The 144,179-nt window shown below is 44.1% G+C and overlaps 6 protein-coding genes and 1 pseudogene across 8 annotated transcripts; 4 read left to right on the top strand and 3 right to left on the bottom strand.

Annotated features, from left to right (window-relative positions):
• Positions 1-8,232: 8,232 nt before the first annotated feature.
• On the bottom strand, positions 8,233-26,360 carry LOC124005730 (coiled-coil domain-containing protein 9-like). 2 transcript variants are annotated; one of them, XM_046315230.1, is made up of 15 exons: positions 26,202-26,360; positions 25,755-25,859; positions 22,590-22,751; positions 20,929-21,381; positions 20,548-20,631; positions 20,259-20,426; positions 18,484-18,668; positions 17,539-17,603; positions 17,177-17,221; positions 16,406-16,526; positions 16,145-16,325; positions 15,511-16,054; positions 15,135-15,293; positions 14,405-14,521; positions 8,233-10,103 (listed from the first exon to the last, which is right to left on the bottom strand). In XM_046315230.1, exons 1-15 carry the CDS (start codon positions 26,202-26,204, stop codon positions 10,099-10,101), a joined length of 2,397 nt encoding a protein of 798 aa, XP_046171186.1. In that variant the 5' UTR covers positions 26,205-26,360; the 3' UTR covers positions 8,233-10,098. The 2 variants fall into 2 exon arrangements, with proteins under 2 accessions (XP_046171186.1, XP_046171187.1); XM_046315231.1 differs by lacking the exon at positions 17,177-17,221.
• A 10,082-nt stretch (positions 26,361-36,442) lies between these two features.
• On the top strand, positions 36,443-47,364 carry LOC124006455. The gene is made up of 4 exons (XM_046316478.1): positions 36,443-36,824; positions 38,692-38,964; positions 42,361-42,566; positions 47,121-47,364. The coding sequence occupies exons 1-4, from the start codon at positions 36,752-36,754 to the stop codon at positions 47,214-47,216; spliced, it is 648 nt and encodes a 215-aa protein (XP_046172434.1). The 5' UTR covers positions 36,443-36,751; the 3' UTR covers positions 47,217-47,364.
• Positions 47,365-52,705: 5,341 nt separating this feature from the next.
• On the bottom strand, positions 52,706-71,572 carry LOC124006413 (SUMO-activating enzyme subunit 1-like). The gene is made up of 9 exons (XM_046316418.1): positions 71,356-71,572; positions 71,018-71,129; positions 70,445-70,618; positions 57,912-58,057; positions 57,709-57,811; positions 57,508-57,613; positions 55,737-55,881; positions 53,843-53,912; positions 52,706-53,143 (listed from the first exon to the last, which is right to left on the bottom strand). Exons 1-9 carry the CDS (start codon positions 71,454-71,456, stop codon positions 53,051-53,053), a joined length of 1,050 nt encoding a protein of 349 aa, XP_046172374.1. The 5' UTR covers positions 71,457-71,572; the 3' UTR covers positions 52,706-53,050.
• Positions 71,573-76,587: 5,015 nt separating this feature from the next.
• Positions 76,588-91,857, top strand: LOC124004889 (zinc finger CCCH domain-containing protein 4-like). The gene is given in 15 exon segments (XM_046313712.1): positions 76,588-76,883; positions 81,134-81,425; positions 81,613-81,720; positions 81,834-82,092; positions 82,243-82,400; positions 82,551-82,635; positions 82,848-82,984; positions 83,111-83,212; positions 83,373-83,484; positions 83,676-83,785; positions 83,903-84,333; positions 84,434-84,717; positions 84,896-85,144; positions 89,562-90,214; positions 90,217-91,857. Coding segments are annotated over 15 exon segments (4,074 nt in total). The 5' UTR covers positions 76,588-76,803; the 3' UTR covers positions 91,231-91,857.
• Positions 91,858-102,674: 10,817 nt separating this feature from the next.
• LOC124005649 (cdc42 effector protein 2-like) lies at positions 102,675-111,291 on the top strand. The gene is made up of 2 exons (XM_046315088.1): positions 102,675-102,827; positions 109,238-111,291. The coding sequence occupies exon 2, from the start codon at positions 109,592-109,594 to the stop codon at positions 110,453-110,455; it is 864 nt and encodes a 287-aa protein (XP_046171044.1). The 5' UTR covers positions 102,675-102,827; positions 109,238-109,591; the 3' UTR covers positions 110,456-111,291.
• Positions 111,292-112,647: 1,356 nt separating this feature from the next.
• On the top strand, positions 112,648-120,562 carry LOC124004890 (annotated as a pseudogene).
• A 2,875-nt stretch (positions 120,563-123,437) lies between these two features.
• LOC124006345 (kinesin light chain 1-like) lies at positions 123,438-132,809 on the bottom strand. Of its 2 annotated transcripts, none has more exons than XM_046316316.1 (12): positions 132,690-132,809; positions 128,137-128,367; positions 127,699-127,929; positions 127,324-127,399; positions 126,839-127,067; positions 126,626-126,713; positions 126,281-126,382; positions 125,312-125,485; positions 124,993-125,092; positions 124,636-124,816; positions 124,485-124,551; positions 123,438-124,282 (listed from the first exon to the last, which is right to left on the bottom strand). In XM_046316316.1, exons 2-12 carry the CDS (start codon positions 128,344-128,346, stop codon positions 124,190-124,192), a joined length of 1,551 nt encoding a protein of 516 aa, XP_046172272.1. In that variant the 5' UTR covers positions 128,347-128,367; positions 132,690-132,809; the 3' UTR covers positions 123,438-124,189. The 2 variants fall into 2 exon arrangements, with proteins under 2 accessions (XP_046172272.1, XP_046172271.1); XM_046316315.1 differs by lacking the exon at positions 132,690-132,809 and adding an exon at positions 132,455-132,673.
• Between the last annotated feature and the right edge of the window lie 11,370 nt (positions 132,810-144,179).

Below are 144,179 nucleotides of genomic sequence, written 5' to 3' on the forward strand. Positions count from 1 at the left end.
ACCGTGGGTGACCTGCTCCTGGTTGACCATGTGATTTGCAACCCTTATGCCCTGGACGAGGAGCCTGGGGACAGGTGTGTTAATGGAATGAGCTGTGGCCACTGCTCCACTTGTTCAGCAATGTCCCCACTCCTCCTCCAGTCACTGTCTGACCAGGTCATCCAGAACCCTCTGCTCTGCCAGTCAGGAGCCAGAGAGGAGTATGTCTGCCACTCCCAACCCTACCAATCACCACAGGGCTCAGGAGAAACACCCAGGAGTAGGTTCATCTCTAGCTGGCTGAAAAGAGGACACTCCTATAGTATTGACCAGTCTACCACAGAGGTCAACTCCACCAAACCCTCTAGTAGCTTCTGGAAATGGATGACACCCAGACGAGTGCTGCTGAGCACTGCTGGGCCTGGACCTCACATCCCTCGGACTGACACCTCTCCAGAGTCATACTCAGAAAACAACAATCCCCTACAAGATTAGTCTTCCTCCACCACCTCAGCATTGGAGTCCCACTACACATCTTAAGTCACCATGCTTCCAAACTGGTGCTTTTTGGAGGAAGGATATGTTGGGAGTAGGATGATAGATGGTTCTCTACAAACAGGGTATTGTAGATGTCACAGGGTGAAACGATGCAGCATGCCTAATGAGATGTGGCATGAGCAGAGATAGAGATAGCAGACCCCCTCAGCAGGCCAAGCGTTGTCCCTACTGTCACTGAGGATCTAGGTCTGGGTCTGGGTGTAACGTTTTCCAAGCACTCTGCCGCCACACATCCCTGGAGTTGAACTTCCTAAGGGAAGTTTGTGACACTGATCTGGAGGAACTAGTTCCTGAGGACCACACTGAGACCGAGAGTCTCAGGCTGATGACTGGTTGACAACAATTCAATTGAAGAGAGTTTGAAATGCCAACATGATAATGTGAGTTGTCCACATGAATTGTTGAGTTGTTTTACTATAATATCTAGTTTTGTACTTAACGGAATGTTAGAGCGGAAGCTTTTAATTATGAAAACTCAAGCAAATATTGATTGCTGAGAATCAGTAAATACAACACTGTGTGCTTCCGTTACATTGCAAATACTGATATTGTATTCAACATATTTTGTCGTCAAAATACAATATTAATGTCCAATTGCAACTGGGTGTGCCAGTTTATAATTATTTTTGGAAAGTCACCAAGGACAGCAGATATGACTGTTACATATTGGAATAGAAGACTGGCATGATGTAATCGTCCACATACTCATAATTTATATAACAATGACCCCTAGTGGCGAAACAGATATCTTCTCCCTTATTAGTATTTTGTTGAAGTGGAAATGTTCGATAATGACCACATACTACAGATTTTCTAAACTGTAATGAAATATTCGTATTATTACCTATATATTCATAATTTTTAGTGTTTTCTTAGAGCACAACAATTGCAATTCTGTGTATTGCTATTTGTATGCTATTCCTTTATTAATTGACAATAATAATAGGTAATAAAGACAATTCTACCTTTCTAATGGCTTGAACTTAATGAATTTCCATTGGTCCAATGGTCTTGAACCCGGAGTGGATATTGTTATCAAGAGAATTCCACACAACCAAACGAAGAACATTGAGGAAATGACACGATTTCTTGTGGAAATTAAACTACAGCAGTTAGGATATTTCCCCTAACCGTCTCACTATCTTTATTCTAGTGAATGTAATGAGAGAACATTAGGGCACCATGCTCCCATTGCAGGATCCCATGGCATCGTAGAGCACCAGTGTCATTTTCTAATCAATGTTGTTCAGTGTACTGTTTAATATCAAGTACAGCAATGTAGGTAATACTTCTTTGCCTACACAGAAGGCAGAACTCCAATAGACAGCAGGAACATGAGGGGAATGTCTGGTGGCAGATTTGTAGGGGTCAGATCCAGCTCAGACCGGTCCCTCAGTTCCCTTCTTAACGACACTTACAACTTCTATCAGGAGTGTCCACCCTAATCCACCTTCCCAGTTCCCACCTTGGTTAATCAAAAGTTGGGTGTACATTTTTTTGTTTTTAAGTGTCAACTGACAGGCTTCTTCAGGAGCCATCACATCACAGCTGTTGACAAAAAATGTGACCTTCTTGGAGCCTTTGTTCTGTCATGCTGAGTCATACATGGGTGTCGCCTTGGAGATGGAGGCAAAGGCAGCCAGAGAGAAGGAATGGGTCTTGACAACTTTCAGTGCAATTTAATTATTGATCGAAGGAAGTGTTGCAACTCTCTCCCGCTTTCCCCATATGCCTTCGAGACATAGGGAGAGAGTAGTGGGGTACACCAAGTGACTGTTCAGTGGTAACAATAATTGTCAATCATAGCTACTGTCATGATGTTTGAAAGCAAGTGGGCTAATGGTAGGCTGTGTTTACTTCTCTTAGCAATAGACCAACTGAAGTTTGATAAAACGAAGATAGACAGGTAATGACGAAAATTGACAAAAAAAGAAGTGCCGATCAAGAGGAGTTAACATAAACACCTGGGGGTCAGAGGACAAACTGCACTCTTTCATCACTATTGTGAACCATGAAGCATGTAGGATCATAGGAGACGCTTGACTCATTAAATGACAAAAGGCAGATGTAGTGTGCCCAATTCCTGTGCCTGTTCTCCATGGAAAAGTAATAAAAGAAACATCTGCTTGATTCTAATCGATTGCCTTTTGAGAATATCATATTACACACAGAGAATAATGAAATCCAAAACACACATTGTGAATGTTTATGTACTTAGAAACGAAATGCTGTCTATAATGAAAAAGTAAAAACAACTGTCACATTTTTGTTATACCTATTTAAATTGTACAGGGTGGGGGGGGGGGGTGTACAGTGCAACACAATAGATAACAGATAGTCCATAGGGGTGTGTCACAGACTACAACAGTTCCACTGAAGGTGAATTATTTGTCTATGCTCTGGAGTTACGTACTGAACTGTCTCTACATTTCTATAGTAACAGAGATCATCTGAGTGGATGGGTTAATTGAATAAAATGTCCCTCCCTCTGCATCCGAAAAGCTACAGGCAATCACAAGTCTTTAGGCTGTCAACCTCTAATTTGATTCCTCGGTAGGCTAACCTGTATAGTTCAGCAGACTGCTGCAAAAAAATCCCAATATCCTTCTTCAAATAACGTCTTGCTGTCCCCTCTGTCGCGGTACATCATTGCTGCGTGTGCCTAGGTTGTCTCCAGGTGTCCTAAAGCGCATCTAAAAAGTGTCAAGCATTGCGCGGGATATCACCGCGGAGGATAGTCTGCGGACCTAACGCAGTCATAACCTTGGCTGGCACATTGTGTTATTGGTTACTGCCGGGATGGTGACATTGTCCGATGCCGGGGCATTGACAGGATCCGGACTCCAAAAGAAAACATAGTAGATTGCCAGAATAAAGGCAGATATTGACACGCATATGAAATAAGCAATCGCCATCGCCACTTTCACCCAAATCTTTGTGGTTATGTTGGCATGTTTCACCCGCTGGTCGCCGGTATAGCTCGGCCTCCTGTTCATATCCCCGTTCTGCTTAACCGTGGTAACTTGTGTGTTGGCTTTCATCTTGCAATTGTTATACCCTTGTTCTGGCAATGAATGTAGTCTGTTCATGTGGTAGTGTCCAAATCCTCAAAATGATCTCTTCCCCCTTCAAGTCAGGTGGGCATTGTGGAAACCGCTGTCACTGCTCCCGGTGGGATGATGCTTTAATTAACCCTCTCTATGAACTGGACAGGGCGACTGGAGCGCACCAGAAAAGCTCACAATTTAAAAGGATCAAATGGGGCGGGTCAAAAACTATAAAAGCACATTGATTGGATTATAGTTTCACAGTTAGCAGTTAGCCTACGTCCCAGAAATATGATAGGCAAATGCACCCATGTTTATCGCACAGACCCCTATCAAAATGTTGAATATCAAGTTAGATTTATTTACCAAAGGATGAACATAAAAATCTGCAGGGTATTCATTTATTTTATATTCATATTTCTGGTCTCGTGGATGGTGAATAGATTTAAAAGCATCAAACAATATTCTCCCTGGAGTGTTCACATTATAATCCCTACACTCACAAGAGGCGCAAAATAGGTCAGGCAGCCGTTTGGGGTTGCACTTATTTATTTAACCTTTATTTACTTCACTCGGCAAGTCAGTTAAGAATACATTCTTATTTACAATGACGGCCTACCAAGAATACATTCTTATTTACAATGCCAGCCTACCAAAATGCCTCCTGAGGGGAGGGGGGCTGGAATTAAATCTTTATTTTTAATTTTTAAATTGGACAAAACACACATCACGACAAGAGAGACACCACACCATTACACAAAGAGAGACTTAAGAAACAACATAGCAAGGCAGCAACACACCATGATGGTAGCATCACACTATGGTACAAACAACAGCAAAGGAAGAGACAACAATACATCATGCAAAGCAGCCACAACTGTCAGTAAAAGTGTCCATGATTGAGTCTTTGAATGAAGAGATTGAGATAAAACTGTCCAGTTTGAGTGTTTGTTGCAGCTCGTTCCAGTCACTAGCAGCAGCGAACTGAAAATATGAGCAACCCTGGAATGTGTGTGCTTTGGGGACCTTTAACAGAATGTGACTGGCAGAACGGGTGTTGTATGTAGAGGATGAGGGCTGCAGTAGGTATCTCATATGGGGGAATGAGGCCTATCAAGGTTTTATAAATAAGCATCAACCAATTGGTCTTCTGACAGGTATACAGAGATGAACAGTTTACAGAGGAGCATAGAGTGCAGTTATGTGTCCTATAAGGAGCATTTGTGGCAAATCTGATGGCCGAATGGTAAAGAACATCTAGCTGCTTGAGAGCACCCTTACCTGCCGATCTATAAATTATGTCTCCATAATATAGCATGGTCATCCATCTGAATCAGGGTTAGTTTGGCAGCTGGGGTGAAACAGGAGCGATTACGATGGTTTCCTCTAAGTCTAGATTTAACTTTAGCCTGCGGGTTTGATATGTGCTGAGAGAAGGACAGTGTACCATCTAGCCATACTCCCAAGTACTTGCATGAGGTGACTACCTCTAAACCCTCAGAGGTAGTAATCACACCTGTGAGGAGAGGGGCATTCTTTTTACCAAACAACATTACCTTTGTTTTGGAGGTGTTCAGAACAAGGTTAAGGGTAGAGAAAGATTGTTGGACACTAAGACAGCTTTGTTGTAGAGCATTTAACACAACATCTGGAGAGAGGCCAGCTGAGTACAAGACCATCATTTGCATATAAATGGATGAGAGAGCTTCCTACTGCCTGAGCTATGTTGTTGATGTAAATTGAGAAGAGCGTGGGGCCTAGGATTGAGCCTTGGGGTACTCCCTTGGTGACAGGCAGTGGGTGAGACAGCAGATTTTCAGACTTTCTACACTGCACTCTGAGGTAGTTAGTAAACCAGGCCAAAGACCCCTCATAGACACCAATACTCTTTAGCTGGCCCACAAGAATGGAATGGTCTACCGTATCAAAAGCTTTGGCAAAGTCAAAATTGCAGCACAACATTGCTTAGAATCAAGGGCAATGGTGACATCATTGAGGACCTTTAAGGTTGCAGTGACACATCCATAACCTGAGCAGAAACCAGATTGCATACCAGAGAGAATACTACAGACATCTGGAAAGCAAGTCAGTTGATTATTGACAAGTTCTTTGACACTTTTGATAAACAGGGCAAAATAGAAATAGGATCAGCTTGATCTCCCCTTTAAATAAAGGATGAACAGTGGCTGCCTTCCAAGCAATGGGAACCTCCCCAGAAAGGAGAGACAGGTTAAAAAGGTCAGAGATAGGCTTGGAGATGATATGGGCAGCAACCTTAAAGAAGAAAGGGTCTAAACCATCTGACCCAGATGTTTTTTGGGGTCAAGTTTCAGGAGTTCCTTTAGTACCTCAGACTCCGTGACTGCCTGCAGGGAGAAACTATGTGGCGGGGCAGGGGAAAAAGAGGGAGAAGAGGAGCATCAGGGATAGTCGCATTAGAAGGTGTGGGAGATGAGGAAATGTTGGACGGGCAAGGAGGCATGGCTGAGTCAAATAGGAATCCTGACTTAAGTGGTGATTAAAGAGCTCAGCCATCCTGTCAGTAACAACAACATCATCAACATTAAGGGACATGGGCAGCTGTGAGGAGGAGGGTTTACTCTCCAGGTCTTTAACAGTTTTCCAGAACTTCTTGGGGTTAGACCCACAGAGAGAGAACTGCTCCTTAAAGTAACTAACTTTGGCCTTTCGGACGAGAGCCAGTCAGCCTGAGTATGCGTGTGCCGATCCTTTAGCCAAATGCAATTCCTGAGGTGGAGTAACTCCACAAGATCACTGTAGAATCAGGAGCTGAACCCGTTTTTAAATTCTAATTTTCTTTATGGGGACGTGTCTGTTAACAACACCACTGAAAGTATGAAAAAAAATATGAAAAAAAGAAGGTCCAAGCGTATTGGACAGAGGGGTCAAGCTGATTCTATACCATTTTACAGAGGCCAGTTCATGAAGGAAGGCTTGCTAATTAAAGTTTTCTAGCAAGCATCTATGACAAATCAGGACAGGTCGTTTCACTGAGCAGCCATTACGAAAACAGGCTGCAAAACAGTGATCACTCAGGTCATTACAGAAAACACCAGACTGATACCCATCAGGATTATTTGTGTGGATAGCATAGAGGAGAGTAGCCTTTTCTGGGTGTTTGGAGTCATACCTTGTGGGATTGGTAATAATCTGAGAAAGATTTAGGGAGTCCCATTGTTTTAGGACTTGGTCAAGTGGTTTAATAAGCATGTCCCTGTTTAGGTCAACTAGCAGGACAAATTCAGACTTAGTGTAAGGGACCAGGATAGGGCTTAGGGCAGATAGGGTACAGGCCGGTCCTGGAGGACAAAAGCACCCAGCAACAAAGTACTATTTGAAATTTTAATGCTTAAAACCAGCAAATCAATTTGTTTGGGGACAGACTTGGTGGAGACAACCGAGCACTGAAGGTAATCCTTGGTAAATTACCGCCACTCCCCCACCTTTGGAAGATCTGTCTAGCCAAAAAAAGGTTATAACCAGAAAGGTTTACATCAGTATTCAAAACACTCTTCCTTAAATCAGTCTCAGTAATGACCAACATCTGGATTGGAGCTGTGAACCCACACTTTCAATTTATCCATGTTAGGTAATAAGCTTCTAGTGTTAACGTGCAGAAAATCCAGGCTTTTACGAGAGCAGAAATCAGTGAAGCAGAAGTCAGAATTGGGGCCTGAAACAGTAGATGGGCCAGGGTGTACATGCACATTTCCAGATATCATCAATAGTTATACAATCAAGGCACGGCATAGGACAGGGAGAGCTCTGCGTAACCAATAGAGTCAGAGTCCCGAGTGTGGGAACAAACAAACAGTCTGTCCCACGGTTGGGTACAGAAAGTTTGTAGTCATCAAAGCATGCAGGAGTCATGAGGCAAACAGCAAAATGCACAAAAAAATAAATAAATAACGACTGCACCAGACAGGGGGAGACAGGCCAGGGCAGACAGTGAACAGATCTCCAGGTGGAATCCAAGCAGCAGTGCAGCAGGCAACAGGAATAGGTGTCACACCCACTTGGGAGAAACTTTTATTTCTGGAGGTAGATTTCTTGTAGAAAACGCCAGTGGATGGTCTTTGAACAGCAGGAGGTGTCTTCAAATACTCCTGCCACTCGTTGGGCCCAAGGCTTCAACACCTTTCACTTCACACCTCAGTGCTAATTGAAGTTATATCTGGTCTGTCCTGCAAGCCTGGCAGCCTTAACTCAGCATTCAGTCTCCATAAATTAAAATAGATCATTGTAATGTACTTCATGTTTTCTTCTTTGCTTTCAAAATAGCATCAGACCAAACACTACTCACTCAGTTCCAGGTTGGATGGTGTCCTCAGGTCTCTGCTGGTTGTTTGCTAGAGCACCCTCTGTATAGCTTGGAAACAGGAAACCTTGGAAGCAGTAATTTATCCGGTTAATTTTGGCCAAAATTAGGTTGTATGTTTGGAGTTTTAATCTGGAGCGAAGGCCATGCTGTGGAGGGTAGCATACTGCATATGTCCCTGATGAAAATCTCATTACTCCAAATCTATCTTTTTGAAAAAAAAACATGTTGAAAAATGTGAGAGCTCACATGCAGCTGTGTCTCGCTCTCTGCCTCCCTAAGACTATTGTGAATCACAAGAAACATAGAGACCTGACCACCATACATTTATTTGATATGAAAACTAAGAAGCAAAATAAACAGAACACATTTTATCTTGTACATTTGACAGTTGCGTATGAACCAATGAATTTCCTGCCAAATCACAATTTAATACTTAAAGAAAAAGCTATCAAATGTAATCTTCTGCTTGATTGATTAAAGTGTCAATATCTTGGGATAAAAACTAATTCATTGTAATCAACAGATAAAAAAAGTCTTGAATTTCAGATCATGCTAGTTTAGACAGGCCAGTTACACTCCACTCCAAAAACATACCCAAATAATGTAGTTTTATATTCAAGCGCAGATATTTTAGAAGTGCAGGAAAATGTGATGCTTGTAATACAATCACTAAGTCTTCAGAAACGGAAAAGAATGAGGATATCCAAATGCAAAGAACAAAAATAGATGCCTTTTTTCCCACACAAAACATTGGAATGTTTAGTTGGAATTCAAAATACTAAACTACATATTGCATTTCCTTGAGTTCTTGATCCATTCAATTCATTTAAACTCTTAATTCCTTTTCAAGAAATAAAATTAAAGCATAGTTCAATATCTGTGCTCGTGTTCATTATAGGTGAGCCAGATTGAGTTCATGACCAAGAGTAGGCTAAAAAAAAGCCAACGAGACTTAAAAATCTAAACTAAATCTTGGTCTGTTGAGGTACATGTTCTGATGCCCCTCGATTAAAACTAGAAAGGCCACTAGCAATCGATCGCAAATGAGAAATGAAAGGAAAGATTTGGATGGTTATTAACAAACATTGTCAGGGTCACTTTATGCCTGTGCTTGGTTAAGTACAGTGTATCTCACTTAAAAATAAACTAATATCATTTTAACTATACTCCTCTTGGGGTCCCAAATCTAAACCAACTTTGTTACATGATTATTAGGAAACATAATGTACATTTTTCAATGCCATGGCTTAAATTTGTTCACATGATTTGTTTCATGACAAAATACAACTAAAATGTATTGAGTTAAGGATAAAGGGGACCAAACCCTAACCATACAAACTCCACAAAGAGAGGGTTTGTGTCGCAAATGGCACCCTATTGCCTCTATAGTGCACTACTATTGACCATGGCTCATAGGACTCAAAGGTAGGGCACTATATAGAAATAGAGTGATATTTGGGACACAAACATAATGTCCAATAACATTCAAACATTAATTCAGCTTTTACAGGCAAACAGGTGAGAACAGTTTTGGGTGGGTTGGGGGGGTGGTCTTGGGAATCTTTAAAGTAAGGGCTATTAAAACAAGTGTGGATAAACTGTAATCAATAAGCTGTCTATATTGAGGGAGGAGAATGCTCTTGCAACTGTTAGCATTTCAAATATGTATTTTTTTGCCATGTTGAAGAGGCATTACAGTCTCTTTGACCTTTCAAAAGATGTGGAGTTTAAAAAATAAAAATGCTACGGTTGAACAATTGAGGTGAGAATTTCATATTTGTGAGTCTTCGCTAAATGTAATAATTTGATTTGTTAAATCATACACATATATCAAAAGGTAAAAACAAGTTGGGGCTTTGTTCACAGTAACATCCTAATTGGCTGCTATAAAACCTAAGCCATTTACCATAGTGGCTCAGATGAATGGCAGTATCACTATTCTATGCAACTTGCAGCTCAGAGTCAAACAGTACAGAACATATGTGGTCTGATTATTGAGGAGATATTTGGAGGCCAGGTGCCTGGCCACGTCCCTCCAGGATGTCTGTGATGGCTGCTCCAGTCATGGTGTGCGAGGCCCGGTTTCCTTTCTTCTTGTCATTATTTTCTCCCCTCATCCTACCATCATCTGTGAACCACTAGCACTGAAAAGTCAGTTTCCCAGAGCAGCTCTCAGCCTGTCGATAGAGAACAGAGGGAGTGTGGGGGTCACTGGCTGCAAGCTGGCTTAATCTGCTGTCTGGCTGTCTGCAACATTGCTAACGCAGCACAACATGCATGGGACAGCATGGCATGGTATGGCAGGGCGTGGTCCTGGTCTGGTCTGGTATTAGCTCTCAGCAGACAATTAAGTACCAATAATTGTCCAAAAATGTATGCAAAACTCATTCATGATATTATAGTACATATGCATAGATTAACGTAACCCAAGCTACTCACCATTGATAATGTGTCCAACAACCAAACAGGCATTTTCTGCAATGCTCATTTGATCGGGTAACAGACCCTCTCATGGACCAATATTAGTCTCCCTCAAAAACATCAAAAGAACTCGAAGAGAGGCAGTTTTAATCAATCAGGCTCAAGAGTTCAAAAGGGTCTCCATTACATCCATACCATCATGTCGGTCAGACTGCGGCTAATCTCATAAAAGCCTTTCAATGCTAATTGTGCCTCTTCTTCCTGTACTTCACAGATCTCCACCCTCATTAGACTAATCGGATTTGGCGCAGTGAGCGTCTTCATTCAGCCAAAGCATAGGCACCCAGGTTTAGTCCAAAATGGCACCCTATTCCATTTGACCAGAGCCCTATAAAAGTAGTGCACTATCAATGGAATGGGGTGCTGTTTGGGATGCATGCCCAGCCATTAGCTGTGGTGATTACCACCAGAGAAACACTTAAAAGGCTGTAAGGAGAAACCTAACAATGATGACAATGACCAGACAACAAGGAATCATTTATCTACTCAGAAGAGCCTTTTACAGACTATGGGCGTTTTCACTACATTCGCTTCAATAAGAAAAACAGTCATAACGGAATCATGTTGTGAGACAGAAGTACTGCTGTCAATCACCTCATATGTGAAGTCATGGCGTCAGATGGGTGCAATAACCTACAAAAACCAAAATGAAGGGACAAAAACAGAACTACAACAGAACACTTATAAGGGTTGAGGGACGGATTCTACATTCTAGTACTCACAACTAAACATCTACAAAAATCTATTAATAGAATCCCACCTTCAAAATGGCAATTTTGGGGGGGGCATTTAAGCTGCGTTGTCAAAGTGTAGTGCATTGTAGCTCCGCAGGGAAATGCTACATTTATTTGTTCTGTGCATCACTAAATATACAATCTGGGCTGTTACAGATCAACTCTACTGATGTATTGAAGAGCATAACAACTTGAGTTATTAATAATAAATGATCCACTTCTAAAAAGGCATGTCAGTGCTAATTCTTAGCACTCTGCCCTCAGAGACAAAGGGAGCGCAATGAATGCACATTATCCTACACATCGTTAAAAAATTATTTATAGAGTGCATTTTATACTGTGCTAATGGGCCACGTTTTATAATGTAACTATTAACATTTTATTTTTAAACTAAGCTTATGAGAAAGCAATAAATGGTTTCTGAAAATATTAAAGGTGGAATCCTTCATTGAAACGATAACCAAGTGGTCACACCGCTTCTGTTTTGGTATCACGCTAAGGGATGGGGCCTGGAGAAATGTAACCGCTCTCAAATTCATAGAGCTATGGATGCAGACACTGACCATCCATGATATCGAGATGATCGTTTTAACCATCTTTTGAGGCTATCGTGTTTGTTTACAAACACTGGAGTAAGACAAGCTTATATTTTGTTGACTATTCAAGACTAGTCATTCAACTGAGACTGCTCTTCTCTGTATCACGGAGGCGCTCCGCACCGCTAAAGCTAACTCTCTCTCCTCTGCTCTCATCCTTCTAGACCTATCGGCTGCCTTCGATACTGTGAACCATCAGATCCTCCTCTCCACCCTCTCCGAGTTGGGCATCTCCGGCGCGGCCCACGCTTGGATTGCGTCCTACCTGACAGGTCGCTCCTACCAGGTGGCGTGGCGAGAATCTGTCTCCTCACCACGCGCTCTCACCACTGGTGTCCCCCAGGGCTCTGTTCTAGGCCCTCTCCTATTCTCGCTATACACCAAGTCACTTGGCTCTGTCATAACCTCACATGGTCTCTCCTATCATTGCTATGCAGACGACACACAATTAATCTTCTCCTTTCCCCCTTCTGATGACCAGGTGGCGATTCTCTGCATGTCTGGCAGACATATCAGTGTGGATGACGGATCACCACCTCAAGCTGAACTTCGGCAAGACGGAGCTGCTCTTCCTCCCGGGGAAGGACTGCCCGTTCCATGATCTCGCCATCACGGTTGACAACTCCATTGTGTCCTCCTCCCAGAGCGCTAAGAACCTTGGCGTGATCCTGGACAACAAACTGTCGTTCTCAACTAACATCAAGGTGGTGGCCCGTTCCTGTAGGTTCATGCTCTACAACATCCGCAGAGTACGACCCTGCCTCACACAGGAAGCGGCGCAGGTCCTAATCCAGGCACTTGTCATCTCCCGTCTGGATTACTGCAACTCGCTGTTGGCTGGGCTCCCTGCCTGTGCCATTAAACCCCTACAACTCATCCAGAACGCCGCAGCCCGTCTAGTGTTCAACCTTCCCAAGTTCTCTCACGTCACCCCGCTCCTCCGCTCTCTCCACTGGCTTCCAGTTGAAGCTCGCATCCGCTACAAGACCATGGTGCTTGCCTACGGAGCTGTGAGGGGAACGGCACCTCAGTACCTCCAGGCTCTGATCAGGCCCTACACCCAAATAAGGGCACTGCGTTCATCCACCTCTGGCCTGCTCGCCTCCCTACCACTGAGGAAGTACAGTTCCCGCTCAGCTCAGTCAAAACTGTTCGCTGCTCTGGCTCCCCAATGGTGGAACAAACTCCCTCACGACGCCAGGACAGCGGAGTCAATCACCACCTTCCGGAGACACTTGAAACCCCACCTCTTTAAGGAATACCTAGGATAGGATAAAGTAATCCTTCTCACCCCCCTCCCCCCTTAAAATATTTAGATGCACTATTGTAAAGTGGTTGTTCCACTGGATGTCATAAGGTGAATGCACCAATTTGTAAGTCGCTCTGGATAAGAGCGTCTGCTAAATGACTTAAATGTAATGTAAATGTAAATTTTGGGTTCTCTCATAGAGTATGACAGTTGAACTAAGCTCATGAGGCATTTTTGTTTGTGTGTGTGTACTTTTTACACAATTTGTCTCCCCAATTTCGTGATATCCAAATTGGTATTTACAGCCTTGTCCCATCGCCGCTCCCGTACAGCCTCGGGAGAGGTGAAGGTTCGAGAATGTGTGCCTAATGAGGCATCTCTAAGTTACACTCTTCAAGAATCCAATGGGTATACGTCATTAACTTACACGTCCAACACTGGATGTGGCAACTAAGTATTCTAGCTTTAAGTGAGAAACACAGGAATCGTTGTGTTTGTCATTGAAGAGCTTTAAAGAGACGCGGTATTCAACCTTCCCAGGGATGTCAAAGTGGAGACTCTGGGAAAGGCTAAGTTATGCATTTTGATGACATGAGACAAAATACATAACAAAACAGGGCAACACAAAAAACATTTTCCAAACACACATGTGATTGGTGGTTTCAATTGAGTAATGCACTGTTCAAACATGTTCTGTTACCATCCAATGAGTGTCTGGTTCTGGTTAGCATCATTTGCAACATTCCATTTCAGGCGTAGTGAAGTCTTAGCCAAACAGACGTCAATTTAAGAAGCAGACATGACAAGGAAAAATTAAAGGAAGAGCAAATTTGATTTCTCATCCTTCTCAAGCCACTCCTCATCCATATGACAGTCATGCGATTAACAAACCCATGAAAAACAGAAAATATATATGATTCTGCTCATTCGAGGTTGGGGACAGGGTGGGCAGCATGCGTAGTAAATGCATTAACCCACAAAACAAGGAAATGAGAAGGAGAACCAAAAGGAAAAGTGTTCAAGGGGTAAAACGACAGGGGTTCACACAGTGAGGTGTGGTAGCCATAGTGAAGGTGACGGAGGTTAGTACATTCATTTCCCCAGGAGGAAACAGCAAGGCGGAGGAGTTTCACAGAGGATTTGGAGAAAAGAGAGAGCTTCAATTGGCCAAAGAATGCCAAGTGATGCAGTGAGTGACAGTAGACGTCGGTTGTGGGGTCATGCCAGTCAGCCAACTTCCGACAGACAGATGGAGAGGACAGAGAGCGGTGAGTGGCGAACGAAGACAAATAAATAAGAGGGAAAGATCGAGGGAAAGTGGGAGGTACGTTGGTTTGTGTTTTGTGGTTAGTGCTCGGCGGGAGTCAGAGACTTCTTACAGAAAGCCACCGTCTCAAAGTCAGTGATATGAACCGCACCTGAAGATGACTGTTCCGAGGTGTCTGGGGCCATCTCTGGGGCAGTGGCCAGCTCAGACAGGCTCTGGTCAATCACCAGGACAGGGGCAAGAGTGGCGGCAGGGGTCTCCTCCTCATCTGGTTCAGATGGTACAGGGAAGGAAGAACGAGTCAGACACATCCTTTGATTTTTACCACAGCCTTCAAGTGGTCATAAATATAAAACGTCAGGTGACCATAAGCAACAATGCTGCTTTGCCTGCATTTATATTCTGTGTGTAATTCAGCCCTATGGGATCTTTTAGTCACCATATTAACAATAAAGGCAGAGTGCAGTCGAAAACATGATATTCATGTGTTTTATATATATTTCTGGAGGCTGGAATAATACTGTGAAATAGTTAAAATTATGATAATGCCCTTTTAGTGTAAGAGCTGTTTGAAAAGGCCGCCTGAAATGTCTGCCTGTTTAGGTGGGATGGAGTTCTGTCCTGCCTGGTGACATCAAGCCAATTAGTTAATAGACCAATAAGAAATAAAGTTCTAAACCTTTCTACGAATAACAGCTAATTTTCAGTTTTCCCCTCCCCACTCGCAAAATTCTTGCTTGAGAAATTTTTCTTTGCTAAGAAGCTATTTTTGTTTATTTTTTTACCATTTTAATTGAAAACAATTGGTAAGGTACTTCATTGTTACCCAGAAATGATTTGATATTGAGATAAAAACAGCTGCTTTGCAGTGTGATAATTACCCTCTGTGGGGGTAGCAGGTGTCTCCTGGGCTGGTGAAGTGGTGGTGGTCTCCTCTTTCTCTGGGAGGTCAGTGGGGGTAGAGACAACTTCTAATGATGATGATACAGGAGTTATTTCCTGGATCAGAGTCTCCTCCGGTGGAGCAGCAGTGACCACAACTGTGAGTTATAGAGAACGATAGGGGGAGGGTATGAGTGTGGATGAAAAAAAACCAGAACAGACAACAATGCTGAGCATCAAAACACACATATTCTTCTGATCAACTTTGCAGGTTTATCCTGAATTAAAAGGGTAGCACATTCAACAGCATGCCAAATGTATGTTATGCTCTTGCAATATAATACAACCGTCAAACCAGTATATAAATATCTGTACCTGTCCGTGTGTCCCTCTCCTTCTCTGGCTCTGCTGGCTTGCTGGGACTGGGGGTTGGGCTGGGGCTGGAGTTGTGGTTGTCTTCTTGGACCTTAACCTGGGCAGGGCTTCCCTCAGTGCTAGGCGGTTTCAGGTGGTTCTCCCCCATACTGCTCCGGGGGGACTGCATCTCCATCTCCTCCCCCCAGTCTGTGACCGGCTGGTGGCCGTCCAGGGGAGAGAAGGGGCTGAGGGGCTTGGGGCCAGCGGGGGAGTCCTGAGACTCCTGTTGGGAGGGGATGTAGACCTTGGGCCTCGGGGTGCGCTGCTCTTTAGGACTGGCTGCGGAGGGGGGAGTGGAGGGAGGTGGGGAGGTGGCGGCGGGCTTCCCTGCTGTGGTTTCTGAGCGAGGTGCCTTCGTCGGGCACTGTCCGTCCTTCCCTTCCTCATCCCCCTCATCGTCTCCCTCCGAGTCATCAACCCCGTCCATATCATCGTCCTCTTCGTCGCTGGCATCCTCCCACTCATCCTCATCCTCCTCTGCGTCACCACTCTTCTCCTCAATCTAAGAGGGAAAGAAACAGAAAAGTCACCTCTTAATGTGGATCATGGAAAGAGATCCTGTACAAAAATAAAACAGGCATAGACGACATACCTTTTGTGATGAGGGAGCTTTGGGCTTCGCTTCCTCCTTCCGAGTCTTCTCCTCCTTCTTGGGTTTGTCTTCCTTCTCTTTCTCCCTGTCCTCCTCCTTCTCCCCGTCCTCCTCCTTCTCCCCGTCCTCCTCCTTCTCCCCGTCCTCCTCCTTCTCCGCCTCCCAGCGGTTATCGTGCATGCTGTCAAAGAGATCCAGTCAGTGGAATGGAGAGGAGCCAAAACAACAGATGCAGTCAGAGCCTTAGAAGAGAAGCTATACCTGTAGCTCTGTCTCTGTCCTCGTCCCCTCCCCCGCTCTCCACGGCCCCCCTCCCTGGGTCCTCTACCCTGCCCCAGGAAGTCTCCGAACGTGGGCACCTTGGGAGGCGCCTTCACCTCGTCTGCGGGAAGTAAAGGATGAGGGAGGAAGAGAGTTCAGTTTAGAGGGTTTGGGGTGGAAGACTAGCTTTCAAGACCTTGAAAACAAATTAATGGCAGCCCCAGTACTGACACAGCAGCGCTGCTCTGAAATGGCTCCCCATTCCCTTTATAGTGAACTACTTTTGACCAGGACCCTACTTAAAAGTAGTGCACTAATAAGGGAATAGGGTGCCATTTGGGGGACACACATTTGCTGTTGGGTTTCGAGGAAGGGATGGAGAAATACTGCAACACATAGCAGCTCAGAGACGCCACAGAGCGACAACTGAGACAAACACACACGGACACACAGCCAAAGCAAGTGCATTCAATGAGGGAGGCTAGTTCCATCCTCGGGAGAGCATCTGAGGGGCAATGCATATATTCAGACTACAGACACACTAGTATTCCAGGCTAGGTTGTGCTTGATCAACCCGTGGCGGCATTCCATGGTTGACTAGAAGTCAGACGTGATGTCTAGAATAGGACTCAGTCCCAAATAGCACCTCTATTAACTATTTAGTTCACGACTTGGGAATCGGATGCCGTTCGGGACACAACCAAACACACACGCGGGTGGGGGGGGGGGGAACAGAACACACACCAACTCAGTCCCATGCCATTGGCTAACCTGAGGCCCTGCCGTGAGGCTGCGTGCGGGAGCCACGCCCCCTGGCTGTGGGGAGGACACACAGAGTGACATCACTCACATCACTACACACAGGGCCACCACAACAACACTATCTACCATATACACAGATAATACACTATGTTAACGGGGCCTGGATAAAAGTGCTCTTCAAATGAGAGTGTCGCTCCGACAAAGCAGTGTTGATTGTGTGCGTGCAGTTATCCGTGAATGGGTGAATGTGTTTGTTTGGGATAGAGAGGGAGAAAGGGTTGAGTAAAGTCCGCCGTCCTTGTCCGTCAGTGATTGTGGAACAGTGGGAACTAACAACGCCTTGTCATCGGAGTCTGGGGGGGGTGACTTGCCTCTCCTTCTGCCTCCCTGGTCTGGCAGCATGGCCTCTGCAGCCACAGCTGGGTCCTCCTTAAACCTGTGAAAGCGCCGCAGGGTCAGACCTTCTCACCCTGTCACACTGCATCACCACTGGACCTGTCAATCCCTACCTGCCACCACCCCCACACCTATCGCACCTTCACAAGAGACAGAGACATGCCTGAAGGACAATCAGACTTGTGAACATATTCCCTAGCTGGATATTGCCGCTTTCCATGTTATCTGTCTGTAGCTTGTGAGGTGTGGAAACACTGTTTCCGTTATGCATTTTGTTTTCTGGCTTTTTGTGCTATTGCGCTGTCTGTCTGATACGTGTAGTTTGTCCTATGCTGCTGTGCATGTGCTCGCTGTTCATCGTTTATCTGTATTCTTAATAAACTGCCCAGGGACTTGCGGTTGAAAATTAGCCAGCTGGCTAAAACTAGCACTTTTACTGAAACGTTGATGAATGTGCACTGTCCCTGTAAAAAAAAAAAAAAAAACTCCAACGCAACCCCTTCTCACGGCCAAGCCCCTGACCAGCCTCCCTCCTGTATGGACCTCCTAATCTCACATGACCTCATGCTCTCATGGCTAAAGAAAGACCTAAAGAGAGGATGTATTGAATGTGAGATGTTTATCCACTATTATTTAGATATGTCCTATTCCAGTCATATTGCTCCTGTGGTTCTCCCTTTCTGGGCTGCATCTCAGGATGTACAGTAAATTGAACACAACATCTAAAACATCAAGTGTGGCATCCGATAATAATGAGATATTTAGGAGCGGTGTTGTCATTCTTGGGCTTCAGTAGGCACTGTCTGGTTTGGTTCACTGAATGCCTGCTGTTGTGGTGTTTTTGTAAATAAAGCCCTGGCTGTCTCCGTGATCAGAGCGTGTCAGTGGTGTTCGCGGTTCTCCTCCAGTCAGTCACTCACAAGCCGTCAGTCTTCTGGGCATCCCATTCCCGTCTCCACTGGCCCGTGGCGTTCCTGTGCCTGGCCAGACGCTCCTCGTCAATCTCCTCACGCTCCTTCTTCCAGCGGAGGTACTCGGCACGCTCCCGGCCCGTCATAGACATGGTCATATCCATGGAGCCCTTAGGGCCTCCTGGTCTCCGACTCTGTTGGAGAGAGAGAAAGAGAGAACGAGAGAGAGAAAGATAGAGAGAAAGAGAAAGATAGAGAGAAAGTGAGAGAGAAAGAGAGAGAGAAAGAGAGAGAGAAAGAGAGAGAGAAAGAGAAAGATAGAGAGAAAGTGAGAGAGAAAGAGAAAGAGAAAGATAGAGAGAAAGAGAGAGAGAAAGAGAAAGAGAAAGAGAGAGAGAAAGAGAGAGAGAAAGAGAGAGAGAAAGAGAGAGAGAAAGAGAAAGATAGAGAGAAAGAGAGAGAGAAAGAGAGAGAGAAAGAGAAAGATAGAGAGAAAGATAGAGAGAAAGTGAGAGAGAAAGAGAGAGAAAGAGAGAAAGATAGAGAGAAAGAGAGAGAGAAAGAGAAAAAGATAGAGAGAAAGAGAGAGAGAAAGAGAAAGATAGAGAGAAAGATAGAGAGAAAGAGAGAGAGAAAGAGAAAGATAGAGAGAAAGAGAGAGAGAAAGAGAGAGAGAAAGAGAAAGATAGAGAGAAAGTGAGAGAGAAAGAGAGAGAAAGAGAGAAAGATAGAGAGAAAGAGAGAGAGAAAGAGAAAGAGAAAGATAGAGAGAAAGTGAGAGAGAAAGAGAGAGAAAGAGAGAAAGATAGAGAGAAAGAGAGAGAGAAAGAGAAAAAGATAGAGAGAAAGAGAGAGAGAAAGAGAAAGAGAGAGAGAAAGAGAGAGAGAAAGAGAAAGAGAGAGAGAAAGAGAGAGAGAAAGAGAGAGAGAAAGAGAAAGAGAGAGAGAAAGAGAGAGAGAAAGAGAAAGATAGAGAGAAAGAGAGAGAGAGAGAGAAAGATAGAGAGAAAGTGAGAGAGAAAGAGAGAGAGAAAGAGAAAGAGAGAGAGAAAGAGAGAGAGAAAGAGAAAGATAGAGAGAAAGATAGAGAGAAAGAGAGAGAGAGAGAGAAAGATAGAGAGAAAGTGAGAGAGAAAGAGAGAGAAAGAGAGAAAGATAGAGAGAAAGTGAGAGAGAAAGAGAGAGAAAGAGAGAAAGATAGAGAGAAAGATAGAGAGAAAGAGAGAGAGAAAGAGAGAGAGAAAGAGAGAGAGAAAGAGAAAGAGAGAGAGAAAGAGAAAGAGAGAGAGAAAGAGAAAGAGAGAGAGAAAGAGAGAGAGAAAGAGAGAGAGAGAGAGAAAGAGAGAAAGAGAGAGAGAAAGAGAAAGATAGAGAGAAAGAGAGAGAGAAAGAGAGAGAGAAAGAGAAAGAGAGAGAGAAAGAGAGAGAGAAAGAGAGAGAGAAAGAGAAAGATAGAGAGAAAGATAGAGAGAAAGAAAGAGAAAGAGAGAGAGAAAGAGAGAGAGAAAGAGAAAGATAGAGAGAAAGATAGAGAGAAAGAGAGAGAGAAAGAGAAAGATAGAGAGAAAGATAGAGAGAAAGTGAGAGAGAAAGAGAGAAAGATAGAGAGAAAGAGAGAGAAAGAGAGAAAGTGTAAAGTAGCAGGACGTAATAGAGAAGGGAACGGATAAATCAAACTTTGTTCTAACTTTGAATGAAGGAATCGTTTCAACAAAATGAAGAAGACAAACCACACAGAACATTTGACCGATCATGTCTTCTACAAAACAGAACAGAGCACTCACTGTCCACTCCTTCTCCAGCTCAGATCCCGTCTTCACATTGTCAAAATCTACTCCCCCCCAGTTTCGGACATGTCGGCGGCTGCCCTCCTTGCGGTCCATGTCCGGGACTGGGCCGGAGCGCCGCGGGTCATCCAGGAAGTTACGGATGGGCTTGTCTCCCTCAGCGGGCTGCAGAAGGATTCCAAAGACAGCACCCTTACACTCCATCTATTTCAGGTCTTCAACACTAAACTGTCATCAAATAATCTGATAGTAATCCAATTTTTACAAAATGGCTTCCGGTACAAACCCTTTGTCCTCTTTCATACTCTGCAATCTTCTCCATCTCCTCGTTCATCTTCTCAATGTTCTGCCTCCTTTTCTCCTCCCACTCCTACAGAGAGGCACAATATTTTAGAAAAAATAAAGAGAATAGAGGAGTATGCCATCCCAATTCGCTAAATTTCACACCCATATATTCTAAATCTTGTTCAGTCTTTTTCTTCAATTACTATAGTATGTACTCATCTTCCCATTACTCATGTCATTGCAAAATAACCAACATCATCATCACCAAGATACACAGTCCAACCATCATTATGGAGACTATACCCATGGTAAACCTCAACCTGGCACATCTATAGCAACATTGCCTCGCTAGTTATTAGCTGATATGATTTTGCTCACAGACCTTAGACTTCCTGTCACCACCCTGTGGTCCTCCTCCTTCTTCTCTTTCTCGTCCTCCTCGGCCTCCTCTTCCTTTCCGACCTCCGCGTGGAGCACGTTCACTGCGGCCGGGCCCCTCTCCTGGCCCCTCCATGACTGGACCCCTGTCCTCTCGTGGAGGACCCCTGTCCTCTCGTGGAGGACCCCTGTCCTCTCGTGGAGGACCCCTGTCCTCTCGTGGACCCCTGTCCTCTCGGGGTGGTCTGTCATGGGCCTGGCGTGGGTCTGCTAGGGGTCTGTCAGGGCGTTGCTCTCTCCTCTCCTGCCGTGGTCCTCCCCCTCTCTGTCCACCCCTGCTGAGCCGCCCGGACCTCAGCGGAGGGCTTTCACCTTGGGCTCTGGGGCCATCTCCCTCTTCAGAGTTCCGCCTGCCTCGAGGTGGCCCTTGTTTCCAGTCATTGATCACCCGTTTCTCCTGCAGGGAGAACACATGTTTTGATTAGACCCACTAAAAGACCGGAATAACCCTTGCATACATACAGTGCTATATTGTCACTCCAAATTCCCAGACACACAACACATGTCTCTGAAAACAAAGGTCAACGATATAATATGAGGTGTAAGAAGACTTAGGTGTCCGAACGTTTAACTCTAAAACCTATCCATATCATAACCCATTTAGGGCAATACTACAGCACCCTCAACAAGTCCCTTCTTGTCTGAGTGACCTTTAGTGTGAAGAGTGGGGTGGATCACAGCTGATTAAAATGCACTCCAGCCTGTCTCTCCAGTCCACAGGAGGCTGATTAAAACACATACTGTCTGACAGGAGGTAGTATGTACTAGAATTACATTCAAGAGCAGCAATGGCTTGAGAGCATCCCCTTCAGGTAGAAATACAGGTGCTACCCAAACGGCACCCTATTCCCCCATAGGCTCTAGTCAAAAGTGGTGCATTATGTAGCAAATAGGCTGCCATTTGGGACAACCATAGCAAGGGATTTGCATTCACCTCTTATCTATGTAGAACAGAATTATATAACTTACCCATCTGAATATACAGTAGATGTATAATCATCAAGCTGAAGCAGGGGTATAAAAGTTGGAACCAGACACAATTTCCATGAGTGGTTTCAAAACATCTCTCTGTTCATGGTGTACGTCATCACTTTCCTGTCTGTGTCAGGTGTACCACTCAGCTTGCATCATTTCACCCAGCTGCTTTAAGATACATGTCCCTCTCAAGTCCACCTCATTCCAACATCCTCCATTAGATATCACTAATCTCATCCAGCTGCCACAGCAGGGGAATATGAATAGTTTGACTGACAGGAAATTGGATGCGAGCGGGCAAATTGATGGGCACCTGTTAAAGTCTATGAGACTTGTTCTGGTAGAGGCCATCTTTCAGAGCTCAGGGGGTTCTCTCCAAGCAAAGTGTTTGAGAGTGCACATTGTCATGTTTTTGGTCTTCTTAAATCATGTTTATTCAGTTGGCACAAACTGAATAAATAGTTTTCAAATGGAAAATGTGTGTTCTTATTGGACAGGTTCAGGTAGTAACTAGTCCATATCTCATTTTTGTGCCTAATGAACATGATTTATTTGGGCATTCGTTAGCTTGGTCTGATATAGCCTGGTACTACAGTATGTGCTGAGACAGAGCCCTCATTCTGGCCTCACCCCTGCAGGTTTGGAGAGGTCTACGGTGACAGTGAAGCTCTCTTTCTCTGTCCTCCATCTGTCTCCCTCTGGCGGGCCATCGTGAGGGCGGCTCTTCCTGGGTGGGTGCGTCTTCACGGCAATCCCCTCTTGCTCCGCCTTCTTTTTGTCCTCTTCTATTTCCTGCAGAAAGATAACAAAACAAAGGTTGGCTGATGATAGACTCACAAAGGCGCATCAGTGTCTCTCCCTAACCTGATAAATCAAGCATGAATACAGGGAGATTCAACAGAAAAGTATAATAACCTTAATATGAATATCCTGACAGTCAGAAAGCTATTTTGCGATGTGGCCGTGCAATTTACAGTACTAGTCAAAAGTTTGGACACAGCTACTCATTCAAGGGTCTCTCTTTATTTAGACTATTTTCTACATTGCAGAATAATAGTGAACGCTATGAAATAACACATATGGAATCATAAAGTAACCAAAAGAACTAGAGTCAAAATATATTTGATATTCAAAGTAGCCACCCTTTGCCAGTGGTGGATAAAAGTACTCAATGTCATACTTGAGCAAAGGTATAGATACTTAAATAGAAAGTACAAGTGAAAGTCAGCCAGTAAAATACTACTTGAGTAAAAGTCTAAAAGCATTGGGTTTTAAATATACTTAAGTATCAAAAGTAAGTCATTTAAAATTCCTTATATTAACCAAAGCAAACAGCACCATTTTCTTGTTTTTAAAATGTACGGACGGCCGGACTCCAACACTGAGACAATATTTACAAAAGATGCATTTATGTTTAGTGTGTCGCCAGGCCAGAGGCACGAGGGGATGACCACATTATCTCTTGATAAGTGTGTCAATTTAATTATTTTCCTGTCCTGCTAAGCATTCAAAATGTAATGAGTACTTTGGTTGTCAGGGGAAATGTATAGAGTAAAAAGTATAATATTGTCTTTGGGAATGTAGTGAAGTAAAAGTTGTCAAAAATATAAATAGTAAAGTAAAGTACGGATACCCCAAAAAACTACTTAAGTAGTACTTTAAAGTATTTTTACACCACTGCCCTTTGCCTTGATGACAGCTTTGCACACTCTTTGCATTCTCTCAGTTTCACCTGGAATGCTATTCCAACTGTCTTGAAGGAGTTCCCACATATGCTGAGCACTTGTTGGCTGCTTTTCCTTCACTCTGTGGTCCAACTCATTCTAAACCATCTCAATTGGGTTGAGGTCAGGTGATTGTGGAGGCCAGGTCATCTGATGCAGCAGTCCATCACCTTCCTTCTTGGTCAAATAGCCCTTACATAGCCTGGAGGTGTGTTGGGTCATTGTCCTGTTGAAAAACAAATGATACTCCCACTCAGCGCAAACCAGATGGGATGGCGTATCATTGCAGAATGCTGTGGTAGCCATGCTGATTAAGTGTTCCTTGAATTCTAAATAAATCACAGACCCTGTCACCAGCAAAGCATCCCTACACCATCACACATCCTCCTCCATGTTTCATGGTGGGAACCACACATGCGGAGATCAAGCGTTCACCTACTCTGCGTCTCACAAAGACACAGCGGTTGGAACCAAAAATCTCAAATTAGGACTCATCAGAGCAAAGGACAGATTTCCACCTATCTAATGTCCATTGCTTGTGTTTCTTGGCCAGAGACATATCTCTTCTTATTATTGCTGTCCTTTAGTAGTGGTTTCTTTGCAGCAATTCTATCTCGGAGGCCTGATTCACAGTCTCCTGAACAGTTGATGTTGAGATGTGTCTGTTACTTGAACTCGGTGAAGCATTTATTTGGGCCGCAATTTCTGAGGCTGGTAACTCTAATGAACTTATCCTCTACAGCAGAGGTAACTCTGGGTCTTTCTTTCCTGTGGCGGTCCTCATGAGAGCCAGTTTCATCATAGCGCTTGATGGTTTTTGCGACTGCACTTGAAGAAACTTTGAAAGTTCTTGAAATTTTCCAGATTGACTGACCTTCATGTCTTAAAGTAATGATGGACTGTCATTTCCCTTTGCTTATTTGAGCTGTTCTTGTCAAAATATGGACTTGGTCTTTTACCAAACAGGTCTATCTTCTGTATACCACTCCTACTTTGTCACAACACAACTGATTGGCTCAAACGCATTAAGAAGGAAAGAAATTCCACAAATAAACTTTTAACAAGGCACAACTGTTAATTGAAATACATTCCAGGTGACTATCTGATGAAGCTGGTTGAGAGAATGCCAAGAGTGTGCAAAGTTGTCATCAAGGCAAAGTGTGGCTACTTTGAAGAATTGTTTATGTTTAACACTTTTGGTTACTACATGACTACATCCAGTACTCTGCTGCCTGTGACTGGAACGAACTGCAAAAATCGCTGAAGTTGGAGACTTTTATCTCCCTCACCAACTTCAAACATCAGCTATCCGAGCAGCTAACCGACCGCTGCAGCTGTACATAGTCTATTGGTAAATAGCCCACCCATTTTCACCTACCTCATCCCCATACTGTTTTTATACTGTTTTTAAAAAAAAATACTTTTCTGCTCTTTTGCACACCAATATCTCTACTTGTACATGACCATCTGATCATTTATCACTCCAGTGTTAATCTGCAATATTGTATTATTCGCCTACCTCCTCATGCCTTTTGCACACATTGTATATAGACTGCCCATTTCTTTCTACTGTGTTATTGACTTGTTAATTGTTTACTCCATGTGTAACTCTGTGTTGTCTGTTCACACTGCTATGCTTTATCTTGGCCAGGTCGCAGTTGCAAATGAGAACTTGCTCTCAACTAGCCTACCTGGTTAAATAAAGGTGAAATAAAAAAAATAAAAAAATGATTGTGTGTTGCTTCATAGTTTTAATGACTTCACTATTATTCTACAATGTAGAAAATAGTAAAACATTTAAATAAAAACCTTGAATGAGTAGGTGTCCAAACTTTTGATTGGTACTGTAGCGGTTTGATATAAGCTAATAATATAATACAATAGGGTATATTATTTAGCAGACACTAATCTGAAGCAAGTTATAGTGTGTACATACATTTTCGAATGGGTGGCCACAATGGGAATCGTACCCACAATCCTGACATTGCAAGTGCCATATTCTACCAACTGTACCACACTGATAATGCTGCTGCAACAACAGGGCTATATCTCTGATCCTGTGGGAGCTCACCTGGTACCTCCGGACCAGAGCTTCATTCTTCTTGCGCAGAGCCTCGATCCGTCTGTCAAGCTCTGCATCCTTCTCCTCCTTTGTCTTGAGATCCACCACTGTAGACTGAGAAATTGAAGGTGTATATACATTTAGAATAAGATTCTACAACGTGTTGGTCAAAACAAGCACTGTGATTGGTGCTTATCTACGGTACTCGTCCACAGCCGTGCTAAAACAGTTGTTTCCCACTGTACAATTACTTTAGTATTGCATGTCATAGTTAACCAACTGATACTAGTATCAGCACATTTGATTCCCATTATGGTTTGCATTATCACATATTCTCAGAGAAGCTATTATGTATGATTATGCAATGTTTGAATTAAGACTAAAATAATATATCAGCCTAAACTAGTCAATCTGCAAAATTACAACACAATATATAATTGCATTTCAGAAGCTCACCATGGCCTCTAGCCCGTCCTGATGCGCAGGTGGTGGGCTGAAATCTTGCTACTTCCAGCTGATGTGGGTTTAAAAAAGTTCTGTGAGAAATGCAGCCTGGAGGGTTGTTTACACAATAACCACTGCGGTGCATAGAAAGTGGGTGCAAATGTGAAACAACCGTGTGTACAGCATGAACGGAGTACCAGAATGGAATTGGCCACTTAAAGACTATTGGTAGCCAATAATTACATAAAGCGAAGGTGTTGTAGCCTACGTGAATCCATAAATCCTTCATGAGTCCAAGCTGCGTTCTGTGAGAAAGCCTTCTTAAGCGTATTAGTGAGTGCACATAACCTAGAAAGGAGCTTAAAATGATACGCAAACCACATGTTATAGGAAATACCTTACACATCAGCCTCTCTTTAAAAACTAAACAAGTAAGTAACCTTGGTTTTAATAGTTTTATTTAGACACATGTGAGGTCTGCACACCACACCGGGCCATGTCTACGCTATCAATATGGAGTTGAAGCCCCCTGTTGGAAGTAACTGCATTAAAAATATGCAACATTGTTTATGAGGTTGGCTTAAAGATACAAAGTATCACAATACAGTCGAACTAGATTACCTTTATCAAAGCGAGTTGTGTTTACCGACAGTGTGATCAATACAATGTATCAGATCCAGCTCCACGACAATGTATCCCCATACTAATTTCCTGTAATGTCAATTCAACTTCCTGCCAAATTTGGAACCTTCACAGTTTTTAAAGAGACAGTAAGCATAGCGTGCTATTTCAAACCTGCCTCCACAATGTGGGCTATGTTAACAGATAAATAGCCTATATATCTAGGAAATAAATTAACGGATAGCAGTTTATGTTTTGGTAAGGATTCACCTGAGTGAAAATGCATATAATTTGCCTACATCTGCCAAATCCACAAGGGGGCGACAATGTCTACCAAAACAAAAATACATCAATAATCCTGCGTTGTCTTGTCTGGTAGTCAACATCTATCAGTTATTGTGGTTATTATAAGGGTTCGGTTATTAGAGTCTGTGGTTTTATAATGAAGATACTTAACTGGATCAGGGATAGGGCAATATAACACCCCCTTCACATTTCAATGCATTCAAATAGATCCTATGAACATATGATATCTTCTGGCCATATGTTGGCAAATATTAATTATGGAAACAAAATGTGTAATTGTGGTGAAATGGGAATATAACATTTTAAAATAACAATAATGTGTAGGTCTATAACAACTGAAACAATTTGGACAATTAAAACAATTGGTCCTTCCTTATACAGTTTAAAAATAGGTGTGTGTGTGTGTGTCACTATCTCCTGAATAGGCAGGCAGACAAATGGAAAACGATGATGTTAAAACTGAGTGACACAAGCACTTCATTGAGTTACTGACATCCTCTCAACCGCTTCCATGCCACGCACAGTTCCAACCAATCGCTCATTCCCTGCCACTGCTGCCCCTACGCTGTTTCCGGGCAGAAGAGATTTATCAAAGGAAAACAATCCGTGACAGATTTGGTATCGCTCTCTCACACGCACTCTCTGTTGTAGGGACGCATAATTCGAGATTACCAATCATCACGTGGTGCATTCAGCAGATTCTTTATGAAGTCTTTTCCAGGGGTGTCATGCACCCCTTAAATCTGAGGGGCACAAAGTATGTGAGGATGCCTGGAGGCTGGTCTGGAAAGGTGCTAAGCCCATAAATTGGAGACTGTTGTATTTTTCAAACACCTGAAACTAAATCTGAGGGGGCACAAAGTACAGGAAGATGGCTGGTGGCTGGTCGGGAGGGGTGCTATGCCCAGTCCATAAATTGGAGACTTTTTCAAACACCCGAAACAGCCTTCTCCTGCAAATAAAAAAAGGGTTCCAAAAGGGTTATTCGGCTGTCCCCATAGGAGAACCCTTTTTGGTCCGGCTCCAGCTAGAACCCTTTTGGTTCGGTTCCAGGTAGAACCGTTTTGAGCTCCACATAGAACCCTCTGTAGAAAGGGTTCTACATGGAACCCAAAAGGTTCTTCAAAGGGTTCTTTTTTTAAAGAAACAACATATGCTTCTCTGCATTTCTGCTAAAAATCTGTGTAAAAGATGGAAAGGAATGTGAGTCTTATTCGGTACATTTAGTTATTGCTTGCTTTTCTAAAAATCTATCAAACTTGTCAGCAGGCATGCCAACTAAGATAGACAAACTATCTACTCTAACTTGATTGATAGCCTGAAATGCCTTTTTGGTAGCTAGTTATGAAGGTTGTGACATTGGGAACATATCCGGGCTAGCTAAAGCCAACTTCATAAAATTGCTACGTGGCTAGTAGTATTACAGGACAAATCTGTTTGGGCACGTACCCCTGTGCCCCCCCATGGGAATGACGCCTCTGGTATTTTCAATGGCAGAAATTATAATAAAGGTGCAACAGGTTAGTTAGAGAGTTGTGTCAAAAAAGTGTAGCCTACAAAGAAACCGATGAGGTAAAACCCTAAATAATAATAAATCCATCATCTTACTCACCATGGCTTATGAACACCAGGATGTAGGCCTATATTGCGTTTACATTTTAGTCATTTAGCAGATGCTCTTATCCAGAGCAATTTACAGTAAGTGCATTCATCTTAAAACAGCTAGATGGGACAACCACATATCTCAGTCATAGTAAGTACATTTTTCCTCAATAAAGTAGCTATCAGCAAAGTCAGTGCAAAACAAAAGTGAGTTCATCATTTAATCCACTATGAATTTGAGTTTTGTGAGCCCTGCATGGCACATACACACAATCCCATTGTTAAGCAAAACAAACAATGCATGCAAGATTTGTGTATCAATCATTTCATAAGGCCACCATGCAACTTGATCTTGGTATCACTGCATCAACACTTCAAGAGAGTGAAGAGGAGAGGAATCAGTTACACGTTTGTATTGACCGATCTGTTGACACAGACAATGACGTGTGGTCGAATTCTGTTACAGACCTTACTATTGTTTGTCCACCCATGGTCCAAGATCCTGGACCTGTCACTGAGTGAAAAGGTGTCCTATTACTGCTGTGCAATGGCTACCACCTCTCTGAGATCTGTAAACAGAGCAACCCAACAGAGACCTGGTGATGACCTAATTGTTTTGACAGGCAAACAACGGACCCCTGAGAGCCCATATGGGAACCCATGAGTCTACAGAGGGAGGAAAAAGTGCACTGGTTTGCATTTCTGTGCTGCTGATGAGGAGTATCCAAGATGCCATTTTAATTTAGTTTCTATTGCTAATCCTGGGTTTCAGCCTCGCTAGCGCATGGGAAAGCAGTGTGTGGATCTCATGTGGATTGCTGAAAATGCACATTCCTTCACATTGTGTTCCACAGCCTTATGATAACAAGGCATTGTAGGACTAAAAGGAGTCAGATGAGGGTACGATGGCAACAGCTGACACCCCTCAGCCACGAGCCATTTGTCCAGCCAGCCTTGGGTGATGATGATGAGGTAATGGTTGTTCCTGAAGCATCACACCTCTTTATCACTAAAGCCCTGTTCAAACAGGAGCATCTCTTCACATATTTCATGAATTATCCTACAATGCAACAGGCCCTGTGACCTCAACGTAAAGTCATGTCTGGGTTAGCCTTCACGAACAGTCATAAAAAAGTCACAGTCAATGCTTTTTGTGACATGCATGAGATGGATTCAGAGATACAGTATAGAGGTGTGCAACACTAGAAGAGCACCTGGTAATTTTGCCATGGTATATCACATTTTAAAGAGAGAAAATATGTATATCTATATATGAATATATAAATATATTTGGTTATTTGATAGTCATTAGCTATACTGAATTCACACAGAATTTCAGAATCCATGTAACTGTTTTGTTTCTGATAGGGCCTAACTGAATTTGATGTTTGTTGTCAAGGGGGCCAAGGTTTCTTCAACCTTATCCAACATGATAAGACTTTGCTGAATTTACTGCAGAGACTGACATATGCACCATTAATTTGAGATGAGAGAGAATGTCATTGGTCCTGTCGATCGATGCCTCCTTGTTCGGGCATCGGAGGTGTATGTCACCATCTTCTAGCCATCATTGATCCATTTTTTCCCCCTTTGGTTTTGTCTTGTCTTGTCTTCCTACACACCTGGTTTCAATCCCATTTATTACCTGTTATGTATTTAACCCTCTGTTCTGTTCCCCCTCATGTCTTTGTCAGAGATTGTTTGTTGTTCAGATTTCGTGTTGTTTGTATTGGTGCGCGACGGGTCCTCGTACCCACTTTGTTTTATATTATTCATAGTTATGTTTTGTTTAAAGTTTCTAAACAACTCTATTCCACTCAGTTTGATTCTCCTGCGCCTGACTTCCCTGCCACCTACACACACGACTCTGGCAATGTTTAATTTGTTAAGGTTGTTTATGCATCTGTAAAACCAAACATAGGCTATACATTTGGTACACACAACATGCAAGGGATAATCAACAAGGGTCTATGTGTTCTATGGAAAATAATGAAAGGCATGGAAGGTGTGTTCAGGAGTGGAACTAATCCTCCATGGAGTTACCTATATATATATATATACACTGCTCAAAAAAATAAAGGGAATACTAAAATAACACATCCTAGATCTGAATGAATGAAACATTCTTATTGAATACTTTTTTCATTACATAGTTGAATGTGCTGACAACAAAATTACTCAAAAAAGTATCAATGGAAATCAAATTTATCAACCCATGGAGGTCTGGATTTGGAGTCACACTCAAAATTAAAGTGGAAAACCACACTACAGGCTGATCCAACGTTGTGAAGTCAAAATGACGCTCAGTAGTGTGTGTGGGCTCCACATGCCTGTATGACCTCCCTACAACGCCTGGGCATGCTCCTGATGAGGTGGCGGATGGTCTCCTGAGGGATCTCCTCCCAGACCTAGACTAAAGCATCCGCCAACTCCTGGACAGTCTGTGGTGCAACGTGGCGTTGGTGGATGGAGCGAGACATGATGTCCCAGATGTGCTCAATTGGATTCAGGTCTGGGGAACGGGCGGACCAGTCCATAGCATCAATGCCTTCCTCTTGCAGGACCTGCTGACACACTCCAGCCACATGAGGTATAGCATTGTCTTGCATTAGGAGGAACCCAGGGCCAACCGCACCAGCATATGGTCTCACAAGGGGTTTGAGGACCTCATCTCGGTACCTAATGGCAGTCAGGCTACCTCTGGCGAGCACATGGAGAGCTGTGCAGCCCCCCAAAGAAATGCCACCCCACACCATGACTGACCCACCGCCAAACCGGTCATGCTGGAGGATGTTGCAGGCAGCAGAACGTTCTCCACGGCGTCTCCAGACTCTGTCACGTCTGTCACGTGCTCAGTGTGAACCTGCTTTCATCTGTGAAGAGCACAGGGCTCCAGTGGCGAATTTGCCAATCTTGATGTTCTCTGGCAAATTCCAAACGTCCTGCACGGTGTTGGGCTGTAAGCACAACCCCCACCTGTGGACGTCGGGTCCTCATACCATCCTCATGGAGTCTGTTTCTGACCGTTTAAGCAGACACATGCACATTTGTGGCCTGCTGGAGGTCATTTTGCAGGGCTCTGGCAGTGCTCCTCCTTGCACAAAGGCAGAGGTAGCGGTCCTGCTGCTGGGTTGTTGCCCTCCTACGGCCTCCTCCACGTCTCCTGACGTACTGGCCTGTCTCCTGGTAGCGCCTTCATGCTCTGGACACTACGCTGACAGACACAGCAAACCTTCATGCCACAGCTCGCATTGATGTGCCATCCTGGATGAGCTGCACTACCTGACCCACTTGTGTGGGTTGTAGACTCCGTATCATGCTACCACTAGAGTGAAAGCACCGCCAGCATTCAAAAGTGACCAAAACATCAGCCAGGAAGCGTAGGAACTGAGAAGTGGTCTGTGGTCCCCACCTGCAGAACCACTCCTTTATTGGGGGTGTCTTGCTAATTGCCTATAATTTCCACCTGTTGTCTATTCCATTTGCACAACAGCATGTGAAATTTATTGTCAATCAGTGTTGCTTCCTAAGTGGACAGTTTGATTTCACAGAAGTGTGATTGACTTGGAGTTACATTGTGTTGTTTAAGTGTTCCCTTTATTTTTTTGAGTAGTGTATATACTACCATTCAAAAGTTTGGGGTCACTTAAAAATGTCCTTGCTTTTGAAAGACAAACACATTTTTGTCCATTAAAATAACATTGAATTGATCAGAAATACAGTGTAGACATTAATGTTGTAAATGACTATTGTAGCTGGAAACGGCAGATTTTTTTTTATAGAATATCTATATTGGCGTACAGAGGTCCATTGTCAGCAACCATGTGTTCCAATGGCACATTGTGTTAGCTAATCCAAGTTTATAATTTTAAAAGGCTAATTGATCATTAGAAAGCCCTTTTGCAATTATGTTAGCACAGTTAAACTGTTGTGCTGAATAGACTAGTTGAGTATCTGGAGCATCAGCATTTGTGGGTTCGGTTACAGGCTCAAAATGTCCAGAAACAAACATTTCTTCTGAAACTCGTCAGTCTTTTCTTGTTCTGAGAAATGAAGGCTATTCCATCTAAGAAATTGCCAAGAAACTGAAGATCTCATACAACGCTGTATACTACTCTATTCACAGAACAGCGCAAGCTGGCTCTAACCAGAATAGAAAGAGTGGGAGGCCCCGGTGCACAACTGAGCAAGAGGACAAGTACATTAGTGTCTAGTTTGAGAAACAGACGCCTCACATGTCCTCAACTGGCAGCTTCATTAAATAGTACCCGCAAAACACCAGTCTCAACGTCAACAGTGAAGAGGCGACTCCGGGATGCTGGCCTTCTAGGCAGAGTTGCAAAGAAAAAGCCATATCTCAGACTGGCCAATAAAAACAAAAGATTAAGATGGGCAAAAGAACACAGACACTGGACAGAGCAACTCTGCCTAGAAGGCCAGCATCCCGGAGTTGCCTCTTCACTGTTGACTTTGAGACTGGTGTTGTTGCACGTTGTTTGATTTATGGAACACTAAGATAAATAGTTATCTGTGTCGTATACAGTAATAACTACAGCCATATAATGTTCATATATGTTTGTCATGTATAGTTTCAGACTCTGCTATAGATATACAGTAGTCTTAGTCTCCACTCTATGGAGACCAATGACTGTAGACAGAACTCTCGGGAAAGCCTGTTTATCACGCGCTGTCTCTTACACAGTAGTGTAGACCCCGGTTGCTACAGTACTGCATGGTAGGGGTGCTACCTGGTGATGGTTTGCTCAGGTCTCAGGTCTGTCTCTCAGCACCCTGCCATAACCTTGTTGATGGAGGCAGCTGATTGCCCAGTGCCACCTCAGCTGGCCCAACTACGCCTGTTTGGCAGCTAATTAAGGCAGCAACAATGAAAAGTAATTTGTGAAATTGAGATGGGGGGGGGGGGGTTCTGCAGTCTCCCATCTGAGTTTTAAAAAATAGGAGAGGGTGTGTGGGTGTGGGGGGGGGGGGGATAATGGATGATGTCATTGTGATAACCCAAACATTGGCTCATCCTACAATGTGTTAGGAGACGTGCTGTGGCCTTCTGTTCTGGTTACTACTACTAGACTGATACAAACACACACACACATACGCATAAAGACAGCTTTTAGCTCTGACCCTCCTACAGAGTTTTGACTCGTTGGTATACAGTTTGTGTCAGTTTATGTCAGAATTTACATTTGGTGCAGAATTTGTGCAGCAGGTTAGGATAATTAAAGTTGCAGGTAGGATACTTTGTTTTAAGGTTAGGAAAGGGGTTAGGATTAGGGTTAACTCAAGTGCAAAAAAAAATTACAACTTTTGAAGTAAATTTGACATAAACTGTATCTTGTCTAGACATGACCCTCCTACAGGGGGGACCTGATGATGCACAGAACAGAGGGCATGGGGAAAACAACAGGGAGATAACTCAGTACAAAGCAAATGATCTCATTTGCATGCTTGTCACTATCACAGAGGTGAAAATGGCCTATTAGGGAGTGTGTATTTGCAGGTAAACAGACAGGGCAGATAAATTAGTGCATGTGGTTGTGGCGCTATCATGCCCTCATTTGAGTTGCATGACCTCACTCAAATTATGTGCCCTCGTTTAACGCATGATGCAGCCAAGAATAGAACACCAATCACATGACCAAGGGCGTAACTTCATCATCCACCATTAACAACATCGTCCGTGTGGCACCACACAGCGTACAGCAGCAGCATTATATATTCCAACAATGAAATTGTTGACAGCTTGTTGTCACATTTGATTATGAGGGCTCAGTTCCCGAAAAGCATTCGCTGTGCATCACAATCAAAATGTTCACTTTGTGTTCTGTATCAGAGCAATAGATCCCTAGAGCAGGATTCACTGATGTGTGAATACATGAATGATTATGACTGTCCAAGTGAGACGCAAAATTAATAAATCATTCAGCATGAAATTAAAATACAAGGCCATTTGGCTGTTTCTTATCTAAATAGCACACCAAATACGTTTGATTACTAGAGATGAACTAAAATATGTCTATATTTCATTCCTAGATATGCATGCAGATAATGTCTCAATTAATTTAACTAGCTGTATGGCAAGGTGGGGAGAGTTGGTCGAGATTCATGTATATTGTATTGCCTTCTCTTCTGGTCTCTCGTGAGTCGTGCAAGATGCCAAGCAAATTTGCCCATGATGGGATGTTCGCCCGGACATGTACCTGCGAGGGATTCCCCTTTTTCAGCGAGGACAATCTGTCATTTCCAGCGGATTAGGCACCGCAACAAAAGCCGCACCGCGAGCACTCCGCAGTTGAATGGTTGGGGTCAATGGTCGCACAGTCACGTTTCACATCTGAGGTTAAAGGACAAGACAAGGGGATTTCCAATGCGCAGTTTGTGGTTATTTTGACAGCGTGTATAGGCTACATTATCATAATTAAACGTGTTAAATGAATGCATATATAGGCTATAGAGACATATGCTATGAAATTGAGCCTGCAATGTAACCTTGTCAACAAACCCCTAGATCCCAAATCTGCAAAATGTTTGCAAACAACCACACACAAAAAAGCAAAGGCCTTGTCAATTGAAAAGCACATGAAGACTACAATTTAATATATATAATCCAATATCAGCAAGCAGGTTGAATATCCACAGATTAGGCGATTTGTCATAACTGGATTTCAGTGTTTGACAAAACATGTCCTAATCCCATATCATAATTTGGCCATGTTTTCGTTTATGTGGGAGGTCATTTAAAGATTTGATTTAAAACATCAAAGCGTTAGCTGCATAGGCCTAGTCATCATTTTGCATTTGGTGTCTTTAATGTAAGGGATTACAAATACCATTTTCAATTGCATCATTGCAATTATCCAAATGATAAATAGAAAAATATACATTTTAGAGATACATCTTACCCTAAAAGGTTGTTTTTTTCCCCCCACACAAACACGTTTAAATGATTTTTTAAAATTATATTTTTCCCCTATGTGTGATCATAAAAATATCTGACCTCGAATAACAAGCATGCAATTGATAAAGAAAAGGGGTGCAATAAGGTTGTCGGAACTAGAAGCACAAGCATTTCGCTACACTCGCATTAACATCTGCTAACCATGTGTATGTGACAAATAAGATTTGATTTGATTTAAGGCAATGGGTGACCACCCCTAACAATGTGACAGGTTATGGAGTGTCATTAAAGCAATGTGCAACAGGCCTACTCTACAATTGTTCATGTATGTGTCTGTGTTATTGTATCCTACAGCCCATGGTTATAACGAGGTTATAACCAATGACGTCATATATTACCTGTTATAATATGCAATGCAGAGGCACTTTGAACCCTTGTCATAGGCAGTCAATTTCCTCATGCCCCATCTCAACTTCACAACACACCAGAAGAGACCAACATGTTTTTATGGTCTGACAAATGCATGCATTGATAATGACGCTGCTGCTGTTGATTTTACTATGCTGTTTACCATTCAATGTATACATTGGACAGGTTTAAAAATATTACAGATTTTTGCACCCATAGGCTCGAGGCACCAGCTACTATCCAACCAGGCTTTGTTGACCGTTAACATAAAAGGTGCAACAGACGTGGTAAACTCACAGGAAAGCAAAAGGGGAGGGAATGGGGCAGGGTTGGGCAAAAAGGTGTTTTGTTTCTTCCTTGAAAGTCTTGTCCGGGGTATTTAAACTGAGTAGCAGTATGTATCTTGTCGATGTGCATGTCAGGACTTGTTGTAAATGCATCGAGGAGAGGGCGTGGCGAAACAGCCAACCGCGGGAGTGAAAGCAGAGTAATACCACTATGAAACAGTCTCCCCTGTTATCAACATTTGGACCATAGCTCGGCGATAACGTGTTGGATAAGCATCGTTTTCCACGGAATAAAATAAGACTATAAGGTTTGAATGGGCTGACTGTTTTGAGAATCGCAGCGGGAAACGTGGAATGTCACAAACTGCAAGTGGACTTTCTTCCACATCCAACGCAAGGACAAGCCGCTTGTTGGACACATTCTGATGTCAACAAGCCATCGACAGTGCCTCAACTACAGACAGATTTACAGTAATCGCGAATCATCAGATACATCAAGTAAGTCTTAAAAGTTAGCAAATATCTTGACGATGCTGCTAGACTTGGCTACAGCTGTACTGTACAGCTGAGTTTTGACAGGCTGCTAACGTTAGCTTTCAAGGTCGAGTTGTTAGATATAGCTAGCTACACAAAATGTGCTATCTAAATCCTTAGAGGGTTTTTCGGCTGTGGATTTAGCTAGCTGTCAAAATAACTTGACACGTCAAATTAGGCTATTATAGCTAGCATGCTACATTGTAATCGTATTGTAGTAGTTTCAGAAGATAGTTTTCGAGGCAATCAATGATGTAAGTTAGCTATTTAGAAATATGAAAATAAAGGATTCACGCGGTAGGAGTCAGCGGCATGAATGGGTTTTCCTGTAATGCAGAAAGTGTGTTTGTGTGAAATTCAAGTGGCATCATCTTGTTGGTTGCTGCTTTCGAAAGCGTTTGTTGTCTCTTGTTTTACACACTTGGCTGTCATGAGTTTGATGTGGGGACTTTTATGGTTGTGTGGAGAGGAACAGATTAGATAACATATGACAGCAGCCCAGTGATGCATTTCCACGTTCAACTTCGAGATATGGAATTCACGTTTTTTATACCATGTTGAGCATTTTTCCCCATCTTCAATTACATGACTGTCACAAGGCAGTATTTCAACAAGTTGGGACCGAGGCAGACCCCTATCGCGTGGAACGGTTTATCCTGCGCAATCACAATCAACCTTCAATGTTTATTTTCCATACTTCATCATTTCCGCGTGAAACGTTTTATGTATTTTGAGTCGGATAGGAATGATACGACCTGTGTGTTACAACGTAAATACATGTTTTGCTTGAGCAAAAAATAATATCAAGCTTTGCAACAGTTAATGGGATGACAGGCGTTTGACAAAAAAAAATACAATTTTACTGCGGACAGAGTTTGGCGCGCTCAGTGATGTGAATGAGCGCGTGTCGACCCGCTGCTGGCTTGGCTGTGGATTTGTTTATAAATAAGGATCGCACGCACGAGGGCGTAGTGGCTGCCATCTAGCGGCCACATAACATATGTCTGTCGAAAAGTCACTGTTTGAAAACATACATATGCTAAGACAATCTGTATTTCCAGTGGAACAAGGTATTTTAAGCTTGTACCTTTAAACCAAATTTAACGTACAATTTTGCTTGATATTTGGTTTTGAGGAATTTCTAACTCCACAGCACCGAGACCCCGAGGACATAGTTCTTCCTGACATGGTGTATTACCCAATGATGTATATTTAAACCCTGGATTTCTGATGCTTTGTATTGGCCATTGAGAGGCTTTGAAGCCACCGGTCGGCCATATTGGCTCTCCCAGTAGGAGCAGTCCTCCATCAGTAGCGGTGCATGGGTAAAATCAGTGGTGAAGCCAGAAAAAAAAACATAATTTATTACAACATATGTGTTGTGATAATTGTGTTGTTTGCTCTATAACATGGTAGTTCATATGCCTTGTGACCGTGATATATAGGTCTGAGGCCGAGACAATAAGAAGACACAGTGGCAGAATAATTTCAACTGCACCTTTATTTAATCATAAAACCAGAGAGCAACCTCTGTCCGGTGAAGTCCACAAAGCATATTTCATGTAACAAACAGTTACATGACCTACAGCATGGTCAAGCAAGTTAATGTTTCCTACATTTTCAGACTATTGATTTAAAACCAGAGAGAGTTACCTCAAGTCGGAAAGATGGCTTATCTTATACGGCTTAATTGTTTGCATACCTTTACACACAAACACACACTGCTCATAGTAAAAAGTTCCCCAATATCCACCAGGTGACAACAGTTTGTAAAAGGGGCGATCAGTCATGGTCTATTACAATTTTGTTATGCATTTGTAAACATCAACAGACTGCACCTGGTATGGCCCGCCCCCAGACGGAGAGTGGAGTGGACCACCATGGTCGGGGCAGACAACACACCTGCAGCATGCAAGTCCAGCGGCCAGACGCCTGGCCTGGTGGCAGCAACAACCCTCTCCAGGCTGCATACCACCAGTCCTGCCATCTGCTCCCCAACATGGACACCCAGCCCAGCCAGGGCTCTCTGCCCCCCCAGCCCCAGAGAGAAGCCTCCCCACCCCCAGTGCCCATCCACTGGACACCCCCACAAGAGCAAGCACAGGTAGGTTATTACTACTAGTTGCTGGATACTGTGATGTTTCATATAGTCTATGTTGCTGCAAATACAGTGTTCTTAGGCATAGGCCTAAATGGTAAGCCACTGAGGCAGAAACCATGGTCATAGGATTACAAGTGGTAGCTGTGAATAGCTTAGTGCTATGAGGAAATACTAGCATCAAAGGACACCATGCTCACATGCCAGTGCAGTGGCATTGGATGGGAAAGTTCCCCTCAACTGTGTGATGGAATGTGTGAGTCGATCGAAAAGGAAAGTTGATGAAATAGAGATGCATTGACTATGGAACAATATAATTCAATGTGATTGTTATTATACTTGTTGATATTTGTACATCTAAGATAAGCTCATCTGCTAATTTTCCACCAAGTAGAAATGGGTGGCTAGTAGTCATAAAACCGTTGTCATCACGTGTAGGATGTAAATACAGTGCCCTTTAATCATCCTCCCTTGCCTTTAGTATGAACTTTTAATTATTTATTTATTTATTTTCTCCTTTTTCTCCCCAATTTCGTGGTATCCAATTGTTGTAGTAGCCTACTATCTTGTCTCATCACTACAACTCCCGTACGGGCTCGGGAGAGACGAAGGTTGAAAGTCATGTGTCCTCCAATACACAACCCAACCAAGCCGCACTGCTTCTTAACACAGCGCGCATCCAACCCGGAACCAATGTGTCAGAGGAAACACTGTGCACCTGGCCACCTTGGCAAGCGCGCACTGCGCCCGGCCCGCCACAGGAGTCGCTGGTGCGCGATGAGACAAGGACACCCCTACCGACCAAGCCCTCCCTAACCCGGACGACGCGAGGCCAATTGTGCGTCGCCCCACGGACCTCCCGGTTGCGGCCGGTTACAGACAGAGCCTGGGCGAGAACCCAGGGACTCTGATGGCACAGCTGGCGCTGCAGTACAGCGCCCTTAATCACTGCGCCACCCGCGAGGCCCTTTAGTATGAACTTGCTAACTAAGAAGTCTGCCCCTGGCAATGGCATGGACCCCAGATAGAAAGCTTTCAACCGAATGTTACACATTTGCTACTGTTTTATTCACTCAGTTTGATCTGGTGTGTCCATGCTTGTGGAAAGAGTAAACAAACCGCTAAACAATTGAGATGGGAACCAATAAGGGGAGGGGCCAGGAAGAAGGCAGTCAGAGTATTGCATCTCGAATAGGAGCTTCACAGTCATTGACAGGTGTGAAAAGTTAAGCCTATATTTTGAAGGACACAAGCTACAGCATGTGGGTAATTGTCACTGTCATTTACTACAATGGTAAGTGTGGATCAGGCTATTTCTCTGAATCTTGTCAGAGAAGAGCTCAGGGTTGTACTGATGTGGTGTGGTATTGGTGTGCATGTGAGGATTTTAGGGCTGCCGGCTTTGGTCTTGGGGCTATGGAGTTACTTAGGAGGTGAGGGAAGCATTTTGAGCATGTGGCTATGTAACTGAAAGGAATAGTTTGGAATAGTATCTCTATCTCTGGCTGTAAGTCCAACACTGTGGTTGGGGCATGTCGAGACTTGTCCCCTGCTCATGGCTTCCCATAGAGAGAAGTCTGCTCGACTTCCTTCAGCGGGATGTCAGCTCAACAAGCCAGTCAACCATCCATCCTGTCAATGCCCTCCCTGGTTAGAGGCATAGCCCTCTCTCTCCCCCTGTTACCTTCCGCGGGGACCGCCGCTTGTACTACTTGACCATTTCTGTTTCTAATCCCTCTTTTAACCCCTCCCCTCCCTTGTGTTTCCTACTTTTCCTTCTTGCTCTTACTGCCTCTTCCCCAGTCCCCGGGCAGACTGGTCCTTCCCCGCCCCTCAGCCTGTCCACCCTATCCCAGCCTAGCCCCTGAATCCGTCCGCCAATGGCTTGATTCCAGTTTATAGTTACCCTGGCAACAAGCCAGAGTTCCTCTCCATTCTCTCTCCATTCTCTCTCCATTCTCTCTCTCTCTCTCTCTCTCTCTCTCTCTCTCTCTCTCTCTCTCTCTCTCTCTCTCTCTCTCTCTCTCTCTCTCTCTCTCTCTCTCTCTCTCTCTCTCTCTCTCTCTCTCTTCTCTCTTCTCTCTCTCTCTCTCTCTCTCTCTCTCTCTTCTCTCTCTCTCTTCTCTCTTTCTCTTTCTCTCTCTCTCTCTCTCTCTCTCTCTCTCTCTCTCTCTCTCTCTCTCTCTCTCTCTCTCTCTCTCTCTCTCTCTCTCTCTCTCTCTCTCTCTCCTCTCGCTGTCTAGTCACCTGCATCTTAAGGATCAGAAAATACTCAGGACAGTGACACAAATCCCGCGGTTGCCAGGAGCTTTGCTTCCTGTGGAGCGTTCTGTCAGGGTTGTGAACAAACACAGTGGGGTTCAGGAGGAAATTTGGACGGAAACCATCCATAGAATGCACAGAGCTTTTTCTTCCACTTAATTTGAAGTGTCTACGAATCTTGACACAGCACAGCAGTTTATAAACGGTCACTAAAGCATTTCATAGTACTGTGCACACCCCGTGTAGCCTGTGCATATGACAAATAAAGTTGATGTGATTTGATTTAAAACGTATTTTCTCGACCACTGTCAGTGGCAGTGATGCGAGCTCTTCTGAAGCTGTACAGAGTAGACAGGAGTTCCTTCTTTCAACAAACACTGTAATACACAAACACACGTATTCTAGATTTATTAAGCAGATTAAGAGATTACATTCTAACTTTGAAGGGGAAAATACGGGGTTGATGGCGGCAAGCCCCAAGATTTCAAGAAGTATTCGAGACTAGCTTGAACTGTCTGACGGGGTGGTGGAGGGTTGCTTTGGGGGGGAGGGGGGGGTGCACATGTTTAACCCAGTAAACAATAGGTCTGTGTTGCTAAGCAGCCTAGCCATCATTAAGATTGTAGCCTATATGGTTTCATGCTTGTTTCTAGACACCTAAGACTCTTATGGAGCCAGAGAAGTGTGTGTGTGTGTGTGTGGGGGGGGGTGTTTTAGATCATATTTTTGTTGCTATACGTGACAACAATATACAGGGTCAGCAGGTAGCCTAGTGGTTAGAGCGTTGGGCCAGTAACCGAAAGGTTGCTAGATCGAATCCCTGAACTGAAGAGGTAAACTGTCATTCTGCCCCTGAACAAGGTAGTTAACCCACTGTTCCTAGGCTGTCATTGTAAATAAGAATTCTTGTTCTTAACTTACTTGCCTGGTTAAGTATAGGTTAAATAATAAAATACAGGGACATGTTTTATGTGCCAGCGTGCTATCCACAATCTGCCTCCTACCGAAACTTGACCTGATTCAGCCTGGTCCGTTGATATAGGCTAGTTGATGTTGTGTTTCAGAGATGGTCGTGGTGGGCTATGGAGGTCCAGCTGTCTGCCCGAGGCAGTAATGGCACGTGTTGTTTTTTCTCCCCAGACCCAGACAGAGAGCTCCAGGACACCACAGCCAGGGATCCCCTCCCTGACCTGCTGCCCCAGAGAGATCGCTCTCCCCAGGCTTCTCCCCAGCACAGAGCCCCTGGAGTAGCGGACCCGCGGTTGGACGACGAGGTGGTGGAATTAGTGGCCAACCAGCTCAAGAGAATCGGCGACGATTTGAATGCTACGATCGTCCAGAGAATGGTAAGGACGAATTATCACTTTATGAGATGGTGTATTGTTTGGTCTGTTCTAATAAATGTGTAGAGGTGTTATCAATTTAAATGTGCATGTGTAAGTGTGCATGTGTGTATATGTGAGTGTGTGTGCATGTGTGTGTATATGTGAGTGTGTGCGCGTGTGTGCATGATTGAGCATGTGCCAGTGGTGTAAATGGATCAATCTGATATCCATGAGCTGGGAGTGTTGTGACTTTAGTTGAGTTTCCAGTTGTTGGAACTTGATGCCCTTCCCCCTCCCTTCGTTGTCTCTTTACCTCCCTCCCTACGTTGTCTCTTTACCTACCTCCCTCCCTCCGTTGTCTCTTTACCTCCCTCCCTACCTCCCTCCCTCCCTCCGTTGTGTCTTTCCCCCTCCCTCCCTCTGTTGTCTCTTTACCTACCTCTCTCCCTCCCTCCGTTGTCTCTTACCTACCTCCCTCCGTTGTCTCTTTACCTCCCTCCCTCCCTACCTCCCTCCGTTGTCTCTTTACCAATCTCCCTCCGTTGTCTCTTTACCTCCCTCCCTCCGTTGTCTCTTTACTAACCTCCCTCCATTGTCTCTTTACCTCCCTCCCTCCCTACCTCCCTCCGTTGTCTCTTTACCAACCTCCCTCCGTTGTCTCTTTACCAACCTCCTCCGTTGTCTCTTTACCTCCCTCCCTCCCTCTGTTGTCTCTTTACCTACCTCTCTCCCTCCCTCCGTTGTCTCTTTACCTCCCTCACTCCCTACCTCCCTCCGTTGTCTCTTTACCAATCTCCCACCGTTGTCTCTTTACCAATCTCCCTCCGTTGTCTCTTTACCAATCTCCCTCCGTTGTCTCTTTACCAACCTCCCTCCGTTGTCTCTTTACCAACCTCCCTCCATTGTCTCTTTACCAATCTCCCTCAGTTGTCTCTTTACCTCCCTCCCTCTCTCCGTTGTCTCTTTACCTCCCTCCCTCCGTTGTCTCTTTACCTCCCTCGCTCCCTCCGTTGTCTCTTTTACCTCCCTCCCTCCCTCCGTTGTCTCTTTACCCCCCTCTGTCTCTTTACCTCCCTCCCTCCCTCTGTCTCTTTACCTCCCTCCCTCCATCCATTGTCTCTTTACCTCCCTCCCTCCCTCCGTTGTCTCTTTACCTCCCTCCGTTGTCTCTTTTACCTCCCTCCCTCCGTTGTCTCTTTACCTCCCTCCCTCCCCCCGTTGTCTCTTTACCTCCCTCCCTCCCTCCGTTGTCTCTTTACCTCCCTCCCTCCCTTCGTTGTCTCTTTACTTCCATCCCTCCCTTTGTCTCTTTACCTCCCTCCCTCCCTCCGTTGTCTCTTTACCTCCCTCGCTCCCTCCGTTGTCTCTTTTACCTCCCTCCCTCCCTCCGTTGTCTCTTTAACCCCCTCTGTCTCTTTACCTCCCTCCCTCCCTCTGTCTCTTTACCTCCCTCCCTCCATCCGTTGTCTCTTTACCTCCCTCCCTCCCCCCGTTGTCTCTTTACCTCCCTCCCTCCGTTGTTGTCTCTTTACCTCCCTCCGTTGTCTCTTTACCTCCCTCCGCTGTCTCTTTACCTCCCTCCCTCCGTTGTCTCTTTAACAACCTCCCTCCCTCCGTTGTCTCTTTACCTCCCTCCCTCCGTTGTCTCTTTACCTCCCTCCCTCCCCCCGTTGTCTCTTTACCTCCCTCCCTCCGTTGTCTCTTTACCTCCCTCCGTTGTCTCTTTACCTCCCTCCCTCCGTTGTCTCTTTACCTCCCTCCCTCCGTTGTCTCTTTACCTCCCTCCCTCCCCCGTTGTCTCTTTACCTCCCTCCCTCCGTTGTCTCTTTACCTCCCTCCGTTGTCTCTTTACCTCCCTCCCTCTGTCTCTTTACCTCCCTCCCTCCGCTGTCTCTTTACCTCCCTCCCTCCGTTGTCTCTTTAACAACCTCCCTCCCTCCGTTGTCTCTTTACCTCCCTCCCTCCGTTGTCTTTTTACCTCCCTCCCTCCCCCGTTGTCTCTTTACCTCCCTCCCTCCCCCCCGTTGTCTCTTTACCTCTCTCCCTCCGTTGTCTCTTTCCTCCCTCCTCCGTTGTCTCTTTACCTCCCTCCCTCCCCCCTCCGTTGTCTCTTTACCTCCCTCCGTTGTTGTCTCTTTACCTCCCTCCCTCTGTCTCTTTACCTCCCTCCCTCCGTTGTCTCTTTACCTCCCTCCCTCTGTCTCTTTACCTCCCTCCCTCCCTCCATTGTTTCTTTACCTCCCTCCCTCTGTCTCTTTACCTCCCTCCCTCTGTCTCTTTACCTCCCTCCCTCCCTCCGTTGTCTCTTTACCTCCCTCCCTCTGTCTCTTTACCTCCCTCCCTCCGTTGTCTCTTTACCTCACTCCCTCCCTCCGTTGTCTTTTTACCTCCCTCCGTTGTCTCTTTACCTCCCTCCCTCTGTCTCTTTACCTCCCTCCCTCCCCCGTTGTCTCTTTAACCTCCCTCCCTCTGTCTCTTTACCTCCCTCCCTCCGTTGTCTCTTTACTTCCCTCCCTCCCTCTGTTGTCTCTTTACCTCCCTCCGTTGTCTCTTTAACAACCTCCCTCCCTCCGTTGTCTCTTTACTTCCCTCCCTCCCTCCGTTGTCTCTTTACCTCCCTCCCTCCCTCCGTTGTCTCTTCACCTACCTCCCTCCCCCTGGGGGCCCTGCTGGGCTGTATCGCGTGAGGAGCCAGTCAGTGAGGCAGTCGCAGGGGTAAACACAGGCTAATCCCCCGCCCCCAGGCAACCTGCATCCCCCTCTGCAGACAAACACAGCTGACGTCACTCTACTCCAGCGCTCACTCACTCACACGGATGCCTCTGCCGAGCCGACATTTACTACGCGCACTCGCAGACATAGACACAAATGCCTGCACACCCACACACACATAATAAACTGTCAAGTTTATTACAGTATAATAAAGCCCTTGGTCTGTGGAGTAGGATGGCGATGTATTGTGTGCCCTGGTTAAACTGGCTCTTGCCCTACTGTCTGGTATCAGTGGAAGGACAGGGGATTTTCAGAAATGTGGTTTACAGTGAGGATAGCAAAAAGAACAGGGGTTTCCTGAGCACGAGTAACAACAAAAGGGCGCGCACACACACACACACACACACACACACACACACACACACACACACACACACACACACACACACACACACACACACACACACACACACACACACACACACACACACACACACACACACACACACACACACACACACACACACACCACTCGACTGTTTCTCTTGTTCAGAGTTATTTGTCTCTATCTTGTCTTGTGACCTCCCCAACTGTGCCCCTCTTTCTCTGCATGGCCAGTGGTTTTCTATCTTCTCTTACCCTGTATCCTCTCCTACTCTATTTTTCTCTCTCCCCACCTCTCAATCTTTCCTCTCTTTCTCCCTCCCTCTCTGAGCGGTAACTCTCACTCTCTTTCGTTGTGTATTATTATAAGCATTCTGCTGGCATCTCTCTGTCTGTCAGTGTCTGGTTTTCACTACTTCTCTCTGTCTCTTTCCCACATTCTCTCACTCTCTTTTTCACTTCTCTCTCTCTCACTAAGGAGCAGGGCTATTTTTAGTGAGTGACTCAAAGCAGCTGTTGACGGGCAATGTGCCGCCTCTCCTGGCTCTGTTTTGCAGCCAGTGTCTGTCTGGGACTTCCTAACTCCACCCAGTTGCACGGCATACACACACACAAACACATACAAACGCACACGCACACACAAACACACGCACACACGCACACACACACACACACACACACACACACACACACAAACACACACACAAACACACACATACACACATACACACACACACACACTCACGCACACACCGACTCACATGCGGGGAAAGCTCACCTGTTCCAGTAAGGGGATATTAAAGTCTGTTAAAAAGTATAGAATCTAGAAAGTACGAGACTGTGTAGTAGTGGTTTCACAGAGCCTATATCATAATGATAGGATGTTGTGAATTTCTCTTAAAGCAGGGAACTGGATGCTATCCTATGGCATTTTCTAAATGAATATCTTGGTGTAATTGTGGATGTTTGTAAAGACCCAAGCTATTCTAAATATATCTTAAGAGCTAAGTCAATTGAGTGTTGTCCAGAATTTAGGTCACTTACGTCCGTGTGGTCTTACACTGCAATCATCAACAATGTGACCTCTATCCCTTATTTATTGCTGCAGACTGTCAACAATTGTTCATTTGAACGAGCATCAAGACTGAAAGGGCAACAGTAAAAGACACAATTGTTTTGGGGCTGACCACAAATTTTCCCTCTCTCCTTCTCTCCCTATTTCTTTCCCTCTCCCTATTTCTCTCTCTCCCTATTTCTCTCTCTCCCTATTTCTCTCTCTCCTATTTCTCTCTCTCTCCCTATTTCTCTCTCTCTCTCTCTCTCTCTCTCTCTCTCTCTCTCTCTCTCTCTCTCTCTCTCTCTCTCTCTCTCTCTCTCTCTCTCTCTCTCTCTCTCTCTCTCTCTCTCTCTCTCTCTCTCTCTCTCTCTCTCTCTCTCTCTCTCTCTCTCTCTCTCTCTCTCTCTCTCTCTCTCTCTCAGGGTGGCATCCCCCAACGGCAGGGCTGGAGAGGCCTGTGTCTAGGAGTCCTCCGTTTCCTCTCGGATACCCTCAGCAGTCTGCACCGACTGAGATAAACTGACTCTGGATCGGGATTGGATGCGCCGGAGCTCCCTACTGGACGAATCACAGACTGCTTCAGAATGGACTGAGTCCGCTGGAACGGACGGACCCCTTTTCTTTTGTCTCTTTTGTACATCTTGTGTGTGTGTGTATATATATATGATATATATATATATATATCATATATATATATATCATATATATATATATATATATATATATATATGTTTTTTTCAATCTCTCGTTGGGACAGCTATTGATGTAGCATTCTGACCCAGGTGGGTCTCCCAGACCGTGTGGTCTTGTGTGTGTGTTCCTATCCTTCCTTGTAAACTGTGAAGCACAGTGCTGGGTGTCGTGGTGACGCGAAGGCTTTACTTGGTGAAGAGGCTATGGCTCCTGTATGTGTGTGTACAACTTCTTCCAACTGAGGCTATGCTAGAATGAGCAATTTAACTGGCCTTGACAGTGTGGCTTGATGCGGCTACTGAGGGGCCCGTGTAGAATCCCCTGTAAGTCACACTATGGCCTGAATAATATAGCGATATAGTATATGGGATCTGCTGTAGAGACACACTTGCGCTATACAATCATTACTGTCTAGAACTAGGATTTCCTCACTCCAAGAGATCGGCCTATAGTTTCCGACAAGACCAACTTGACTTGGTAAAAAATGCCAGGGTTCTTCAGTTGTCCCCATAGGAGTACCATTATTGGTTCAAGGTTGAACCCTTTTTGGTTCCAAGTAGAACCCTTTCCACGGAGGGTTCTACCTGGAACCAAGAAGGGTTCTTCAAAAGGTTCTCCTACGGGGACAGCCGAAGTACCCTATCGCACTTTGTTTTTTAAAAGTGTAGTGGTGTATATAAATTGATATGTTTGCTACTCTTCCCTTCGAACCTGAATACATTTCATTGACTTTTCCATCACTCCCTCCAGAATGGCCTACTCTATCACCGGGACAATCAGCGGTTGGTGTGTGGGACCCTGGATAGAGCAGTAGTTGACACACACACATTCCTTACGCACACACACACACACTGGAGCTGAACACTGTATGCGTCAGTTACCAGACCATCACCTCTATTGGAGGCGCTGAGTTGAGCAGTAGCACTGTCGGACAATCCCACTATTATCACCAGTGTTAAATTGTGTGTATATATTTGTTTTGGGAGATGATGGCATGGTTTGGAGGTTGTTAGTAGGAGCCAGTAACAAGCCATCATGGTTGTTTCGCTGTCTGAAGACCTGTTATTATTGGATGAGAGTCAATGAGCTTTAAAAGTACTTCAATTGTAAGTTCTCTGTTTGTGTTTGAAATCTGCCATGTGTGCAGTTGTTTTTGTCTTTGGACCGACAGTTGGAAGCAGTTAGTGTATTTAAATCCAGTGGATTTGAGATGGTATTTCTCGTTAAAACATGATTTGGATCTGTATCTTTTCATGATTACTAAAGGTGATCAAATGATGATCAAATTGCCCTTAATTGTATGATACATGTATTGAAGTTTGGGAGAAGAAACTGAAGACCTTCATTTCTCGTGACGGTAGCCACGTTTTGTAGCATTTTGTTTTGTTTTGAAAAAATGTGTGATGAAATTAAATTATTGTTTACTTTTCAATCATAATAAAAGATGATTTCAAAATCTATTTAAAAGCCAAGAACCAATAAAAGGAGGATTGAAAAAGCTGACAGATAAATATCTGACAATAGACTGAACTAACTGGACCCAAGTCAGTTCATCCTCAGTCACACGAAGGGTGAACCGTCAACTGTGTCAGAGCATTGATATCTGTCTTTGCCAAGGCATTCCATTTAAAAGTGGCGTAGTATGACTTTTTCCATAACCAGTTTGTACATCAAGTTTTATTTCAAAGTGTCCAGGAAAGCAGGCCTTAAGAAACACATACCATTTCTGTAAACCAACTTACTATCATTCCAAAGCATTACAACGAGGAACAAAGTTGGTCTAAATGTCTAGTAAGAGGTCACAACAACAAGCAATGTAGTGATGGAAATCGGTTGAGAACGTTTGCATGTCAGTGGGAGAAACTGAGCCTTCACTGTAGCCAGCAGTTTAACCTTGAACCCAAGAGGTTAACACAGTCCCAACTTGCCATGTAAACCTGAAACAGACGTTCTGATGGATACAACTGTGATCATCCTATTTTCTGTGTGTTGCCATACTGTGTCACTTATGGCCTTATAACATTACTGCAGTCTGCTTTGTTTTCAGTTCAGGGCTTCTTTTTTTAAAGAGCCCCTTTTTGCAGTGTAATTACACTTGTACGCAAAGAACCTGTGAGAATACCCAACCACTTTTTTTCTGTGGGTGACTGGGCGTCCCCATAGCGTTTTGAGCATGTGTAGTTCATTTCCTGACTGGCTCATGACATCCTGTGGTGTGTGCTGTGTCGTGGTCCACTTCCTGTGGCGACTATGTGACTTCTTGTGGTTCCGTTCTCCAATGCATTCCCTCACAGAGGGACAGCGCTACTGAAGGTACTGTAAAGTAGCTCTGCATTTTTTTGTAATCTCTGTTTCATGCAGTGAAAATGTGCTATTTTTGACTCTTTTTTTGTATTATGAACTTTCTACATGAATTTTTTGTACAGATTCTTTCCTTTTTTACAATAAAGATTTGAAATCTATTCACTTGTTCTGACATGTATTTTTGAGTAAGATTATCAGAGGTTATGATTTTTATTAAAGGCCCAGTGCAGTCAAAAATGTGATTTTTCTGTTTTATGTATATTTCCACATTATGAGGTTGGAATAATACTCTGAAATTGTGAAAATGATGATAATGCCCTTCTAGTTTAAGAGCTGTTTTAAAAAGACCGCCCAAATGTCTGCCTGTTTTAGTGTAATGGATATTTTGCCTGCCAGGTGACATCACCAGACGGTTAATTAGTTAATAGATCAATAAGAAAAATAGTTCCAAACCTGCTTGCCAATAACACCTCCCGACTCACAACACTCCCAGACAGTTCTAGCAAAACATTTCCTTGAGAAATTGCTCTTTGCTAAGATGCGATTTGTTTCTTTCTGAACATTTTAATTGAAAATAATTACAGTAAGGTACTTAATTGTTACCCAGAAGTGATTTGATATGGAGATAAAAAGAGCTGCGTTTGACCTTTAAAATAAAGATTCTAATAGAATGATATGATTGTCTGTGATAAAATTGAGTGAACCTTTGCAGCGCAATGTTAATATAATACAATTACTTTTGTTGGTTTACAAGTACTTTATCCTCATGGCCCTGGATTAAAGAACAATCTCAGGTTATGTTCTTTCACTGGTCTCCTGTTTCTGCTACTCTATTATACTGGTAAGATCTTATCACACCAATGACTCTTTGTAGTCAGTCACCTGACTCCTTGTGGATGAATGGGGGGCTGTGCTTCAACTGTGGCTAGCGTGTGATGGTCAGTGTGGTGGTCTAGACTGGAGGTGCGTGACAAACAGAAACACTACATAGAGTATATGGAGAACGTCGGGGATTACCAAATAACATGAGCACAGAGACATCTTGAATAACTACACAGTAAGGCAAGCTTAAAAACATGTATGTGTGTAATGCTCCGATGTTGGCTGCTAATGATATTATGTGGGACTGTATGGAGATTGTTGTACTGTTGGCAATGTCCTCTCTATTCTGGAAGGCTTTGTTGTTGTTCTCATAGTTCTAAACACGGCCTAGATTGCACATTGTTTCCAAAACAAGAAGACGAATGACACCTACTTATAATGAATAAGACCCCCCCCCCCCGTTGAACACGCAGTCAAGACGTGTTGGAATGAGTCAACAGACAACATCTGGACCGGAGGACCTCACCTGCACTTTGTGCCACATATGAACCAATTGAATCCCTCCGTGTCAGTGGCAGAATGAGGTCCCAATTGTGATTGGTGTCTGGGATGACCGCTTGGATCTTTGCTGCTCAGTCGGGGGTCTTGACAAAATGAATGACCACACCACAGTGCTGAAGGGGGGTAGCTTTTTTTGAGTGGGGGATGGGGGGGGGTCGGGGAGATAAGAGATTTGCTTTAATTAAAAGGATGGGTTTAAAGCGATGTCAGTAATTAATCCTGTATTTTCCTAATCCCTGGAAAAGAGCAGTGACTCCTTATGGGGCTTAATCAGCCATGGTTTCATTTCAAGGCTCTGGCTGTTTTCCTTTTCATGAATCCCCACTGCAGGCGAAAAACAATACATTTATTTTCCACCAAGGTGCTTTTCCCCTCCCCGTTCTCTCTTCAATACGTCACAAACAGACACTCAAACAAACATGATAAACTATGTGGATTTTCATGCTGTTTTGTGCCTCTGGCTTGAAAAGACTTCTCTGCATGTAGTTTTATGGTCAAGGACAAAAATACTTTTTGGGGAAGAAGCATCATTTACATTGACGTTTCACCATACAGGTTGTCATTTCTATCAAGGTCGTTAAATTCAAAGAATAGTAGTCTACACGTCAGTCACGTGTCAATGTCAAAAGCTCACCACTAATTTATCTGATGTACAGTACCAGTCAAACAAGTTGACACACCTACTCATCTAAGGGTTTTTCTTTATCACTTTAAGATCGGCATGTCTTAAAGTAATGATGGACTGTTGTTTCTCTGCTTATTTGAGCTGTTCTTGCCATAATATGGACTTGGGTCTTTTACCAAATAGGGCCATCTTCTGAATACAAACCTACCTTGTCACAACACAACTGATTGGCTCAAACACATTAAGAAGGAAAGAAATTCCACAAATTAACATTTAACAAGGCATACCTGTTAACTGAAATGCATTTCACGTGACTACCTCCTGAAGCTGGTTGAGAGAATTCCAAGAGTGTGCAAAGCTGTCATCAAGGCAAAGGGTGACTACTTTGAAGAATCTCAAATATATATATATTTGTAACTTAAAACATTTGGTGATACATTATTTAGTAAATATTTTCTTAACTATTTATTGAACTGCATTGTTGGTTAAGGGCATTTCACAGTAATGTATTCAGCACGTGACAAATACAATTTGATTTTGATTTGATTCCATATCTGTTATTTCATAGTTTTGATGTCTTCACTATTATTCTACAATGTAGAAAATAGTACAAATAAAAACCCTTGAATGAGTAAGTGTGTCCAAACTCTTCACTGGTACTGTACATACACTCAGTCTAGGGTGTTGCCACTCCCTCTATATACATACCTACAGACCAACTCCACATTGTCCAACCACCTAATGCTGATGGAGGGAGAGATCCTGTTTTGGTGACTGAAGAGGAAACTATGATGCTCATGATAGGCCTGCATGGCATGTCTTGGAAGCACCTGGAAAAATCCCTGTATTTTGCTGCTGCGGGGAACTGATACCTGCTCTTTCACCCATATGAGGCCATATATCCACTCATTGGAACATATATGACCCACTGCTAGACACCCATTGAGTCATTCAAAATGTCACTACTTTTCATTTCCAAATAAGCCCTCAAAAGGCTAATAATTCTGTTCACAATAGTTTTATTACAAAATGTAAAAATACCTCTGTGCTAGAAACATAAAACGGACAGTCCGACAATAGCGAACAAGAAAAGAGAACTTAAAGAAGGCGTGCTGAAAAAACCGTCTGTGTGTTGTGTGTGTGCGTATAGAAGAATGAGAACATGTATAACGACAAATCCTTTTCGCCTGTTGAAACACTCGTTGAACGTTCAGCTGGAGGTGAACGCTTACACATTGATTAATGGTCTGACTGGAAAGGATAATGACCAAACGTAGTGCGCATGCGAGTGTAGGCCTTAATCTGCCATGCACACACCTCTCCCTCCTCTGGTGGGAATATGGTCGATCACTTTGGGCCAAAGTAGTCCACCACCCCGCTGCCCTTCATACCGTCAAAGAAGAAGAAGTTCTTGTGCGGTGCGTCTCTCTGGGAAAGAGCCTGTAGAAACAAATAGACGCTAATACCAGCCAACAACACACACTCACAACCTGACCATCTCTCAAACTAAGCCAACCACAGGTAAGGATAGCTTTGCTCTGGGAGATTCACCAGCTTTCCATGCACGTGGTGTCCTCTAGTGTGCGCTCCATTGCGTGAGCGTCGGGTGCACTGTCCGTTGTGTGATCGCTTGACTTCACCCAGTGAGACGTCGGGCCGGTTGCAGGCCGTTTCATCCGGTTTCATCATTACGTCATATCGTGGAGACAGACAAGCCTGGCGCAGTGTCATCATCCTGCTGAGAGGGTTGTCATCTGTACTGACTGACGTTACCTCTTCTCACCTGGTTCCCTCAACTCTCAAACATAGGTTGGACTGTGACACTCAGGTCATATCCAAAACAGCCACACCATCTGCCTCAATCTCCCCAAAAGCCCCACAGGACTGAAACATATCAGTGGATATTTCTGGATTGGACCCAGAATCAAGTGGAGCGGCCTGCTGTCGAGTGTTTAGCTTTCTACCTCCCCAAAATATAACATGGCATCTTTCTCCCCAGTGAAAGCTGCACCACAGTCTGTGATGTGTGGTGGTCGACACTAGTTTAGAGCCAGGATGGACAGTAAAAGTAAGAATGATTTAAAGTCACAGAAACTAATGAAAAGTCAATAATACAAAAAAAACTAACTGACAACCAACCTTGACAACTTCCTGTCCCATCACTCCTCCCACCACAGCACACACAGGGGCCATCTCAGAGAAGCAGTAGCTGATGACAACCCAAAACAACAACGTGAGTGTCACCAACAGAAACAAACTCTCCAGTTCAGTAGGATGAATTAACAATTGTCTTACCTCTGGAAAAACTGAAATAGCTCAGAATGGAGCAGCCAGTTACAGATGATCTTTGATACATCTAATAACTACCATCACTGGCAAACCCCTACAAACCTACAGTGCCGTCGGAAAGTACTCAGACCCCTTGACTTTTTCCACATTTTGGTACGTTACAGCCTTATTCTGAAATGGATTAAATGTTTTTCCCCCTCATCAAACTACACACAATACCCCATAATGAACTAGAGAAAACAATTTATTATTTTTTAAACTTACTTACATAGGTATTCAGACCCTTTGCTATGAGACTCGAAATTGAGCTCAGGTGCATCCTGTTTCCATTGATCATCCTTGATATGTTTCTACAACTTGGAGTCCACCTGTGGTAAATTCAATTGATTGGACATGATTTGGAAAGGCACACACCTGTCTATATAAGGTTACACAGTTGACAGCGTATGTCAGAGCAAAAACCAAGCCATGAGGTCAAAGGAATTGTTCATAGAGCTCTGAGACAGGATTGTGTCGAGGTACAGATCTAGGGAAGGTTACCAAAACATTTCTGCAGCATTGAAGGTCCCCAAGAACAGAGTGGCCTCCATCATGCTTAAATTGAAAAAGTTTGGAACCACCAAGACTGTTCCTATAGAGCTGGCCGCCCGGCCAAACTGAGCAATTGGGGGAGAAGGGCCTTCGTCAGGGAGGTGACCAAGAGCCTGATGGTCACCCGATGGTCAACTCTCGAGCTCTGTCTCCAGAGTTCCTCTGTGGAGATGGGAGAATCTTCCAGAAGTACAACCCTCTCTGCAGCACTCCACCAAATCAGGCCTTTATGGTAGAGTGGCCAGGCGGAAGCCACTCCTCAGTAAAAGGCACATGACAACCTGCTTGGAGTTTGCCAAAAGGCACCTAAAGGACAGACGTTGAGAAACAAGATTATCTGGTCTGATGAAACCAAGATTGAACTCTTTGGCCTGAATGCCAAGCGCCACATCTGGAGGAAACCTTGCACCATCCCTATGGTGAAGCATGGAGGTGGCAGCATCATGCTGTGGGGATGTTTTTCAGCAGCAGGGACTGTGAGACTAGTCAGGATCAAGGGCAAGATGAACAGAGCAAAGTACAAAGAGATCCTTGATGAAAACCTGCTCCAGAGCGCTCAGGTCCTCAGACTGGGGTGAAGGTTCACCTTCTAAGAGGACAACAACCCTAAGCATACAGCCAAGACCACGCAGGAGTGGCTTTGGGATAGGTCACTGAATGTCCTTGAGTGAGAGCCCGGACTTGAACCCGATCGAACATCTCTAGAGACCCAAAAATAACTGCGCAGCAACACTCCCCAGCCAACCTGACAGAGCTTGAGAGGATCTGCAGAGAAGAATGGGGGGAAACTCCCCAAATACAGGTGTGCCAAGCTTGTAGCATCATACCCAAGAAGACTCCAGGCTGAAATTGCTGCCAAAGGTACTTTAACAAAGTACTGAGTAAATGGTCTAAATACTTATGTAAATGTTATATTTAAGGTTTTTATTTTTAATACACTTGCAAAAAAAAGTTTTTGCTTTGTCATTATGGGGTATTGTGTGTAGATTGATTTATTCCATTTTAGAATAAGGCTGTAATGTAACTTAATGTGGAAAAAGTCAAGGGGTCTGAATACTTTCCGAATGCACTGTATTACTAACAGTCCAGCTTAATATGTGGCTGTCAAGTGATGCACCATGTGGTGAAATCTGGGTTGAATTGAGCCGGGCACCTGACGAAGTCGTGAGGTAGCAGTTCGCTACTCAGTCCCATGGCCTCCAGGACATCATCCCGGATCTGTCTCAGGAGCATGGCATCTGCCTCAAAGCTTTCTGGGTGAGGGTCGCGACCTTTGTCTGTACGGAACTTCAGCAGTACTGTGGGAAAGAAGAGAGGAACAAACGGAGAGAAAACAATAGACTGAGTGGTGGAGAAGTGCTGGAAACCATAGAAGACACACAGAGGAAGCTCTGATTTTATGGGTTACATTGCTTCATATACTGAGCTGCGTTTCCATACGACACAGAATATGTTACTAAGGAAATGTTGGTGGAGTTGTGATTCTATCACTTGCTGGAATGACACTGGCTGGCAATTTTTTTTTTAAGTACAAAAAAATGGAAACGCTTCCAATTACATACATATCTTGTGGAAACAGTGTGCAATCAGATCTTTATCTGTGTTGTACCACAGACGATTGACAGTGGCAATCAACGCACCACAAGTGTTGCGCCAACAAACCTCTTCATCTGATAATGGCTTTGAATGAAGAGCAGTTTTTGATCCGTTTGACAAGGTCGTGATCAGACATCGATGACTCATGTCCTTGTCCTGTCAGCACGCGCCACTAGTACTACACCCATCCTGTGTGAGACCATGGGCTGATGTCTCAATATGAGCAGGATGTGGTTTAGAGTCGGAATATTACTAAAAGTGAAATAATTAAAAAGGGGAGAGATGGACGCACCGTTGCAACGGAGACGTTTTAGGTTCTAAACCCCCCCTTTAAGCCTGGCAGCTCTACTCGCCCCCTCAGTGTTAAAACAGGTGTCATAACTTCCTCTCTTTAGCTGTCCATCAAACACATCATGGAGCCCAGTCCGCCCACGGCTATTTCCAGTAGAATGACACCTCGCACGCACGCTTGCAAAATAAATAAATAAAAGAAATGCATAAATCACCATCATCACCCTCAACTAAATATTCTCTCACCCATTGAATTATCTCAACCTGTAAGTGTACAAAGATATCTGTGCAAAGTAAACATTGTCTTAAGAGAGTAGTCTGGAACATTCTTCATTAGATTCAAACGGATGAACCAAAAACAACACATTCAAATTACATTGACTAAATCAAAGTTGAGGGAAAACAGTCCTGTGCCCCCCCACGCCTGTGCTGCCTTCCATTCCTCCAGAGGTGTTATGGTTGCATACAGTAAGCTAACCCCCAACCCGATACACAGAGGAGCTGTAACAGAGGAAGCACCACTTCCTCAAGAGCAGTTTGGTCGAGAGATACCACTACGTCTAGACATAATTATAGAAACCCAAATGCTATAAGACACCTCCTGAAAACGACAAAAACAAACAAATGAACAGCTTCTTTCCTTTCCGGCTGTTATTTTAATATTAGCTAACAACAGGGGCTAGAGTACGCAGCCTTGCAGATGAAGTGTCGTGGGTGGTGGCTGTTTGTTTCTCTGTTCTAAAGTCACACACCACTGGCCATGGAGAGCCTGTGATGGAAACAGAGCCATGTTAAGAAGGTCTATGAAACCAGGTGAAGGCTATTAAGGGACAAAATCAGACTAGAAGGAACAGGGTGAAATGCTACAACAACCAAAACAAGAGGGTGGGGGGGGGGTATGGTGGTGGGCGATATCATTGGAGCTGCAGGCACACACGTGTAGAGGAAAAAAGACGTGACGGCAGCCAGTTAGTGATCTAACTCCCTTTTATCAGATAGACATTTATATCCAATGGCTTTGTGGAAGGAGCAGGTACCGTGTAGCAGGAAGTAGTCCACGGGGGTGTGCTTCAGGCTGCTCTTGGCCTTCTCATTGGTCCAATCCACTTCCAGAGCCACTTTCAAGGAGCAGAAGCAGGCCGTCTGTTCAGTTGGGACAGAGAGATTGCCAAGGAACATGACGTCATTAGATGTGGAGGAGGATAACGCTAATTGAGATATTATTATACAATGCTCACCTTTTTGATCATGGTGGTCTCATTTGGGTCAATCTTTGTTTTTTTGGCCTCGGGTCCATCATTGGACTCCTCTGTTTTGGGCTTGACTACTTTGGGCTTCTCCCTAGACGGGGGCATCAAAACAAGGGACAGATGAGCATAAGTATAACTGTTGAATAATCAAGACAAGTAAATTAGACACAGGACAATCACACAACACTCACTCAACATAGTTGTGCTCCTGGCCAAGGTCGGAGAACATGTATCCGTGGTAACCGAAGACGTCGCCACAGAAGACCTTGATGTTGTGCTGGAAACAGAGTTGGTCCACGCGTACCATCAGATCTCTGGAGCAGCCGGTCAGACACACCTGAGAGGAACAAGGGAGGACAGGACAAAGTCAGAGAGAGCAGCTAAAACTCCAACTCCCATGGTGCTATCTACACTACATGACCAAAAGTATGTGGACACCTGCTCGTCAAACATCTAATTCCAAAATAATGGACATTAATATGGAGTTGGTCCCCCCTTTGCTGTTATAACAGCCTCCACTCTTCTGGGAAGGCTTTCTACTAGATGCTGGAATATTGCTGCGGGGACTCCAGCCACAAGAGCATTATTCAGGTCAGGCACTGATGTTGGGCGATTAGGCCTGTCTCACATTCAGATTCCAATTCATCCCAAAAGGTGTTTTGATGGGGTCAGGGCTCTGTGCAGGCCAGTCAAGTTCTTCCACACCAATCTCAACAAACCCTTTCTGTATGAACCTCGCTTTGTGCAAGGGGGCATTGTCATGCTGAAACAGGAAAGGGCCTTCCCCAAACTGTTGCCCAAAAAATTGGAAACACAGGATCAACTAGAATGTAATTGTCTGCTGTACGGTTAAGAATCCCCTCACTGGAACTAAGGGGCCAAGCCAGAACCATGAAAAACAGCCCTAGATCATTATTCCTCCCCCACCAAACTTTATAGTAGGTACTATGCATTGGGGCAGGTAGCGTTCTCCTGGCATCTGCCAAACCCGGATTTGTCAGCGATTCATCACTCCAGAGAACGCATTTCCACTGCTCCAAAGTCCAATGGCGGCGAGCTTTACACCACTCCAGCCGACGCTTGGCATTGCGCATGGTGATCTTAGGCTTGTATGTGTCTGCTTGGCCATGGAAACCCACTTCATGAAGCTCCCAAGAACAGTTCTTGTGCTGACATTGCTTCCAGAGGCAGTTTGGAACTTGGTAGAGTGTTGCAACTGAGGACAGACGATTTTTACGCACTATGCGCTTCAGCGGTCACATTCTGTGAGCTTGTGTGCCACTTTACGGCTGAGCCATTGTTGCTCCTAGACCTTTCCACTTCACAATAACAGCACTTACCGTTGACCGGGCAGCACTAGCAGGGCAGAAATTTGAGGAACTGACTAATTGGAAAGGTGGCATCCTATGATGGTCCAACGTTGAAAGTCACTGAGCTCTTTAGTAAGGCTATTCTACTGCTAAAGTTGGTCTATAGAGATTGCACAGTTGTGTGTTCAATTTGATATACCGGTCAGCAACAGGTGTGGCTGAAATAGCTGCATCCACTAATTTGAAGGGGTGTCCACAAATTTGTTTTAATTTATTTAACATTTATTTAACCAGGTAGGCTAGTTGAGAACAAGTTCTCATTTACAACTGCGACCTGGCCAAGATAAAGCAAAGCAGTTCGACACATACAACAACACAGTTACACATGGAGTAAAACAAACATACAGTCAATAATACAGTTGTGAAAAAGTATATATACAGTGTGTGCAAATGAGGCAAGATAAGAGAGGTAAGGCAATAAAATAGGCCATAGAGGCAAGGTAATTATGATATAGCAATTAAACACTGGAGTGACAGATGTGCAGAAGATGAATGTGCAAGTAGAGATACTGGGTTGCAACGGAGCAAAATACATATGGGGATGAGGTATGAGGTAGTTGGATGGGCTATTTACAGATGGGCTATGTACAGGTGCAATGATCTGTGAGCTGCTCTGACAGCTGGTGCTTGAAGTTAGTGAAGGAAATAAGATTTTCCAGCTTCAGAGATTTTTGCAGTTTGTTCCATTCATTGGCAGCAGAGAACTGGAAGGAAAAACAGACAAAAGAGAAATTGGCTTTGGGGGTGATCAGTGAAATAAACCTGCTGGAGCACGTGCTGCAGGTGGGTGCTGCTATGGTGACCAGAGAACTGAGATAAGGTGGGGGGGGGGCTTTACCTAGCAAGACTTGTAAATGACCTGGAGCCAGTGGGTTTGGCGACGAGTATGAAGCGCGGGCCAGCCAACGAGAGTGTACAGGTCGCAGTCGTGGGTAGTATATAGGGCTTTGGTGACAAAACGGATGGCACTGTGATAGACTGCATCCAATTTGTTGATAAGAGTGCTGGGAGGCTAATTTGTAAATTACATCACCAAAGTCAAGGATCGGTAGGATAGTCAGTTTTACGAGGGCTTGTTTGGCAGCATGAGTGCAGGATGCTTTGTTGCGAAATAGGAAGCCGATTCTAGATTTAATTTTGGATTGGAGATGCTTAATGTGAGTCTGGAAGGAGAGTTTACAGTCTAACCAGACACCTAGGTATTTGTCGTCGTCCACATATTCTAGGTCAGAACCATCCAGAGTAGTGATGCTGGACGGGCGGGCAGGTGCGGGCAGCGATCGGTTGATGAGCATGCATTTAGTTTAACTTGCATTTAAGAGCAGTTGGAGGGCCTTAATAAACAACTGACCCTTGGGCTGGGTCCATCTTATCCTTTAGACCAAACCCAGCACACTCCACACTTGGCTAGAGATAAGGGGCTGTCTGGCAGCTGACGGGCATCTGTCTGTGGCATCGCTGACATGGGTGAGTGGTACATGCTGTTCCCTCCCAGAACACAAAGTACCACTATGTTGGGAAGTGCCAGCATCGAGTTGACTACACACACCAGTGTTTTTCCAAGGGCAGCTTAATGATGTGTGACTGTATGTTTGAAGTTGTTTTAAATTGCTGCCCTCATCTAACGCAAGATGGCGCTGATAGAGATGGCAACTTCGCTTCAAGTACTTCAGTATTTAAAGTATTATTTATTACATTGCAAGCCCAGAAAACCTTAAGTGTTATTACATACAGCCGGTAGGAACTATTGGATATCAGAGAGACGTCAACTTACCAGCACTATGACCAGGAATACGACTTTCCCAAAGCGGATCCTTTGTCTGCACCTCCCAGGTCATTTGAACTGATTCTAGAGGCCAACCCAAAGCAACACCATCGGAGGAGAGGGTGCCGGAGCGGTCTTCTAGTGAGGCTTCGGATGCGCGCACACCACCCACCGCTTCAGAGTATATTACTCACTAATGTCTAGTCCCTAGTTAACAAAGTCAATGAAATTAGGGCAAGAGTTGCTTTCCAAAGAGATATCCGGGATTGTAACATACTCCGTTTCACGGAGACATGGTGTCACGCCTTGGTCATAGTATTTTGTGTTTTCGTTATATATTTGGTCAGGCCAGGGTGTGACATAGGTTTAAAATGTTGCGTTTCGTATTGGAGTTTTGTAGGCATTGGGATTGTGGCTGAGTAGGGGTGTAGCATAGGTTTAGATGCCTGAGGCGGTTCTCAATCAGAGTCAGGTGATTCTCGTTGTCTCTGATTGGGAACCATATTTAGGTAGCCTGGGTTTCACTGTGTATTTCGTGGGTGATTGTTCCTGTCTCCGTGTTAGTGTTCACCAGACAGGCTGTATTAGGTTTTACGTTCCGTTTGTTGTTTTTGTATATATACAGTTATTTCATGTATCGCGATCCTTCATTAAAGATCATGAGTAACCACCACGCTGCATTTTGGTCCGACTCTCTTTCGACAAACGAAGGCCGTTACAGAATCACCCACCACACACGGACCGAGTGGCGTGGTAACAGGCAGCGACAGCAGGAGCAGCGAAAGGAGGATGAATTGTTCGGAGAAGGACCCTGGGATCAGCCGGGAGAATATTGCCGCCCCAAAGAAGAACTGGAGGCGGAAAGAGCTGAGAGACGCTGGTATGAGGAGAAACAACAGCGGCAGCAGGAGCTACAATATCGGGACTATACGACGTGGGAAGAAAGACAGGTGGGCGGTCGACCCAGAAAGAGTGCCGGAGCCCGCCTGGGATTCACTGGAGCAGTGCGAAGAGGGCTATAGGAGAATGGAGTTGGAGAGACAATCACGACGGCGCAGAAGAAAGCCCGTGAGTCAGCCCCAAAAATGTATTGGGGGCGGGGGCTCAGAGGGAGAGTGGCAGAGTCAGGAGATAGACCTGAGCCAACTCTCCTTGTTAATCGTGAGGAGCCAAGGAGGAGACCAGAACCAGAGCCGGTGTTAGAGGTGAGCGAAGCAGAGACTGTGAAGGAGTTAATGGGGAAAGTGGAGTGGAGAGTAATGAGGGAGTTGCTAGCTTGGTGCTTTAGGTACAAGATTCGTCCGACGGAGCGTGTCGGGGATTTGATGGCACCTGGGTCAGCGCTCCATACTCGTCCTGAGGTGCGTGTTAGTCGGCTGTTGAAAAATGTGCCCGCCTCATGCACTAGGCCTCCTGTGTACCTACCTAGCCTTGCACATCCTGTGCCAGTCCTGCTCACAGGCTCTCCAGTACACCTTCACGGTCCAGTCCATCCGTTGCCACTTTCACATACCAGTCCTCCGGTGGCAGCTCCCCGCACCAGGCTTCCTGTGCGTGTCCTCGATCCAGTACCACCAGTTCCAGCACCACGCACCAGGCCTTCAGTGCGCCTCGCCTGTTCAGCGCAGCCAGCGCTTTCCCCCTCTCCTGTGCTGCCGGAGTCTCCCGCCTGTTCAGCGCAGTCAGCGTTTTCCTCCTCTCCTGCGCTGCCGGAGCAGCCAGAGCTGTCAGCCTGCATGGAGCAGCCTGAGCTGTCAGTCTGCATGGAGCGGCCAGAGATGCCAGTCTGCATGGAGCGGCCAGAGATGCCAGTCTGCATGGAGCGGCCAGAGATGCCAGTCTGCATGGAGCGGCCAGAGCTGCCAGTCTACATGGAGCGGCCAGAGCTGCCAGTCTACATGGAGCGGCCAGAGCTGCCAGTCTACATGGAGCGGCCAGAGCTGCCAGTCTACATGGAGCGGCCAGAGCTGCCAGTCTACATGGAGCGGCCAGAGCTGCCAGTCTACATGGAGCGGCCAGAGCTGCCAGTCTACATGGAGCGGCCAGAGCTATCAGTCTACATGGAGCAGCCAGAGCTGTCAGTCTACATGGAGCAGCCAGAGCTGTCAGTCTACATGGAGCAGCCAGAGCAGCTAGATCCGCCAGTCAGCCATGATCTTCCAGATCCGCCAGCCAGCCAACTACCTGCCAGCCAACTACCTGCCTGAGCTTCCCCTCAGTCCCGGGCTTCCCCTCAGTCCCGGGCTTCCCCTCAGTCCCGGGCTTCCCCTCAGTCCCGGGCTTCCCCTCAGTCCCGAGCTGCCCCTCAGTCCCGAGCTGCCCCTCAGTCCCGAGCTGCCCCTCAGTCCCGAGCTGCCCCTCAGTCCCGAGCTGCCCCTCAGTCACGAGCTGCCCCTCAGTCACGAGCTGCCCCTCAGTCACGAGCTGCCCCTCAGTTCAGTGGGGTTCTGGGTGAGGACTATTAGGCCATGGTCGGCGGCGAGGGTGGATTATCCCAGGACGCGAAGGGGAGGAACTATGACATTAATGGAGTGGGGTCCACGTCCCGAACCGGAGCCGCCACCATGGACAGACGCCCACCCGGACCCTCCCTATGGTTGTGAGGTGCGTCCGGGAGTCCGCATCCTTAGGGGGGGGGGTTCTGTCACGCCTTGGTCATAGTATTTTGTGTTTTCGTTATATATTTGGTCAGGCCAGGGTGTGACATGGGTTTAAAATGTTGTGTTTCGTATTGGGGTTTCGTAGGCATTGGGATTGCGGCCGAGTAGGGGTGTAGCATAGGTTTGACTGCCTGAGGCGGTTCTCAATCAGAGTCAGGTGATTCTCTTTGTCTCTGATTGGGAACCATATTTAGGTAGCCTGGGTTTCACTGTGTATTTCGTGGGTGATTGTTCCTGTCTCCATGTTAGTGTTCACCAGACAGGCTGTATTAGGTTTTACGTTCCGTTTGTTGTTTTTGTATATATACAGTTATTTCATGTATCGCGATCCTTCATTAAAGATCATGAGTAACCACCACGCTGCATTTTGGTCCGACTCGCTTTCGACAAACGAACACCGTTACACATGGCTAGCTGGGGACATGCTGTCGGAGTCCGTACAGCCAACGGGATTTTCAGTGCATCGCGCCGACAGGAACAAACATCTCTCTAGTAAGATGAAGGGTGTGTGTTTCATGATTAACAACTCATGGTGTAATTGTAACAACATACAAGAACTCAAGTCCTTTTGTTCACCTGACCTAGAATTCCTCACAATCAAATGCAGACCGTATTATCTCCCAAGAGAACTCTCCTTGTTTATCGTCACAGCAGTGTATATCCCCCGCATGTGGATACCAAGACGGTCATCAAGGAACTGCACTGGACTTGATGCAAACTGGAAACCATATATCCTGAGCCTGAATTTATTGTAGCTGGGGATTAACAAAGCTAATCTGAGAACAAGGCTGCCTAAATTATATCAGCATATCGATTGTAGTACACAAGCGAGCAACACACTCAACCACTGCTACTCTAACTTCTGCGATGCATACAAGGCCCTCCTTCGCCCTCCTTTTGGTAAATCTGACCATGACTCCATCGTGTTGATCCCCTCCTATAGGCAGAAACTAAAACAGGAAGCACCTGTGCTTAGGTCTATCCGATGCTGGTCTGACCAATAACATTGACGTATATGCTAACTCGGTGAGCGAGTTTAAAGGAAGTGTATAGAAGATGTTGTAACTATTAAAACCTTCCCTAACCAGAAACCGTGGATTGATGGCAGCGTTCGTGCAAAACTGAAAGCACATGCCACCGTATTTAAATCATGGCAAGGTGAGTGGAAACGTAGCCGAATACAAACAGTGTAGTTATTCCCTCCGTAAAGGCAATCAAACAAGCAAAGCATCAGTACAGAAACAAATTGAAGACGCAATTCAACGGCTCAAACACAAGGGTCTACAGACAATCACGGATTACAAAAAGAAAATCAGCCCCGTCGCGGATATCGACATCTTGCTCCCAGACAAATTAAACAACTTCTTTGCGCTTTGAGGACAATACAGTGCCACCGACACGGCCCGCTACCAAAGACTGTGGGCTCTCCTCCTCCTTGGACGACATGAGTAAAACATTTAAACGTGTTCACCCTCGCAAGGCTGCCAGCCCAGACGGCATGCCAAGGCGCATCCTCAGAACATGTGCAGACCATCTGGCTGGTGTGTTTATGGACATATTCAATCAATCCCTATCCCAGTCTGCGGTCTCCACATACTTCAAGATGGCCACCATTGTTACTGTTCCCAAGAAAGCTAAAGTAACGGAAATAAATCACTATCGCACCGTAGCACTCACTTCTGTCGTCATGAAGTGCTTTGAGAGACTAGTCAAGGATCACGTCACCGCCACCCTACCCGTCACCCTAGACCCAGTCCAATTTGCTTACCGCCCCAATAGGTCCACAGATGATGCAATCGCCATCACACTGCCCTATCCACCTGGATAGAGGAATACCTATGTAAGAATGCTGTTCATTGACTACAGCTCAGCATTCAACACCATAGTACCCTCCAAACTCATCATTAAGCTTGAGAGCCTGGGTCTCGACCCCGCCCTGTGCAACTAGGCCCCGGACTTCCTGACGGGCCGCCCCATGTGGTGAAGGTTGGCAACAACACCTCCACTCCGTGATCCTCAACACTGGGGCCCCACAAGGGTGAGTTCTCAGCCCTCTCCTGTACTCCATGTTCACCCATGACTGCGGGGCCATGCACGCCTCAAACTCAATCATCAAGTTTGCAGACGACACTACAGTGGTAGGCTTGATTACCAACAACAACAAGACAGCCTATAGGGAGGAGGTGAGGACCCTCGGACTGTGGTGTCAGGAAAATAACCTCTCACTCAATGACAGCAAAACAAAAAGAGATGATCGTGGACTTCAGGAAACAGCAAAGGGAGTACCCCCCCTATCCACATGGTTGGGACAGCAGTGGAGAAGTTGGAAAGTTTTAAGTTCCTCGGTGTACATATCACCGACAAACTGAAATACTCCACGCACACAGACAGTGTGGTGAAGGCGGCACAGCAGCGCCTCCTCAACCCCAGGAGGCTAAAAAAAATGTGGCTTGTCAACGAAAACCCTCTAACTCAGACATGGGCAAACTACGGCCCGCGGGCCACATACGGCCCGTTAGGCTTTTTAATCCGGCCCGCCGAACTGGTCCAAATTATAGTAAAAACCTCATTTTTTCCCCCTTTCCCTGCAATGCCCACATTTCCCCAATAGATGGCGCACTCAAAACACATTGACCGTTGTTGGAGTGGCGCGTATTTCTCTTTATTTCACTTTAATTTTCACTTCGTTTCACGTCACCATTAAGCCCTTCTGTGAAAATGAGCGGACCAAAGAGAAGGAAAGTGGACAGCGAATGCCGAGTGTTTAATAAGGAGTGGACAACAAAATACTTCTTCACTGAAGTCCGATCAACGGCTGTATGTATGATATGCCAAGAAGCTGTTGCGGTTTTCAAAGAGTACAATATCAGCCGTCACTTTGCCACGAAGCATGCAAACTATGCTAGCAAGCAGTCAACACAAGAACGGGCGGCTACTGCTCAGAGGTTGGCAGCTAATTTACAGAGTCAACAGAACTTTTTTCACCGACAAACTGCAATTCAAGAGTCAAGTACCAAGGCAAGTTATTTGCTGGCATTCAAATTAGCAAAGGCTAGCAAGCCTTTCTCCGAAGGCGAGTTTTTGAAAGAGTGCATGGTAGAGACAGCAGGTCTCTTGTGTCCGGAGAGCAAAGCCAAGTTTGAAAAAATCAGTTTAGCACGCAGGACAGTGACTCGCCGCGTGGAACTGATTGACGAAGATATAGTCAGCGAGTTAAACAAAAAGGCGGAGTCCTTTAAGTTATATTCACTAGCACTGGATGAAAGTAACGACATAAAATACACTGCTCAGCTCCTAATTTTTTTATCCGAGGGATTAACGACAGTTTTGAGATAACGGAGGAGCTTTTGATTTTTTCTGCTGTGTTATGAAAAAATGCATATGGAAAGTTTGGAAGTGCGTCTTTTAATTAAGAGCAATGCGCATTTACGCACAGCAGCGGTACAGTAGCTTAATTAACACGCCGCACATCGCTCTTAATTTAAATTTAAATTTTCAGCTGCAGGTAGGATATTTAATACAGCCTATGTCTGTGTGCTTGGCAACGATACACGTGTACTGTTTGCGCGTGAAGGCGAGGGCGTCCGTGGCGAGTTTGTAGAGCGCGCGGTCAGGACAATCCATCCATGATTTTGCGGAGTTTAACACAAGTAGATATTATTGAGCTTGAGTATTTCGTTGTGTAATAATATGTTTTGAATGTTGAAAGTGATTCCATTTTTCAATAAATGTTGATTTCTTTAACTTTGCACCTTCGATTGAAACTTATTAAAAACAGACGCAATCTTGATAAATCACAGTGCGTATGTTATTTTAATCTATTTACATTTGATAAGGGCTATTTTTCACATTTGAAAGACAGTTAATAAATTGGGTTGTAGTGTTCTTACTGTGCTATGAGGTTTGCACACACTACATTTAATGCTTTAGTATATCCGGCCCAAACACTCCCTCCAAATGCTCCTGGCCTGGCCCCTCTGTCAAATTTTAGAACCCATTGTGGCCCGCGAGTCAAAAAGTTTGCCCACCTCTGCTCTAACTTCTACAGGTGCACAATTGAGAGCATCCTGTCGGGACACCGACAACACCTGATATCACAGGAATGCCAAAAAGATCATCAAGGACAACAACCACCCGAGCCACTACCTGTTCACCCCGCTTCCATCCAGAAGGCAAAGTCAGTACAGGTGCATCAAAGCTGGGACAGACAGATTGAAAAACAGTTTCTATCTCAAGGTCAACAGATAGTTAGACAGCCACCACTAGCACAGAGCCACCACTAGCACTTTAACAATACCACTATAAAAACATTTACATATCTCATATGTATATGCTGTATACTGTTTCCTTCACTATTCTTTACTATCTATTGCATCTTAGCCGCTCTGTCACTGCTCACCCATATATTTTATACTCATATATTCTTATCCCATTTCTTTACTAGATTGTGTGCATTAGGTGTTGTTGTGGAATTTGTTAGATATTAGGTTTTGTTGTGGAATTGGTTAGATATTAGGTTTTGTGGTGGAATTGTTGATATTACCTGTTAGCTACTGCTACATTGTCGGATCTAGAAGAATAAGCATTTCACTACACTCGCAATAACATCTGCTAACCATGTGTATGTGACCAATAACATCTGCTAACCATGTGTATGTGACCAATAAAAATTTGATTTGAAGATTGATAGATAAATCATCAATGCTGGGTGCATGCTTGATGATTGAAAAATGGACCGGAAATCTTCCTTAAACCACACCTCAACTCTATAGGAAGGAGGTCTTATGGGGGAAGGAGAACCCTTACAGACTACTATGGAAGTCCTATTGGCTTTAGTTGCCACCTTCAAAAAGGCAAGCCCTCTGTTGTGGCACTGGCAACAAACACTGAGAGACCCTGGCTGGACATGTTGGGCTACTGCTGCTGGTGTAGTTCATTAGAGTGGATTGGCAATGGGAACTGAGATTGCTGGCACTGGCAGACCGGAGGGGACAGGGCTTTTTAACAGCCTGGCCAGCCGTACTGTCTCTTCCCTTTGAAGGAGGCGTGCAGCTTGGGCGCCTCCTCCCGATGGCCTCCGGCAAGGGCTTTGTGAAGAGGGACACTGAGATGGATTGTTTGAGACATGAGGGAGAGGAAAGAAGGAAGCGAAGAAAGGGGGGGGGTATATAGCTTATCTGTACAATGGAACCTAACAACGAAGAATTGGTCTGGTAGGAGGTGAAGGGAGAAGTGAAGTGATAGACATGCAGAGAATGAGTGGTTATGAGTGACTCAATGAGAGTACATGAGTGAGAATTGGGAGAGTATACCAGTATGGTGAGTGAAGTAAACAAGAATGTGTTTGTTTGTTGTGGGTGTGAATTGTTGCCTCAAATTATCTCTATAAGAGAAAAACACCTGCAAACTCTAACAGGATCGAAGTTATAATCCAGACATGTCAATCCCTCAGTCCAAAACACAGTGACTAAAAATAGCAGCCTCTTGTCATGTATTGCAGCAAATTCCAACCAGTTTCAGTTTCCCAGTGCTACACCACACAGACAAGACAGATCCGTAGCTAGCAGATAAAAGAGTCTACCAGTCTACAGCACAGCCCACTCCGCCTCCCCCTCCTCCTGAACTTCCATTAGCACTCCCCCCGGGACGCTTCTGCCGTTTCTCCACCACAGTCAGACTAGGGAAGTGGCTCGTTTGCGCTTTGAAAATCCCTGAGCATCTGATGAGGAGTCTCTTCAAACCCCCGCCCCACTACATGATTCAGAGCAGAGCACTTCAGACAGCTTCCTTTGCAGTATGTCTGGAACCAACGCCACAGGAAAGCTAAGTTTCTACTTGTTAGCTGTACAGACATAAATGCATTTATCTCCAAACTCAAGGGTCTTTAATGTTTATGCTATTCTTTTCCCCTACTGGCACTTGTCAATTCCCTCACTCTGTCAGTGTATAAATTATATTTATATGCATCATATTATGAAGCCCTTTATCTACTTCCAGTCAGATGAACTTGTTGATACCATTTTTATGTTTGAAGGAAGTTGCTAAATAGCATTAGCGCAATTACTGGTAGTCTATGGTAACTGCTAGCATGCTAGGGAGGAGGTAATGCTATTTAGCATCGAACTTCCTTCATATTGGATGCAGTTACATAAAAGTTGATGACGTCCATGAGTTCATCGGAGTCTGGGGAAGCAGATAAAGGGCTTCAAAAAAAACATATGCGCAAAACAGGTGCTACACTGGCATTGGTCTGCTGCAGAGTGTGGTACGGTCTGCCTAACGCATCACTGGGGGCACACTGCCTGCCCACCAGGACACCTACAGCAACCGATGTCACAAGAAGTACCAAAAAGATCATCAAGGACATCAACCACCACGACCAACGGCATGTGCACCCCACTACCATCCAGAAGGCGAGGTCAGTACAGGTGCATCAAAGCTGGGACCGAGATACTGAAAAACAGCTTCTACCTCAAGGGTACCACCCGGCTACTCAACCCTGCACCTTAGAGGCTGCTGCCCTATATACATAAAAGCCCTTGCCACTTTAATATTGGAACACTAGTCACTTTAATAATGTGTACATACTGCTTTACGCATCTCATATGTATATACTGTATTCTATTCCACTGTATTTAATCAATGCCACTCTGAAATTGCTCATCCTAATATTTATATATTTTTAATTCCATTATTTTACTTTTAGATTTGTGTATTGTTGTGAATTGTTAAGATACTACTGCACTGTTGGAGCTAGGAACACAAGCATTTCGCTACACATCTGCTAAATATGTGTATGTGACAAAAAATGTGGTATGAAGTATGGTGTAAATGCAACACCTAGAGGCCATTTAAGGTCAAATAAAAAATTAAAAAAGATGCACAAAAGTAATCTTGAAAATAGACCGGTCCTGCACTACCGTACTCACTGCCTCAAATTGTAGGAAGAATTCGTCTGGTTTGGTCTCCACCCTGTCTGTGTCTGCCTTCACCTCTACCATGGGGTTGAGGTACTGGGCACGCTCCAGGGAGGCCTGGGCTCGATTCTGGCCCTGATTGTTCACTGGAATCAGGAACTGGGCTCGGCATGACTCCTCCGTCACCTGGGAAGCAAAGGAACAGACATAGTTAGTCATTTGTAGCATTCATTTATACTGTCCTGCAATTTTCTCAGTGTTTATCCAACCATTAGCCTACTTGGGAAGGTTCCCTCTCACCTAGCCTCTGCCGAGTCCCCAAGAACGGAAAGAGCCTGTGACGCTACTTCCGCTATTAGACGTTAACAAGGCAAAACTCCATCTGAACTCCTCCCCCACATTTACTGGATTGGTTGGAGAGTGAAAAAGAATACCTCCACCAAAAGTTTTTTTTCCCTTCTCTTCAAGACCAGTATATAGTGGATCTAGTTTCAGGTGTTTATTTTACACCTGCTACTTTAGGTTACCTCTGTTCTGACCTAACTCTGTTACAACCCCCTCCCCCTTTGTGTTTGTGGTCAATACCAGTTCGTGGTCCAGCATGGTCAGCCCCTTCACTCCAGCCAGGATGAGATTTTTGGCCACCTCAGCCCCCAGGCCCCTGAGCCCCACCAGGAGCACACGAGACCCCCGCAGTCTGGAACAGAAGCAGATGGCAAAAACCTTAATTAGCTATGTAGCGCCATCATACAATAACGAGTAGAAAGCCGTAAAGACAAAATATGCATGCCTCGTGCAGATTGATAAATTATGTAAACATCAACATTTTGAGTGTTTTACAATCCATTCTTGCTGTGGGACCCCATTTGAACCCAGAACGAACAAATCGGATTCAAGCTAGCTAGATGGTTAGCAAAAACTACCTCTTTTGTGCATCCAGGCCCCATAGTCGGATCTGCCGGTCATACTGAGCAGCTTCTTCCTCGCTAATGATAGAATCCTCCTTCTCAATCATGTCTATCATCTCAAACTGTTTGTCTAGTTTAACAGTAATGGGATTAATATGCCCCTTTTCAAATTCAGGTAGGGTACCGCTATCACTGATTTGAACGGACGCTGGAAGATGACGTTATCTTCTTCTTTTTTGGTATTATGGCGGTCCGCAAACAAATGTTCTAGGTGCATGCCGCCATCTACTGTATTGGCTGTGTATCAGCCTACTATGCTGTAGTATCTATTCATTACACTTTATGAAAAAATTATCCTACCAACTATCATCACTATTCCACTACTTTGGTCCTATCTAATCCTGCACCTGGCCAGCAGCCTGGGAGTATGGGACACTGTCGTTCAAAACACCTTGTAACTCTTCTGCAGTACAATCTTGTACACCCAAGTACTTCTCTGCAGCTGCCACCACAACATCTATCCTCTGTGATTTACATTCCATTTCTGCGGTACAGTTGACCACCATGGCCATGTACGCCAAAAAAACAACCTTACCAAAGCACGTTATTCCTATCACTCTCTATTGACCTCGTCCTACTCACAGGGATCCTCTTAGGATCCGTCACCCTTACAAAAAAGATTGCTGTTTTGAAACTGCAGTAAAAGTGTAGTAACTGCAGTCGACTGTAGTATTTTGGACACGGTAATTGCAGAATAACTGCAGTGTCCTACAGTTGAACTGCTGTTATACCACAAAATCACTGCAGTTAAAAAAAATGTATTCTTTTGGACGCAGTATTTGCAGCATACTGCAGTTATAGATGCACAATTGAGATCATCCTGTCGGGCTGTATCACTGCCTGGTACGGCAAATGCACCACCCACAACCGCAGGGCTCTCCAGAGGGTTTTGCGGTCTGCACAACACATCACCAGGGGCAAACTGCCTGCTCTCCAGGACACCTACAGCACCCGATGTCACAGGAAGGCCAAAAAGATCATCAAGGATAACAACCACCCGAGCCACTGCCTGTTCACCTACTACCATCCAGAAGGCGAGGTCAGTACTGCTGAGCTGGGACAGAGAAATTTAAAAATAGCTTCGATCAGACTGCTAAACAGCCATCACTAACACAGAGAGGCTGCTGCCTACATACAGACGTGAAATCATTGCCCACTCTAACAAATGGATCACTAGTCACTTTGTTAATGCCACTTTAATAATGATGTTCACATACCTTGCATTACTGCATTATGTATACACTGTATTTTATACCATCTATTGCATCTTGCCTATGCTGCTTGGCCATTGCTCATCCATATATTTATAAGTACACATTCTTATTCCATCCCTTGACTTAGATTTGTGTGTATTAGGTAGTTGTTGTGGAATTGTTATATTACTTGTTAGATATTGCTGCACTGTCTGAACTAGAAGCACAAGCATTTCGCTACACTCACAATAACATCTGCTAACCAAGCATCTGTGACTAATACAATTTGATTTGATTTGATACTGCCATTATACTGCACTTTGACAGCAATCTTTTTCCGTAAGGGTGGCTCATCTTCTTCTACTACTCTCTTTAGTGCCTCAGCATATGACACCTGCATTACTCTGATCCTGGCAACCTCAACCTGCCTTTCTCTCACCAGACACCTCTGATCTCCAGCACCATGGATACCCCTACTGTTTCCACACACACACAACCTTTTCCACCGATACTACACAATCCTTTGTCTTAGGCCCTCCTGCACACTTCTCACATCTAGGAATATCCATCCTACACACTACTGTCACATGACCATAAGCTTGAAACCTAAACCAGTAATGGGTTCGGGTCAAAAGCTCTCATGGTATAACTGACACATCCTAACTTGCAGAGTTTTTACCAGATAAAGGCATCAAAACTCAGTAGTACAGACAGTGTCATCTCTGTTTCACCACCCTCTCCACCGGGGGTCTCCGTTGCACCAAACAGTGGGCGTCACAGACACCAGGAATCTTAAAATTCAGTTGAGCCTCCTCAACACTTAACGCCAGGTGGTGCGGAGCGCACGTTCCTCTGGACGGCAGAAATACAAAAACATAAACAAGATTCCACTTCCCCACCATTCCTCAAACTCTCCTCCACCCAACCTGACACCACATATGAATCACCCAGAAGGCAAGGATCCATTCTCTCCAAAAATTCTCACTCTCACTGGGCAAAAACATCTTTATCGCCATCTGAATGAGGCTCAAACTCTGCGTTCTTCACCGCACCTGCCACCGCAGTTAATTCACACTCACTGGTCATGTTACATTGTATTCTGTAGCACTCAATATTTACTCTTAATATGTTCCACGTTCTTCCTTTTTCCCTGTCTACCTTCTTCGTCCCACGGACGTTAGTTTCTTCTGTAGCGAACATAGAGTAGTTTAAGAATTCCGTTTGAGTCGTCGGGCAAGCTTTCTGCATACACAGTCTGAATTAAATAACTGCAAAAACTTGAAAGTTTCCTTACAAGTCAGAATGTAGAGTACAATTTCATTTGGACTTACTCTACCGGTTGTCTGTGTGGTTGGTCCTTATTCGGGTCAAAATCTGAGAAAAAAATATCCACACGACAGTATTATTCACCTGACCTTTTAGAGTAACGGCACTGCCGTTGAGACTTTTCTATCACCTGGCACATGCACAAAACCTTGTAAACACCTGCACGACTTTGGTTAGTATGCATACATTGCGTGGATGTACTTCCATCTTGTGCACATCCCTTAGGTGATGAGCAAACAAATCGTGAAAGCCATACACAGAGACCCACCTTTTGAAGTCGATTTAATAATACTTTCCTGTGGATATTTTGTCTCAAATTCTACCAGCAGAACGAAATCAGTGGACAACAGGTAAAGTTCAAATTAAGTTTATTCTACATTTTGACTTGTAAAGGGACTGTTTGGAATTTTTCCATCTATATGTGAAGAGAGTGGACCCATTGAAACTCAGATCCGTAGAGGTTTGTACTTTATCAAAAGAATAGGCCATCTCCTTATGTTTTTTCTTCTCCCCATTTTCTCACTGTAAGACATACAGTGGCAAGAAAAAGTATGTGAACCCTTTGGAAATACCTGGATTTCTGCATAAATTGGTCATAAAATTTGCTCTGATCTTCATTTGGGTCACAACAATAGACAAACACAGTCAGCTTAAACTAATAACACACAAACAATTATCCGTTATGTCTTTATTGAACACACCGTATAAACATTCACAGTCCAGGGTTGAAAAAGTATGTGAACCCTTGGATTTAATATCTGGTTGACCCTCCTTTGGCAGCAATAACCTCAACCAAACATTTTCTGTAGTTGCAGCTCAGACCTGCACAACGGTCAGGAGGAATTTTGGACCATCCCTCTTTACAAAACTGTTTCAGTTCAGCAATATTCTTGGGATGTCTGGTGTGAACTGCTGTCTGGAGGGCAGGCCACAGCATCTCAATCGGGTTGAGGTCAGGACTCTGAATGAGCCACTCCAGAAGGCACATTTTCTTCTGTTGAAACCATTCTGTTGTTGATTTACTTCAGTGTTTTGAGTCACTGTCCTATTGCATCACTAAACGTTTGTTGAGCTTCAATTGGTGGACAGATAGCCTAACATTCTCCTGCAAAATGTCGTGATAAACTTGGAAATTCATTTTTCCGTCGACGATAGCAAGCTATCCAGGCCATGAGGCAGCCCCAAACCATGATGCTCCCTCCACCATACTTTACAGTTAGGATAAGGTTTTGATGTTGGAGTGCTCTGCCTTTCTTTCTCCACACAGTGTTGTGTGTTCCTTCCTTCCAAACAACTCAACTTTAGTTTCATCTATCCACAGAATATTTGGCCATTAGCACTGTGGAACATCCAGGTGCACTTTTGCAAGCAGTGGCTTCTTCCGTGGTGTCCTCCCATGAACACATTCTTGTTCAAGGTTTCACATATCGTAGACTTGTCATCAGAGATGTTAGCATATTCCGTAGATTTCTGTAAGTCTTTAGCTGACGCTCTAGGATTCTTCTTAACCTCATTGAGCATTCTGCGCTGTGCTCTTGCAGTCATCTTTGCAGGACGGCCACTCCTAGAGAGTAGCAACAGTGCTGAACTTTCTACATTTATAGACAATTTGTTTTACAGTGGACTGAGGAACATCAATGCTTTTAGAGATACTTTTGTAACCATTTTCAGCTTTATGCAAGTCAACCATTTTTAATCTTAGGTATTTTGCAATCTCTTTAGTTCTTAAATTTTGTGAGTGTTTTTTATAGGTTAAGGCAGCTCTAACCAACATCTCCAATCTCTGTCTCATTGATTGAACTCCAGGTTAGTTGACACCTGACTCTAATTAGCTTTTGCAGAAGTCATTAGCCTAGGAGGTCACATACTTTTTCCAACCTACACTGTGAATGTTTAAATTATGTATTCAATATAGACAAGAAAAATACAATTTGTGTGTTATTAGTTTAAGCACACGGTTTGTCTATTGTTGTGACTTAGATGAAGATCAGATCCAATTTGATTACCAATTTATGTAGAAATCCAAGTAATTCCAAAGGGTTCACATTGTGTCTTGCCACTGTATGCATACCATCATAGCACAGGCCTACCAACAAATGTAACAGTGGAATAAATGAATTCATGACATTTTTAAATGCAGTGCTCAGACATTCTGTGAGAGGAAATTACATTTAAAACATGATATGAAGCTATAAATCAAAGTTCCCTTATGATAACAAAAACATGAAAATGGAGCCTATACCTGGTCCTAGGTTTGTATTTTGTGATATTCCTTCATTATTAGTTATATTATTTTCTTCTAATCTGCATGGTTGGTTAAAGGGCTTGTAAGTAAGCATTTCACTGTCAGGTGAAACACCCAATTAATTAAATATAAAGCTACCACCAATATAGTCATTCCATGGAGAGGGAACTGAGGGCCAACTAAGAGAAAAGTAAAGTGAACTTGTTCAAATTACTAGACAGGTAGCAGAATACCTCAACGTGCCCTAAAATTCAGTCCCCTAGGCTGCAGATATGCATATACACACGCCAAAGAGTGATCTTTCAAAACCGCTGAACGAAAATTGTTCGGGTATTTCCGTGACAAACGTATGAGAACGTAATGTTTATGTCGTCATATTCGGAATATCCCGCCCCTTCTCTTTGGAGGAGACAGTCAGCCATTTTAAGTGGATGAGTTTCATTTTACAGCGCAACTGTAGGACGGAGAATCTCAGGACACAATTTCAACCTATTTCTCTAACAACTGTTAGTGGGGAATTGACTACTATGAACTGAAACTCTTCCTTAAACCATTAACAAGTACTGTAGATCCAAGTTAAGTGACGCATAAGCCAGTAGAGTTGTAATTTTTTTTTGCACCTAAATGTAGCTAGAGGAAATGGCTGTGGAAAGCATGACTGTCCATCCAAACTCCCCAACAACAACCAACCACGAACACAGTCTTCTCACTGACGAAAGGTCGAGTAATTCTACAATCATATTTCTATCAAACTATTTATTTGTCCTGTGCTTTTTAGGTATAAAAAGCCCGGGTTTCTTTTTCCTTTTTCTTTCAAAGGGATTAAACTCGCCTTTTTCTGGGGAACAAGTACAGAGGTAACGAACGCCATCTTGAAACGTTGCTCAGCGCAAACTGGAAGGTCAAATATGAACCTGGGATCTGTTCAGTTTGAATAAGTATTTCAAGGAGTTATTTTATGAAGGAAAAATACCATCAGTTCAAATAATTGATCCATCAAAGTTGCATCCCCACCAAAGTAGAGTGAAAGAAGAAAAATATGATTTTTGCTTGCTAATTGTCCACCATCAACTTAAATAGCAAAAAATGTATTTCTGAATAGATTTCCAATTAGTTATATGTCCAAAACGTTTTTGAACACAAAAGCTTTGCAAAATTGCATCGCAAAGACGGCTAGCTAACGCTCCAACTCGCCAGCTAGCTGGCTGCCCTCCGTGGGGAAGAAAAGCCAGTTTGCTAACTATCCGCCAAGCCAATAGGGCGAATTTTAACAGTTTCATAATTAATCATTACATTATAGGTTTTTCAGGTCAGACAAAGACTTGATTGCAATGGATTAATAGCCAGTTGTGTGACATTGGAGGTATTTCCTTTATTAGCACTCATGCTAAGTAACGAAGTGGCTAACTACGCAGTTATTTTTTTGCTAGCTAGCTTGCCAGATCAATCTAGCTTGTAAGCAAAGGCCGCCATTGTGCCTGCCCCCTTTTTTTTAGCAACTAGATAGTTGTGTTGAAAGCATTTTGTCATTGGAATTGATGCAGCTGTTCACTTGTCACCCTATATATAGACGGAGCCCTCTTAAATCGGCGAATAAAATGAATTGGTTCGATCAGTTAATGTTAACTACCTATGAAGTTCACTATTGGTCCACGGGCTAATGTTAACTAAGACAACTAGCTAGGGATTAATATAACGTTTAATCACTAACAATTAACAACTTGATACATTTCCAGGGCGTGAAATTGATCATACTAACTAGTCAACAAAAATGTAACAAACGTGATTGCACAATTGTTTTAGCATGCTCATCCACTTTAACCCATTTTTAAAACGTTATTTGAGTTATTACTAGATCTGTACATTAATGGATTTAACATTTTCTTCCTTTGCTAGTTCAGGACAATTGCCTAATTTCGTGCCCCTATAAAGTTTATATTTTCTCAGGACAGACTGCTATATTACTTTAGATTGTTATCCCAAACACCCACCAAATCCCAGCACTGTGTTGAACGTTTGCAAAGCATATCAGATGTCTAAAAAAGTCAAGTAAACCACAAATGTTCCCTGTCTGTCTTCAGCACCCCCAACAACCCAAGTTATACCATTTCCACAAACCCTAATAATAAAGTGGGGAGACCACTATTATGTTCCAAAAACTTTGGGGGGGGGGGGGTGGTCATAACAGTGCTTTTGAGTGCAGAATGTGAAAACCTCTCACAGTAAGTACTTCCCAAAGGCCCATTGTTTGTAGTTTAATTGATTATTAGGGAACATTTTTACCTTTTTAATTAAGCTATAATTGTGTTGTGATGATGCATGAAAATTATTGTAAAATGTATTTTTAAGTGAAAATGTAAGTTTACATGACTGATTGTACCTAGTACTTTCAGCATTAACTCAGTTTTATGCTCTTGGAACTACATAGGGTGTGTCCAGTGGACGCACACAACTTTATAGCAACTGTAAAGGTTGTCTTGTTTGAAGTGTGATTGTGTATTATTTATTTTTATTAGGCTATATATTTGGATCCAAGTGTAACTTTTTTTCTGTTCATAGTTCTTTGGCGTAGAGTAGACTAGAGCCTTATCTAATTGGCAGTAGTGAGTGCTATCATTTCCTGACCACTCTGTTGTTATTGGAGTGATACATCCTTTTTTTTTTTGCGAAGTCTGTGATGTGGGCTATTAAACCCAGAGGAGGCTGTTGACAGGTGCTTTGCATTTGCCATTTAACACAATTGTCAGGACATCTAACCAGCCTGACAATATATTTTTTTATATCAAATTCTTTATTACTGTAATGTTAATAAACCAAAACACCTGTAACCTCAGTTTGAAAATGTTGTAAGAAGAAGTTTTCATTCAGGGCAAGACAAGATAGGTTTGGCTCGACCCTAACGTCTCTTTACACAACTAAATGGTTTGGCATACTCCCAACCAATGGGAGTGGCACGCCTCTGTAGAAGTATAGGTTGGCTTGACTGACATCTGAACTGAGCAAAATCATGATAAAGCGTTTTGCTTGTCTGCAGAATCCTGAATACTTGAACCTGGCACTCCAATAGAGTGCCAATAGAGTCAGAGCTATGTCAGTAGAGCCTTTGTTCTGTGTACGTGCCCATGTCAGTCCAAAGAACCCCCAGCAATGCAAAGTTCTGCGCTCATCAAGAATGGCCTCATTGTGCCTCTTGAAGGACGTGAGTGATCATGATTCAAGGGTTGGCTGTGTTGAGTTAAATTATGTTGACGCCATTGATTTATGCCAAGTGGTAATACCATGCCATTCACAATGAAGGAATAAATGTATCAACTTGCAGTTGTAGAGGAATTTGGTTTATTTAAGAGTGACTAGATCTATATCTGGTCCCTTTCTGGCTGAGAGTAAACTTAGGATAACTAAACGTAAGGAGGAGCAGGAGACCGTAGTAAGTCCCAGCAACCCTCGTGCCCCGGAGGAAAGTCATGTCCTACATAGCATGCCTTATTGTCACGCCAGTGTATTTCAGTAAATCATGTAATGGCACGCCTCTGTGAAACTACACCTTGAAAGATGGCAGGGGAAAAATGTTTCTGTTTCTAATTTCTTGTCTGTTTTCTCTAGCCACATTTAGGCCCAGCTATTCCAGTTTTAATACAGTTTTAACCACTGCAGTTTCCTGTGTAAAGTTTGAGCTGTGTATTGGTTGTTGGTTAAATATTTTCATCTTCTAAGCAAGCATATTGCATGCTGTTGAGGTCTGTTGACAGATGAAATTGACTAATCTTCACTGATAAATAGCAGACTGTTTAAGATCATTTTTGTTATGTAAACACTTTGATCTCCCCGCACAGGAATGACTAGCTCGATTTAGTGATGGGCCTATTGCTTTCAAAATGTCCTTGAAATGAATGTTGATGTTGAATCCACCCTGTATCATGAAGGCCAACGGATTCCGCATGTCCAGCAGTACTGAATCCCCCTCCCCACCAGTTGCATCATCATAGTTGCATCACTCTCAACTTCTCCCAGTCCAAAGAGACAAAACAGTGAAGCTCAAAGTGTACACATTACACACACATGGAAATGTCATACCTATAACGAAATGCTGAGAAACTTGCTTTTACTGATTGCTGTCCCATATATTAACTGCCATATAATTTGTTTACCACAGACCACACCCACCTTATCCCTGTCCTCCTCGCGATAACTCAGCTTGTTTTGACACAAATAACACACATCCTTTACACCCTAGCAGTCCTATCTCCAGCATACAGTTGTTAGGCCTATGTGTTCAGTCTAAGAAAAACATGATCTGGCCCTCTGACTCTCAGCACACACTAGGTTTATGTCACCCACAATAACAGCCAACCATCAACCCAGTCACCCAAACACTCATAACTCATCAGAATGTTCCAGCAGAGCAGCCTACGTTGTCATGGTTTGTGAGTGAACGGTGGTGTGATTAATGTTTGACGAGTTCAGAGAAACGCAGCTCTCAGACATTTTCACAGGATAGGATAACAACAGCTGATTGGCCCCGAGGACAACCGCATTATCTCCACTGTCAAGACAAACATACAGAAATGCACAAGGAAACGGCATAATTAAAAACCCACAAATTAAATTGTTCACGTTAGAACATGAGGGAAGTGACTCCCTCGGGCTATACAAGTCATCAATGTGTAGAACAGGTACAATTGAATTTTGCTATTTTAGCTCAACCATGAAAAAGGAATTATCCAAATTCCCAGCCTAGCACTCGCAGTTGTTAATGCCATTTTTTCCCACTTTACCTTTCCCCAGACAAAAAGCTTTGATCCCTTATAATTATGGTCTGGTGGTGGTGTCTAGGAATGTAATGTTCACCACCCAGGAACCATCCACCTGTCCCATACTGGGAGTCCAAACATGAACTACGCGTTTGAGACCGGAGTGTGGCTTGAACAGCATTTTGATGTCCTGCCTATCTGTTCTCGGTTTGTCACAGACGTGAGGATGGTGAGCTGGAAGAGGGGGAGTTGGAGGATGATGGTGGAGAGGTGGAGGTGGCAGAGGAGCCCGGCACCGGGGGAGGAGGAGAAGATGGAGGTGCAGGTGAAGAAGCAACAGCAACAGAGGCAGCCCCCCCAGAGAAAATTCACCGTAGCAAAGAGCGCCACGCCAGCGGCGACGAGAAGGACGACGAGAAGGCCCGCCGCCACAAGAGGAAGAGGAAAAAAGAGAGGGAGCGAGAGAAGGAGAAGAGGAGAGCCAAGAAGAGACGCAAATCCAAGCACAAAGTAAGATAGCGTTTGTGTGTGTGTTTCACATCCAGCTCAGCTCTGGCTTTCATCGTCCTATACATACCCTTCAGATCAGGGATGTTATTGCTTTCTTACTGTTTAGTCTAAATGTTTCTTCGTACTTTGTCACTCAACCTTTGTCACTCAACCTATCTCTCTTTCTGTGTTGTGTGTGGTGTTACAGCGTCATGCCTCCTCCAGTGATGACCACTCAGACTTTAGCGATGACTCTGACTACAGCCCAGGTGAGAAGAGGAAGTATCGGGACTATAGCCCTACGTACACCCCTTCTGTAAGTTACCCCATGGCGGCGCTCTAAATCACATGATACCTGCTGCGGAGTTGCTAGTCTGTTTGTCACCATGTAATTACAGTGGTCTAACAATGATTTTGTTTCCTTCCCAGTCCCTTGGAGGTTACCCACCAGCCCCGTCCTCTGTCCACGGGGGCCCCATGCCTAAGAAGGGCAGCTACGTGAAGATGGACAAGCAAAGCTACGGGAGCTACGGCGATTATGAAGAGGAGAACTACGAGGGAGAGGAGGATGAGGAGATGGGCGATGAAGACTACGATGACTTCACCAAGGAGCTCAACCAGTACCGCAAGTCCAAGGAGGGAGGCAGCGGCGATGGAGGTGGAAGGGGCAACTGTCGCGGGGGCAGAGGTAGAAAAAATGGGGTCAGAGGTGAATTGAACGACCCTTACTAGTTTGCTTGCAGGTCCCCGCGTGCCTTGGAGATGCTGACACAAGGTGCTGACAGTGCTTCTTTTTCTTTCTCCACAGGAGGTAAAGGTCGTATGAAGAACCAGAGAGGTCGAGGAGGCATGAGAGGAGGGCGTGGAGGTAGAGGAAGAGGAGGGAGCAGGGGTCGGGGACGAGGGGGCAAGATGGGCGGAGACAATGAGGATGGAGAAGGGATGATGTATGGAGGAGGAGGAGGAGGAGGAGGAGGAGGAGGAGACGAGATGGAGGTGAGTCAAAGACAGTCATCCTCTGGCCCCAGATGCACAGATCATTTCACATTGTTTATCAATGATACTGGTGTGCTTGCTAAATTATATTGTTTTGGGAAAGTGTTTTGCTTCTGAATGGTTCCTTATCCTGTTGATGTTGTGTTCTAGTATGGAGACGATGACTATGACCACATGGGTGAAGATGACTATGATGAATACTCTCAGTACAGGAAGTCCAAAGACCGTGGAAGGGGTGAGTTGGCTGTCAGAATGTGAAGGATTACCACTATTATTCACACTACACAATACTTAGTCATGCTACTGTAATAAAGACATGCTAGGTTAGCTGTTCTGATGTACTTCCTAAGTAAACATGCTTTGCACCTGATCCAAAATGGTTGCCTGTCTTGTTCCATTGTAGCCCACTGATGAAGTGTCTCTCTCTGCTCCAACCAGGTGGTAAAGGTGGGCGGGGGCGGGGCCGGGGGAAACAGGGGCGTGGTATGAACCGGGGAGGCCGAGGTAGGAACCGGGGGAGAGGCCGAGGGGGCGGAGACCAGGGTCACGATGAGGACAACAATGGAGACAATGGGGACATGGGGGTGAGAATAAAACCAACTACAACACCTTACAGACCTGCTCGCTCATCTGAATGACTACTCAACCTGTACAAGTTTCTGATAACGCTCTGAAACTGGTAATGTTTGTTTGCTTGTGTTGTGGTGCAGGATGGAGGAGGAGGCCAGCACAACAAGCACCAGGGGGACAAGCACCAAGACAAGAAAGGGAAACCCATCTGCAAGTACTACATGGAGGGCCGCTGTACATGGGTAAGAAGGAAATCATGGAATTTGAGCAGAGATAATGTTCTTGCCATTCTCAATAGAATGCCAAATCATTTTCCTTCTGACATATGTTACCGTCAACTGCTTTTTCAAATCTTGTCCAAACGTGATTTTTTATTGTTTTAACGCTTTGCCAACTTTCCAGGGGGAACACTGCAACTTCAGCCACGACATTGAGCTGCCCAAGAAGAAAGAACTCTGCAAGTTCTACATCACTGGCTTCTGCGCACGGGCTGAAAACTGCCCCTACATGCATGATATCCTTTACCTGCAGTTCACTTTGTATCAGATAGGACATTTCCTTCAGTGTGTGTTTCCAGCTAGCATTGCTAGAACGGCCATACTAGTTGTCAAGTTTAGTATAGCCTATATCAGTGCTACACCCGAGACAGTCTTTGAGTGAGTTCAGTCCATCCAGGCCTTCCATAGTTCCTTAACTCCCCAGCACGTGATTTCCCCTGCAAGCTGTTCCACACCACCGGGAGCTGTGTGAATGGAGACGAGTGCATGTTCTCCCACGAGCCTCTGACCGACGACACCCAAGACCTGCTAAACAAGGTGAGCCGTCCTCAAGTGGATTTAGACACCAATTCTCTCTGTTTCTTTAAATCACTCCCTCTCCTCTGTGTTAGTCTGTTAACCCCTTTTGACCTCCTTTTCACCTCATGTTTGTAGATGCTGGCGGAGGATGCAGAGGCTGGAGCTGAGGATGAGAAGGAGGTGGAGGAGCTAAAGAAGCAGGGGATCAACCCCCTTCCCAAGCCTCCTCCTGGGGTGGGCCTGCTCCCGACACCGCCCAGACCAGGGCCACCCGACAACTCTGGCCCTGGGGACTTTGGATCTCCTGGACCACCACAGGGCCCCATGTCCCCCAACGGCCTCCCCGGCCCAGGGCCTAACCAAGGGCCCGGTCCCTGTCCTGGTTCCCTTCCCGCCTACCCAGACAGTGGCCCCTACCAGGGCCCTCCCAACCCCAATGGTCCCGCACCCCCATCCATGGGCCCCCAACCCCCCTGTCCTGGCAATGGAGGGAAGAAGATCCCCTCGTTGTTTGAGATCAAGGTGCAGCCCACGGGACAGCTAGCTCAGAAACTAGCTAATCACCGGTGAGCTTTTCACATCCATCCAAACCTATTTATGTGGCTTTTATAGTTTGAGTGTGCGCTAGGAACATGGTATAACTCAACAATCTTTCTCTCTGCAGAGGTCAGACCCCAGGAACTGCCACAGGCCAAGCTGGCGCCACTGGCCCCCAAGGGCACCCTGGCCCTGGGGGCCTCCGCCTCGGTTCCCTCCACCTGGCATGATGCCCCCAGACATGTCCATGTGTCCTCCCCCACCCATGGGCCCTGGAGGACCCCCCATGATGCCAGGCTTTGGCCCAGAAGGGGGGCCTATGATGCCCCCCGGACCTCCTCCAGGGGGTAACTTCTTTGATAACTTCTTCAACCAGCAGCAAGACATGAATATGGACGAGGTAGTGGAGGAAGGTGAGCTGAGCTGATATCGTATCACATCATGAACGAAGCATACAATCACTGTTCGCATCAGAGACTAATCAGAGACTTCCCTCCAATATCATTTCAGATTGAATTTAAACCTGTGCTGTTATGTGTCTCTGAGAGTGTTCTGTATTGTAGTTGTCAACCTTCCTCCTGTACCTTTCAGGTGATCACTTCCAGGGCTTTGGAGGGATGGACGTGAAAGAAGCAAGAGGATCGGGAGGAAACCATAGCTCCGTGGGAGGTCCTGACGTTCCCGCAAACGGAGGCTCGGCCAATCAGCAGGCGGGGATGGGAGTGCCTGAATTTCTGCCGCCGGCCCAACGCATGCTGTTCATGAGAATTCAACAGAAACAGCAGGAGGATGAGGAGAGGGCCAGACTTGCCAAGGGGGTAGGAGAGAGGGACGTGGAAGGTACGTTCTATATATATATATATATATACACACACAGACAGACCGACTGTAGACCAGGGGTGGGCAACATGCGTTCAATATTTTTTTAATCCTAAAATTCAAAATCACATATCTAAATGATCCTTGGTATGACCATTTTAAAACAATTTCATATGTTAGCTTAGTAGACCCCTCCCCCCCAGGCGTAGACACTCCAGGCCACTCTTTAAAAAATGTTTTAAAAATAATTGTGATTGGATAGATAGAGAGAGGGGAAAGATAGAGGAGAGAGTTGCTGAAATGGGCCGGATTCGAATCCATGCTGCAGCAGTTACACCACTCTAGGCCACCCTGGTCACTCTTGAATGTCTAAAACTAGATATAAAGTACACTACATGACCAAGAGTATGTGGACACCTGCTCGTCGAACATCTCATTCCAAAATCATGGGCATTAATATGGAGTTTGTACCCTCTTTGGTGCTATAATAGCTTCCACTCTTCTGGGAAGGCTTTCCACTAGATTGGAACATTTCTGCAGGACTTGCTTCCATTCAGACCACAAGAGCATTCGTGAGGTCGGACACTGATATTGGGCGATTAGGCCTGGCTCGCAGTCGGCGTTCCAATTTATCCAAAAGGTGTTTGATGTGGTTGAGGTCAGGGCTCTGTGCAGGCCAGTCAAGTTCTTTCACACAGATCTCGACAAACCATTTCTGTATGGACCTCACTTTGTGCAAGGGGGCATTGTCATGGTTAAACAGGTAAGGGGCTCCCCCAAACTGTTGCCAAAACTGTACATTTGGCACTATGCATTGGGGCAGGCAGCGTTCTCCTGCCTGGCATCTGTCAAACCCAGATTTGTCCATCGGACAAACAGATGGTGACGCGTGATTCATCACTCCAGAGAATGCATTTCCACTCCTCCAGAGTCCAATGGCGGCGAGCTTTAATCACTCCTGCCGACGCTTGGCATTGCACATAGTGATCTTAGGCTTGTGTGCGGCTGCTTGGCCATGGAATCTCCTTTCATGTAGCTCCCAACGAACGGTTCTTGTACTGATGTTGCTTCCAGAGGCAGTTTGGAACTTGGTAGTGAATGTTGCAACTGAGGACAGACGCGCTTCAACAGTCGGCGGTTCCGTTCTGTGAGCTTGTGTGGTCTACCACTTCACGGCTGAACCGTTGTTGCTCCTGAACGTTTCCACTTCACAATAACAGCACTTACAGTTGACCGGTGCAGGTCATAAATTTGACAAACTGACTTGTTGGAAAGGTGGCATCCTGTGACGATGCCCCGTTGAAAGTCACTGAGCTCTTCAGTAAGGCCATTCTACTGCCAATGTTTTTCTATGGAGATTGCATGGCTGTGTGCTCTGTATTTATACACCTGTCAGCTAGGGCTTGGCATTGTGGGCGATATGACGATATACATCGTCTGACGATAGAGCATAATATGAAACGATAGATATTTTCCTATTGTTTATTTCGTTGTGTCGCAAATCACACTCTTTGTGGCAATATTTTTAGTCAATTGGACGTCGCTTTGCGTGTAAAAGGAAATTTGCAATACAAACAAACATGGAGGAGAGTGAATGTGACACAGAGCACGGAGCTCGTACCTTAAAGAGGGTCTATTTCGGTCGCATGGACGTGGTTTGGGTATGAAAAGTCTGACACGGACCAGAAAACCGTCCTCTGCAAAATATGCCACAGGCCGGTCCAGACAACAGGCTCAAACACCACTAACCTCTTACCACCTACACAAGAATCATGTGAAACAGTACAGAGAGAGTCTACGGATGAGACCCCAAAAAGTACAGTCGAGTGATCAAAACAAACCCCCGACTCAGTCCTTGCAATAGGCTTTTGCCTATTGGCAAAGAATCAGGAAGATGGAAGGAGATAACAGCTGCCGTTACAACTTACATCTGCAAAGATATGGCCCCAATTTACACGGTTGAGAGATGGGGGTTTCGTGAGTTGGTGCTCAACACTCGACCCAAGGTACCAAATGCCTTATTTGTTGAGTATAATTCAAAATGTAATAAGAAATAGGCCTTTACGTGTGGTCATTTTATATAAACTATTTATTAATTGAATTGACAGAAAATGTGTATATTGTGACATGTATCGTTATTGGGATATGAAATGACCTATATCGCGATATGAGATTTTGTCCATATCACCAGCCCTACTGTCAGCAACTGGTGTGGCTGAAATAGCCGAATCCACTAATTGGAATCGGTGTATGTCAAATTATAATAGTTTTCAAATAACTATCCTTTTTCTGGCCTGCAAATTGCTTTTGATGAACAAATTGATCCGAAAACATTGCCCACCCCTGCTTTGGACACTGTATTGAAGTCTATTATGCTTTTTATTTATCTGTTATTTTACCAGGTAAGTTGACTGAGAACACGTTCTCATTTGCAGCAATGACCTGAGGAATAGTTACAGGGAAAGGAGGGGGATGAATGAGCCAATTGTAAACTGGGGATTATTAGGTGACCGTGATGGTTGAGGGCCAGATTGGGAATTTAGCCAGGACACCGGGGTTAACACATACTCTTATGATAAGTGCCATGGGATCTTTAATGACCTCAGAGAGTCGGGACACCCGTTTAACGTCCCTTCCGAAAGACGGCACTCTACACAGGGCAGTGTCCCCAATCACTGCCCTGGGGCATTGGGATATTTTTTTTAGACCAGAGGAAAGAGTGCCTCCTACTGGCCCTCCAACACCACTTCCAGCAGCATCTGGTCTCCCATCCAGGAACTTACCAGGACCAACCCTGCTTTGCTTCAGAAGCAAGCCAGCAGTGGTATGCAGGGTGGTATGCTACTGGCATGTTGCTTAGACACTAATATAATAGCAAGCCAACACAGACAAAAACATAAGTACTTCTACTGGGCCTGGTTAACCTGGCATGACTCCATCTCAATTCTCCATAGACAAAACAAACAATTCCCACTGACACCGTATAAACAGTGCATTGGCAGTGCAAACACTGCAGGACAATGCTATATTAATACTGCACCATATAAAAACTTGCTCTAGGTCGCACTCACCCGTATAGGCTAGCTATGTAAGGCACATAAAGTAGGTTCAGTCGAGTGCATATGCTGTGTAAACCCTGGCTGCACCCTGGTCTAAAGTGTGCTCTATACAGGGAATAGGGTGCCATTTGGAACGTATATAAATCTAACGGTAATTAACAAGTCGTGCGGTTTTATCCTCAAAGTGCTTGTGTAAGTCTGGAAAATGTACAGTGTTCCTGTCTCCTTTTGTTTTGTTAGAAATGTATATGTGTCCCGAGGAGGCAGGAAATGTCTGTATGACACCGCTGACCCTCACTTGTAACCCTCAGCAGAGTCAACATCCTCTGGGCTCTGGTTGTGTAATACACTCCCATGGATCAGATTAGTGACTCCAATGGGCCTCTACTCCACTCCGTCGCTAGGTGGAGCTGTTGGTGTGTGAGACTACTAATTATGTTGGGCTCTGACATTGATTTAGGTCAGGCCAAGGTTTTATTGGGCCCCCTAAGTTTTCTGAGATAAAAGATTAAACATTTTAATTATTTTAATTTTGGGTATACAGTGTGAAGTCGTAAATTTACATATTCTTAGATTGGAGTCATTAAAACTTGTTTTTCAACCACTCCACAAATTTCTTGTTAACAAACTATAGTTTTGGCAAGTCGGTTAGGACATCTACTTTGTGCATGACAAAAGTAATTTTTCCATACACTGATATTGACGTGCCTTTAATCAGCTTGGAAAATTCCTGAAAATTATGTAATGGCTTTATGAGCTTCTGATAGGCTAATTGATGTAATTTGAGTCAATTGAAGGTGTACCTGTGGATGTATTTATGACATCATGGGAAAATCAAAAGAAATTAGCCAAGAAAATATTGTAAGCCTCCACAAGTCTGGTTCATCCTTGGGAGCAATGCCTGAAGGTACCACGTTCATCTGTACAAACAATAGATGGACAAAGATCGTACTTTTTGGAGAAATGTCCTCCTTTCTGATTGAAACAAAAATAGAACTGTTTGACCATAATGACCATCGCTATGTTTGGAGGAAATGGGGAGGCTTGCAAGCCGAAGAACACCATCTCAACCGTGAAACACGGGGGGTGGCAGCATCATGTTGTGGGGGTGCTTTGCTGCAGGAGGGACTGTTGCACTTAACAAAATAAATGGCATCATGGGTAAGGAAAATTAGGTGTATATATTGACACAACATCTCAAGACATCAGCCAGGAAGTTAAAGCTTGGTCGCAAATGGGTCTTCCAAATGGACAATGACCCCAAGCAGGATCCCAATTTCGTTTAAAAGTTTTAACGTTTAAATGTTCAGTGGTTGTGGTACTTACAGACCGTCAGTACGGTTGACTATGTCACTGATTCCTGTTGCTTTATCTCCTAGGTGACTCAGCTAACTGGTACTCCAGTGAGGATGAGGATGGAGGTGGCAGTGTCACATCCATCCTGAAGACACTCCGCCAGCAGAGCCAAGGGCCCCCCAAACCGGAGGGTCCCACCAGCGACCCCCGCCTCCAGAAAGGCTCCCCAGCGCACCCCTCCATCCGACCGGCGGACTCCCGTCAGGGGGACCCCCGGCTGGCCCGCGACCCCCGCCTCTCCCGGGCTACAGACTCTGCCCAGGCGTTGGACTCTCCCAACCCCTCCTTGGCCTCCACCGTCACCCCTGCAGACCCCCGCCTGGCACGGCTTGCTACCACCACCCTCACCCCCAAACCAGACGCCCCCCTGGTGTACAAGCCCCCGCCCCTCACGGCTCCCCCTGCAGAGGAGGAGGAGACGGAGAGGGTTCTGAGGGACAAGCCTGTGCCCATCCCCCTGGACCCCCTGATGGGCATGGCCCTGAGGGACCCACGCTCCCAGCTGAGGCAGTTCAGCCACATTAAGAAGGACATTCTCCTGCACATGCCCCCCTACGCTAAGACAGTGACATGGAACCCCGAGGACCTCATCCCTATCCCAATCCCTAAACAGGACCTTCTCCCCCTCCCTCCAGGCATCCCCCCTGTCTCAGCCCTGGATCCCCGCCTCTCACGCAGCCAGCAGCGAATCCATACGGCCCTCCCCCATACCCCACCCATCCCCCTCCCTCCTTAGAACCCCCAGCCCCCTCCTCCTCCCTCCCAGACTTTGAATTGCTCTCTCGCATCCTCAAGACTGTTAACGCCTCATCCGGCCCCTCCCAGTCATCCCCTTCTCTCCCCCTTGTCCCTCCACCGGCCTTGTTGCCGGCGCCTCCTGCTTTGTTGCCCATCCCTGTCGACAAGCCCGTCGATCCTCGAATGGCCCGCAAAGCCCCCGCTGACCCCCGGCTCCAGCCGCAGAAATCTGTCCTGAAGCAGTCTTCAGAGTCCCCTGTCCCCCCTCTGACGATCACCCCAGCAGCCCCTCCACCCACCTCCGGCTCCTCCTCCCCCACCATCGCCCCCTACGACCCTCGGCTACTGTCTGCAGGTGGAGTGGGTCGTGGAGGGGGAGTGGGTGCAGTTGGTGGCAGCAGTGTGCTGAGTGGTATCAGTCTTTATGATCCCCGGACTCCTAGTGCAGGTAAACTTGAGGGCCCTGGTGCCACCACAAACACAACCCCCAGCAGTGGCCCCACAGAGCCCAAACCCAGTGAGGCAGCACCAGCCAAGCCCAAGGCCAAGGAGCCCCTGTTTGTCCGTAAGTCTGCCCTGGACCAGCCGGAGCCAGAGAAGAGCAGCGAGCAGTCCACTGACCGCTACAACAGCTATAACCGGCCCAGGCCCAAGCCTGCACCCTCGCCGTCCACCGGGCCCCCCGGAGGTCCTGCTGCCTCTGTCTCCTCCATGGCCGGACAGGGCCCCCCTGGTGGTGCCGAGCAGGCCCCGGCGGGCATCCACAACCTGCCTGTGTCTTCGCTCTTCAGCATGGTGAAACAGGCCAGCAAGCCCAGCGGCTCCGGCAGCCCCTTTGGTGGGAACAGCCCTGCCCAGCCTGGCGACACCACCACCACCACGGAGCAGGACAATGCTTCTCTGAAGGAGGTTTTCAAAGGCTTTGACCCCACGGCATCACCCTTCTGCCAGTGATATATGAGCCTATCCTGGTCGAACATTGTTTTAGAGACTAACACTGAACGCATCAGCAAGGAGCGCACTGAGGCAGAAGTTGGACTGGCCACAGACTGTGAACGTTTGAACATGTTGCTCTGGCGTCACACCTGCAGTGTTTGATTTCTATAACAGACTTTGGGGCTAGGGAGGGAGGGTTTAGGGTGGATATGTCAGAGTCTGGGAAAGAGCGAACTCTATTTTAAAACAAACAGATGTATAAATAAATGTATTCCCTTTACGAGAGTCCCTCCCTACTTTAAGAGAGAACAATTATAGGACAACAAAAATGAGTCCACAGATTTAAATGGGCTGTACTTTGTCATTTATGCTTCTCCTAGTCCTGTTAATTTTCCTTTGCATTTGTTTGTAACTCCAGTCTCCAAGCTCTCCCTTTTATCATCCGTTCTGTCCATATCCCACCAACCCTTTCACGTCACTAGCTTCCACTGTGTCGCCGTCAGAATACTTGTCAATCATTGTAGCTTTTCTAGTACAATCACAGGCAAAGATAACACATAGAGAACATTCACTGCCATTCCCTCTGCCTGTAGCGTTATAACAGTACAGTATATTATATACGAATACAATTCTTTTGTTGCTTGATTTGAAGTAATTTCTTTGCACTGTCCGTCTGTTATCTGCCAGTCTTTCCCCTCTGTTGGCTCTCTTCTTATTTAATATTTGAGCCATATGCTCTGTCGGCACAGTTATCTCTTGTCTGTCTGTCTGTCTGTCTGTCTGTCTGTCTGTCTGTCTGTCTGTCTGTCTGTCTGTCTGTCTGTCTGTCTGTCTGTCTGTCTGTCTGTCTGTCTGTCTGTCTGTCCTATGACTATGTTGGCCATGTTGGTCCCACTACCCCACACACCCCTGCTTGAGGTTCCACTCACACCTCTCTGCCAGAGTCAGAACTGTGAATTGAAAACCACATAGTCCATCTGTCACGTGAGATATGATCATTTTAATTTATTTTTTATACTTATGAGATATCTGCCTCTCCTGTCTCCTCTGTCACATGACAGTTCATTTGAATCATTTGATATTGTGTGTGTGTATATGTGTATATATATATATAGATATATAGATATATATAGATATCACCCGTGTGTATATTATTTTTATATATATATATATATATATATATATATATATATATATATATATATATATATATATATATATATAATTACAAAGAAATACATTTCATTCCCCTGCATTTAAGTGGGATGCAGACTGTAACCGTGAGAGGAGAAACAGACACTGACATTCTTGTTTTGTTGAAGGTTCAAACATGTAAAATAAACTCAACTCAAATCCATAGAGGTATGAAAGCCTGGCTACACAAGCATCTAGTTTTTTCTAGTTTTGTTTTGCCCTTTACAAAAAGTCAATGCTTTGTAAATTGAACAGTGTCCTGTTTGACAAAAGGTAACATTTTATAACTGTTCACTGAAGGGGAGGTTGTGAAGTATTTAATAAAGGCGATACGTGATCAACCAGTAACTAACTGACCAGTGTTTCTCGTAGTTTGGTGGGCAGCCTAGGCGGTGGGGCGGACAGACGTCTCTGTGGTAGTATGTCATCAACCTGTTATCCTAGTGTTTCCTGCTAACCATGATCCCTGTGTGACTCATTTCCTTACACCTCTTGGCTCCAGGAAGTCACGTCATCATTAATCCCAGATCTCTTTAGCTAATGGTGGATGTCCACTGAGGATTTACCCCGGTGTTATACCCAAAAGACGCAGACTATTTTGTTTCCAACTACGCGGGCCGGAACCTGTTTCTCACTGGGCCATGGCTCCAGTGGACCTGCTCTGACTTGGAGCCAAGGCAAGTCCCTGGGTACTTTTTAGCTTGCGTTTTACATACACAGTAACAATGGCTAACTGAACTTTAACACCTTCTCACAAAGCAACATTCTTGAATTTAGTGTGAGTCATCAGGCTAGGTGACACCCTGGTGTGGAGGTAAGTCTAGATAGTGAGTCATCAGGCTAGGTGACACCCTGGTGTGGAGGTAAGTCTAGATAGTGAGTCATCAGGCTAGGTGACACCCTGGTGTGGAGGTAAGTCTAGATAGTGAGTCATCAGGCTAGGTGACACCCTGGTGTGGAGGTAAGTCTAGATAGTGAGTCATCAGGCTAGGTGACACCCTGGTGTGGAGGTAAGTCTAGATAGGAAACCACCATAATGGTTCCTACCTTACACAGGATCTCAAACAGATGGGTTAAAAACCTGACAGAACTTCTAAGAGTGACTTATTCTTAACATGTATGTGAATGTTGAGGTAGTGAGTATTCAGGCCACTGATTCCATACAGTATTGGGAAGTTATTTTATGACAGGAATGCCTTTAGGTTTTGGCATTCAGGACGGGGAGTGTTAACCAGGCTTGATCCCAAAACAGCTCATGACCTTCCTCACGATCCTCCTGACAACTAACAAATTTGCAACAGTACCCAGGGAATGAACGTACCAGAAAAAGATCATTACGAAATCCTACTACAGTAGTGTTTGTGTTTGTTTTTATATTTAGTCCTCAGCTAAAGATGATCCTACTTTGAGTGTTTCCCCTCCCAAATAATCTGTAATTGTTGCTTTTGGAACCTTGAAAATGTGTTGATTTTCTTTGGGCAGAATCTGAATAGTAGCAAATAGGCCTACCGCTTATAGGCCACAAAGGCAAAAAAAGAACACTTTAACATTTTTTACCACATCCCCTTAAATCTATATGAAGTGAAGGTACCTGCTCCTGGTGTGTGTATGTATATACAGTGGGGCAAAAAAGTATTTAGTCAGCCACCAATTGTGCAAGTTCTCCCACTTAAAAAGATGAGAGGCCTGTAATTTTCCGTCATAGGTACACTTCAACTATGACAGACAAAATGAGGGGAAAAAATCCAGAAAATCACATTGTAGGATTTTAAATTTATTTATTTGCAAATTATGGTGGAAAATAAGTATTTGGTCACCTACAAACAAGCAAGATTTGTCTCTCACAGACCTGTAACTTCTTCTTTAAGAGGCTCCTCTGTCCTCTACTCTTTACCTGTATTAATGGCACCTGTTTGAACTTGTTATCAGTATAAAAGACACCTGTCCACAACCTCAAACAGTCACACTCCAAACTCCACTATGGCCAAGACCAAAGAGCTGTCAAATGACACCAGAAACAAAATTGTAGACCTGCGCCAGGCTGGGAAGACTGAATCTGCAATAGGTAAGCAGCTTGGTTTGAAGAAATCAACTGTGGGAGCAATTATTAGGAAATGAAAGACATACAAGACCACTGATAATCTCCCTCGATCTGGGGCTCCACGCAAGATCTCACCCCGCGGGGTCAAAATGATCATATGAATGGTGAGCAAAAATCGCAGAACCACACGGGGGGACCTAGTGAATGACCTGCAGAGAGCTGGGACCAAAGTAACAAAGCCTACCATCAGTAACAAATTACGCCACCAGGGACTCAAATCCTGCAGTGCCAGACGTGTCCCCCTGCTTAAGCCAGCACATGTCCAGACCTGTCTGAAGTTGGCTAGAGAGCATTTGGATGATCCAGAAGAAGATTGGGAGAATGTCATATGGTCAGATGAAACCAAAATATAACTTTTTGGTATAAACTCAACTCGTCGTGTTTGGAGGACAAAGAATGCTGAGTTGCATCCAAAGAACACCATACCTACTGTGAAGCATGGGGGTGGAAACATCATGCTTCGGGGCTGTTTTCTGCAAAGGGACCAGGACGACTGATCCGTGTATAGGAAAGAATGAATACGGAAATGTATCGTGAGATTTTGAGTGAAAACCTTCCATCAGCAAGGGCATTGAAGATGAAACGTGGCTGGGTCTTTCAGCATGACAATGATCCCAAACACACCGCCCGGGCAACGAAGGAGTGGCTTCGTAAGAAGCATTTCAAGGTCCTGGAGTGGCCTAGCCAGTTTCCAGATCTCAACCCCATAGAAAATCTTTGGAGGGAGTTGAAAGTCCATGTTGCCCAGCAACAGCCCCAAAACATCACTGCTCCAGAGGAGATCTGCATGGAGGAATAGGCCAAAATACCAGCAACAGTGTGTGAAAACCTTGTGAAGACTTACAGAAAACGTTTGACCTCTGTCATTGCCAACAAAGGGTATATAACAAAGTATTGAGATAAACTTTTGTTATTGGCCAAATGCTTATTTTCCACCATAATTTGCAAATTCATTAAAAATCTTACAATGTGATTTTCTGATGAAAATTACAGGCCTCTCTCATATTTTTAAGTGGGAGAACTTGCACAATTGGTGGCTGACTAAATACTTTTTTGCCCCACAGTATATATACACTGCTCAAAAAAATAAAGGGAACACTAAAATAACACATCCTAGATCTGAATGAATGAAATATTCTTATTAAATACTTTTTTCTTTACATAGTTGAATGTGCTGACAACAAAATAACACAAAAAATATCAATGGAAATCAAATTCATCAACCCATGGAGGTCTGGATTTGGAGTCACACTCAAAATTAAAGTGGGAAACCACACTACAGGCTGATCCAACTTTGATGTAATGTCCTTAAAACAAGTCAAAATGAGGCTCAGTAGTGTGTGTGACCTCCACGTGCCTGTGTGACCTCCACGTGCCTGTATGACCTCCCTACAACGCCTGGGCATGCTCCTGATGAGGTGGCGAATGGTCTCCTGAGGGATCTCCTCCCAGACCTGGACAAAAGCATCCGCCAACTCCTGGACAGTCTGTGGTACAACGTGGCATTGGTGGATGGAGCGAGACATGATGTCCCAGATGTGCTCAATTGGATTCAGGTCTGGGGAACGGGGCGGGCCAGTCCATAGTATCGATGCCTTCCTCTTACTGACACTCCAGCCACATGAGGTCTAGCATTGTCTTGCATTAGGAGGAACTCATGGCCAACCGCACCAGCATATGGTCTCACAAGGGGTCTGAAGAGCTCATCTCGGTACCTAATGGCAGTCAGGCTACCTCTGGCGAGCACATGGAGGGCTGTGCGGCCCCCCCAAAGAAATGCCACCCCACACCATGATTGACCCACCACCAAACCGGTCATGCTGGAGGATGTTGCAGGCAGCAGAACGTTCTCCACGGCATCTCCAGACTCTGTCATGTCTGTCACATGTGCTCAGTGTGAACCTGCTTTCATCTGTGAATTCGCCAATCTTGGTGTTCTCTGGCAAATGCCAAACATTCTGCACGGTGTTGGGCTGTAAGCACAACCCCCACCTGTGGACGTCGGGCCCTCATACCATCCTCATGGAGTCTGTTTCTGACCGTTTGAGCAGACACATGCAGATTTGTGGCCTGCTGGAGGTCATTTTGCAGGGCTCTGGCAGTGCTCCTCCTTGCACAAAGGCGGAGGTAGCGGTCCTGCTGCTGGGTTGTTGCCCTCCTACGGCCTCCTCCATGTCTCCTGATGTACTGGCCTGTCTCCTGGTAGCGCCTCCATGCTCTGGACACTATGCATCCATCCTGGATGAGTTGCACTACCTGAGCCACTTGTGTGAGTTGTAGACTCCGTCTCATGCTACCACTAGAGTGAAAGCACCGCCAGCATTCAAAAGTGACCAAAACATCAGCCAGGAAGCATAGGAACTGAGAAGTGGTCTGTGGTCACCACCTGCAGAACCACTCCTTTATTGGGGGTGTCTTGCTAATTGCCTATAATTTCCACCTGTTGTCTATTCCATTTGCACAACAGCATGTGAGATTTATTGTCAATCAGTTTTGTTTCCTAAGTGGACAGTTTAATTTCACAGAAGTGTTATTTACTTGGAGTTACATTGTGTTGTTTAAGTGTTCCCTTTATTGTTTTGAGCAGTCTATATATAGCTAGCATGCCTGATCTCCTTAAAGGCCCAGTGCAGTCAAAAATGTGAATATCCTGTATTTGACATATATTTCCACACTATGAGGTTGGAATAATAAAATGAAAATGACAATGCCCTTTTAGTGTATGAGCTGTTTGAAAAGACAGTCTGAAATTTCATCCTGTTTTGGTGGGATGAAGTTTTGGCCTGCTTGGTGATATCGCCAGGTGGTAAATTAGTTAGTAGACCAATTTTCCATTTTCCCCTCCCTACTCAGATCACTCCCAGACAATCCTAGCAAAATTCTTGCTTGAGAAATTGTTATTTGCTTATTTTCAACTATTTTAATTGAAAACAATCACAGTAAGGTAATTCATTATTACCCAGAAATGATTTGATATTGAGATAAAAAATGGCTGCATTGGACATTTAATTCTGGGTTAAAATAGGTCAGGATTGGAGGTGTGGGATTTGTAGTACTGCCTTCAGCTGGGGGCTCCTTCTGTGTATTCAGTATTCAACTAACACTCCTGCTTGATCACTGATCAACATCAGCTGAATCCTTCCAAACCCCGGTCTCAGCTGCTTTTCTGGAGGAGTTAGCCACAGAAAACATTAACCATCAATAAAAAAAGGTTTGTTTCCCAGACACAGATTAAGCCTAATCCTGGACTAAAGAGCATTCCCAATTGAGAATCCTAATTCAAAACCCTAATAAATCTAGGAGTAGGTTTAATCTGTGTTTGGGAAATCGGCCCTTTAAGTTGCACAACATTGTCTTGCCATCTTCTTTTCATCTTCTTATGCATCAGATATGCAAACATTTTCAGGGCCAAACATGGGAGAAAATAGGATTTTTTTGTATTTGCTCCCACGAACAATGTACTTTAGCATTTTCTCAGCATCAGTGACATTATTGTATATTTGGATATGAACAGACTGACCTCAACCCCTTGACATGTGTCTGGTGGAGATATGACACAGATTTCTGGTGTATACGTTGTTGTGTTTGGTGGAGTAGGCCCATGTTGCATGCCAGTGAATGTCTCCCTGTGGGCAATGAATGCACACATCTCAAAATGCTGATAATATCCAAAACAATAAAACAGCCACAGTCTGGAGTCAAATTATAGAAAAATGTACTGCTCTTGATGTATACATGGGAAGCTTACCCGCATGAGGTCAATTGTGTTATTTTGGGGTCGGGTGGGGGGGTTGAGGAGGATTTTTCTATTCCTCCTCTGTGTGAACACCATGTACCCCTCCAAAGTGTTGTGCCAAACGTCTGGGACCGTCAAATTTGCAATTCCCGTGGGACTTCAATCCCAGCTTGTACCCCTCCTCCCCATTTCCTCTGCCCTTTGGAAGAATTCCACACAACACTTGCTTTTCACGAGAATACTGTCTGCCTGCGTATGGTAGAGACAACTTTGCTCCTCCACGCCACAGTGGCTGTTCAAGAAACTTCAAAACAAAGCTCTGACTTCCTTTGGAAATAACACAGTGAAACGTCCAGTCCTCTTTAGCAGGCCCCTTCCCCTTGACTCACTACTTTATAGGTTGATGCTTTGAAGTACTAAAATAGGTTATTATGCCGTGATCTATTATGGGTGTTCAGGAACAAATGTTTAACTTTTTTTTACTGCCATGAAGCATATTTGCAGATATGGTTTGTTTTTGCGCCTGCATTTCTTTTAAGGCTCTTATGAACTGATAGTCTGAGAAAGTAATATCTATAACAGGGAAAGAGGATGTAGGTGTCTCTCTACTCTGACTCAACTGGCATTATCATCTACAATACAACCAAGACAAGCGGCACTGATTTAGGGTGATTATGAAAACAAATGAATTAATAAGGCCTTCGTCCAATTAATAAGGCCTTCGTCCTCCCTATGCCACCAACATTCAACATCTCCCAATCCTGTTGTGGTCAAAAGCACACAAACTCAGAATACATCTGTGGAACAGGAGAAAGATTTATTCCAACTGTCTAAAAGTCGCCTGTAGTGCCCTTGAGTCGGCACCCAAACTCCAACATGCCCCTCTGCTCCAAAAGTTTTTCAGGGTAGACTTTGGCATGAGAAATTGTGAAAAGGCCCTCTGGGTTCTCACTGTGTGAACTTGCTGCCCCACTCACTGTGAAGTATTGTGCCCTCCATCCCCTTGAGATTTGGTCCCATTCAATGAGCCGTGAGCTCTGTTTATTTATCTTACTGCTCAGCTGTAGTGTTTCCCAGGTTCACTTTTAGTAGTGTATGTTTGTTTGTGTATGTATGTGACTTCTATCGAATCAGGTTTAGTACATAATCTTTCCTCCATTAGGTTCAAAATGTTCCAGCCCAATTGACCATCTACCAATCATTGATAAGTAGCTATCCGCCCAAGTTTGGCAGTGTAGTGTTTAGTCCCTTCCTCTCTTTCTTTGTTGTTGACTATTTTGGTTTGTTTGCTCTAGCGTGCCCTTATCCATGACCCACGAATCCACCCTGGCCCTGTCGTGGGGGGACAGAGAGAATGATGGGAAAGGGAGGAGACAGGGATGGCTGGCCTTCCTTAAAGGGAAGTGTGTGTGTGTGTGTGTGTGTGTGTGTGTGTGTGTGTGTGTGTGTGTGTGTGTGTGTGTGTGTGTGTGTGTGTGTGTGTGTGTGTGTGTGTGTGTGTGTGTGTGTGTGTGTGTGTGTGTGTGTGTGTGTGTAGGAGTGAGAGTGGGTGGGAAAGAAAAAAGAGAGAGGGAGAAGTGACAGAGGGTGACTGGCTGTCTAACCGCCTGTGTGTACAGTAGCGTGGAGGACGACTACTTTTTCAGCATCCTTCCTTCACCCTCTGCTATTTTCATCTGCCTCGCCCCCTCCTGTTTTATCATTCATTGTTATGTGTTTCACAGGCCTATACACCAAATGAAAAAAGTATGTGGAAAAAGTGACCACGAATGAATTTTACAAGTTCATTCAATAAAGCATTCTATAATAAATGTTTGTTGTCTCCTTGTTTTATTTTACAGAAATCTTTTAGTTGCCCGTCAACAAGACTGTCTGTCTTTTTACGACACTTTTTAAATTAGACTGGAAAGAACTGAAATACATCAGTACCAACACATAAGCATTTGGTGGCCATTCTCCTTCCTTGCCCATTTCTATTGATGCAAAAGTGTCCAGCAGTTTTTCACTATGAGTTTATAACCGTTACTGACTTGCACATCCTACTCTAAACTGGGTAGACAGTTGCAGTTGATTTGTGAGGGATTGAGTCAGGGTTACTGCTGCTTCACACTTTGACACTGAGTAGAACTTGACTGCCTGACTATTTAATCTCCTTCTCGCTTTTGAGTCATCCTTTCCAAATGGAGCTTCTCAGCCCAATTTCCCCCCCTGAGTTTAGCTGAAGCACTCGAAGTCATCTATAATGGAAACCACATGACATGAACACACACACATCCCAGGATTCCTGCTTGTGAGGTCACTCTATTGCTCAGCTGTCCATTGTCCATGACTTTCACTGCCCAAATTTGCTCAATTTAATACTGTATGATTGTCAGTGTTCTCTGATCAACAATGAAGCCCTTGATGGATTTAGGTAGCCATCTGAGACTTTCTACGGGGTCGTGAGGGGAACCAAGATTGGGAGGGGTCATTGTAGCTGTGACCAGGCCCACATAGCCCTATTCAGCTCTGTGCTGTGAGAGCTGGCCAGCTGTTGAACCCACACAGCAAGAAAGGACTGCAGCATATGATAAACCCAGCAGCACAGGCAGAGAAGGTCCACAGCAGACCAGACAGATTAGAGGCAGGGTCGGGGGTGGAGGTAGAGGGTGGAGTGACCGGACCCACACAACCTTTGAGGGGGTCCTCTTGACTTTACCCCACCCTGTCTGTGTCCCCAATTACTCAACCGTTTTCATAACTATCACCCGTTTTGTAGAGTGCTTGTACTCTCTTTGATCTATCCACATTTACTATCAGTCTATTGCCCTGGCCTGTGTCATTTCTTATCTTGTGTAAAGATTCTCTCAGCACTTCAAAGGCTGGAATTGTAGTATTGTGTGTGTGTGTGTGTGTGTGTGTGTGTGTGTGTGTGTGTGTGTGTGTGTGTGTGTGTGTGTGTGTGTGTGTGTGTGTGTGTGTGTGTGTGTGTGTGTGTGTGTGTGTGTGTGTGTGTGTGTGTGTGTGTGTGTGTGTGTGTGTGCGTGCGTGCGTGCGTGCGTGCGTGTGTGTGTTGGAACCTGTAAACAATTCCACTCTCAAGTTCTTGGGTTTAACTTTAATGAGCATTTAAACTACAAGACCATAAAAGTTAAATGAGGATTTATTTTGTAAAATGTTTTGCGGTTGTTCTGCCTGCAAGTAATTTGACAGTGTGAAGTCAATTCAGTGAACAAAATGTCTGTCTTGCAGACCCGCCCAAAGGGCAATACTGAACGTGAAACAAATATTTTGAATCTACCTTGCACCGCAAATCAGTTATTGCTCTGTTGTCCGTATGACTCCTGAAGACCTAACGTTTCAGACTGGTCTCAGAGCAAAACATATGATATTTTATTAAAATGAAAGGAGAGAAGTTGGTCGGGGTGGATGGGCATATAATGCAAATGTCTAGCATTCCACAGGTTGCGTGTTGGAATCTCCTCACTGACAACTTTAGCATTTTAGGTCATTAGCAACTTTTCAAATACTTACTACTTTTTTTAGCTTCTTTGCAACTACTTAGCATGTTAGCTAACCCTTCCCCTAAACCTAACCTTAACCCTTTAACCTAACCTCTAATCTTAACCCTAACTTTAACCCCTGACCTAATGTAGCATTTCATACTAAAGCAGTAGAACTTAATATATCATACTACACTAAACAGAAATATAATTGCAGGTCTTTGGACCGTGTCCAAATTGTTGTGCATGGGGCCATCAAGTAAAGTCTGGGGAACAGTGCTTTCACATCACTTTCAGAGTTAACCATCGAGCCATTGGATGATTAATTATCTGGCGGGACAGTAGGCCTGCCTAGGTACATCTTGGCCATAATGACAGTTCCCCAGAGATGGGAAAAGCAATGACAGATCCATTTTAAACGCTGACTTTCACAATATCACATACTCAAAACCAGGGTCGCAACATTCACTATCCCGACAGATTCTGAAATTGCGTCCCCCCCTCCCCAGTTTTGTCATTGGAATGTGATACAAAACAAGGCAACGTTGTGCTTTAGGACCACGAGGACACTTCCTAACAGTTAGGTAGGCTGTTTAGAGTGTTTATCTGACTGGATAAAAAATGCAATAAAAAATAATGTCCCCCCCACTCCTAAAACCAAAGTTGCGCCCCTGCTCAAAACTATTAGGCCTACGCTTAATTGGTTGACCCATATGCAGAATGTGCACATCAACTGTGTTTGTGCTTCACCGAACTTTAAAAACGGCTGTTTTATGCTTAGCCAAAGATTTAATAAGTCTGTGTGATGAATTTACTTTCAATTTGTTATTGAATAATCTGTTGCTGCTTGCTATTTAGCCTACAATACATTACCATGAGTTAATTGCGTCCAAGAGCGCGCCTCACAGGATCCCCTTTCACTTTCTTCATTCACAACCATCACGTCCCCTCCCTTCTCTTGTGAGGCTCCTCGACTCCAGAAACAGTTCGCAGTAAGAGGTTTACCTGTTCTTATACTAACGAGAGAAGCTGACGCCTTAACGGTGGACTATAGACAGCTCCGTGATTATTCCTTGTGGAAATATAGCTATTCATGTACAAGGTAGGCAAGTATTATTTACTTCTGTTAGACTATTATTACGAAATGAAAACAGTTACTTTCCAAGTCTTTTTGTCACTTGTCCGTCCTGTGTCCGAATATCTCTCACCTAAATTATAATAATACATCGGTTCTATTTCACCAGCCTGCATGCTTTGCAAATTAGAAAACAGTTTATACCGCTGTTTTTATTATTACTAATACCAAAATCAAAATGTGTTGAAATGACTTATTCACATGAGATGAGCAGCTTAAATGTGCGTAAATTGGCAACATGGATACAATTCGAAAAATTCGGAACCACGTTCTGCATCTGATTATGAGGGATCTAATATTTTAAGAAGATTAAAAGCTTATGTATAACAGGGTTTTCCACTAACAAAAGTGTCCAGTGTGAGCCACGCGACCCTCACAAAATGAGTCGGTGAGAAGGCCACTTTAAAGTCAGCTGTTTGCTATAAACGTGTTCGTACTTTTGTTTGGGTATATTCCTTATAATCATTTAATCATGTAGCCTACATCATCCCATTATTTACAGCCTTGTATAGTATCCATCTGGTATACCCTAATCAATGGCCTCTTGAATAAACTTGAACGGATACTCCTTCAAGCGTGTGTCCTATATGCCTACGAACGTAAACCGTTTGTGGGCTTATGCATTGCACTCTTGGAAAAGAATCGCGTTTAAAATAGCCGAGTTGTGTGTGGGGATTAGCAGGTATACAGTGGTAGCCTACCAAATAGTTAACTGGGGGATGTCCGGGAATTGGATGATCTCAGAGCCTAAATATTACATAAGGCTTGTGTCCGTACAACCCACCCACTGGACACAGACGTCAATTCAACGTCTATTCCACGTTGGTTCAACATAATTTCAATGACGTGGAAACAACGTTAATTCAACCAGTGGGCAGGAACAAATGGGTCTGAGTGACACTGTTACTCAAGGTCACAAGAACCTGGGACCTTAATCACGACAATAAATCAGAGCCTGTCTCGCCTTAAGCACATTAACATATGCTAACCATGTGTACGTGACCAATAGGATTTGATTTGCAATCTAATTTCAAACCCAGAAATCTGTTTTCCACAAACCAGATGACAAATTACATTGGCCATACATTTAGATGCTTAGGCATTACCTCATCAACATTGAACGGATTGAATTCGCTGCTGCCATGAGTAAATTATACGGTTTAGGTAGGCTACAGAATATACACAGCAATATTCACAACATAGATGAATGATGTTAAAATTGTCAGGGAATACATTTGCGCAATAGCCTGAGTATTCCCTTTTCCCAAAACGTCTGGATAATGTCTTACGCCCACTGCAAAATACACTATTACCATTATTTAATAGATTGGGCATTGGGTTATTTTGTTGGTCTGGTTATATTGCAAAAACACATTGGTCACCAGAAGAGAGAAAAACTAAGCAAAAGGTCAACCACATTATGTATGACTCAAAAGGCATTCTGTTTAGGGGAACTACGTGCCATTAGGATGGCCGAATTTCAGGACAAGGAATGATTCACAATTTCTTAATAGCTATTTTCCTTGTTCGACTAGAGATGTAACAAGGAGTGCGGAACTGGCGGTATAATGGTATAACCTTCTGATACACAACGCAAATTGAGACCATATGTGGCGGAAAGAAACTACAAACAGATGTTTGACTTGAATAACTATGTTACATATATAGTATAATATAAAAGTATATATATTTTAAAGGCCCATTGCAATCAGAAACGTGATTTTCCTGTGTTTTATATATATTTCCACACTATGAGTTTGGAAATACACTTAGAAATTGTGAAAAGGATGATAATGCCATTTTAGTGTAATAGCTGTTTGAAAAGATAACGTGACATTTCACGTTTGGCTTGTGTCTGTACAACCCACCCACTGGACACAGACAATAAATCACGACCACTCACTCCCCCCTTTGCTGCACCAGGTGTAAATTAGTTAATTGACCAATAAGAAATTGAGTTCCAAACCTCTTTGCCAATTACAGCTAGTTTTCAGTTTCCCCCTCTCCACTCAGCCCACTCCCCAAATTCTTGCTTGGGAAATAGCTCGTTGCTAAGAAGCTATTTCTGTTTATTTTTTTACCATTTTAATTGAACACAATCACTGTAATATACTTCATTGTTACCCAGAAATTATTTGATATTGATTTTTTTTTAAATGGCTGCATTCAACCTTTAAATATCACCATTAATATTTGAATTAACAAGCTATATTTAGGAATATCTGTCACTTCACAGTTGTGATGAGTAAATCAACATTTTTGTCAGTATTCATCCAACTGTCTTATCAGGAGTGTGTGTGTGTGTGTGTGTGTGTGTGTGTGTGTGTGTGTGTGTGTGTGTGTGTGTGTGTGTGTGTGTGTGTGTGTGTGTGTGTGTGTGTGTGTGTGTGTGTGTGTGTGTGTGTGTGTGTGTGTGTGTGTGTGTGTGTGTGTGTGTGACTGTATGTGTTTGTGAGTGTGTGTTTGATAAAATCTCCTCTGTGATGGAATTAGGGTAAGTCTGTCACCATAAATAAGTGAGGAACAGGGCCTGAATAAAAACCCTAGGGCTCCTGAGTGGTGCAGCGGTCTGAGGCACTGCATCTCAGTGCAAGAGGAGTCACTTCAGTCCCTGGTTCAAATTCAGGCTGAATCACATCCGGTTGTGATTGCGAGTCCCGTAGAGCGGTGCACAATTTGGCCGGGGTAGGCTGGCATTGTAAATAAGCATTTGTCCTTAACTGACTTACCTAGTTAAATAAAGAGTGGAGCAGGACATCATTGTCATGCAGCGCAAGGACTGTCAGAATGCATGGGCCAGCCCAGCACTTTATCCCTATTGTGTTTGACAACCGGCATGTTTATAGATTCACTTCCCTGAATACAATCTGACAGACACATAATATAGAGATATAAGGGTGAAATATTGTTTACTTCCAACTCAAGAAGGAGAATTCAATCTCTCTGTCTCAGAGAATAGTGGGCTGTTTGTATCTTATCTGATGGTGTGTTGCAGAAATGGTATAGTACTTTCACGATCAGCCCCCATCTGATTTCTCTACACAATGACACAATACCTTGTCACTATGTGGCCAATGACTCTGCAGTCAATTAACACTGTGAAAATCATCACCAACAAGTCGCAACACCACTCCTCTTACAAAGATCTCAAGCAGCTTTATATGTGAAGCTAGCGTGTTAAAATTCACATGATGGTTAGAGATGCCAGGAGTCGATTGGCTGCAGTAGAAAATGTGTAACATTTCAACACATATCATGTGAGACAATAGTACTATAACTCATACAGGATATGATTCATACACAAATCCCCTCAATTCTTATTAGACATTCACATTGTTTTAACTTTTAAACACGTGACTCCTGATGAAGAAGGTTTTCAGAAGGCGTAAAGTCCTAGGATTGGTGGGGATTCCATTAACTGAGATAATTAACGATAATGTCATCAGCTGAATGCAGTAAGCAGTATCATCAGTGAGTCAGCTTAGAGCACAGCCACAAACTTCACTAAATGACCAAAAGTATGTAGACACCTGCTCGTCGAACATCTCATTCCAAAATCATGGGTATTAATATGGAGTTGATCCCCCCCTTTGCTGCTATAACAGACCCACTCTTCTGGGAAGGATTTCCATTAGATGTAGGAACATTGCTGTGGGACTTGCTTCCATTCAGCCACAAGAGCATTAGTGTAGTCGGACACTGACATTGGGAGGTTAGGCCCTGGCTCGCAGTCGGCGTTCCAATTCATCCCAAAGGTATTCGATGGGGTTGAGGTCAGGGCTCTGTGCAGGCCAGTTAAGTTATTCCACACCGATCTCAACAAACCCTTTCTGTATGGACCTCGCGTTGTGCACAAGGGCATTGTCATGCTGAAACAGGAAAGGACTTTCCCCAAACTGTTGCCATAGTTGGAAGCACAGAATCATCTAAAAGGTCATTGTATACTGTAGCATTAGGATTTCCCTTCACTGTAACTAAGGGCCCTAGCCTGAAATATGATAAACAGTCCCCGACCATTATTCCTTCTCCACCAAACTTTACAGTAGTATTTCCTGGCATCGGCCAAACCCAGATTCGTCCGTCGGACTGCCAGATGGTGAAGCTTGATTCATCACTCCAGAGAACGTGTTTGCACTGCTTCAGAGTCCAATTACGGCGAGCTTTACACCAGGGCATTACACATTGTGATCTTAGGCTTGTGTGCGGCTGCTCTGACATGGAAACCCATTTCATGAAGCTCCCGACGAACAGTTCAGCACTCGGCAGCCCAGTTCTGTGAGCTTGTGTGGCCTACCACATCGCGGCTGAGCCGTTGTTGCTCATAGACGTTTCCACTTCACAATAACAGCAATTACAGTTGACATGGACAGCTCGAGCAGAGCAGAAATTTGACTGACTTGTTGGAAACGTGGCATCCTATGACGGTTCCACGTTGAAAGTCACTGAGCTCTTTGGTAACGAATGTTTGTCTATGGAGATTGCATGCCTGTGTGCTCTATTTTATACACCTGTAAGCAAATGGTGTGGCTATAATAGGCGCAACCATTATAGCCACACCATTTACTTTTGTATCTACAGAGCATTCGGAAAATATTCAGACCCCTTGACTTTTTCCACATTTTGTTACAGCCTTATTCTGAAATTGATTAAATAAAACAATTTCCTCAGAAGTCTATGCACAATACCCCATAATGACAAAGTGAAAACAGGTTTTAGGAAATTTGAACAAATGTATTATAAACAAAAAAACAGAAATACCTTATTTATGTAAGTATTCAGACCCTTTGCTATGAGACTCGAAATTGAGCCCAGGTGCATCCTGTTAACTTGATCATCCTTGAGATGTTTCTAAAACTTGATTGGTGTCCACCTGTGGTCAATTCTATTGATTGGACATGATTTGGTAAAGCACACACCTGTCTATAAAGGTCCCACAGTTGACAGTGCATGTCAGGGCAAAAACCAAAGGCATGAGGTTTAAGGAATTGTCCATAGAGCGCTGAGACAGGATATTAAAAATGTATTTATCCTTTATTTAACTAGGCAAGTCAGTTAATAACAAATTCTTATTTACAATGCCGGCCTACCCCGGATAACACTGGGCACCGCCCTATGGGACTCCAAATTACAGCCGGATGTGATGCAGCCTGGATTCAAACCAGGTACTGCAGTGATGCCTCTTGCATTGAGATGCAGTGTCTTAGACAACTGCGCCACTCAGGAGCCCCCAATTTCCTCAATTTTGTTGAGGCACAGATCTGGAGAAGGTAGCATTGAAGGTCCCCAAGAACACAGTGACCTCCATCATTCTTAAATGGAAGAAGTTTGGAACCACCAAGACTCGTCCTAGAGCTGGCCGCACAGCAAAACTGAGCAATCAGGGGAGAAGGGCCTTGGTCAGGGAGGAAACCAAGAATCCGATGTTCACTCTGACAGGGCTCTAGGGATCCTGTGTGGAGATGGGAGAACCTTCCAGAAGAGACCTGAAAATAGCTGTGCAGCAATGCTCCCAATCCAACCTGACAGAGCTTGAGAGGATCTGCAGAGAATAATGGGAGAAACTCCCCAAATACAGGTGTGCCAAGCTTGTAGCGTCATACTCAAGGCTGTAATCGCTGCCAAAGGTGCTTCAACAAAGTAGAGTAAAGGGTTTGAATACTTTAGGTAAATGTGATATCTGTTCATTTAATTTTTATAAATTAGCAAAAATGTCTAGAATTTTTTTTCACTTTGTCATTATGGGGTATTGTGTGTAGATTGATGAGGAAAAAAACAATTTAATACATTTTAGAATATGGCTGTAACGTAACAAAATGTGGAAATAAGGATGCTATGCAAAAGCCAACAGATCATTATGATCGTGATTTTTTTATGTTTGTTATCCAAATGGACTTTGAAGAAAAAGTCTACAGTTAACGTGCATTTAAATGTGTATGTAAATGTAAAGTGTTAGTTTTGTATGATAATATCTCTTGCTCCCTCAGTATGTACACAGCTGTATAATACGCAATGTTTTTCTCAGCAACGGAACCACAAAGAGGCCCTGATAACAGGTTACCACACAGGGAGACGCACACAAAATCTTTTGAACAAACAACTTCCTTGGCAAATTGTGTTTCCACAAAAGTCTAGCAAGTCTTTGGAATGTGCAATGATTTCCTGAGGGTGTATGATTTAATGTGTGATTCACTGCAAAACCCCACACAAACCTCAAATCAGCACACATCATCTGCCATGTTAAACTAAAGGCATTTTGTGTGTTTTCAGCCAGTCCCCCTCAGCAAACACAGATTCTTGAAGTGTTTCCCCTTATATTTTCTGTCCTCTGGCTCCAAGGGTGTAAATCTTTCTCTGTCTTTCTCTCTGTGTCTCCACAGACCTCCAAGCCTAGCGTTTTGATGCCACATTCCCAAAGCAACTGAGCCTCGTCAGAGAATCGGCAGACATAAAGGCAGACAAAGGATTCTTCATCTTCAGAGAGGCCAAATGATAAGGAAGAAGGGAGGCTTTGAAGCTGGAACACCCACCACCCTTACTGAATAATGGTGACTTTTTGAGAGTGTGTTGATCTCCGGTCAAGGCCTACATGCCACTGTGATCACCAGGAAGTGGACAAAGTAAGGACAAGGATAAACAATAAAAATCACTTTTGTCTGGCATATCATTAAAAGGAGGTGCAAATCTTATCACTGAGAGACGATCCCCTCACACACTGAATTCTGGGAAACAGAATGCCAGCCAAGACGCCCATGTACTTAAAGACTACCACACCAAAGTGGGGGAAGAAGCTCAAGCTGCGAGACGTCTTGTCCAGCGACATGATTAGCCCCCCGCTAGGGGACATGCGCCATAGTGCCCATGTCGGGCCGGAGGGGGAGGGCGACATGTTCGGAGACGTGGGCTTTTTGCAGGGCAAGATGGACATGTTGCCCTCCCTGAACGGCTTACCACGGTCCCACAGTATGGAGAGGCATTTGGAAGAGGCCTACCCCATGAACGACAAAGGATCCAACCACTCTTGTAACAACCACCGCAACCCCTACCACCACTCCACCAGCATGCTGAAGAGCACCATCTCCATGCCTGTGTTCATCGCCCATGAGCAGGCCCCGCCCAAGCCACCTCGACTTCACCTGGAGGACTCAACCCCCCCGTCCCAGCAGCAACAGTACCAACCTCAGCCAAACAACCATAACCAAAACCAGCAGAACCATTACTCTATTTCTGTGTGTGACCAGGGTGTCGGCTGCTACATGGACCCCTGCCACAACCTTAGCTACTCTGCCTCCTTCAGGCACATGATTCCCTCCTCCGGCTCCTTCTCAGAGGTTTCCTCAGAGGACTCCATGTCAGAGAGCTGTGGCCCCCTGGACCCTCGGAGGGGGCTGAGCCTGGATTCAGACGCTGGTCTGAGCAATGAGGACCTGGGGAGCGAGCGGAGTGAGTCGCCCACCGTGTTCCCTAGGTTCTCTCCCGGCGTCTCCCGCTCAGAGTCCCTGATGGGCTTGGATCTGGACCTGGGGCCGTCCATCCTGGAGGACGTGCTGAGGATCATGGACAGCTACAAGAGCATTGATGACCGCTGTGAGTTGTGAGCAGAGGGAGGAAAGCGGCTTAGACACCGCTGTGCAGAGAGGTGTCTGGGACACTTTTATTGCCATCCTCCATATAGCCTAATGATGATTGGTCTGGTCCAACAAACAGACAGAGACAGAGGATAGTGCCTGGACTGACGGACACAAACGCTGGGACTGTGGGACTATATAATATCCAGACTGGATACACAGCAGCTTCAGAACCAACCATTTGTCTTTTGATATTCAGATTCACAATGGTGGAGAGACAATCATTTCTCCCACCCAAATGCTGTCTACATTTTCGCAGACTATCATTTTACATGTTTTTCAGCATTTCAATATTTTTAGGGTACATAAATCATACTTCACTAACTCCCTAAGTAAGCTCTGTGGTTTTCTGATTGGATGAAACGTAGTTGCCTCAAAATACAATTCATGTGCTTTTGATATTCTTACAGGCACACATTTTTTAAAATTCTGTGTGTACCTCTGTGAGGAATTTGACTGTTTTATGTCAGTACAACACTGTCAAGAATGGAGTATTCTATGTATTAGGTTGCCATCTAGTGGCAGATGTAATGACATCCAAAATGCAACCGTTCTAGCAGGGCAAAAACTGAGGTCAAAATGTTTTTTTGTGTGCATTAGAATCAAAGTATGAGAAATGTGCAGCTTCTTCAAAATCCTTTAAATATAGTGGGATAACCAGAGAAAGTTCATATTTTGTAACAGCGGTGCAATTTCTGGAATTGCATCAAATCCCTCAGTATTTTATTATATTGTGTTGATATATTAGTGTATTTCAAATTGTTATGTACTGTATATTACTGTAATGTATTAAATCAATATGTACATTAGATGCTGTACCATCCCTTTTTTTATATATAGTACCAGTCAAAATGTACTAATTCAAGTGTTTTTCTTTATCTTTACTATTTTCTACATAGTAAAATAATCGGGAAGACATCAAACTATGAAATAACACATATGGAATCATGTAGTAACCAAAATCAAATCAAAATATATTTTATATTCTTCAAAGTAACCACCCTTGGCCTTGATGACAGCTTTGCACACTCTTGGCATTCTCTCAACCAGATTCATGAGGTAGTCACCTGGAATGCATTTAAATTATTTGATTTGGCAAGTCAGTTAAGAACAAATTCCTATTTACAATGATGGCCTACTCCAGCCAACACTGGGCCAATTATGCACCATCCTATAGGACTCCCTGTCACGGCCACTTGTAATACCTTCTGGAATTGAACCAGGGTCTGTAGTGACACCTCTAGTACAATTTTTGGACAAGGTACAGTATGTTTTCAAACTGTAAAGTTTACGTGAATGTTGATTATCTCCAGGGATACAAAGGCCTGAAATATATGTAGATATCTTTGTTAGAAATAATACCATATTTCCCTTGATGGAGTGATACTTAATGTATTTTTGTTTTTATCCCACTCTATATTACAACTTGTCAAATGAAAAACATAGTACAGTACCTTTACTACTATTATGACAATACCATCTGCTCATGTTGAATATAAATATAATATTCTGTTCAGGTAAATCTTTGTACTTCAGTACTTCAGTTTTCTTTTTGCTTGGTTTTATGAAGTTCTCTGAACCTCCCTGGCTGGCTGCATCGCATTAGTGGATACCCACACTGCTCTCAGGCAGGTCTGACGGTTTTGACAAGCAGAAGTATCGTAGCAGGTTAGGAAAATTACATTGGCAGGTTTAGGACAATTAAAACAAAGTTAGGAAAAGGGTTAGGGTTAGCTAAAATTATAAAATGATCCCCGACCCGAGGGGAAAATATCCAGCCACAACCACAATGCACAACCAATGCAATTCAGGTCAAAATTGAACTCGATATTTGACTAGTGAGGTCTGATTAAAGAAACGGTATGTATTTCCATTGAGGAACGCATAAAAACCCAATCAGAGAAGACCAAATGACAAGCTCACAATTCTGCAACCAATCAGAGAAGCAAAGGGCCTTTGTGTAGAAGTGTAGAAGTGTAGATGGAGAATGTGTGAATAAATCTAACGTGTGGGACATAGCTAGCTAATTGAAGGGTTTTGTTTAGCCAGTAAGTTAACTAGGCGTTTATTTAAAAAATATTACTAGGCGTTTATTGAAAAAAATTAAAAAGTGCCTGACCCAAAGAAGCTGCTTGCTCATCGCTGCAAAAAATCCTACCGAAATGAAGTGAGTGCTCGTGGCAGAGATATTATCAGACAGGACAAAGTTAGCTAGCTAGCGCACGTAACGTTAGCTAGTAAACGTTACTAAGTCCGCTCTTTGCTAACATAGCTTGCAGTTGGCTATCATACGCTAGCTAGCTGGTTAAACTGTAAACATTGCACCATGCAATGTCTGTTGGAACCAATTTAGCCACAGATGGATATGGGCGTCAGCTAGGTAGTTATAGGTTTCTTTGATTTAGCTAATGGTACGTGCTGTCATAGCTGTGTTTTGCTAGTGAACGTTACCTGGCTAAAAGGCCCTTACTATTTCACTTAATAAATTGTAATACCTTTTATTCTAGGCTCAACATCGAAGGGTTGTTAGTCTAGTTTCTTTATGACTACATTTACCCAGAGCAATATTCCAACATGTTGGAACTCAAGACGACCCTGGATGCCAAGGTAACTGGAGAGACCCAGCAACATGCCAGTTGTTGTAACTCTATCCTAATATTATGGCCATATGCATGATGGTAACACATTGCTTATCCAAAGGGACATGGTGTTCTGGAGATGCCATCGGGAACTGAGAAGAGAGATGGTTTTCCGTCATTGATTGTTGCATATCAGCGGGTGAGTCAAGATATGTCAGTTTCTCCGTCAGGACTCAATTGGACCATTTTGACAGTACACTTAAACAGTGGTCTCTCTTTGACAGGAGTATCCGCTTGAAGTCACAAAGCTGATCTACTGTTCCTGAGATAGAGAAGGTGATTTCTCCTACACCTTCGTGTGTGCTCCCCAGTCCTTGAAGAACATATGTTTCTCAGCCCCTTCTCTGATGCCATGTTGCTCCCTTCTCCATCAGGTGGTTGAGGAAGCTTCCAGAGTTCTATTCTAAGGAGACGGGAGAGAAGAACAACTCCTCTCGAAAAAACCTGTGTTCACCCCGAGGTAGGAGTGCCAATAGCACATTTATAGACCTCAATCAATGGAGGTCTGTGGGCTTAACAATCCCAATCCTTGAAACATACAGTATACTGACTGGTGTCTGCCTGTTTGTCATTGCTTTTTCCACGTTGGAGGGTATATCCGTGGACTGTTCTGTTGGGGAAGGAGTCGTTTGCATCACCGAGCGGTGCCCATGAAATAATTAAATCCAATATTAGATGCTACTACTATCACCCCTCCAAATCAAACATGGATTCCATTAGGGATGTGAACGTTTAAACAAAGTTGGAATCCTTAACATTAAGAAGAACAAACCAAAATTTCCCCCCACATAATTAAAATCACAGTGCAGTTATCACAAAACATTATTTATTTTGTGGTATAGCCTAACAAGATTTATATGGCTATAAAGACCTGGGCAAGGTTGTGTAATTTAAATAAAACCAGAGAGGAAGAGACTAACTTTAGGCTACTTTGGTGAATTTGCGAGGCATGCAAGACAAGACATTGCAAGATGCAGATTACCAAGACATATGCTCACGGCCCCTCCTGTCTTTCTCTCGTGCTGGCCTGCCTGCTCTTTCTCTTTGCTAATGACCCGTGTGTGTGTGTGTGTGTGTGTGTGTGTGTGTGTGTGTGTGTGTGTGTGTTCAGTCTGTTGCGTGTAGAATATCGTAGTTTAAGCTATTTATGGGACCAATGTCGCTGGGATACAGGGGGTATCTTGAGGCCAGTCTTGCCAGCACGGGGTAGGCTACTCTTCGTTTATGAGTGGGTGGGTGTGTTTTTGTCTCATAATATGAAATGACAGTAGGCTTCCAGTATAGCCTGTATCGATGGCCCTTTTCAGATATAATGGTTAGTGGCCCTTTTCAGATATAATGGTTAGTGGCCCATTAGAAGCACCTCTGCTACGACATGTTTGTTTGTCTGTTAGGGTAGGCTACACTACAGCTTTTTAAAAGCTGACACAAAACCTTCTTTGGAGACATGAATGACATTTTATTTGTCTGTAAAGTAATGCCGCTTTTGAAGCGGGACTGACTTCCATCAGTATGTGACCAGAACAGTCAATCCTAGCCTGCCTGCTGCCCACCCGTAGATCATTCTTTCCTAAAGAAATTGTACTTTAAAGTTAATTAAATATTGCAACTTACCTAGACATTTAGTTGAAAGAAAGCACATCTATTCACCCTACCATAAATGGCAATGTTTATTTGAAAAGGTACAGACGCTTTTGAAAAGTGATCAGTTATCGACATGTTACTGTACTGCGTTCTGTCTGTAAAGGGTCACGGTAGACAACTTTATTGCCCGGCCCTAGCAGTCAGTACACTGCCGACATTATAACTTCACGATGACACCCACTAACCATGGTCCTGTAACACTCTTCAAACACATTTGTGTGTGGTCAAAATAGCAAATATTTTTGTTGTCCATGTCATGGTCCAAATTGCATGATTCTTTGTGTTCAGGTGAGCTCGTTACGCTTTGGGAAGGAGATGGATGGGAAATGTCACAGCCTGACAGCGTCATACATCTGCGCCCAACGGTGATCTGGAGACTTCCATGCCACTATCTGTCTGACTGACTATCTGCTTTAGGAGTTTGAAGCTATGGGAAAGCAGGTGCCCCTCCCAGCTGGAGTCTAAAACCTGGACGATATGAAGGACTTTGGGCAGAGGAAAGGTTGGTGCCCCTACTACCTAGCACGATATTCGGTAAGAATAGCCCTTTGTCATGGCTTCTGATGTTTTTCTTTTACAATTGTTTTTGTAGCATGTTATATTTGACAGCATTACTAATGACGGTACAGTATGAAGATGGGCAGAAACTGATTCTCCAATAGAAATCTCCGATCACCCTTTTAGGCAATATACTTTCGATATAAAGTTGTTTTTGACAAAAATGAAAATGTGTCAGTTTACTTTCACAAAGTTGGAGTAATAACATTTAACTACTTAAGACACTTGCTCGGATCTAGGTTGTGCCTTTTACATTTTGAGAAAATTAACAAGTAACAACTTTTCACTTCTCTCATTGACTTCTCAAACCCTGGCCTGGTCTGCTTGGTCTGTTTCGCAACCGTTCCCGGAATTCTTGCTATGTTGCGCCTCTGGGTTTAGAAACTCTCTGGCATTACTGTATGAAGGAGATGGACAAGTGAGAATGTTTTTCCTTCCTTAACACATACAGATCCTCCATGCCAACATCATAGTTTACAGTTACCACTACCTCCTGGACCCAAAGATTGCAGACCTCGTCTCAAAGGAGCTCCAATAAATCAGTGGTTGTTTTTGACGAAGCACTTAACATCGGTAAGGACATACACCTGTTTCTTTCCCATTTCTGTAAGTAACCCACTGTTTCAAGCCTCCACAAGCTGATATTCCATCCTCTTCCTCAGACAACGTGTCATCGACTCCATGAGTGTCAACATCACCAGGAGGACTCTGGACCGCAGTCAGGCCAACGTGGAGACCCTACAGAATACCATTCTCAAGTAAGGTCATCCGCTCAGGGGTCTAGTGGAGAGCAGCACTAGATGCACTAACATTTTCTGTGTACAAAGGAGAATGTACAAGGAGTCTAATAAGACCGACTCAACCAGTTTGTTGTTCTTGCCCCAGGAGTGAAGAGTCTTGTGACGTCATCTTAACCGCTTGTCCTCTGCTGTAGGATAAAGGAGACAGATGCAGCCAAACTGAAAGAGGAATATAGACAATTGGTGGGGGGGGCTGAAAGAGGCCAACGTTGCCAGGGAGACTGACATCTACATGTCCAATCCCGTGTTGCCAGATGAGATCCTTCAAGGTTAGCCCCCTGGAGTCCAGTCAAACAACCCAGTTATTGAATATTTGTTCATATTTGTATCGATTTATGCTCAAACAGGGTTTCATGCATCCATCTTTTCCTTTCTATAACCTGTCCTCCCACCCCCGCACTGTCTTTTTTTACGTCTTTCCCCCCCTCCGCCTCCAGAGGCTGTGCCTGGCAGCATCCGCACGGCAGAGCACTTTGTGGGCTTCATGAAGCGTTTCCTGGAGTACCTGAAGTCCAGGCTGAGGATTCACCATGTAATGCAGGAGAGCGCTCCCCAGTTCCTCAAAGACATCTTCGAGAAGGTTTGCATTGACCGCAAGCCTCTCACGTGACTTCTACAGTACTTTTGTGTTAGCTTTGTATAGCCTGGTGCCCTTGGTTTGTGGAGATTTCCACTTTAGGACCATGGAGATTTCTATTTTAGGACCAATGGAATGGCCAAACTCCATCCACCAGGGAATGCAGAAGGAATGCTCCTAGACTTAAGACTTCATCGTGGATTATGTCTCTTGGGAACATCGAAATAAATCACTCCTTATATTACATATCTATTTGTTTCTCTAGATTCTGTGCCGAGAGGTTGCGTTCGTTGCTGAGGACTTTCGAGAGCTGACATCGCAGACTTCTCAGCCATCACCCTCATCTCCAACTTTGCCACTCTGGTCAGCACTTACAGCAAAGGTACTGAATCTCCCTAGGCTGACTGTGTCTATGTTACCTCTACACGGCTACAGCTCTGTGGTTATTTACTTTCTTTGTCCGTTCCTTGCCATCTTCCACCCTCAGGATTCACCATCATCATTTGAACCCTTTGAAGACCGAACCCCCACCATTGCTCACCCCGTTCTGCACTTCAGGTGCGGTTCATATTTTGTTTTGCCGGCAGAACGGTGTGTTATTGATGGATGAGATGTTGTACCACTGCAAGAGCCAAGGGTGAAATAATCCATTAGGATGCAAGTGAATGACTCATGTATACACTCTGCTTAGATACTCATTTTGTCATTGGATAGTTTAAATGCAATCATAAGAATTGATTTGGCATTCATCTTATTTGGGATCTATTTGAAAGAAACGGGAACATATTATATGTTGCAAAAATCCATGTCCAGGCATTCATGTAGTTTCAGATATTAAACAGACTTATTTTATGGGCTAGTGCATTAAAAAAACACCGACGTGTGTCTGTTTACGCTTTTTTATCTGGGATCTACTTCTAACCCTGGCTCTGCTCTCCCTTCAGCTGTATGGATCCTTCCATTGCCATCAAGCCTGTGTTTGAGCGCTTCCAGTCTGTCATCATTACGTCTTGGGTAATCTCTCTCTCCTGTTCCTAGATTACCTGTGACCTAGCCACTAATCAGTGATTATAAGCCACCTGCTGATGGTCTCATCTGCCCAAGATGTGGCCACTCACATTCCAATGCAGTCAGGCTCGGGTGCTATTTGTAAACTTAGTGCTGTATCTTGTCTATGTAGATGTGTTAATGAGGGACACATGCATTTTCTTTGTTTCTCAGTACTTTATCAATTTTTTACCACCATTACGAATGACAGAGTTCATACGATGCAAACAAATGTAAAGAAGTACAATAGTTATATTATTTTGCCTGTAGGTGTCTTCAGCAGTCAGTTCAGGAGTATAATCATCACCTCACGCCATTGATCCGCACACTAGATCCCTTGGCTGTGTGTTGGCTCTGCTATCCTACCCTGTGGATGTCTACTTCTGATCATGTTTCTACCCACAGACCCTTTCACCGTTGGACATTTACCCCCGAATCCTGGACTTCCGGCCTGTTACCACGGCATCCTTCACCATGACGCTGGCACGCACCTGCCTTTGCCCTCTTGTGAGTAACCGCAGAAACAGTCTACGTGATATGATCGGAGTGGTTAATTCAAGCTATGCTGAGCTTCAGAAAGCATGTAAGGGGGTGACACTGAGCTCTTCCTCTTTCAGGTGGTGGGGAGGGGGAACGAGCAGGTGGCCATGACCTCCAAGTTTGAGACACATTAAGATTTTGGTTAGTGATTGTTATCCAGCAACTACGCACAGCCATAGAGGAGTGGGACAACATTCCACAGGCCACAATCAACAGCCTGATGAACTCTATGCGAAGGAGATTTGCCTCATGCAGCACGACACATGGTCACACCAGATACTGACAGGTTTTCTGACCCACGCCACTACCTTTTTTTGGTGGGGGGGGGGGGGTGTGTCTGTGACCAACCAATTATCTGTATTCCTAGTCATGTGAAATCCATAGATTAGGGCCCAATGAATTTATTTAATTGTTGCATGTTGCGTTTTATACTTTTGTTCAGTATACAGAATGTTAGCATTTTATTGGCAGCAGCTAGAATTGTGCCCAATGTGTATATTGGTGATAGATTCTGGAGTTGGAGAAATGTAATTTTTTTTGAAGGGTAGTAATCTGAAAATTGAGTAAACGTTGTCCGATTGTCCTATCCCGGTGTGTCTCTGTCTGTAGGGCATCTTGGAGAACGTCCAGAGGAACAAGCTGATCTTCATTGAGACCCCAGACGCAGCAGAGACCAGCATGGCTTTGGAGAAATTACCAGGAGGTCAGGAGACCCTTTCTTTGATTGTCTTAGACTCAACGACAGAAGACAACCTGTGACCTCTTATCTGTTGTGCCTGAGGGAATCGACTTTGGTGAGTGTTTTTAGCTCCTGTAGCAGTTGTATAGTCTCCTTCAGGCTAATTTGCAAAACAAAATGCCCGCCAAAGTTACAACACAGGTCATGTGCAGTTCATTGTAGTTATTTGACGAGATGAGTGATGTGAAACTGTCTCCCTCAGTCCACCATTTTGGCCGTGTGGTGATCATGTTCGGAGTGCCTTACGTTTACACACAGAGCCGGATCCTGAAGGTCAGTCCAACTCCTCTGTTCAGCATCCTTCCCTTGTTCTCCTCTTCTGCTTTAATCACTGTTTTGGTCTGTTCCTCTTATGTTCCGCGTATGTCCTCTTCATCCCTCTGTCTTGTCTTACACTTTACTTCCTTTAATCCTAATGGGCTGTTTGTCCAAAATAATGATCCTTCTCCTCCCTCTGTCTATCCCTACCAGGCTCGTCTGGAGTACCTGCGGGACCAGTTCCAGATTAGAGAGAATGACTTCCTAACGTTTGACGCCATGCGGCACGCAGCGCAGTGTGTGGGCCGCGCCATCAGGGGCAAGACAGACTACGGCTTGATCTTCGCAGACAAGGTGAGGACCTTTGGAACTTGGTGTGTCGAAGTTTGAGAGGAATTGTTGGACCATTTCTTACCACTGATCATTGATACAGACTCGACCCTGATCATTTTCTTTTGTCTACTTAAATAAATGTTTAATATATTTATAGTTCTGTGTTGGACCCCAGGAAGATTAGCTGACGTTATGGCGTCAGCTAATGGGGATCCTAATAAAAATTCTAAATTCCTTTTGTAAATAAAAAATATCCAAGTGGATTTCTGCGCTCACAGCAGGTTGTTCCATAATGCTGTTAGTGATCTAGTTCCTTCACATCAGTATTGAAGAGAATTGGAACAAAGCCTAAGATCCTTTTTTCTCTCGTGTTGCAGCGCTATGCCCGGGCTTGACAAGCGAGAGAAGCTGCCCCGGTGGATTCAGGAGCACCTCAACCTGACCATCGACGAGACGGTACAGCTGTCCAAACACTTCCTACGCCAGATGGCCCAGCCCTTCAGACAGGTACTGCTCAGTACAGGGACATGTTTAGCAGGTTTCCGAGGTTGTGGAAACAAATGTTATGGAGATGCCCGTCTGACATGTAGAATAAGAAATCACGTCAGATCTATTCATGACATCTCTACCTGCAACGTTCTTCAATGTTCACCAAGTGAACGTATCCCAGGTCTCCCCTTAACCCCTCTTTTCTCTGAATCCCCCCCCCCCCCCTCTCCCCCCCAGGAGGACCAGTTGGGCCTGTCTCTGCTTACACTGGAGCAGCTAGTCAGAGGACATGCTGCAGAAGATCGCCCACCAAGCCTAAGAGGAAATGTTATCACCCAGTCAAACCCACAAGGTCACTGTTTCAATCCTACTGTACATAGAAGTTTCTGTTCTTACAAAGTCTATATTTGCATGAGCCTGGAGGCTGAAAAATACATGTTTACAGTTTCTACCATGCGGTGGGCATGTTTTCTTTTTTCTAAATATTTGCAGATGTACATCATGAAACAGACAAGGCTAGCATGAACACAGTGGATTGAAGAGACTCAATATACTTTATTTGACATTTGTTTGCTATGGTTTCCAGATATTAAATACATTTGTCATTTTCAATAACATTGACAATCTGCAAAGAAAGCTCTCCGTAACAGCAAGAGTTCAACATGAGTAGGATTCTATTTCATCTGTACTGCTGAAGTTTAGCGTTACAGCGTGATTAAAATGTAAAGGCAATGTTCCCGTGTTGGCGAAAACTGCATTCATGGTAAACACTGCATATGTCGGCTCAATCTGAAACGCTTGATACATATTGAATAGAGCCCTTATTGTGCTTTTGTCAGTTTATCCCCCTTTCTAACATGCATTCTGTGTCCTTATCGGATTGTGCACTTTATTTGTATTTTTTTAGACCAGTGTAGACTATTAAAAGGGCATGGGAAAGATTAGAACCTGTGGCCTTCTGGTCCCTATCCCAGTTTCTAGTCCACTGCAGCAGCATGAGGGAGGGTGCCACATGTTTCATTACCACATTTATAAAGCTGTTCAGTCATTTAGAACGTCAAATGAGAAATGTGGTTAAGGTTGGAAAATAAGACTCATTGGGATTCGAACTGGCGACCTTGTCGCAATCTGCATTTAACGCCTTCAATCCATCTTAATGGGGGTTAACAATCTAGGTTTTCTACATGAGTCACTCCTCTACAGCTCTTTCAATGAACACGTGCCAATACCGCCACAGTGAATTAACAATCACTTTTTGTCCCTCCAAATTGCATATTTACTCTTGACTTGCTAACATCTTGAATAAGATGCATAGACCACATCAACAAAATCAAATCATTTTAAAACATGTTCCAGAAGGAATTTAAATTGGAGCCAGCTATACCCCAAAAATGTAAATGTATCCCAAACTGAGACAAATTTAAAAATAAGAGATTACATACAGGCACATACTGTAGTGCTTTTACTTTTGGGACATCAACATTGTTTTATTTAACTAGGCAAGTCAGTTAAGAACAAATTCTTATTTACAAACCCTAACAACGCCCTATCCAGGGACTGTAGTGACACCTCTAGCACTGAGATGCAGTGCCGTAGACTGTGCCACTTGGGAGCCCCTTATAAAAAGCATATCTGCTCATAATGAAATCGGCTAAACATAGTTCAAACATATTTCAGAATGCCAAGCCTTAGACGATTACTTAGCATTCTACAGCTGGACTGGGAAGTAGAGATTTTGCTGTAATATTGTGGACTAAGGAGAGTCCTTTACCATAACCTAATATGGAAGCCAACACACAGATTGTGCATCACATTCACTAGATACAGTGGGGAGAACAAGTATTTGATACACTGCCGATTTTGCAGGTTTTCCTACTTACAAAGCATGTAGAGGTCTGTAATTTTTATCATAGGTACACTTCAACTGTGAGACGGAATCTAAAACAAAAATCCAGAAAATCACTATGATTTTTTAATTAATTAGCATTTTATTGCATGACATAAGAATTTGATCACCTACCAACCAGTAAGAATTCCGGCTCTCACAGACCTGCTAGTTTTTCTTTAAGAAGCCCCCCTGTTCTCCACTCATTACCTGTATTAACTGCACCTGTTTGAACTTGTTACCTGTATAAAAGACACATGTCCACACACTCAATCACACAGACTCCAACCTCTCCACAATGGCCAAGACCAGAGAGCTGTGTAAGGACATCAGGGATATAATTGTAGACCTGCACAAGGCTGGGATGGGCTACAGGACAATAGGCAAGCAGCTTGGTGAGAAGGCAATAACTGTTGGCGCAATTATTAGAAAATGGAAGAAGTTCAAGATGACGGTCAATCACCCTTGGTCCGGGGCTCCATGCAAGTTCTCACCTCGTGGGGCATCAATGATCATGAGGAAGGTGAGGGATCAGCACAGAACTACACGGCAGGACCTGGTCAATGACCTGAAGAGAGCTGGGACCACAGTCTCAAAGAAAACCATTAGTAACACACTACGCCGTCATGGATTAAAATCCTGCACCGCACGCAAGGACCCCCTGCTCAAGCCAGCGCATGTCCAGGCCTGTCTGAAGTTTGCCAATGACCATCTGGATGATCCAGAGGAGGAATGGGAGAAGGTCTGATGAGACAAAAATAGAGCTTTTTGGTCTAAACTCTACTCGCCGTGTTTGGAGGAAGAAAAAGGATGAGTAACAACCCCAAGAACACCATCCCAACCGTGAAGCATGGAGGTGGAAACTTCATTCTTTGGGGATGCTTTTCTGCAAAGGGGACAGGAACTACTGCACCGTATTGAGGGGAGGATGGATGGGGCCATGTATCGCTTGATCTTGGCCAACAACCTCCTTCCCTCAGTAAGAGCATTGAAGATGGGTCGTGGCTGGGTCTTCCAGCATGACAACGACCCGAAACACACAGCCAGGGCAACTAAGGAGTGGCTCCGTAAGAAGCATCTCAAGGTCCTGGAGTGGCCTAGCCAATCTCCAGACCTGGACCCAATAGAAAATCTTTGGAGGGAGCTGAAAGTCCCGATTGCCCAGCGACAGCCCTGAAACCTGAAGGATCTGGAGAAGGTCTGTATGGAGGAGTGGGCCAAAATCCCTGCTGCAGTGTGTGCAAACCTGGTCAAGAACTACAGGAAACGTATGGTCTCTGTAATTGCAAACAAAGGTTTCTGTACCAAATATTAAGTTATGCTTTTCTGATGTATCAAATACTTATGTCATGCAATAAAATGCAAATTAATTACTTAAAAATCATACAATGTGATTTTCTGGATTTTTGTTTTAGATTCCGTCTCTCACAGTTGAAGTGTACCTATGATAAAAATTACAGACTTCTACATGCGTTGTAAGTAGGAAAACCTGCAAAATCGGCAGTGTATTAAATACTTGTTCTTCCCACTGTATATTAGTAAATCTTTGTTTTAATTGTGCTTGTGCAGATCAGTGTTTTGGAATTAAAATCATCTAGTGCCAAAAACATGAGAACCACTGGTAAACATGAACAGAAGAAGATAAAATCAGAATGGAACACATTTTTTAAAAACACATTGTATAAATAAGGTATTTTTTCATGCATAGCTATAGTCATTTAGATAATATCCAATAGCTTCAGACACTACCTTAATAAAAATAAACATGTTCATAATTGTGAACAATCATTGAAGAATTCAAGCATTTCCCTCCTTGTACAGTAAGTCACAACAGAGCATTACTAAATCATTATAAAAAAGCTAAATGTAATTTCATTTCCAGATTAAACTGGTCTGAAATGGATACCATCTGCGTCACTCAAAACCAGCCCTCATTGCTGTGTGTATCCTAATCTATACCCCAGACCTGGGGCACCAGGGGATGAAACTAGCAGACAGCAGGCAAGGAGTACCAGTGGCCTCCCCCAGCTACAACATAGTGCAGTAAACAAACCTCAACTGATAATGGATCAGTGTTTGATTTAAACAGGGAAGGGGTGGAGTGACCCATGTAGGCGCAAGAGGCCAATCCACAGACAGAGAGTGGAGTCGGGGCCAGAGCTGTATGAGTACTTCCTGATTGTTAGGAGGGGGGGCTAGTGTTCAGACGTGTAGCTGAGGGACCCTCGCCGTGCTAGGCTCTGGGTGCTGGAGCTCAGGGTTCGGTTCTCTGTTAGGTCGCTGGTGCCCTGGAAGAACATACAAAACACTTGACTAGTCTGACCGTATGTGTATAACAATGACATACACAGTACATTGATTTTGATGACACACAGCCAGAGAAATGCCTTAGGATATGAAGCACATGAAATGAAAGGTGATTAATAAACACTAACAATCATATTGTACAGAAATGTGAGAAAAAGACAGAAACCAGAAACGGATGCTCACCCTTGCTGCTTCTTGCCGCTCCCTCGCACCCACGTTCAGCACATTCAGAGAATTAGCCCTTTTCATCCTGAGAGAGAACAAGAGAGTGAGAGTAACAAATGGAACATCATTTTGAGAGCTAACACATGCAGAATGAGGACTTGGTCTTTACCCAGGAGTCGGAGGGGTGGTATCCTGAGTTCCGACTCCTTTCAGCTTCCTGACCAGCTTCTCGCTGCTCCTGCGTATCGACTCGCGGAGTTTGGTGAACGAGCCGCTGCGCTTCAGACTGCCCAGCCCATCCTGCATGGAGCCCTCCTCTGCCGTGTGGGCGCAGATATCCCGCACCTCTCCTGAGACACCAACATCACAGAGGTTACACATCAGTGGCGTCATTCTGTTAAGATGAGCTATTTACAGTACATATCTGAGATACATTATTATTCCTATACATACACCCTTTTAGGGTCAAAATGCTAGTGAACCTTGAGAGCAGGTTTCAAAGAGCATATTATGACTTTGCTCTCACCATCCACAGATCCAAATTCTTTTTCATGGGCCAGGGTCAGGATCTCTTTATACAGAGCCTCAGCTTGTCTGTACTTCCCTTGTTTCAGGTAACATGAAGCCTGTAGCCAGAAATACAGCAATACTAGAGTCACAAATAGCGCAATCACACCTCAGATAGATTGACCCAAGCTGCATGCGTGTGTCTATGCCCCCCACTTCTACCCAAGTATAGCATATTATACACACAAATAATATGGTATCATCTAGCCCAGTGACCATGCCAACCATGTCCACTCCCCCTTTTTACACCTCCCTCCATCTCCCTCTCCATCCCTCACCAGGTTATTCTTGGTCTTGGCCACGTTGGTGTCGTCGGGGCCCAGCCTGCTCTGGTAGATGTGCAGGGCACGCTCGTAGTACTGCTCCACTTCCTGGTACTTGCCCTGGTTCTGACACAGCAGCGCCAGGTTGTTCAGCTGCTTTGCCACGTCAGGGTGGTCCATGCCTAAAACCTGCCCACGACAACAAGAGAGGAGGGGGGTGAAGGGAGATCAACAGGCAGGTTTTGGTAATAAGCATTGTGCAGGGTAGCGCATTACAAAGTAATGCGTTACAGTAATTAAGTTACTTTTTGTGGTAACGAGTAATATAACAGAGTTACTGTTCCAATTTAAATAATACAGTTACTGATACATTTTTGGGTTGTTACTTGTGTTATCATTCATTTCCTATTACAGTTACTGATCCAAATAAGTATTTGTGACAGAGCAAAATATATTTTTAAAATTCCCCCGCCCCAGATTCTAATGGTTTTCATCTGACGCCCTCTCACAAAGTTCCTGTTCACGCACGCACACACACTACTAACGGCTTTAGTGAGGGAGCTGGAAAATAGGAGAAGCATCTTAAACATTGAGTTTCTCAGCGCGGAAGTACTCCCATTGCTTTGATTTGGTAGGACACAATTACAAGAATATAACAGTAAAATGTCAACTGTGTCCAGGCGAGAAACACCTATCCACTGCTAGAAACACAACATTGTTTTCATTGAGTGAGAATGTGAAACGTTTTGGGGTGTAACGCAAAAGTAATATAACAAATTACTTTCCCCAGGGAGTAGTAAGTAATTATTTATTGTTTAAAGAAGTAATGAGTCATCGGTAATATTATTTTTTTGAGTAACGACCCCAATGTTTTATGTAGTATGGTTGCAGTGCTATGTAGTACAGAATTCTTGCAGAGTTGCCATTGGTCCATCAGACGGCAGGGTTTCTAGTCACGGTGCTGCTAGGTTACCGCCCCATTACCTTCTCTCTGATCTCCAGGGCTCTCTTACACAGTGGCTCAGCCTCCTTGTACTTCCCTCTCTTTCCATACAGTACAGCAAGGTTGTTGAGTGTGGCTGCCACCTATAAACAAATACAGTACTGTTAGTTACATACAGTGATGTAGTGGTGAAAAAAGAAACACTCCCTATATTTTCATTTCATTTTTCCACAAAAGGTGGGTTACACACCACTGGTTACATATTGTAGCTGCTTATCCACTGAGCTGGGGAAAGCCATTAGATATGCATGTTTTAGACATCTTATTTAGCTGTTTGTCCATTTTGGTGACCCTTGACCTTCACTATAGACTATAGAGGAACATACCGCAGGGTGATCTATGCCCAGGGTTTTCTCCCGGATGGCCAATGCGTCATTCAGGAGGTTCGCCGCCTCTTTGTACTTGTTCTGGTCTCTACAGAGAAGAGCGAAACAGCCTTTAGCTTTAGCACACGGCTAACTTAACTAGTCACACTACAGAAATCTCCCACAGCAAGACCTAGCATCGAGGCTATGCAAGGCTAACGTGGCGCCAATCACCTGTAGACCAGGGCCAGTATGTTGAGCATGGTGGCCACATCAGGGTGGCTGTGGCCTGAGGACTTCTCCAGGTCCTCCAGGGCCTGTTTGCAGAGGGGCACGGCCACCTCATAGCGGCCCTGGGAGGCGTACTGGATCACCAGGTTATGAAGGGTTCTCAGGCGGGCCGGGATCTCATAGCCTCCCTGCTGGGCCGCTGCTGCCACACTGCTACCGTGGGGCTGAGATACTGGGGGACAGGAGAGGGAGGTAGAGTCATTCATACATACACACAAATATACATGAACACAGACATACATGGACACATATGCTCACTGGCAAATATATTGTGCATATACACATATACAAACACACAGTGAGTGACAGACTATGCAACACGCAACACAGAGGGACACATCGAGACACCGGCACACATACATGCATAGCTCGTCTGCACAGCAGATTGATAGACAAGAATATCCGTCTCATTTGACGAGTGCACGTACTCTGTGACTGTTCCTCCTCGTCCGTGGGAAAAAGGTCATCTAGGGACTCCTTGGTGGAGCCCGTCTCTTTGTCTTCCTGTCGACATAGTAAACATAACTAGATTTATAGTGCAGAGCTGAGGGGAGTATCTATATGAACTTTACAGAGAAACACATATCAACCTGTTCTGATAAGCCACCAACAGCTTAGCTTCAGTCATAACATAAAAGATGAGGCAAACACATGCACCATGTCGTGGGTCATATTCATTAAGACACACCGTAGCGAAACATTTCTCATTAGACAAGTTTTGGTAGTTCCTCACTGTATCAGTCAGTTTTTTCCTGTTTGGTGCCTAATGAATATGACCCTGATTGTGGTGGTCTGTGACATACCGGTGGGGGCTCCTCCTGGTCGTACTTGCGGATGCTGCTCATGAACTGCAGGTGTCTGTTCTGCTCCTCCAGCGTGACCACCACCTGCTCCCTGTCCTGCAGCCTCTGCTGGGCCCCGGCCAGCTCGTCCCTCAGCCACTGGTTCTCCTGGCACAGCCTCCGTACCTGGGTCCGCAGCTTCTGCTTCTCTGCCTCCAGGGAGCCCAGGTGAGCCGACAGAGCCATCATCACCTGGGGAGGAGGAGGGAGAGGGATGAGGTACAGGGAAAGAAAGATAGATAGAAAGAGAAAGAGAGTGAAGTAGGTGTGCATATATACACATGTACAACACACCCAAAATACAGCCAAAATACAGCCAATAAGACAACTTCCCCCATTATGCGGTCTTTATGCATTCTACTATCTCCATACATTCCCTCATCTCCAGTATGATCCCACCTGTGCCTCTCCCAGGCCCAGCTCTATCCTCTCCAGAGACTGGCGGATGATCCCACTCTTCTCCTGCTCCACACTGCCACTGTCGGCCACCGGCCGGCCCTCCAGCGCCTTCTGCAGGTCGTCCAGGAGGGTGTGGTTCTCGCCACGAAGCGCCTCCAGGCCCGCGATCACTTGCCGCGTGCTGCACAGAATCTCCTCCCCCGACAACATGGTGCCACTCTCAGCTCAACCCTGGATGGAGGAGGAAGAAGGGGAGGTTTCACCATTTAAAAAAATACTTGTACATGGTCATATGGACTATACAAGGTGTAGAACGCATTCCACAGAGATGCCAGCCCATGTTGACTCCACAGTTATGTCAAGTTGTCCAGATGTCCTTCGGATAGTGGACCATTCTTGATACACACAGGAAACCAGGAAACTGTTGAGTGTGAAAAACCCAGCAGCGTTCCAGTTCTTAACTCAAACCATTGCGCCTGACACTTACTACTTCACCCCCTGAATGGCACACATAGAAAATCCATGTCTCAAGGCTTAAAAACCCTTCTTTAACCTGTCTCCTCCCCTTCATCTACACGGATTGAAGTGGGTTTAACAAGTGACATCAACGAGAGATCATAGCTTTCACCTGAGTTCACCTGGTCAGTCTGTCATGGAAAGAGCAGGCGTTCTTAATGTTTTGTACACTCAGTATATATGCATGGAACATACCAAGTGAATAAAGGTCCAACAGCGCTGTTCAATGGCAGCATGGAATTAATGGCAGCATGGAATTAATGGCAGCATGGAATTAATGGCAGCATGGAATTAATGGCAGCATGGAATTAATAATATGGCTAATGGCAACACTCCACAGTAAACAATGTTGTGTTGGACTATGACAATGTGCTGGCTAACCAACTAGCTTTACAAATGCAACTATCCTTTTACCACTGACAGTACGCTAAAGAGACTTGTGACTAGTGATTTACAGTAAAATACAGCTGGTACTGAACTGGGATGTCTCACAAACAGCAGCCCCTAGACACACAAAGACAAACACACAGAGGAGAAAGGAGAGGGGATAAGTCACTTCTAACCAAACTAATAACACACAAGCCTACCATAATGACAACAATCCATTTTATTTGTCCTATAGCTGTTTTACAAAACAAAATGTCTTATCAGAACATAAAATGTTCCGTGCAAAGTGCAAAACTACAAGTGTAGCCTATGTTTACCACCACAGGGGGGTGTCACCAATGACAACAGCATGCTGACCTGATCTGCCTGGGTATTTTTTATGCAAACTTTCATAACCACAATCACTATGCATTCTGGCAGTCAAAGGAAACAGTGAATAGCCAATACAGACACCTATGGGACTGTACTGTATGTAAAACACATCCTGGGACAACGGTGTGATGTTGCTCTGTGAGCCCGAAGGCATAAAGCCTGGAGCCGAATCAAGTCATAACACATGATGTAGCCTACTTCCTGGTCAGTGGGCCTTCATGCCACATTGAGGGGTTGGAGTGGGATGTGTAGTACAATGAGAACAGGCCCAGAGAGAAAAGGTCTGATCATAGGTTGGAGTGGGATGTGTAGTACAATGTGATCATATGGTTGGAGTGGGATGTGTAGTACAATGGATGATCATATGGTTGGAGTGTGTACAATGAGAACAGGCCCAGAGAGAAAAGGTCTGATCATAGGGTTGGAGTGGGATGTGTAGTACAATGAGAACAGGCCCAGAGAGAAAAGGTCTGATCATAGGGTTGGAGTGGGATGTGTAGTACAATGAGAACAGGCCCAGAGAGAAGAGGTCTGATCATATGGTTGGAGTGGGATGTGTAGTACAATGAGAACAGGCCCAGAGAGAAAAGGTCTGATCATATGGTTGGAGTGGGATGTGTAGTACAATGAGAACAGGCCCAGAGAGAAGAGGTCTGATCATATGGTTGGAGTGGGATGTGTAGTACAATGAGAACGTGCCCAGAGAGAAAAGGTCTGATCATATGGTTGGAGTGGGATGTGTAGTACAATGAGAACAGGCCCAGAGAGAAAAGGTCTGGTTGGAGTGCAGTTCTGACATTAGATGAAAACCCACAACAATATCAACCCTGATCTGGTACAGATACAAATAAAACATAGTAGTGGGTGTTCTATTTCTGGTTGGGTGTTCTATTTCTGGTTGGGTGTTCAATTTCTGGTTGGGTGTTCAATTTCTGGTTGGGTGTTCAATTTCTGGTTGGGTGTTCAATTTCTGGTTGGGTGTTCTATTTCTGGTTGGGTGTTCTATTTCACGGTCCTTGCTCTCTGTGGTAATAACATGTTGAAGCATCTTGCAGCACGGCTACAGGGGATGGCCTCAAAAAATATGTTTAAAAAGGTTGGCTTCTCGGAGACCAGATGGGCAGCCTGAGCATAAAAGACCTCTGATCACCCTTTCACCATACCAATATTAATGGGAGTAGGAGGTTTGCGCTGTGAAGCCAAGCGCCTAAGAGGAGAAACAGGTGTCTTTGGGGAACAAGAGAGTGAGCTATGCTGGGCCTGAGCACGAGGCTGCATCAGCATAACACCAAAAGGCAGGCCAGCTGCAGCAGACCATACATTAACACAAGGATATCGGTTTACTCGTGGCTCCTGGGAGGAGAGCAGCGTATGGCAGTTGTGAACAACAGTGGTCATTGGAATTGATTAGGACTCATGCTGCAGTCAGTTTATAAAGGACCAATAACGGATCTAAAGTTGAAAAGAGTGGTGAACTTATTTAATATTTGGGTAAATCCATTTCAATTCAATCCCTTTTTGACAGAACCACTTTTGATTTAAACATACAGTACATTTCCAGACATGTTTGCCCATGGAAGAAGTGGCCAGAAAGTGACTTTCTGAACATGAATGCTAAAACATTCAGGAGATAAACGTACTCAGTTGGCCCATTTTGCATACTCCACCATACCTTGAGACATCAATGTCTTCATCACTGGAAAATATACACTTTTGAGTTTGATATAATTTAAAAGCTTACTAATAGTGTTGTCAAACTATACTGAACAAAAATATAAATGCAACATATAAAGTTGGACCTATGCCCTCCCAGGCTGACCCATGGCTGCACCCTTGCCCAGTCGTTAAATGTATAAACTAGGGCCTAATGAATTTATTTCAATTGACTGATTTCCTTATATGTATCTCAGTAAAATCTTAGAAATTGTTGCATGTTGCGTTTTTATTTTTGTTTTGTAATATATATATGATTATTTATTTTGAAAAAAAAAATTGTAATTAATAATAAAACATTTAACGTCAATTATCTAAAAACACAAACTCAAATTTTCTCTTCATTTTTGTATAGGTTATAGGTTGTAGCTTAGACCCTATTTAACATCATCTGAAGTTTTTGTGTTGTGCCTGAAATTCTATATCATACAATTGGTGGTGAGATTCAGGAGGGCCTGATCAATTGAAAGCAATAAATGTGATGACTGAATAGTTAGCCCTACGATAGACCTACAGTTACGATAGGCATACAGTTACGATAGACCTAGTTGCGATAGATCTACAGTTACAATTGGCCTACAGTTACGATAGGCCTAGAGTTACGATAGACCTAGTTGCGATATATCTACAGTTACAATTGGCCTACAGTTACGATAGGCCTACAGTTACGATAGGCCTACAGTTACGATAGACCTAGTTGCGATATATCTACAGTTACAATTGGCCTACAGTTACGATAGGCCTACAGTTACGATAGGCCTACAGTTACGATAGACCTAGTTGCGATAGATCTACAGTTACAATTGGCCTACAGTTACGATAGATCTACAGTTACAATTGGCCTACAGTTACGATAGACCTACAGTTACGACAGAGGATGCTCCTCTGTAGGTCTATGGGAGAAATGCAACACCTGTCAGAGACAGATAAACAACATGTGCCCGTGTACAGGAGGACTTGTGCCATAGGCTACTACTGTGTCTGCCTTCACGGTTTTATATGGATTACGAATTTGTATAACATTAGGCAATAACAACAGATGGTTAGGCCGGTGTATTGTTGTGGCTTCGTCAACGCGTTTAAAATTGTATAGGGGAAAGTATACTGCGTAGGCTACGACAAATACAGACAAAAATATATTCATCAAAATAAATACATTAATTTTGTCAAATAAATGTATTGATGACATACTACAATCATGCAGAAGAAAATGAAGACCATTGCGATATAATGCAGCCATAGAAACTACAAATGTATGATCCACATGTCAAAGAACACATTGATGTTAACACTAACAAGAGTACTATCAACAAAGTTATTTTTAACCTACTTGCTGCTAATTCCAAGCTTTTGGCGAGTTGTCGACCTCTTTTTGTCACGTATCTCCGATTTTTATTTGGGCTCCCATTAAAGTTAATTGGACCGTTCGCGTGAAAACATCCACTATTTGTTTATTATGGGACCAAGATAACGGATCAATTTAGACGACGGCATTAACAGTAGTCCTACAGTAATTCAGTAATCATTCACCTGTTCTTGCGGCTCAGACTCTCATTTCAGCTTACCTGATCAGATCATTCCCACCATGCACCGCGGTAGATGGATGTCATCTCCGTCTGGGGACAAGGCCATCTATCTGTGGTTGCTCCGAACTGCGAGTGACGGGACAAACCAGCACAGACAGGACTGTAAGGCTGACTGTCACCGAAATGAACTGCTCTATTCACATTTAATGTTAAATAAACGCATAAAAAAGGGTATATATTCAAATAATATATGATGTATTTAATATGATATAAATTATATTTATCTATGACAGGCTCTCAATGTATTAGGCTGTAATGGAATGACATTTTAGTTTTAAAGTGCTACATACCAGAACTGGTATTCTGATGATATGGACAAATTTGTGGCTATTTCTCCATGAAATGCGTTTTTGTTGTGGTATTCTTTAGGAATATGCTGCATGTGTGTGCACAGTGTTACTGTTATTGTATGTAACGAATTGGTATGTGCATAATTAATTTGCTGAGTCAGTGGTTATTGTCCATAATAAGTCAGTTACATTGTAACCAACACAACACAACACAATACAACACAACACAACCCAATACAACACAACACAACACACAAACATGCCCAGTGGCACCACACATCACTGCATGGTGTTGTATTTATCATGCAGACTTCGAAATAGCCATCAATAACAGAAAGGTGGGGGCCAGTGTGTGTCGGACAGGGGTGTGTTCGGGTGGAGTAAAAGGGGTAGTGGAATTCTGAGGGGACTTAATATAACTTGTCAAGTTTTCAACAAAGCAGATTAAAAGGGTGGGATGGGATGGAGGCATGGCCCAGGGAGAATAATAAACATTAGGAGTAGCAGTATTAGTTGAGACAGTGGTGATGGCAGGGTTGTACGAGGCATCACCATTAGTTACAGTAAGAGAGCAATGACTTAATAGCTTAGATATAGGAGTGAAAAAGATAATGTAAGTCAACTAAAAAGTATTGATGTTTGTGGATATTGGACAACATATCTGATGTGCAGGCCTCCCAGAATGAATGAATTACAAAATTCATGTAAAAAGGTTCATTGCAAATATTAAGGATGCACGAAAACCAGAAAGAAATCGTGAGGAAAAGTCAGAGTGATGGGAAGGATGGCAAGAGCAGGAGCAATCTGAGAAACAAATTGCAAGGCTTTAGAGACCAACATGGACTATTAGAACACAGTGGCATCTTCTACAGAGATGAAGAGAGAGGGAGACAGAGAGCAGATCACACTGTGGGTTTCTATAGACAGTTATACGATCGGGGTGATTGATGGTTCAGCTGCTGGGCTTGCGTGGCTACTGAGGCAGACCCATACCTTATAAGGGAAGCCAGGCCTGAGCGCTAGGCCTCACTACTCCCCATGTCAAATCAAATCACATTTGATTGGTCACATACACATGAGTAGCAGATGTTATTGCAAGTGTAGTGAAATGCTTGTGCTTCTAGTTCTGACAGTGCAGCAATAGCTAACAAGTAATATTTAACAATTCCACAACAAATACCTAATACACACATCTAAGTAAAGGAGGGAATATATAAATATATGGATGAGCAATGACAGAGTGCCATAGGCTAAGATGCAATAGATAGTATAGAATACAGTATATACAGTGGCGCAAAAAAGTATTTAGTCAGCCACCAATTGTGCAAGTTCTCCCACTTAAAAAGATGAGAGAGGCCTGTAATTTTAATCATAGGTACACTTCAACTATGACAGACAAAATGAGAAAAGAAAATCCAGAAAATCACATTGTAGGATTTTTTAATTAATTTATTTGCAAATGATGGTGGAAAATAAGTATTTGGTCAATAACAAAAGTTTATCTCAATACTTTGTTATATACCCTTTGTTGGCAATGACAGAGGTGAAACGTTTTCTGTAAGTCTTCACAAGGTTTTCACACACTGTTGCTGGTATTTTTGCCCATTCTTCCATGCAGATCTCCTCTAGAGCAGTGATGTTTTGGGGCTGTTGCTGGGCAACACAGACATTCAACTCCCTCCAAAGATTTTCTATGGGGTTGAGATCTGGAGACTGGCTAGGCCACTCCAGGACCTTGAAATGCTTCTTACGAAGCCACTCCTTCTTTGCCCAGGCGGTGTGTTTGGGATTGTTGTCATGCTGAAAGACCCAGCCACGTTTCATCCTCAATGCCCTTGCTGATGGAAGGAGGTTTTCACTCAAAATCTCACGATACATGGCCCCATTCATTCTTTCCTTTACACGGATCAGTCGTCCTGGTCCCTTGGCAGAAAAACAGCCCCAAAGCATGATGTTTCCACCCCCATGCTTCACAGTAGGTATGGTGTTCTTTGGATGCAACTCAGCATTCTTTGTCCTCCAAACATGACGAGTTGAGTTTTTACCAAAAAGTTATATTTTGGTTTCGTCTGACCATATGACATTCTCCCAATCTTCTTCTGGATCATCCAAATGCTCTCTAGCCAACTTCAGATGGGCCTGGACATGTACTGGCTTAAGCAGGGGGACACGTCTGGCACTGCAGGATTTGAGTCCCTGGTGGCGTAGTGTGTTACTGATGGTAGGCTTTGTTACTTTGGTCCCAGCTCTCTGCAGGTCATTCACTAGGTCCCCCCATGTGGTTCTGGGATTTTTGCTCACCGTTCATATGATCATTTTGACCCCACGGGGTGAGATCTTGCGTGGAGCCCCAGATCGAGGGAGATTATCAGTGGTCTTGTATGTCTTCCAATTCCTAATAATTGCTCCCACAGTTGATTTCTTCAAACCAAGCTGCTTACCTATTGCAGATTCAGTCTTCCCAGCCTGGTGCAGGTTTACAATTTTGTTTCTGGTGTCCTTTGACAGCTCTTTGCGCTTGGCCATAGTGGAGTGATTTTCTGGATTTTTTTTCTAATTTTGTCTGTACTAGTTGAAGTGTACCTATGATGAAAATGACAGGCCTCTCTCATCTTTTTAAGTGGGAGAACTTGCACAATTGGTGGCTGACTAAATACTTTTTTGCCCCACTGTACATATGAGATGAGTAATGCAAGAAATGTAAACATTATTAAAGTAGCATTATTAAAGTGACTAGTGTTCTATGTATTAAACTGGCCAATGATTTAAAGTCTGTATGTAGGAGTAGCCTCTCAGTGCTAGTGATGGCTGTTTAACAGTTTGATGGCCTTGAGATAGAAGCTGTTTTTCAGTCTCTCATTCCCAGCTTTGATGCACCTGTACTGACCTCGCCTTGTGGATAGTAGCGGGGTGAACAGGCAATGGCTCGGGTGGTTGTTATCCTTGATCTTTTTGGCCTTCCTGTGACATCGGTTGCTGTAGGTGTCCTGGAGTGCAGGTAGTTTGTCCCCGGTGATGCGTTGTGCAGATCGCACCACCCTCTGGAGAGCCCTGCGGTTGTGGGCGGTGCAGTAGCCGTACCAGGCCATGATACAGCACGACAAGATGCTCTCAATTGCGCCCCTGTAAACGTTTGTGAGGATTTTAGGTGACAAGCCACATTTATTCAGCCTCCTGGGGTTGAAGAGGCACTGTTGCGCCTTCTACACCACACTGTCTTCGTGGGTGGACCATTTCAATTTGTCCGTGATGCGTACGCAGAGGAACTTAAAAATGTCCACCTTCTCCACTGCAGTCCTGTCGATGTGGATAGGGGGGTGCTCCCTCTGCTGTTTCCTGAAGTCAATGATGATCTTGTCCTAGGTAAACACTGCTCAGAGGACAGATCAGGTCACCTGCTTGGCAGCATCAGTGACCCTGCAGTGCACTCTGCACCCAATTCAACATTCAGTGGCGTGGACCAGAATGTTTATTTGTTTTTCCATCTGTCGCAATATGTTTGCCAGTTGGCCTTATGTTTTACACTTTTGTGATTTCAATCTTATTTAGGTCTGCAAATGCTATCCTGTTCCCTTTGAGCCAGACCCAGTATGTACAAAAAAAAGAAACAAAAATTGTAATTCATATAATATAAAATGTGAGGTTAATTAATAACCATACAATATTATTCTACATGTATATCTCTGGCAATGTAATAAAGTGCACCCTACCTTTCTAGTGTGATGTCAATATTAAAAATAATATATAATGATGCTTCAACTGATTTCCCAAATGTCAGTGGTTTGAACTGTCCTGGTTTATGCCACGACAGCCCGTCATTCCTTTATAGAATAACACGAGCCAGCGTCCATGTAGTCCTGCAGAGTGGACTGTCCATTCAATATTGAAACAGGACATTGTGTGTGTGTGTTTTCCCATAGCTCATTGTTTGCAGTGGGGCTTAAGGCTCCAGAAGATATGGGTTTGTGGAAAGCCCGTGTTAATCGCAGGGAATGTGATCAATGCGTCTGTGTCCAGGGGGTTTGGCAAATGGTACAAGCGAACGTTACACCAACGGACGGCTGCCTCTGTGCATACTGGCCATGCCTGAGAGGGGGGAATCATAGGACAGTTGGATGACTGCCTATCAGTCAGTGTGTGGAGGTTAGTGTGTGTTTGGGGGTGGGCATTATGCCATGTCTTCGTGGCAACATGTAAAGTAAGTAAGCAATTAAACAAATAATTGGTGACCCTGAGAAATGGAACATGAATGTAAACAAGTGTACATGAACAGGCTAACATAGTGGACACACTGTAACATGTACATCAGGGGTTCCAAATCGTTTTTGGCCAATGACCACCCATGTGAAAAAAAATATGTAATTAACAGCCAATGTTTACTTTTTTATTTGGGGCTATGGCAGTCAATTGAAAAACCTTCTAGCAGTATTTCTGATTGTCTTCTCAATTCACCATCACATACTTTTAATGTGGGGCAGTCAATTGCAAATTAGTCTGACATATTGTCTCTTATCTCACCACCAGAGTGAGCGCATCATCTCTGCTTTCACATCTAACCTGTGTGGATTATTTGTTTTTATTGCAGACGAGAGCACTGAATCCAACTTCACACATACATGAGCTGGTGAAGGGCAGCCGACCATGAGTATTATGGTGCTTTCAAGACAACTGGGAACGCAGGAAAATACGGGGTCAAATCATGACATCAGTGATCATTAGGTCAGAAAGTCAGAGCTTCAGAAAGAAGCCAGAGTTCCCGAGTTGGAATTCCAAGTTGGATGACCGTTCAAAACTATTTTTCCCAGTCAGAGCTCATTTCTTTACGACGTCCCAGCTGTCTTGAACGCACTGAAGTCGGAATTTGAGATTTCACAGTTCCCAGTTCCGAGTTCTCAGTTGTTTTGAACGCAGCATTTAATACTCAGAGGGAGACAGCAGGTTATTTCCTTTGAGTCCCTTTGGCCTGCCCGCTGTCCCGGGATAGATGGAGCCATCTGTGCAAAAGCCCACCATTTCTCGTCAATATAGCCACGTAGCACACTGAACATCCCATTTGCCGTTTCATGCTCAGGAATCGTGAGACAGAACAATATATCCCCGTGAAAGAGCATCCCCCGACATGTATAGGGAACTAAAGTCAATGCATGGGAATCTCGGCCCTCACAGACTACGTCCATTTGGAGAGCATAAGCAGAGGAGTTTTCTCGATTGCTTGCAATAGCATACATTCTTCGTTGAACAGTTTGAGGTTAAGTTTGAGTTTATTTAATTTTTACAGAGACAGTGCACATTAATCAACGTTTCAGTAACAGTAGCGGTTTTAGCCAGCCGGCTAATTTAAAACCTCAGTCCCTGGGCAGTGTTATCTGACAAAGGTATTGGTGTGAGTTTCAGTGTATATATAGTACCAGTCAAAAGTTTGGACACTCATTCCAGGGTTTTTCTTCATTTTTGACTATTTTCTAATACTTTAAGACAAGAACTTTGAACGTTTCTTTAAGTGCAGTCGCAAAAAAACATCAATCGCTATGATGAAACTGGCTCTCATGAAGACCGCCACAGGAATGGATGACCCAGAGTTACCTCTGCTGCAAGAGGATAAGTTCATTAGAGTTACCAGCCTCAGAAATTACAGCCCAAATAAATGCTTCACAGAGTTGGGGGCAGATCGTCAGGAAGTCCAGGATTCAGTTGCAGAGGGCGGTGTTTAGTCCCAAGATCCTTAGCTTAGTGATGAGCTTTGAGGGCACTATGGTGTTAAACCCTGAGCTGTAGTCAATGAATAACATTCTCACGTAGGTGTTCCTTTTGTCCAGGTGGGAAAGGGCAGTGTGGAGTGCAATAGAGATTGCATCATCTGTGGATCTGTTTGGGCGGTATGCAAATTGGAGTGGGACACCAATAAGAAGAAAAGACTTGCAATGGACATTAGATCAGTGGAAATTTGTCCTTTGGTCTGGAGTCCAAATTGGAGATTTTTGGTTCCAACCGCCGTGTCTTTGTGAGACGCGGTGTGGGTGAACGGATGATCTCAGCATATATTTTCCACCGTAAAACATGGAGAGGGAGGTGTTTTGGTGTGAGGGTGCTTTGCTGGTGACACTGTCTGTGATTTATTTAGAATTCAAGGCACACTTAACCAGCATGGCTACCACAGCATTCTGCAGCGATACACCATCCCATCTGGTTTGGGCAAAGTGGGACTATCATTTGTTTTCCAACAGGACAATGACCCAAAACACCTCCAGGCTGTGTAAGGGCTAATTAACCAAAAAGCAGAGTGATGGAGTGCTGCATCAGATGACCTGGTCTCCACAAACACCTGACCTCAACCCAATTGAGAATGTTTGGGATGAGTTGGACCGCAGAGTGAAGAAATAGCAGCCAACAAGTGCTCAGCATGTGGGAACTCCTTCAAGACTGTTGGAAAAGCATTCCAGGGGAAGCTGGTTGAGAGAATGCCAAGAGTGTGCAAAGCTGCCATCAAGGCAAAGGGTGGCTATTTGAAGAATCTCAAATATAAAATATATTTAGATTTGTTTATCACTTTATTTTGGTTACTACATGATTCCGGGGCGGCAGCGTAGCTTAGTGGTTAGAGCATTGGACTAGTAACCGCAAAGGTTGTAAGATCAAATCCCTGAGCTGACAAGGACCAAAATCTGGCTTTCTGCCCCTGAACAAGGCAGTTAACACACTGTTCCTAGGCCATCATTTAAAATAAGAATTTGTTCTTAACTGACTTGCCTAGTTGAATAAAGGTTAAAAAATATATATACATATGTTATTTCATAGTTTTGATGTCTTCACTACTATTCTACAATGTAGAAAAATGTAAAAAAGAAAGAAAAACCCTTGAATGAATAGGTGTTCTAAAACTTTTGACCGGTAGTGTATAAACAGTAAACAAAATACATCTTTGGAAACAGGTCCATTAAAATAATGACTCTCCGTTTGGGTGTGTTGTGTGTCTTGTGATGAAATTGCATCCATTGAAACCAGAGCCAGTTCAGTCACTTGTGCTGGGGGGGCTAAGTTTAGTGCCACAGTGTAATGTTCTCCATCCACCAATGCCAGATTGGCTGATTAAATTGCATCGACTCAGCTGTCAGTCTGTCTGTCTTTCTGTCTATAGTCTCTTTACCCATACCTCCACTCCTCCCCGTGACTTTAGAACAGTGGATTTTTACTGACCAGAATTTGTGTTACTGCAACCTTAAAAGTCCTAAATGATGTTACAATTGCCCTTGATTCTAAGCAATGTTGTGCTGCTATTTCTTTTGACTTGGCCAAAACTTTTGACACAGTGGACCATTCCATTCTCGTGGGCCGGCTAAGGAGTATTGGTGTCTCTGAGGGGTCTTTGGCCTGGTTTGCTAACTACGTCTCTCAAAGAGTGTAGTGTATCAAGTCAGAACATCTGCTGTCTCAGCCACTGCCTGTAACCAAGGGAGTAACCCAAGTCTTTGTCCTAGGTCCAACACGCTTCTCAAATTACATCAACAACAGCTCCCAAGTGGCGCAGAGGTCTGAGGCATCACTACAGATCCTGGTTCGATCCTGGGCTGTATCACAACCGACCGTGATTGGGAGTCCCATAGGGAGGCGCACAATTGTCCCAGCGTCGTCTGGGTTAGGGTTTGGCTGGGGTAGGCCGTCGTTGTAAACAAGGATTTGTTCTTAACTTACTTGCCTAGTTAAATAAAGGTTATATAAAAAAATATTACGTAACCTAGATGAGGGAATGGCTGAGTGGGTTGTCTATGTACATCAGCGGTTCCCAAAGTAGAGGTCACGACTCTCATGGGGTCACCTGATATGAAAACGGGGTCTCAGAGAATTTCCAAAATCCTGAGAGAAAAAACATATAGGGCACAAAACAATATATATTATAACAGCAGTCCCACACTAGGGAACTCCTAAAAATCAACAAAATAAAAATATAAAAATAAATATAATATACATCTGAAAGAGTGGTAAGGCACACATAATCTGGCACAAAACGTGGGGGAGAGACTGATAATTTGTGTGTAAGAGATACTACCTGATATGAAAATGGAGTTGCGGGAGAATTTCCAAAAACCTGACAAATATACAGAACCAGTCAAAAGTTTGAACACACCTACTCATTCAAGGGTTTTTCTTTATTTTTTTTACTATTTTCTAGAATGTAGAATAATAGTGAAGACATCAAAACTATGAAATAGCATATATGGAAAAAGTGTTAAACAAATCAAAATATATTTTATACTTGAGATTCTTCTAAATAGCCACCCTTTGCCTTGATGACAGCTTTGCACACTCCTGGCATTCCCTCAACCAGCTTCACCTGGAATGTTTTTCCAACAGTCTTGAAGGAGTTCCCACATATGCTGAACACATGTTGGCTGCTTTTCCTTCACTCTGCGATCATCCCAAACATTCTCAATTGGGTTGAGGTCAGGTGATTGTGGAGGCCAGGTCATCTGATGCAACACTCCATCACTTTCATTCTTGGTCAAATAGCCCTTACACAGCCTGGAGGTGTGTTGGGTCATTGTCTTGTTGAAAAACAAGGACAATGAAATAGTAAAAATACAAAACATAAAGAAAAACCTTTGAATGAGTAGGTGTTCTAAAACTTTTGACCGGTAGTGTAAGTGCTTGACTCTGTGGATAAATAATATGTTATCCTATTAATACATTACAATGTGTACTTTCTCAATCACCCTTGGACTAGTTACATATACAGTGCATTCGGAAAGTATTGAGACCCTTTGACTTTTTCCACATTTTGTTATGTTACAAGCTTATTCTAAAATTGATAAAACCTTTTTTTCCGTGAATCGACACACAACACCCCATAATGACAAATTTTTAAAAAGTTGTTCGAAATTTTTGCAAATAAAAAACAGAAATAACTTATTTACATAAGTATTCAGACCCTTTGCTATGAGACTCGAAATTGAGCTCAGGTGCATCCTGTTTCCATTGATCATCCTTGAGATGTTTCTACAACTTGATTGGACTCCATTAAATCGCTTTTTCCCCCTCATCAATCTACACTCAAAACCCCATAATGACAAAGCAAAAACAGTTTAAAAAAAAAACGTTTTGCAAATTGAAAAATATATATATAAAACTATATATTCAGACCCTTTACTCAGTACTTTGTTGAAGCACCTTTGGAACCGATTGCAGCCTCTGGTCTTCTTGGGTATGACGCTACAAGCTTGGCACACCTGTATTCGGGGAGTTTCCCCCATTCTTCTCTGCAGATCCTCTCAAGCTCCGTCAGGTTGGATGGGGAGCGTCGCTACACAGCTATTTTCAGGTCTCTCCAGAGATGTTCGATCGGGTTCAAGTCGAGGCTCTGGCTGGGCCCCTCAAGAATATTCAAGACGTGTCCTGAAGCCACTCCTGCATTGTCTTGGCTGTGTGCTTAGGGTCGTTGTCCTACCAAGAAGTATCTAGGGCAGTGGTATTCAAAGTCAGGGTCCCGACCCCTAGTGGAGGGGAACTGCAGTGTAATCTGCAATTTAATGTAATTTTTGTTAGATTTATTTGCTGATCGTTGTACAGATCGTTGTATTTGACAATATACAAATATTTTTGAGAAAGATCATTTGAAAAATAAAATGTAATTGAGTAAATGTATTTATTGGTTTCTTTTCATTTTGATAAGTAATGAATTTAAAGGTTATTTGTTGATGTAAAAATCTAAATGTATAGACTTTAAGGCTGTGTCATTAGATTTGGTGTGGGGTGGGGTCGTGAGAAATTCTTGATAGCAGGCTCCTAGCTTGCTGCTAATTTTGACCATGGCTGGTAAGCTCTGGTGCCGACAGCACGACAATGATATGATATTCCTCAACTCAACCAGAATATTACATAATGTGTATGAGTCATATATACATTATGTACAGGTCATATGTACAGTACACATTTCGTACATGCATTTTTTTATATATGGACCTGTGATGCTTTCCATTGCCATTCACTAACATTAAAACATGTTTTTGAATAGCAACAGCAATCCACACATAATCTGCCAAGGTTATTTTGATTCTGTAATGTGTGAAAGTACTCAAATTGTGATGGTAATGGGAAGCTGCTGTACTGTGATGAGGCTTTGACACCTATGTGAAATTGAATGTTAAACACATTGTAGTGCTTTGCAAATATCTATACGATCTAGTTGTACATGGTACTTCATTGCTACCCGATATCTTAGAAGGCATCTGAAACTCAGACAGTGAGACCTTACCTATACAACACCAACCCCCACTTCTCTGTCTAGTCTTTAGAACGCCACTCCAGTCTATTCCACTTTGCAACAAATGCAACATAGTCACATATGTTGATGGTGTCCCATTTCAAAGGCTGGATCTATTTGTAGGGTCTGCAAACTGCTAACACGCTTTTTTCTACATAGGTATACATGTTTGACACTGGCCGCTCAGAGGTCAAACCATGTGTGGATTCCAAAGAAGGTGTCACTGTAGCCCAGCGTTAACTTCCTGTCTCATATTCTATGTTTCATGTAGTACAGCCATCATCGCTTCTAGGGGAGTTCTCTGCTCTTTCAGCCTCTTCCAGGCCTCTTCTACCCTCTAACCTTCTAGGCTTTCCTTAAACGTAGCCTATTTAAGAAGCCAATGTATTATCCCTCAGTGCATGTGTAACAGAGTTGGATTTGTATCCTTACTCCCCAGCTTGAAATGTCTTCACATGCGCTATGAAATTGCAAGATTTTCGGTAGCGTAGTTGGCAAAAACATTTTCAAGAGGTCGGTCACGTGAGTTTGCGAAGCAGAGTATTCGGGATCACGTCCATTAGCAGACGTGGAAGGAAGCTAAACTGTTACGCAAGCACAGTGACACCTGTTACTCGTGCTTTACTTTCAATAAGCAACAAGCTGGTCGTTGTCGGTCGTCCTGACCAATTGTGCTATTTTATGTTTTTTTTTTGCGCTGATCATTTTCTACGACCGAAAAGAGATTCTGGACATCAGAACAGCTATCACTAACCTCCATTTGGACAAGTACTTCTACTTCAATGAGTCAGAGGCAAAATACATATTGATTATCGCGGACCAGACCCAAATCCCTGACACTCGAAAGAGGAGACGGCGCTATAGAGGCCGACATGCGGGATACCTGACGAGAGCAAGTCGGAGAGTTGATAAATTGCCTTTACC

The sequence above is a fragment of the Oncorhynchus gorbuscha genome, linkage group LG19 (assembly GCF_021184085.1).
Source record: "Oncorhynchus gorbuscha isolate QuinsamMale2020 ecotype Even-year linkage group LG19, OgorEven_v1.0, whole genome shotgun sequence".
NCBI classification, from domain to species: Eukaryota; Metazoa; Chordata; class Actinopteri; order Salmoniformes; family Salmonidae; genus Oncorhynchus; species Oncorhynchus gorbuscha.

Excerpts from the sequence above, each read along its gene's own strand:
- LOC124005730 (XM_046315230.1), bottom strand. Across the intron at positions 16,326-16,405 it reads GGACAGAGACAGAGCTACAG|CATGCACGATAACCGCTGGG; the intron begins GTATAGCTTCTC and ends TCTCTTTGACAG. Across the intron at positions 15,294-15,510 it reads GGAGAGGGACACACGGACAG|TTGTGGTCACTGCTGCTCCA; the intron begins GTACAGATATTT and ends TATAACTCACAG.
- LOC124006455 (XM_046316478.1), top strand. The coding sequence starts at position 36,752 with ATGTCAACAAGCCATCGACAGTGCCTCAACTACAGACAGATTTACAGT. Across the intron at positions 38,965-42,360 it reads CCCCACAAGAGCAAGCACAG|ACCCAGACAGAGAGCTCCAG; the intron begins GTAGGTTATTAC and ends TTTTCTCCCCAG. Across the intron at positions 42,567-47,120 it reads CTACGATCGTCCAGAGAATG|GGTGGCATCCCCCAACGGCA; the intron begins GTAAGGACGAAT and ends TCTCTCTCTCAG.
- LOC124006413 (XM_046316418.1), bottom strand. The coding sequence starts at position 71,456 with ATGATAGACATGATTGAGAAGGAGGATTCTATCATTAGCGAGGAAGAA. Across the intron at positions 71,130-71,355 it reads GGCCTGGATGCACAAAAGAG|ACTGCGGGGGTCTCGTGTGC; the intron begins GTAGTTTTTGCT and ends CTTCTGTTCCAG. Across the intron at positions 57,812-57,911 it reads CAGGAGCACAACTATGTTGA|GGAGAAGCCCAAAGTAGTCA; the intron begins GTGAGTGTTGTG and ends GCCCCCGTCTAG.
- LOC124005649 (XM_046315088.1), top strand. The coding sequence starts at position 109,592 with ATGCCAGCCAAGACGCCCATGTACTTAAAGACTACCACACCAAAGTGG.
- LOC124006345 (XM_046316316.1), bottom strand. The coding sequence starts at position 128,346 with ATGTTGTCGGGGGAGGAGATTCTGTGCAGCACGCGGCAAGTGATCGCG. Across the intron at positions 127,400-127,698 it reads ACCAGGAGGAGCCCCCACCG|GAAGACAAAGAGACGGGCTC; the intron begins GTATGTCACAGA and ends CTATGTCGACAG. Across the intron at positions 125,486-126,280 it reads CCCTGGAGATCAGAGAGAAG|GTTTTAGGCATGGACCACCC; the intron begins GTAATGGGGCGG and ends TGTCGTGGGCAG.